This window comes from Eschscholzia californica, unplaced genomic scaffold (assembly GCF_041429995.1).
Source record: "Eschscholzia californica isolate CP2 unplaced genomic scaffold, dmEscCali1.0.p SCAF_1, whole genome shotgun sequence".
Lineage (NCBI taxonomy): Eukaryota > Viridiplantae > Streptophyta > Magnoliopsida > Ranunculales > Papaveraceae > Eschscholzia > Eschscholzia californica.
The window spans coordinates 52,340,481-52,475,160 of NW_028238198.1; the positions used below are offsets into that span (position 1 = coordinate 52,340,481).

General features: G+C 37.3%; 7 protein-coding genes across 24 annotated transcripts; all 7 read left to right on the plus strand.

The window, feature by feature from the left end:
* Positions 1–50,433: 50,433 nt before the first annotated feature.
* LOC147567544 (putative methyltransferase PMT9) lies at positions 50,434–53,893 on the plus strand. Of its 4 annotated transcripts, none has more exons than XM_086654152.1 (8): positions 50,434–51,081; positions 51,206–51,370; positions 51,450–51,632; positions 51,820–52,414; positions 52,516–52,631; positions 52,850–53,070; positions 53,206–53,545; positions 53,789–53,893. In XM_086654152.1, the coding sequence occupies exons 1-7, from the start codon at positions 50,821–50,823 to the stop codon at positions 53,519–53,521; spliced, it is 1,857 nt and encodes a 618-aa protein (XP_086510278.1). In that variant the 5' UTR covers positions 50,434–50,820; the 3' UTR covers positions 53,522–53,545; positions 53,789–53,893. The 4 variants fall into 4 exon arrangements, with proteins under 4 accessions (XP_086510278.1, XP_086510280.1, XP_086510277.1 ...); XM_086654154.1 differs by having other exon boundaries at positions 52,519–52,631; XM_086654151.1 differs by lacking the exon at positions 53,789–53,893 and having other exon boundaries at positions 53,206–53,746.
* Positions 53,894–54,376: 483 nt separating this feature from the next.
* LOC147567545 (uncharacterized) lies at positions 54,377–59,285 on the plus strand. Its single transcript, XM_086654150.1, has 14 exons — positions 54,377–54,608; positions 54,800–54,947; positions 55,081–55,338; positions 55,703–55,877; positions 56,243–56,304; positions 56,775–56,938; positions 57,038–57,135; positions 57,265–57,323; positions 57,392–57,526; positions 57,842–58,098; positions 58,187–58,346; positions 58,624–58,699; positions 58,785–58,832; positions 58,999–59,285. The coding sequence occupies exons 1-14, from the start codon at positions 54,547–54,549 to the stop codon at positions 59,229–59,231; spliced, it is 1,935 nt and encodes a 644-aa protein (XP_086510276.1). The 5' UTR covers positions 54,377–54,546; the 3' UTR covers positions 59,232–59,285.
* An 8,228-nt stretch (positions 59,286–67,513) lies between these two features.
* LOC147567546 (uridine kinase-like protein 5) lies at positions 67,514–72,971 on the plus strand. The gene is made up of 15 exons (XM_086654155.1): positions 67,514–67,780; positions 68,731–68,855; positions 69,108–69,199; positions 69,495–69,564; positions 69,722–69,834; positions 70,052–70,148; positions 70,429–70,508; positions 70,652–70,846; positions 70,992–71,075; positions 71,166–71,226; positions 71,327–71,387; positions 72,034–72,127; positions 72,202–72,274; positions 72,365–72,447; positions 72,530–72,971. The coding sequence occupies exons 2-15, from the start codon at positions 68,741–68,743 to the stop codon at positions 72,686–72,688; spliced, it is 1,377 nt and encodes a 458-aa protein (XP_086510281.1). The 5' UTR covers positions 67,514–67,780; positions 68,731–68,740; the 3' UTR covers positions 72,689–72,971.
* Positions 72,972–89,399: 16,428 nt separating this feature from the next.
* Positions 89,400–95,078, plus strand: QS (quinolinate synthase). Its single transcript, XM_086654156.1, has 7 exons — positions 89,400–90,527; positions 91,335–91,619; positions 92,299–92,517; positions 93,026–93,205; positions 93,473–93,985; positions 94,424–94,585; positions 94,676–95,078. Exons 1-7 carry the CDS (start codon positions 89,736–89,738, stop codon positions 94,739–94,741), a joined length of 2,217 nt encoding a protein of 738 aa, XP_086510282.1. The 5' UTR covers positions 89,400–89,735; the 3' UTR covers positions 94,742–95,078.
* A 4,913-nt stretch (positions 95,079–99,991) lies between these two features.
* LOC147567548 (eukaryotic translation initiation factor 4B2-like) lies at positions 99,992–104,055 on the plus strand. The gene is made up of 3 exons (XM_086654157.1): positions 99,992–101,642; positions 102,267–102,751; positions 103,397–104,055. The coding sequence occupies exons 1-3, from the start codon at positions 100,267–100,269 to the stop codon at positions 103,447–103,449; spliced, it is 1,914 nt and encodes a 637-aa protein (XP_086510283.1). The 5' UTR covers positions 99,992–100,266; the 3' UTR covers positions 103,450–104,055.
* Positions 104,056–106,077: 2,022 nt separating this feature from the next.
* LOC147567549 (stress-response A/B barrel domain-containing protein HS1-like) lies at positions 106,078–107,466 on the plus strand. The gene is made up of 2 exons (XM_086654158.1): positions 106,078–106,380; positions 107,044–107,466. The coding sequence occupies exons 1-2, from the start codon at positions 106,253–106,255 to the stop codon at positions 107,222–107,224; spliced, it is 309 nt and encodes a 102-aa protein (XP_086510284.1). The 5' UTR covers positions 106,078–106,252; the 3' UTR covers positions 107,225–107,466.
* A 6,246-nt stretch (positions 107,467–113,712) lies between these two features.
* On the plus strand, positions 113,713–118,272 carry LOC147567550 (putative serine/threonine-protein kinase WNK3). 15 transcript variants are annotated; one of them, XM_086654173.1, is made up of 10 exons: positions 113,713–113,928; positions 114,092–114,234; positions 114,395–114,432; positions 115,134–115,361; positions 115,450–115,673; positions 115,745–115,902; positions 116,219–116,363; positions 116,486–116,611; positions 116,697–117,939; positions 118,033–118,272. In XM_086654173.1, exons 2-9 carry the CDS (start codon positions 114,148–114,150, stop codon positions 117,908–117,910), a joined length of 2,220 nt encoding a protein of 739 aa, XP_086510299.1. In that variant the 5' UTR covers positions 113,713–113,928; positions 114,092–114,147; the 3' UTR covers positions 117,911–117,939; positions 118,033–118,272. The 15 variants fall into 15 exon arrangements, with proteins under 15 accessions (XP_086510299.1, XP_086510288.1, XP_086510298.1 ...); XM_086654162.1 differs by having other exon boundaries at positions 113,840–114,050; positions 116,219–116,402; XM_086654172.1 differs by having other exon boundaries at positions 113,840–114,050.
* Positions 118,273–134,680: the final 16,408 nt, after the last annotated feature.

Consider the following 134,680-nt stretch of genomic DNA (forward strand, 5'->3'; position numbering starts at 1 on the left):
TCTATTTCAGGTTACTTGGTAACACTTGCAGGGGGAGCTGCAAAAGTGCGTTGCACTTTCTACCACTAAAGTTGAGTTTATAGCCGCAACTGAAGCTTGTAAGGAGTTGTTATGGATGAAGAATTATCTTGAGGAGATCGGATTCAATCAAGATAAGTATGTATTACTTTGTGACAGTCAAAGTGCAATACATCTCGGCAAGAATTCGACGTATCATTCACGTTCGAAGCAAATCGATGTGAGGTATCATTGGATACGTGATGTGGTTGCTTCGGAGGAGTTAGAGCCGGTTAAAGTTCATACAAATAATAACGGAGCTGATATGATGACGAAGGCTCTGCCGAAGGGGAAGCTGGAGGTCGGCCGAGGGATAGCGGGGCTGGTTGTTCAAGACAGTCGAGGAAAAGCGGAGCTGGTTGATTCCAGGGTTGTCAAGGGGACAACAGGGCAGGCTGTTTCTCCCACTTAGTCGGAGGGGGAGTTTGTTGGGTTTTCTCCTTGTGGGGAAACCTAGTTGGGTTTGGTTTAGGAAACAAACCCGGGCCCGAGTCGAGTTTCTTTGAGTCGGTTACTTATGACGGTGGAATTAGGATTAAGGGTTAGTCTATAAATACTTACTTAATCTTAATTAGAAGTGGAGAACACAATTAGAAACGCACAATAGAAGAAGGGAGAGAAGAAGGTTGCCGAGAAGAGCAGGGTTGATCTGTTTCAGCGTGCACAATCTTCGTTGTTCGGAAAATCAGACGGTGAGTTCTTCTCCGATTAAGCTGAAATTTGGCAGAAGTGTTCTTAACCTGTTCATCTAGTATTTGATGGTGGGATCGTTGATTGGTGATCGGAATCCTAGTGAATTTAGGGTCGTTTTGGACTGCAATTTTCTGGGTTGTTTTGTTCTTTCTTGTGAGGGTTTCTCCGTGTTTCTTCGTGTTTGAGATTGATTCTTTGAGAAGGGTCTGAGTCTCGGGTGGACATAATCTGTAACTACTTTGCTTATTATAGTTGATTTGGTTGGACTACGAGTCCCGTGGTTTTCACTTCTCATATTGAGGAGGTTTTCCACGTTAAAAATCATTGTCTTATTTACTTTCCGTTCTTTGTTTATTGCTCCCACTATTCTTCTGTATTATCCTCGTAACTAACACAAAGGGGGGAAAACTTATATTTCCGCTGCGTCGACTCGACCCGTTTTTTCCCAGCAAAATTGTTGGAGATAGAGATAAAGCTTCAAAATATATTGGTGGGAAAAGAAGAGGTTTTCAACTCAAAATCTTGTGAAAAGCATCTTGAAGAGAAATATTCTGAAGAAATTTTTGGTTCCAATGTGTATGAAGTCTTCTTCCTTAGGTATATTTTTCCTGTTGATTCTCTTATTACACTAATTAAAGACTACATTTCCTAGTAAGTCCAATGCATAAAGAACACCAATTGTTAACGGAATGGGTTGTATCCACTGCTATGCTTGTCCAATATAACTTTTATTGTATTTACTGTATGATATTTAAATAGTTGGCGTACTCTGAATTTGTACGCATCAATCTAAACTAGAAGTTCCTTAAAAAAAAATCTAAACTAGAAGTGGTTTCGCAATCTCATATTCATTGTTTTTTCTTGTATTAAGCATATATCTATGACTGAATACTTTGTGATTAGAATATATTTTCTCAAATATATTAATTAGTTATGTTGTTATATTGTTATATTATTGAACATTTCATACTTTTTATGCGCAGGATAATATGTTTTGATGACAATATTGCAATTGGCGTTGTACAACCCGTGGAGAGGATGAAAGTTTCTATGAATGGGTGATCATGCTTCGTGCTTCTAAAGGCACCGGGCCAAAAGGCTGTTAGCATCCGAAAATTTTATTGACTCGGGTCAAAGGTCATTGACCCGTGTTCTCTATAAGCTCCGGTTTTTAATGTGGGTGATGTTCACCTTCGTTTGCTTCTTCCATCTTCTTCTCCAATAACAATGAATAACTGCCGAACTAATATCACTTAAGAAATATAACTCAAGTATTTCTCTATTGCTGGATCCATAAAAGTGACGAAACAATGGTTGTTCATGATAGTAAAGTAATGGGTCAACGATCTCCTCTATCTTCCTACTTCTAATCTTCTCCAAAACCTCATTTGGAAGATCGATATGTTTCCAACCTGCAACTATCTCAAGCAAAGCAAACCGAAATCATAAACATCACTTCCACAAAACTGCGTACTTTCTTTAGTGGCTAATAGACTAAACCCTGCAATTTTGATGGAGTATTCGTGGTCTAGATAAATGTATTCTGATTTAAGATCATGGTGATAAATTGAAGGAGATATCTCATGTTGTAGATATGCTAAAGTGCCGGCAGTTTCAGCTGCAATGACCAATCTTTGGTATCAATCTAGTCCTGTTTTTCTCTCTTCATGATTCAAATGTTCTTCTAATGTACCATTTGCAGAGAACTGATAAACGATTAATGGAGTTCGATCCGAATCTGTACAACAACCAAGTAGGCAAGTGAGATTCCTATGTGAAACTGTCAACAAAATCTTCACTCGGGCAAGGACTTGAATAGTTGAATGAGATCTTGTTCACTCTTGCAATGTATTTTCTGCACAGCAATATGTGATCCATCGGAAAGAATTCCTGCATGAATTGTTCCATTGGTTCCTTTAACAAGTTTATGCCTATCATCGAATCCTCTTGTGGCTAATTCTAGCTCCTTGTATGTAAATAATCGCGTTTTAGAAGCCTTCGAAATGAAGTATTACTCTGATCATTTCTTGGATCAGGGTCCCATGTTGCAGACATGTTAGGGCTTTTGATATACCATAAAGTGCAGCTATAGATGCCAGTACATAGTTGGAGAAGAAGACCATGTTTGGGTTGGGTTAGGGTTAAGTTGGCTTTGACCGGTGCCTACATAGTTGTACGGTGCTAACAGAGAAAGGAGCAGTTGGGTCTGGTGCTAATAGAGATGGATGCTAACAGCCTTTTGGCTCGGTGCCTTTAGAAGCACCCGTTTGATTAACTTGATGTTTTAGATGTTTTTTGTAATAATAATGACTTAGTTTTTTATACACTTTTAGGTTAGGGAAAATGACTAGTTGGGTCAATATATTTTATATAATAGCTAAAAACACAGTATACTCTTTGAAATAGCCCAGTTATATCATATTAATATTAGTAATGGTTACCTACACTCAAAATAATATAACTATTTACTTTTGAGGTCATTTTCAATTATTTGTGTTCCAAAACTACCCTCACCATAGCTGAACTAATCTCCCCTCCAGTCCTCCACCCTAGTTGAACTAAAATCTTTCTTCCTTATTGTTCTCTCTCTAACTTTCTCTGATCTTTTTTTTTTACTTTCTTTTTCCAAATCTAATTTCTACTTCACAAACCTGATCTATTACTGTCTCCAACCATGATCAAGTTCTGAAAACGAATTTCAATACTAAAACTAATCAATCACGTCTTCATTGGTCCTTATAAATCTCTCAAAGCTCGAATGAAACTTCATTACGCTGGTTCAACATACGCTTCTTCTGTTCGTCGATGGATCGACATCATCAGTCCCAGCGAGGTTTATAATCTAGTTGCTCAATCTCAATTCCATGTACCATTTGATGCCCTTGGTTTCACCTCAATCCAGACGAGATTTACAGTCTTGCTGCTCAATCTTATGTCGATGTACCATTAGATGTCCCTGATTTCAAAGAGTGTTTGAGTTTGATTGGGGAATGGAAAGCTGGGGCGTTGGAGCAGAAATGAAGGAAGTTGCAGACTCAAGAGCTTGAGGTTTAATTCGTGCCTTGTACACTTACAACCTTTTACATATAAAAAACACAAATTAGCAAGTGAGGAGAATTTTAACTGACTCTTACAAAAACTATGGAATCCTAAAATGTATGAAGTAGTTATAATCTAAACTTGAATACCAATTAAACTCGGCATCTCCCAATTCTTACCTTAAAACAACAAACAATTAAAAATGATCAGTACCCACATTTTATGTTTTAAAATTTTGTGGTGCAGCTAGTTGATTATTGCAGAACTAGGGTTAACCACTTTCCAAATGAACAGTTAAGGATATGGAGAACCAAAGAACCAATATTATACTTTTCACAACAATAAGGGACAGGAAATTTGAAAAGAAAGTAAGAGTTTCTCTAAGAATCAGATTAATACAATTAAGACATGAAACTAAAGATAAGTTGCTAAAGAAAGGAAATAAGATTGATGATCAAGAAATTAAGTAAATACCTTAGCCCTTTTCATGAGTCGTTTGCATTTTAGAACGCCCTCTATTAATGGAGTTGAGCCTATTAATGGAGTTGGTTTTCAAAAAAATTTATATAGATTTGGTTGAAATGTTCCTTTGATGTTGATGATGACAAGCCTTATAAATGATGAAATCAATTCCAAACTCAAGATTTCAAAAACACATATATTTAGTTTATATTCTCGATTTACAAACCGAGTTTGCAAGATATCCAACTCAAGACAACGTTATGCAAATCTTGCAAATCATGTTTGCAATCTATATTTTGCAAACACAGTTTGCAGTTTACACTATGCAAACACATGTTTGCAAGTCAGATTGTTGCAAACACGTTTGCATAATAGATTTTTGCAAACACGTTTGCATAACAGATTTTTGCAAACACGTTTGCATAACAGATTTTTGCAAACACGTTTGCAGAAAAACGTAAAGGAAAAAAATGCCGTTTTTTCTAGTTTTTTTTTTTTAAAAAAAAGTATTGAAAGTGGATCTTGTTAGAAAGCTAATGAAAAATCATTTCTAAATATATAATTTTTATAGAAATCCGACATCTCGAACAAAGTTATATCAATTTAAAATTTAAAAAAAAAAATAAAAGAATTTAGTTACACAAAATGACAAAAAAGGGTATTTTAGTATTTGGACACTTTTTGACCTGAATAATAATTTTCAAATGTTTTGTGCTTTTATACTCATTTTCAATATTATTTTGACCTTTCTAGAAATTACCTCTTTAGGTTATTACTTTTTTGTCTTTTATATGCTTTACTTTTGTACGATTAAGAATTTCTTATACTCTTGAATCAATGGGTTGTTTTCATACAATAGTGGTAAATTCTGTTTTTGTTGTACTGAATTAATGTCATCATACTGTATTTGAATATCCTTGAATCAATGGAGTACAAATATTTGTAGTAACAAAATTGTAATGAAAAGTTAATGAGATGATTTTAGTAGCTAACATTTTGTGACTACAACTTACTTTGTCAATGAAGCTATTTTCCACAATAAGGTTTTGTTGTAAATATAAATTTTTGAGACAAAACATATTGTCATAGAAAAATATTTCGGGACGAAACAATTTCGCCACTTAAAATAGATATGGACACGGAAATATTTGTTTTTGAAAATACTTTCACCGACAACATATTTTTGTCGTCCACATTACTAAACAATTTTTGCTACAAATAATATTTTTCTGCAACAAATTATTGTTTGGTCATTAAATATTTACCGTGACGGCGCTACTACGACCAAATGACGACAAAAAAATTTTGGTCGATAAAAGCTTTTGCCCACAAATAAATACTATTTAACGACAAATTTTTTTGTCGCTAAACCAATATTTTCTTGCAGTGTGGACTAGTGGTTGGAGCTCAAGGAAATCTTGGGAGGGACTTACAAAGTCGTGGGTTTCAATCCTCACAACTACTTTTTGTGGTGTTAATTTAGGTTTTTACGTTTTCTAAAATTTGTCGAATTTTCCTAACCGAATTTAGGATTTTCTAATATACTTTGAACTTAATTTCTAACTTTAGAAAGCCTAGTTCATAAATATATCTTAACTAATTTTCAAATATCATGATTTCCTTTTTCAACAATTTTTTTTCTATAAATCTAAAACTACTTATGAAGAATTTCTAAAATTCTAAAAAGACCAAATCTTTATTCTATAAATTATTTGCACTTTCTCTCAATAGAAAAGTATCCACTGACACTAAGAGACTTCAATAACTAAGTCTCCAACAATTCAATCTTACAATCTTCTTCATTATTCGAAATTGGTGTAGACGCACAAGGTTATTACATATACGTTTCTTTAATCTTTATAGTTACTTTATTTATTTTATATTCACTTGAAAAAAAATTTACATACTACTTTGTTATAATTGTCTATATCATATTTAGACATTGGTATTTGATTTAAACATATGTTTTGACGGTTTGAACTTATTTCAAACAGACGGAGAGATTCTTTAAAAGGAGATCACCACCTCCACAGAACAATGATGATTCTTCTCTATCGAAACAAAAACGGTCGGAGATAAACTTGTCAGACCTTCCTTCAGATCTTGGGCTACCCCTCCCCCCCCCCCCCCCCCCCCCCCCATTATGAGCTATCATCCTAATGAGAGAGACCATAGAGCATCTCCAGCGAAAGGTCCTTGTCACCCTCATCTTGAAAGTTATCCGACTACATAAATTAGAGGACAGAAGAGAAAATTTGTCGAAGTATGATATAAGGAGTTCTCTTATTGGTTAGAATATAGTGTGAGCAAAAATGTTGCATGTTGTCATTGTTTCTATTTTTTTTTAAATAGATACATGAGGACAGTCTGGTGAAGATTATTTTGTTAGTAAGGGCTTGAGAAATTGGAAGAAGAAGAGCTCTTTATATGAGCATGTAGGCAAGGTCGATAGCTTCCACAATGAACCTTGGAGAAAATGTCAATTATTTTTAAATAAAAACAAGATCTTAAGACGTTTTTCATATCAAATTCGAAATGATTATCGAACTCGCTTGAATGCAACTATTGAGTGTGTTCGTTTTCTGTTAGAAGGAGGACTTGCTTTTCGAGGCCATTATGAATCTGAAGATTCAAAAAATCTTGGAAATTGTTTGAGGACTCTAAATTTTTTTTCTAAGAATAATCCAGATGTTAGAGCAGCTGCACTACAAAATGCTTAACAAATTTTAAGGATAACGACCCCAACTATTAAAAAAGATGAGGTCAGTGCAATTGCATTTGAAATAATTAAATTGATTATTAGTGATCTAGATGATGGTTTTTTTTATTTTGACTGCGAGGCTCGCGATGTATCAATCAAGGAGCAAATGGTGATTGTAGTTCGATATTTGGACAAAAGGGCAAGTTATTAAGCGCTTTCTGGGTGTTGAACATGTCACTAATAATAGTGCTATTACTTTCAAGAAATCAATTGATGATATTTTTCTGCCGATATGGGTTAAGTCTTTCTAAGTTACCTGGGCAAGGTTACGACGGTGCTAGTAACATGAAAGGTGAATATAATGGTTTTAAAACTTATACTAAAAGAGAACCCATGTGCATATTATGTTCATTGTTTTGCTCATTAGTTATAATAAATGCTAGTATCTGTTTCGAAGAATCATGATGTGGTTGCCTCACTGTTCAGCTTAACCAACAAAAGTTTGAACGTTGTTAGACGATTATGTAAACGTCGAGATGTGCTTAGGGATATGCAGACTGAAAATGCTAGAGGGGCTTGAGCTTGGAGAGCTTCCGACAGAACTAGGCTTAAATCAAGAAACTAGTCTTAAATGGGTTGGTGATACACGATGGAGCTCGCATTATAATACTGTGGTGCGCATCACAGGTATGATTGATTCCTTGACAAAAGTGCTTGAAATGATTGGAACAAAATCTTCTTATTCTATTCTACGATAAGAAGCGAGAAGCTTATTAAACTCTGTGCAAACCTTTGAGTTTGTGTTTAGTTTTCATTTAATGATGATATTACCCGGAATTACAAATGAGTTGTCAAAAGAAATATAAAAGGAAAGAGCAAGATATTGTGAATGCCATGAATCTAGTACAAGTCTCTAAAAAACGAATTCAAGAAATAAGACGAATGGGTAGACGTGTTTTCTTCACGGAGTCTCTAAAATTTGCATTCAACATGGAGTTGATATTCCTGATATAGATGCTAACTTCATAACTCCAGGGTGGAAAAGACGTTTATGACAAGAAGTAACAATTCTTCATCATTATCGAGTTGAGGTATTTGCACTATTATAGATATGCAACTTTAGGAAGTGAATGCACGTTTCACTGAATACAACACAGAGTTGCTCTTGTGCATTGCTTCTTTAAGTCCATTTAATTCATTCTCTCTTTTTGAGAAGAACAAATTGCTGCATCTTGGTTAAACTGAAGAGTGAGGTAACCACATATTAGCATTAATTAAAACTGATGAGCAAAACAATGAACATAGTATGCACATGGGTTCTGTTTTAGTGTAAATGTTTTAACACCGTTATATTCACCTTTCATGTTACTAGCACCGTCATAACCTTGCCCACGTAACTTAGAAAGACTTAACCCGTATCGGCAGAAAAAATTATCAATTGATTTCTTAGGAGAAATAACAATAGTATTAGTGACATGTTCAACACCCAAAAAGCGCTCAATAACTCGCTTTTGTCCAAATATCGAACTACAATCGCCATTTGTTCCTTGATTGATATATCGCGAGCCTCGTCAATTAAAATAGAAAAAAATCATCATCCAGATCACTAATAATCAATTTGATTGTTTCAAATCCAATTGCAATGACCTCATCTTTTTGAATAGCTGGGGTAGTTAACTTTAAAATTTACTGAGGATTTTGGAGTGCAACTGCTTTAACATATGGATTATTCCTAGCAAGAAATTATAGTCCTCAAATAATTACCAAGATTTCTTGAATCTCCGGGTACATCATGGCCTCGAAAAGCAAGTCCTCCTTCCAACAGAAAATGAACGCTCTTAATAGTTGCAGTCAAGCGAGTTCGATAATCATTCCGAATTTGATCTGTCTGTTTATCAAAAAACGTCTTAAGATCTTGTTTTTCATTTAAAAAATTTTGACATTTTCTCCAAGCTTCATTGTCGAAGCTATCAACCTTGCCTACATGCATGCTCATATAAAGAGTTCTTCTTCCATTTTCTAAAGCCCTTCCTAACAAAATAATCTTCACTAGACTATCCTCCTTTATCTCTTTTAAAAGGATAGCAACAAATAAAATATGTAGCATCTTCACTCACACTATATTCTAACCAATAAGAGAACTCTTTATATTTGACAAATTTTCGATTTTGTCGTCTAATATGTGTAGCCAGGTAACTTTCAAGATAAGGCTGACAATGATCTTTTGCTTGATATACTCTACGATTGGTAGCTCTCATTAGGATGATAGCTCATAATTGGATGGCGTCACCTTGGATTTGAAAGAAGGTCTGAAAAATTTCTCTCCGACCACTTTTTTTTTGATAAAAAAGAATCATTATTGTTCGGTGGAGGTGGTGAATTTTTGTTTAAAAATTCCTCTATCTGCATGAAAATAAGTTCAAACTGTAAAAATATCTATGTTCAAACATACTATAGACAATTATAAGAAAGTAATATGTAAATTTTTATTCAAGTGAATGTAAAATAAATAAAGTAAATATAGAAATTAGAGAAAAAAATATGTTGTGCGTCTACACCAACTTCGAAGAATGAAGAAGATTATAATCTTGATTTGTTGGTGACTCTGCTGACGTCAAAAAATGGCATTTCGTTATATCAGCATGAAAAAGGGAGTTGATGCATGACAGCGTCCGTTATGTGTGAATCTTCTGTAATGTTGAGTCTGATTCTTTCGCCCGGTCCTCGCCCCAGCTCAAGTTGCTGCTTCTGCTCCTTGCTCCAAGCTCCTTCGTGCTCCTTGATGCTCCTTCTTGCTCCTGCTTCCTTGATTCCAGGGGGAAAACGTGCGAATGGTTCAAAAACCGCTCCGACGCTCAAGACAGTCAAGGTGTTCTTAGCAATAAAAGATTGAATGTTGATTGAACCTTTTGGGAGCTAGTATGTGTTACTCAGAGAAAGTGAACCTGTTTTGTGGAAGACGATGGGGGGCCCTTTTATAGGCAATGTTAAGCCGACTTTGATTAGTGGTGGTGGTGAGGCGGTGTTGTCAACCCGTTAGAGAAGTTTCCTCTTATTCGTATCTAGGGTTTCCTTTAGAGTCTATCTCGGATCTTAGATAAATAGAAGTTCCTAAGTTCAAGGAAACTTCGTAAATATCTTGTCGAAGTGATAGATCTTTGGGGAGATACTTTCTTCTCTCAGACTCTTGAAGCCCAAGCTTGCTTAAACACTTAAGATCTGTAACCGACTGAGATCTTTTAGGGAGATTCTGGGATTGAGTCGGTAAGTTGTAGGCAATTTCCTGTCTCCCCAGTTTAGGGCGTGAGACAGAGGCGTAGCTTACACGGACCCCCGTTATTCCTTCAGTGATTTCAGGGCTGATCTGTCTGTGCCAGGAGTGGAACAGAGCTGATGCCTCTTAGCTTGTCCTGGCCGACCTCCCAGTTAAGGGTGTAGGTGGCGGAGTGTCGAGGGCTTAGCTGTTCTGCTGCCTTAAGCCGAGTTGACCCGTTGGACTTCAGGTCAAGGCTTGACTTTCTGACGTCAGTCAACGTCTCGACATTTTGTGCATCATCATGAGTTCCGCCACTCCTTAGTCGAAAGTATTGACACTGAGGAGTAGTAACTCTCAAGTCGAGTTAATTTAAATGAACCTGAAGGCAAGGGGTTTACTTGGACCAGAGCTGTTTCGTGAAGCTCGGTCAGTTCTTTTGATTTTCCTGAGCTCTGTGTGTCGGTGTTGCTTCTGGTTGAGTTGTTTTTGAAGAGTTTTTCTCAAGCCGATGGAGTTTGGGTTTTTCAGGATTGTTAGTTTCCAACTGATTGGTTCTGGGTTTCCTTTGAAACGTGTTGGTCTGTCACCGCTGGTTCGACACGTTTCGACTTTTGTCTAAGGAGATGGATTTCCGCTTTCATGCGTGATTTTCTGACATCAGAGATCTTGTTCTCTGATCACGCGTTTCAGCGTTGATTGTTTGGGTAATTTCGCACGCCACCTCTGTTGCCATGCATGGGCACGTGGCATTTTGTAATTGGAGGAGCGAGCTAGTCTATGTCGATCATTAACTCCTCTGACCCAGTCAGTCTTCAGCCACACCCAAACGCCTTGTTATTATGGCTTCGCGTGTTGCCGAGGGGGTTTTAATTCCTCTTTTCTTTGACGCCTTCTCCTGTTTTAGAGAAGCTTTTGATCTTCTTCTCCCATTATAAATAGCTTACTCTGGTTTTTAATTTTTCCTCAACACTTTAGGACTCTTTCCTCTAATACCTTTTTCCAATATTTTCCTTTCGCTCATGTTTTCGTGAGTGATACTCAGATGAGACCCCTGTTCGAGTTTATGCTTAGTACCTGTTTGGTGAATGTTTCTCCATAATGAACGTGGTAAAGGGTGGACTTCTCCATAATGGTCGTGGTAACCCTATGTGCCATTTTGGTATGTACCACCAAGGAGGGGCTGATTCCAATGCTAACTCCAACTGGGGTGCAGAGGAGAAGGTGATGGCTGTGGAGGAGAATTTTCTCTCTCGGTTGTCTTCTTGCCTTGGCAATTCTTTGAAGGGTTACTTCTCGGGATAATCTTCTCTCAAGCGACTTGCGCAAGTTGTCCTCTATCCTTCTGCGTTTTTCGGTTTCCTCCTTGTTCTATCTCTTTTTTTGTGGGTTTTATACCCTTTTTTTTGCAATTTCTTCCGTAATAGACTTTACTGAATGATGAATAATATTATATATTGTTTCTCTCCCTTTATTGTTTGTTATTTTCTGGGTATCAACTGCCTTTCACGAAGGAGCTCCGGTCCTTCTTTAACATTTATTGCTTTATTAAAACTGCTCTGACTGAAACATCTGCTCGTTCCGTCTTCACATGGCCTGGTTCTATAAATACGACTCGGATGGGCAAACAATTTCATTTGTCTTTGCTGATGTCATAGATTGGCCTTCCGGTAGATCAGCATGAAAAAGGGAGTTGATGCATGACAGCCTCCGTTATGTATGAATCCTCCGTTATATCGGAGGTTGATTAGCTCGACGTTTCTACTTCTTGTACTGCTTCTCTTTATTTCAGCTCCCGGCTCCTGCTCCTTACTCCTGCTTCTTGCTCCTGTTCAAAAATCTGCAAAGGGTTCAAAAATCGCTCTGACGCTCAAGCCAGTCAGGGTGCTCTTTGCAGTAAAAGAATGAATATTGATTGATCATTTTGGGGGACGAGTTATCAGAACTCTGAGTTTCTTGTGATCTTTTTAGGGTAAAGAGATCGTGTCCTGTGAAGGACGATGTGGGAGGCCTTTATAGGCGATGTTAGGCCGACTGTGATTAGTGATGGTGGTGAGGCGATTGCCGTCAAACCGAAGGGAAAGTTTCCTCTCTTGAGTATCTAGGGTTTATCCCAGAGTCTATCCAGGATCTTTGATAAGTGGAAGTTCCTAAGTTCAAGGATTCTCTGTAGATATCTTGCCGGTGTGATAGACTCTAAAAGAGAAGTTTCCTCCTTTAGATACGTGGAGTCCAAACTGGCTTGAACACTTCGAGATGTGTAGCCGACTGAGATCTTTCTAGAAGTTTCGGGATTAAGTCGGTAGGTCGCTTGGCGTTGCTGCCTCCCTAGTTCTGGGCGTAAGACACTAGCCAAACCTGTGTGGACCCCCCTCACTCCTTTGAAGACCCCAGGGCTAATCTGTCCATGCCAAGGGCGTTTTGCAAGCCTGGTTTCTTCTGGCCGACCTCCCAGTTAGGGGAATATTCGGTGGACCATCAGGACCTCAACGGTCCTGCTGCCTTAAGCCGGCTTGACCCTGTAGACTTCAGTTCTGATCTTGACTCTCTAGACGTTAGCCAACGTCTAGACATTTTATGCATCATCAATCTTGACTCTTCATACGTTAGTCAATATCTGGACATTTTATGCCTCATCATGAGTCCCGCCACTCTTTAGTCCAAAGTAATGGGACTGGGGAGTAAAAGTAACTTGTGTGTTTTAAACATTGAAGACCTTGAAGTTAAGGATTTTACCTGGACCAGAGTTGTTTCCTGAAGATCGGTCATTCTTTTGGTTTCCCAAAGCTGCATATTCCTGAGCTGATTTACACCGAGCTGGTAGATACTGCTGATGGTAAAACCTCTTTTCTCTAAGGTTGTACTTGCCAGAACTGATTCAAGTTGTGTTTGTCTTGGACTGGTGGACGTGTGGTTTGTTCTCCCGAGACACGTTTCGACTTCTGCTCAAGCAATTAATTTCTTTTTCATGCGTCACGTAATTGATCTTCTGATCACGCGTTTTTGGCGATAGACATTTAGGTAACTGCGCACGGCAGTTCCGTCATCATACGTGGATACGTGGCACTTTGTTAAAGGAGGAGTTGATGTGTTTCCTCGGAACCCGCTGATATCCCCTCGAACCTGACCCGTCGTATCCTTTAGACATTATTGTAGGGTTTTGTACGTATCTACTACATAGTAATCATCTAACTAGTGTTGTCAGTGGAATCTAAAACATCATATGTTTAACATTAATTAACGAGGATCATATGCATGAACTAATAGTGAACTACAAACTGAAAGAAGAATACTTGGATTCGCTTTCCCACAAACTAGATTCCATTAACTTTATCCCGAAGAAGATGAGAGCATCATATGAAGGTTGAGAAGAAGAACTATTCTTCTTTTGACTCCATAGATAGATTGGGAGCTTTTTCTCTAAAACCCCCTCTCTCCATTAGCTGTATATTGTGAGAGAGATGAAGTTTTCTCTTGAGAAAAATCCACACCTTTTCTGAACTTAGAACTGGTTTTTATATAGTCATTACCTTAGTAGAGTCCTACTCAAATAAGGAATCCTAAAAAGTCCCTCAGAAAAGATAAGCACAAAAGCAGTTTAAATCCTCTAGGATTCCCTAATTAGGAAAAACCCTAATTAGGGTTTCCCCTTAGTGTGGCCGGCCATAACAGCCCCTTATGGGCTTGTTTTGGCCGGCCCACTTATCTTATATGGCCGGCCAGGGAAATCCCTTAAAGGGATTCCCTTCCCGGCCCATAAAGTGTGCTTTTCACCTTTTTGGACTTCTCTTTCGAGCCCGATTATTTTCTATCTTTTGAGCACTATCAGACTGGATCATATCCATCTATAGGCAAGCTCCCACGAGTCAACTCTCTCTGATCAAGCTACCACTCTTTGGTGTAACCCGTTGTAGGATCTGGTCTATGTTAGCCGCGGATTATCGAAGTGATTCGACGATCGTAAACGGCTTCTAGCTAAGCATTACGATCTCTGATTGGACCGAATTAGATGATCTTCCGGATTAAGTCATCCTAACTGACAAATTGTACGCATTGCCACTTTGGTCGAAGGACACTCCTTCACAAGGACATCTCCTTCAGACCGAAGGCCTATATCCTTCAGTCTCCCACTTGTACTTAAAACAAGTCCAATGCTCGATTCCCATGTCACTTCGCATCTCACCTGAGAACAACTGCAAAGCTAATTATTAATTATTAATCCATTAGAGTACGTTCGTACATTTTCAGTTGCTTCTCCTCACGTGGACTGGAGATACTAATCCTAACCTTGTTAGAAGGACATAATCCAGTCTTGTACTCCCACTTAACTTCATGTCTATCATGTCATTCCCAGTAATCCGCTTTTATAACCTCCTTTTACGGCGCGGCGTTTGGCAGTACCAAAGTTTGACACTCCTTACATAAGATAAGTGGAGCACTCATGTTTAAGGAATATCTCCAATCTTGCCTATGAGAGTTCATGACGTATTTCATTACTCATTGAAGAACTCTCATGTTTGGGTTATCTAGTGTATATTCCCAATCATAAACCTATGTGATTGACTCGAATTCCCAATTCGCATAGCCCATGAAACTGGGCTATCAGTCAATCTCACATGCTAGTCTTCTTAGGCCATTATTGTCCATGCAATGACCTGGACTAGGGAATTAATAATGAATCTATTCCAAATTCACTTAGTAGGGTTTCATTTACCATATGATGTATCTGATAATCCTACTTGGAATGCTTCACTATTTTTGGACTGTCGGTTAAATACTAAACCACAATTTAACGACGAAATAATTAAATTATTTCAGATAATAAGAGTTTGTAAATCTTGAGCTTTCCTGTGTAACTCCTTACACCCTCAAGTTTACCAGTCTAAGCTTTTCAGGAAAGCTTAGTGCTTATGATCCTAGTATGACTTTCGTACTTAGTCTAAGGTGACAGTTTAGTTAGTAGACCTAACTATTTTTTTTCTGTTTGTAAAGTTTGCAACAATCTTCGCCTAGAACCCTTCCAGCTTACTGTTCTTCCAAGTCAAGATTGTCATCTTATTCTGGAAGTTTGCAACATATGACTTTTCAATCGTTTTATTTTCTTACGAATAATAAGTTCTTCTTAAGAACTTTATGCGATCCAGATCAGCTTATCTGGATTTGATTGGTGACGACCATAGATACTCCAAGTATTATGAGACGTCGAGGTGAATGCTAATCATGTCTAACATGACCGATCTTATGCTTTCAGCATAACCATCTTTTCTCATGAATGCTTTTCTCATCAGAATATCTCAAATTCTGAATCTTGCAAAGCTATGTTCCCTGAGACTTGGGTAGAAATACTCTATCAGAGTCTTTCACATTGTACTTTTTAAGACTTTTCTTGAATAAGTCTTATCATCTTCTAGATCTATTTTTATAGATCTTTTGATGCCCAAAAGCATTTCACCTTTGTGTGTGGTCCTTTTAATTGAGCCAGTCTGTTTTCAACATTCATATGTTGATCTCAACTTATAATATGTCATCTACATACCGAACCAAAGAAAACTGGGTCACTCCCACTAACCTTCTTGAACTATCTGAATTCATGATTTCTCTTCATTCTTAAAGAAACCAACTTTTGATTACTTTGCAGAATCAAAGATTCCTACTCTTACTTGCATGCTTCAATCCTTTGATGGATTTCTAAAGCTTGCAATTGTCACTTAGCTTTCAGGAGGGTCAACTCTCCTTCGGAATGTGACATGTGCACATTCTATTGCTTAGTGATTGATCATTATGGTTTTAAGCATCGTGACTTGAGAGATGATCTTTTCATGGTTTAAACCAAGAATTCTTTGACCTACTTTTTTAGTCTAGCTCTACATCCTTGTCCGTTTTTCAAACTCTTTGAAAAACCTATTTTTACTTAATGAAAACTATTCCTTTAAGAAAATAGATCAAGTTCCAAACTTGATATCGGATGTGGATTCCATTCTGATCTTATGACTCCAAACCATATTTTGGAGTGATTCCGTCATAGCTTTTGTAGGTAGCTCATATTTTTCTTCAACAGGTTTCCAATCCTCTGAGACAGATCTATGAGCCTTCAAAGCCTATTAGGGGTATGAACAACTTTGAGACGCTCTCAACTTCTTGAGGCCTCTCCTGCAAATCTAATTCGACTTATGCGGAAGGATCTCCGAGATCTACTATCTCTACCTCTATTTCCATATCTATCGGTTAGAATAGATAGGAACCGCAATTTCTGACATCCGTATACCACCATTGGTTTTTAATACCATTGTCAGTTTGTTGCTCTTATCGAATGTCTTCGATAAAAAATTTCCCACTTGTCTTATTGGAATAACTCTTATTTCATGCAAGACACCATCATGAGCAACAACTACCTTGTTTTCTGATTGTTGGTGGAAGAATCCTCGTATTTCTTTATCGCATAAAGAAATATTTTGTTTGATATGACAACTTGGTTCTCGGTAACCATTTACGTTAGTTTCATATCTTTGGACCTTGAGAAAGACCTTGTTGGAACCATTCCAAATCCATACTCTTATGGTGTCTTTTCAGCTATTGACAGAACGTGGTTAGGTATGAAGAACGACCGTGTTGAGAATATACCCCATGAAGTGTTCGGAAGATTGGCATACCCATCATTAATCGACTCATATCTAACATGTTTGATTACTCCCACTGGACTCATCACCCATATGATGTGTTTGGAGCAAGATAAGAAACTATTTCTCAACCTCTTGATGGTCATCAAATTTCTGACTTAAATATTCATCATCTCGATCCAATCGAATTACTTATATTTTTTTCAAGTGGGATTCTGGTTAACTCTAGTTAGTGTATTAATAATTTTACATACATCCGTAAGTATGAAGACTATTAGTTCACTAGTCACAACTTCTTTTCGAAAAGGTGACTTTGTCAAATAGTCATTTTGGACAAAATTCACATGTGTCGTATGATTCAAAATCATTAGACTTAGAAGTCCATACCATTGGAACTTCCTCATGTGTATTATGTCAATTTGACGCAATGAGAAAATAAGAATTGACCAGTTTGAATCCTTTGTTTATAGCCTATTGTATCATTGTTAATGCTTTAGTTCTCCTAGAAAAAGTTTGTTAATTCAGCACTGATTTAAAACATTAGATATTTCTAGAAGAACATAATAACACTTATTAAGTTTTAAGCTAGATCGGTGTCTAAGAGAATACTTTGATCCAATTCAGCATCCTTAGCAATTACTTGCTTCTGCACCCTCTTGGATCTTTTCTACTTTTAGTCAAGTATGTAAATCCCATGAAAAAATCCACTAAACTTGCTAGATTAACTTTGTTAACAAAGATGCAAGAACTGGAATTCTCAATTCCGTTTCTTTGTCTTCTGGGTACTTTGGGTAGTTTCTTGTAATGGCCTAGCCATTGCTTCCAAAAGCTTTGACCCTTTGTCCCTTTGAATCATAAGAACTTTTCTTACATTCCTTTGGTTGCTGAATCTGAAGAACTTGTTTGTTAGATTTAAACCTTCCTCAATGTTCTTTTCAGTTTGTGTTCACAAGTTGAGGTAACATCGAACATTAGGAATGGGATATTCTCGGACGTTTTCTTTGTTTCGAATTCGAGAGCGTTTCTTGGATTCTAATCCAATCAAGGAAATAACTTTCGTTTTATTCCTTCTTAAGGAATGAACGAAGGTTGGAAAACTATTTTCTAATAGTCATATATACTTTACTCTAAAACAAAAGGCAAAATCCTACAACTTATTATCATAGCAAAAACACAGTTTTTGCCACATTATCAAATAAACCGTCCCCGGTTGAATAATGTGATTCCAAGACCTCATTTCTTTGAGGTTAAGCGTACTAGGGGACTGCGCTTAACCCCGTCGTCCTGGGTGAGTAACTCTTTACTGATCATACTCCTATTACTCTTGGTTGATGAATAATACATTTATGTATTCTATTCATCCTTTGCCTCGAAATCCAAAACCCTTTTGCTGACTCGTTGAGAATAACCAGTTAGACATGTAGACCTCTTCATAGATCTACCCGTACTATCTCGAGGTAAAAGATGGCACCCTGCAGAGGTAGACCCACCATCGATGAACAAGGGCCCAGCAGGTGTCTTATTTTGGGTAGGCTTTACTCAAAATTCTTTTTGGGGACTTTTACGTAATTTATCAATTATTCGTTACTGTGAATTCTATCTTAACCATTTATGACTTATTACGTAAAGTTTATGTGAGTTTGCGTAAGGAATTACTTAGTTCCTAGTATAGCCCCTAAAAGATCTAATCTTTTAGGTTACCTCTTGTTCTCCTATGGTTCGTTTGGATTTACGTCCTTGAACCTCCATTGATTACTCCCACTTGAACCATGATCTCATCGTTCGGTTCATCAATGGATTCTACGACCCTATACTCTAAGTATTATTCGGGCACATACTCCTATGTGCTTAGAAACAAGAGTCGATTACTTATCTAAAGGCAATACTTTTCTACGCATTCACATATATATACATACAAATATGACAATCATAAAACAAGGTATGTAACCTAGATTCGTTTCTAGATTTCTATTTGTGGGAAATTGTGACATATCTATGTCTAACATGCTTCTAAGTTAATTTTCGTAAAATTTGAACTAATGGTACGTTATGTTTCTTCCTTAATGATTTCTAAAATCGATTCAAGGAAAAACTCTGTTTGGGCCCTCAGATGGCCCGCGTCGATTTCGGAAAATTTTGTGTGAAATCGGAAGAAGAAAAGTCAAGACCTCCCATTCAGATATGGCCCGAGTCAAACTCGAAAGACCCAAGTCAAACTTGGTCAACATGTCCCTTGACAAGCCCGGGTTGACCCGTGATAAGTCTAGACTTAGCCCATGCACTGGCCGGACCGGACCGGCACGTTCCAAACGTGTCGGACCCATTGGTCCAGAAGCGTCTTGGCACTAGGCCAGACGCGTCCTTTGCCCTAGGACGCGTGCTGCAAGCGTCTGACCAAGTTGTAGCCTTCTCGAACAGGATGTCCGAGAAGCTAGGACGCACCAGACGCGTCTGGGAGCATGGTCGAGGTCTCGGTCCTAGACCGAGACTTTCGTATCATAGATCAAGTCCGAGATGACTTAGGTATGCCCAGACGCGTCTGGTCGGGCATAGTTGGTCGCTTCTTAGACGCGACCAGATATGCTCAGACGCGGATCCATCGGGATCCTTGTCTAGGTATATCTTGGACTCCTAGTCCGAGAGGACGCGACAATGTCGCGTCCTCGACGCGGCTGGATTGCGTCTAAAGCACATCCTGGACGTGTCCAGTGTGCGTCCCGGTCACGTCCTAGACGCGACCAGCCAGCTTGGCCTGGCACAAGAGTTTAGTGTGCGTTCCGGTCAAAAATAGTGTTTTTTCAATCCCAAATGAAAAACCCAAAACCCTAGAACTTTAGTTTTCGAAAAATCTTTTCAACAAAGTTAAAATCCAAGATTTCTATGCTTTGAAACCCTTTCAAAACCATGTTTTGATTACATATAAATCTAATTTAAACTAATCAAAACGTGTTCGAATCTCTATTCAAACTAATCAAGAACATGTCTGAATCTTATTCAAACTATTCAAGAACTTGTCCGAATCTATATTCAAACTAATCTATCTAATAAATCAAGTATGAATCTAATTCGTTCTAGTCAAAACTAGTTACATGCAAACGGCTCGTGATGCCATTGTAGGGTTTTGAACGTATCTAATGCATACTAATCATCTAACTAGTGTTGTAAGAGGAATCTCAAACACCATATGTTTAACACTAATTAACCAGTATCATATGCATGAACTAATTATGAACTAGAAACTGAAAGAAAAATACCTGGATTGGCTTTCCCACGAACTATATTTCATTAACTTTATTCCGGAGAAGATGAGAGCTTCATATGTAGCTCCTCTACTTGAGACACCCGAGTAAACAACTTGATCTCCCTTTGTTGTTGTCTGCTACAAGAAGAACCATTCTTCTTTTGACTCCATAGATAGATTGGGAGCTTTTTCTCTAAAACCTTCTCTCTCCATTAGCTGTATATTGTGAGAGAGATGAAGTTTTTTCTTGAGAAAAATTCCACACCTTTTCTGAACTTTGAACTGGTCCTTATATAGGCATTACCTTAGTAGAGTCCTACTCAAATAAGGAATCCTAAAAAGTCCCTCAGAAAAGATAAGCACAAAAGGAGTTTAATTCCTCTCCCTAATTAGGGAAAACCCCTAATTAGAGTTTCCCCTTAGTGTGACCGGCCATAACAGTCCTTATGGGCTTGTTTTGGCCGGCCCACTTATCTTATATGGCCGGCTAGGGAATCCCTTAAAGGGATTCCCTTCCCGGCCCATAAAGTGTGTTTTTCGCCTTTTCGGACTTCTCTTTCGAGCCCGATTCTTTTCTATCTTTTGAGCACTATCAGACTGGATCATATCCATCTATAGGCAAGCTCCCACGAGTCAACTCTCTCTGATCAATCTACCATTCTTTGGTGTAACACGTTGTAGGATCCGACGATCGTAAGCGGCTTCTAGCTAAGCATTACGATCCCTAATTGGACCGGATTAGATGATCTTCCGGATAAAGTCATCGACCTCCTAGATGAAAAATTTTAAGCATTGCCACCTTGGTCGAAGGACACTCCTTCAGAAGGACATCTCTTTAAGACCTAAGGACTATATCCTTCAATTATTCCCTTGAACGTTCCCGAGATTTGTTCAGTCTTTACTTTAATAACCCCTCACTTGTTTTCAAGAACTTTTTTGGCTAGTCCTTCCCAGTATAAATAACCTACTTTTGCTCTTTAACTCCTCATCATCAAAAGTCAGAGAAGAGAAGGTCTTTCCTTTGCAAATATCTTTCCCACTTTGCTTTTTATCTTCTATTTTGATCAGAGATCCAAGATGAGGCCTCTTTCGATTTCATACTAGCTACCTTCTTGAGGGATGTTTCTCCATAATGATCGTGGTAAAGGGTGAACTTCTCCATAATGTCCGTAGTAACCCCATGTCCCTTTTTGGTAGATTCCACAAGGAAATAGGGTTACCAGTACTGCGTCCAGCTGGGGTGCAGAGAACTTCACATCAGTGGAAACAGGGTTATTTTTACCTTGGTTGTCTTTTGGTCTTGGCATATCTTCTGAAAAGGGGTACCTGATAACTTCCCAACTCTTCTTCAACCGAATGGCGCGACCGCTCTTCTAGTCTTTCGCGTTCTTTGGTTTTCTTCTTGCCATGTCTCTTCTTTTTGTGGATTTTATATCTTTTTGCAATTTCTTCTGTAATAGACCTGAATGGTCGCACTCTTCTTGATGTACTTCGGTTGCAATTTCTTCTGTAAGAGGTCCCTTTTAAAAATTAATGAAAAGTTACCTTTTGGCTTTTATGTTTCTTTTCTGTTTTCCCGCATTTAGGTTTGTCGGTCTTACATTCACTTATGTTCGTCGTGACTCTTCTGTGACCGTGCCCATTCATAACTTCCCTTCGTGCTATAAATATGCTTGAAAGTACAGTACGAGTATCTTGCAATTATGGCCATGGGTTTCCTAATGGTTAATGGAACTCTTCCTGGTGGCGACATAGGGGTGGCCTTTTAATGGCCCTCAACGACGACGATTCCTCTGTTGAGAATTTGTGCATGGAAGTGGCTGGTGAAGGTTTCATTGAGATCCTTCGTCCTCGAGACCTTCAGGATGATGATAATCTTTCGGCGTTGGACGTAGCCAATCCTCTCTATCCCCTGGTTTATTCATTAATCGACGTCTACTTCTGAACCTGCTCTTTTTTCGACCGTCGGGTTTTTGATTTGTCGTCGTGGGGGTGATCTGTTACTGGTCGTGATTATCAAAGCCTCAGTGGTCATTGCCAGTCCTCCTGCTGCTCCTTCCTCTTCTTCTGATGTGCCATAGTTGTTTTTGAATGACGTTTCCCTGTTATTTTTAATTTTCTCTATATGTATTTATGCATATACCAAAACAAGCAGTCAATTTGATTAGTCCTACGCTTACTAATGCAATTTTCCTAATCTTACTACGCATGCTCCAAATGATCGCTCCTGCAAAAAGAATAACTTAGATTTATCCTAGTATGACCTAGGCTTACTAATTCCTATTGCAAAATAGAACCTAAATTAGTGTAACCGCAAAGCTTTGAATGCTTTTCGGGTCTGGATTTTGCCCCTGATCATGACCGCTGCTCCCAGGGTTATTTTTTGTTGGCAACCGATTTAGCTAGGATTTCTCCTTGGACCCCTAATTGTGGCTTTCGCTACCAGGGCTGGTTTCGTTGACTTGAGCGCAACTAGTTTAGCTAGGACTTCTCCTTGGACCCCTGGTCGTTGCTTTCGCTACTAGGGCTGGTTTCGTTGGCTTGCGCGCAACTAGTTTAACTGGGACTTCTCCTTAGACCCCTGGTCATTGGTTTCGCTATCAGGGATGGTTTCGTTGGCTTGATCGCAACTAGTTTAACTAGGACTTCTCCTTAGAGCCCTAGTCGTTGCTTTCGCTATCGGGGCTGGTTTCGTCGACTTGAGCGCAACTAGTTTAACTAGGACTTCTCCTTAGACCCTTGGTCGTTGCTTTCACTATCAGGGCTGGTTTCGATGGCTTGAGCACAACTAGTTTTTGTCGGGACTCCTCTCGTACCCCCCGGTCGTTGCTTTCTCTGCCAGGGTTGTAGGTTAACTAGGACTTCTCCTTAGGATCCTTAGTGGGGCCGCGTTTCACTCGAGTAAAGTGAGTTTAACTAGGACTTCTCCTTATAAGGTTTTTAGTCGTCATCGTAGCTACCAGAGCTGCCTAATTTGCCGGCTTGAGCACGGTCAGTTTAATTAGGACTCCTCCTTGGGACCTTGGTGAAGGGTCAGCTTTACTCGAGTAAAGTTTCAGTTTAACTAGGACTGCTCCTTGAGGCTTCTGGTCGTCGCCTTAGCTACTAAAGCTACCTGTTTTGCCGAAGCAAAGTGAGTTTGACTATGACTCTTCCTTTTATAGTGTCGCCTTTTTGCTAAAAATATTTTTTTTTATTCATAAAATATGTAGCTTGTAACGCTAGTTCTCCCGTCTAACGACTTTATTCGCAAAATTACTAGAAGGACATCAAAAGTGATGGTAACCTACGTGGTCCTTGCTTTTCAGTCCTGCATGTCTGCCGTGGGATCTCCGTAGAACACTTTATCTCCTCTAATGGTGACCGGGTTAGTGGTTTCTTCTTCACAACCCTGGGCGGAGATTAAGTAACATTCTCTGGCTACTTCTTGATTCCTTATGACCGTTCCTATGAGATTCGTTCCCGGGATTGGGAATTTCATCATGAGGTAGTTCATAGAGATTATCGCCCCTGACTCTCTCAGGAAGTTCCCGCCCAATATGATGTTGTATGCATGCATCTTGTCGACTATGACGAAATTTAGCATCATCACTTTCTTCGTTTCTCCTTCTCCTATTGGTACGGGTAACGATGCTTTCCCATCGGTTTCGACTTGATTGTCGTCGAACCCTGTCAAGCAAGACTTATATGATCTGAGATGGTGAAGAATTACCCCGAGTTTTTGGAAGCATGTTCGGCTCATGACTTCAGTCGAGCTTCCCGTGTCGACTAGGATGCGACCTACCCTCCAATTGGTTACCACTGCCGTTATCACCAGTGGGTCCGCGTGTGGGGTTATTACCCCCACTAAGTCATCGTCGGTGAAGACGGTGGGTGGCGTTTCCACACTGGGTTTGATAGCTCCGCCGAGAGTCAGCCCTCCTAAGATAGTATTGATGTTTTCTATGCCCCCGGCTGGCTCCTCTAGGCCTTTAGTTGCTTTCTTGATGGTCGGGCTATGTTCGTCAGAATCTAGCCCAGATCCGATTCCTGCACTGTTTAATGACCTTTTATTCTTGTATTCGTAGGGTCGCTGCCCCTTCTGGATGTATTTGTCCAGCTCGCCCTTCCTCACCATTTCTTCGATGAGGTTTTTGGGATGTCGACAATTATCAGTTTTGTGACCGTAGCTTCGGTGGAAGGCGCACCACGCGGTCATGTCTCTGAACCCGAACTCCTCCTTATCATTGTTGGGTCTGGGTAGCTCCGCTTTTCCTTTCGCTATGAGTATCTTTAAAATTTCCTCCCTACCTTTCACTAACGGGGTATAGGTGGCAAAGTCAGATTTGGGTCTTCTGCTTCGTTCTCGTTCCCTGTGAGGCCTAAGTTCCTCCCGTTCTTTTTTTCAGATCGGTTCACTTTCATGCGGGATGTTGGTCACCTCCTTCATCCGTTGGTAGTTTTCTTCTTTCCTGATGAATTGTTGCACCCTCTCTATTAACTCTGCCAAGGTATTTGGTTCCTTGCCAAAGATGTCCCTGATGACATCATCCTGCCTGAGACCTCTCAACAGGGCGGCGAAAGCAACCTTTGGCTCCAGGTCGGGGACCTGCACCATGAGGTTGTGGAATCTCTGCCAATAAATTGCCAAGGTCTCGTTTTTTCCTTGAACCTAATGTGACATGAAAATGTCACATTAGAAGCGCCTAACTTAGACTAATTACTCTGTTTCGGGTGTTATTGTTAATAAATTATGTGTTTTTATTGCTAGGTAGTTTATTTGGAGTTTGGCGTTTTATTCGGAATAAAACGGGCCACTTATCACATTTTCATCTCATGCGATCAAAGGAAAGAAAGAAGCCCAAGGGTATTTTAGTCCTTTGTTATAATTGAAGATGTAGAGACAAGGACAGAGGCACCCTCTTGGTTTCTAAATCAAAGCCCAAAACCAAGTCTAGGCCCAAGAAATACCAAAAGAAGAAGAAATGTGTAGAGATATTATGGGCACCCATTTGTAGTCTAAAGACTTAATCAAGTTTGACTAAGTCTAGGGTTTTAATCAAGTTAGAGAGGGGTCATTTTTTTTACACTTCAATCTACTATTCATCATCTTCTTCAAGAACTTGGGGTAACAGAGAGAAGGCTAGGGCTCTTGGGGGTGTTCTTGAGAGCTTGAGGGTTTGCTAGAAGGGAAAAGAGAGAAGAAAGAAGAAGGCAACCGGCCAAATCTTTGGCCGGTACGAGCTAGAACAAGAACGGGAAGGCCAACAGCTCAGGTTTCTTGCAGCAGCATGGGACGGATCTTCAACACTCGATACAGCACTACGAGCACGAGCAGCAGCTCGGCTGGAACAGCAAGGACGCGTCCATGAGTTGAAGCTATCTTGCTCGGGCTAGAGCAGCCAGATCTGGCCGGACTTTGAAGGAACAGCTCGGCAGAGTAGCTTCATAGCTCGGGGACGGCATCAAAAGCAAGGGACATGCAGCTTCTTAGTAGGGGACGGCTCGGGACAGTGCACACTTTCGCCGGACTTCCATTTCCTTGGCCGGATTTCATCATCTTCTAGCCGGACTTCTCGTGACTTTTCCGGTCACTTTCTTGGTTGGAAAAGTTAGGGTTTTTACTCCCCATGACATGGTCTTGCTTCTCATGTTGTTTGATTTAGTTTTGGGCTATAATTTCTAGAGAGAGAATGCTTGAGTTAGAGTTTCATGGAGGTTGAGTTCTAAATGGAGATGATGATGTTGATTGCTATAGGGAACCCTGATTTTTGCAAAGGGGAGATTGGATGCACATTAAAGACCAACATTTTCCGACGATCTTAGCTTTGCACCAAATCGAAAAAGGGGCATTCTCTTATCATCTTCTTGTCATTTATTATTTATTCACCATGTTTAGCTAACTTTAGTGTGTTGATTATGGGATCAAATGGGATGAATTTGTGATTATGTTTGATATGATTTATTGTTTTGATTATAAATCGAGGTTCTTTTAATTCGATTATCGTTTCAATCATATTTTCATATGTTTTGTCATGCACCTCACATAGTTAATAGATGAAACGAAGTATTCGATATCGATGGTAGTCTAAGTCATAATTTCATGTGTCTTGTCATGCACTTCACATAGTTAGGCGACTAGACAACACCCTCGACGACTCGAGTTTAACCGATTATGACGTTTATTTGACTAAGTATGATCTCCGGATATACATAGTACTTAGAGACATCTATTTTAGGAGTCGAGTGTCGATTGTATTTTGACACATTAGATCAAACCGTACATAGTTGTAGGTTTATTATCAGGGGTTCCCGGATTTCGACACCTCTCTCGCTTATTTGTTATCTCCCGATTCTTGTTCCTCCGAATCTTCTCTCGAATCCTTGGATCGACCCCGGCTTTGTCGGGTTACTACTTGATACCTGCGCTTGGGTGTGCAACCTTTTTGGGTGCATCAGAACCACGTTGAACAGCTCGTCGGTCTTTCTTTTGATTGCGTGCTTCCTCGAAAGGCGTCGCAAAAGACCTGGGTGAGTTGTTTAAAAGATTTGATTGATCCTGGGGCTAGTGCTTGGTACCATTCCTGGGCTGGTCCTTTTAGGATTGTAGCGAAGACTACGCACCATATGTTCTGATTGGTCGTATATAAGTTCATTACTGTAGTGTAGTTGTTGATGAACACCACCGGGTCCTCCAGGCCATGGTAATGATCTAGTGATGGGCACTTGAAGTTCTTCGGCTTCTCAGATTCTAATATCTCTCGGCAGAGAGAGGGTTGGTGGATTACTTTCCCCCACAGCTTCTCCTTCTCTCTTTCTCGAGTTAGCTCTGCTACCTGATGTATGAGCACATCGCAGACGGTTGGGTCGTCCGTGCACCATTCGCCAACCCCCTTCTTTTTAGGGATGTACAGTCGGTTAGGGTCTAATGCTCCGTATTCTTCCAGGGTGTTCTCCAAGTGCATCTGGTCGCCGGGTTGTGAAGTCAGATCTCCGGAAGAGAATGCATTACCGGGTGAGAAAATTATCCCCGCGTATCTCCTAATTACTTCTTCTCTCTCTTTGGGTGTCGCGGCTTTCCTAGGCATCTCTGCTTTGCGGAGGCTTTCCTCTAGTTGTTTTGCCTCCTCATCCTTTCGGAGGTAGTCGACCTTGGCTTGTTCTAGTTCGATCATGAGCTCGACTGGGTTGCGGAGCCTGTGTGGTGACCCGCGTGGGGTGTGCTCGCCTGAAGACATGTTTGCCTGAGGGACTCAGGGAAGTGGTTAGTCTGAAAAGTTTGATAAATAAGATTCGGGATACCGAATTGATGGTTTTGCTGGAGAGATGCCCTCGTTCTAGCGCCAAATGGTGATGTCAAAAATTGGCCTTCCGTTAGATCAGCATGAAAAAGGGAGTTGATGCATGACAGCCTCCGTTATGTATGAATCCTCCATTATGTCGGGGGTTGATTAGCCCGACGTTCCTGCTTCTAGCTCTGCTTTTTGTTATGCTTCTCTTTATTCCAGCTCCTAGCTCCTGCTCCTTGCTCCAGCTCCTTGCTCCTGCTTCTTGTTCCTGTTCGTCTATTCCTGAGGGGGAAAACCTGCAAAAGGTTCGAAAACCGCTCCGACGCTCAAGCCAGTCAGGGTGCTCTTTGCAATAAAAGAATGAATATTGATTGATCCTTTTGGGGGGCAAGTTAGGAGACTCTGAGTTTCTTGTGATCTTTTTAGGGTAAAGAAATCGTGTCATGTGAAGGAAGATGTGGGGGGCCTTTTGTAGGCGATGTTAGGCTGAATATGATTAGTGGCGGTGGTGAGGCGGTTGCTGTCAAATTGAAGGGAAAGTTTCCTCTCTTGAGTATCTGAGGTTTCTCTCAGAGTCTATCCCGGATCTTTGATAAGTGAAAGTTCCTAAGTTTAAAGATTTTCCGTAGATATCTTTCCGGTGTGATAGACTCTAAAAGAAAAGTTTCATCCTTTAGATACGTGGAGTTCAAACTGGCTTAAACAGTTCGAGATGTGTGGCCGACTGAGATCTTTCTAGAAGTTTCGGGATTAAGTCGGTAGGTCGCTTGGCGCTGCTGCCTCCCCAGTTCTGGGCGTAAGACACTGGCCGAACCTGTGTGGACCCCCCTCACTCCTTTGAAGACCCCTAGGCTGATCTGTCAATGCCAAGGGCGTCTTATAGGGCTGGTTTCTTCTGGTCGACCTCCCAGTTAGGGGAACATTCGGTGGACCATCAAGAGCTCAACGGTCCTGCTGCCTTGAGTTGGCTTGACCCTGTAGACTTCGGGTTTGATCTTGACTCTCTAGACATTAGTCAACGTCTGGACATTTTATGCATCATCAATCTTGACTCTTCAGACGTTAGTCAACGTCAAGACATTTTATGCATCATCAGTCCTCTTCATGGCCAGTTTGCTTATCCAAAGGCTCATTCCCCGTGATAATCTTAGAATTAGTTTTCGCCTGTCGCTCATTACTGATGAATTCTACGTCCGTCATTACCGTGTTGACGTCGAAGACGAAGGTCCGATCAGGTTTTTTTGCCTCATAGGCTTGTCTGTCTTTGAGAATCTAGAGATGATTCTGTTTGGCGAGCCTTTATGTCCCTTGATTTTTCCCAGAGAGAGGTGTTGAATGATGGCTGACTGGTAACCTTTGAAGTGATGGGATACCTGATTCGCTTGCTGGATGGTCGTCTTGTGGGGTGATCATACAAACCTCTATAGAACTAGTTCCTTCTGATGTAATCTCCTTGTCTTCTCATTCTCCCACCTCTTCCTCTTCGTCTAATATGTAAATGGTCGATGATGTATAGTCCTTAACATCCTCTTTTGGTTCTGTTTTTATCTGCACGCACACTTAAACATGAAACAATTACTTGTGAAAACCGTAATCTTACTAATGCAAGATTCCTAACTTACCACACATGCTCCATATGATCGCTTCTACAAAAATAAAGAAAATTAGACTTATTCTTTTGTGCCCTAATCTCACTATTTCCCTCTGCAAAATAGAACCCAAGTTAGCCCGGTATAATAATTTCTGAGTGGTTTCGAAGGTAATCCTAAGACTTTCCTCGGGCCCCTGGTTGTGGCCTTAGCTACCAGGGTTGTTTCGTCGGCTTGAGCACGACTAGTTTTAACTAGGACTTCTCCTTGGGCCCCTGGTCGCGGCCTTAGCTACCAGGGCTGCTTCGTCGGCTTAAGTATGACTAGTTTTAACTAAGACTTCTCCTTAGGCCCCTGGTCGTGGACTTAGCTACCAGTGCAGTTTCATCGGCTTCAGCACGACTAGTTTTAACTAGGACTTCTCCTTGGGCCCCTGGTCGTAGCCTTAGCTACCAGGGTTGCTTCGTCGGCTTGAGCATTAACTAGGACTTCTCCTTGGGCCCCTAGTCGTGGCCTTAGCTACTAGGGCTGCTTCGTCGGCTTGAACACAACTAGTTTAACTAGGACTTCTCTTTGGGACCCCTGGTGAGGGATCGCGTTTTACTTGAGCAAAGTCAGTTTAACTAGCACTCATCCTTAGGGCCATTGGTTGTGACCTTGGCTACTAGGGTTGTCTGTTTGCCGAAGCAAGGTGAGTTTAATTAGGACTCCTCCTTAGGTCCCCTGGTCGTCGCTTCCGGGTTATCCGTTTTGCTTGCATAAAGTTGAGTTTGTAGGACTCCTCCTTAGGCCCCCTAGTTTTTGCTTTCGCTAGTAGGGTTGTCCGTTTTGCCGAGGCAAAGTAAGATTAGATAGGACTCCTCCTTGAATGATACTCATTTTCGAAAAGCATTATTTATTAATAGATACTGCAACTATTGCCACATTATGGCCTACTGGCCTTATTATAGTATAATCTGAAAGAGGGTACGGCTACCTGAGGGGTCTATGCCTTACTCTTGCATGTCTGCGGTGGGATCATCATAGAAGACTTCTTCCTCTCTAGTGCTAATTGGGATGTCTGTCTCCCGTTTGCAATTTCGTGTCGATATCAGGTAGCATTCCCGAGCCACCTCTTGGTCTCCCCGAACTGTCCCCACGAGGCTCGTCCCCAGAATCAGGAATTTCATCATCAGGTGGTTCATGGAGATGATAGCTCCGGACTCTCTTAGGAATTGCCTTCCCAGGATTATGTTGTAAGAGCATGGCCTGGTGAGCACTGCGAACTCCAGTACTATGGCTCTTCTTACCGTTCCGTCTCTAATCAGCACCGGTAAGGACACAGTTTCGTTGATTCTGACCCGAGTGTCATTAAAACCTGTCAAGCAAGATTTGTTAGGTTTTAAGTGTTGAAAATTTACCCCGAGATGTTGGAGGCATGTTTTGCTCATGAGCTCTAGCGAACTGCCCGTGTCGATTAGGATTCGCGCAACGTTCTTGTCAGCTATTACCATCGTGATCACCAAAGGGTCTGCGTGAGGGACTGTTATTCCTGTTAGGTCCCTGCTCGTGAATGTGATGGACAGACTCGAGCTGAGCTGGCAATCCTTGATTTTTAAATGTGCCCCTGTTTTGTCTGCTCTCGATGTTTTCGTCAAGAGTTGCGCTCCAAGTGATGGTGTTGACATTGCCCATCACCTCCGGATGTTTTCCAGTTCCTTCAGCTGGTTTCTTGGAGGAAGCCGAGGGGGTGTCCTCTTGGGGCCTCTCCCTGCCTGAAGTCCTTTTTTCTTTATGATGGGGTCGTCGGTCTCTATCCTTCCGACGTTCCTGGGCTTCCTCCGTCGGGACTTCTGATCTCCGATCAAACTTACGGCTTAGTTCCAACGAGTGACGCACAAGTATTTCGTTGAAAGATGATTCATCTGTTTGACCTACGTTAATCCCTTTGTGTCTTGGAACGCCCATTGGGCTCGGCTAGGCTATCGGTCGTTCACCGGCGTGTGTCGTCTGATGCATGCCCGTGGGTGTAGAAAAGAGGTTCCGAGACCAACTTTCTGTCGCCACCACTTTCTCCTTTGCCAGCGCTTTTCTCCGGGCCGCTTCAGCTTTGAATAACCTTTCCCACAATCGTTTCATCTCCTGTTTCTTTTTCAACTGGTCCATCTCGAGTTGTTCGATTTCGACCAGCCATTCGTCGGCGGTTAGAGGTCTGGCCCGGGATCCTTGTGTGGCGTGGTTTTCTGAGGACATGGTTGCCTGAAGAGCTAGTGAAAACGGTTAGTTTTGATAGCAAAATAGAGGGTTCGAGTTACCGAATTAATAGAGTTTCTGAAGAGATGCCCTCTTTCTAGCGTCAAATGCTGATGTCAAAAAATGGTCTTCCGTTATATCAGCATGAAAAAGAGAGTTGATGCATGAAACCTCCGTTATGTGTGAATATTTTGTGATGTTGAGTTTGATTCTTTCGCCTAGTCTTCGCTCCAGCTCTGGTTGTTGCTCCTTGCTCCATGCTCCAGCTGCTCCTTCTTGTTCCTGCTTCCTTGATTCTAGGGGAAACCTACAAGGGTTCGAAAACCGCTCTGACGCTCAAGACAGTCAGGGGGTTCTTTGCAGTAAAAGATTGGATATTGATTGAACCTTTTGGGGGACGAGTATGTTTTACTCAGAGAAAGTGAACCTGTCTTGTGGAAGACGATGGGGGCCCTTTTATAGGCAATGCCAAGCCGACTTTGATTAGTAGTTGTGGTGAGGCGGTGGTCGTCAAACCGTTAGAGAAGTTTCCTCTTATTCGTATCTAGGGTTTCCTTTAGAGTCTATCTCGGATCTTAGATAAATAGAAGTTCCAAAGTTCAAGAATACTTCGTAGATATCTTGCCGAAGTGATAGATATTTGGGGAGATACTTTCTCCTCTCAGACTCTTGAAGCCCAAGCTTGCTTAAACACTTAAGATCTGTAACCGACTGAGATCTTTTAGGGAGATTTTGGGATTGAGACGGTAAGCTGTAAGCACTTTCTTGTCTCCCCAGTTTAGGGCGTGAGACAGAGGCGTAGCTTACACGGACCCCCTTATTCCTTCAATGATTCTAGGGCTGATCTGTCTATGCCAGATGCGAAACAGAGCTGATTCCTCTTAGCTTGTCCTGGCCGACCTTCTATTTAGGGGTGTAGGTGGCAGAGCGTCGAGGGCTTAGCTGTTCTGCTGCCTTAAACCGGGTTGACCCGTTGGACTTCAGGTTAAGGCTTGACTTTCTGACGTCAGTCCACGTCTGGACATTTTATGCATCATGAGACTCAGTTCCTGAAGTCTCTGTCTTGGTGGACTTTTGTATTGAGAGGGAGAGAGAATAATTTATAGAATAAAGATCCGGTCTTTTTGGAAGTTTAGAAATTCTTCATAAGTAGTTATAGATTTATAGAAAAAAATTTGTTGAAAAAAGAAATAATGAGATCTGAAAATTAGTTAAGCTATATTTATGAACTAGTCTTTCTAAAGTTAAAAATTCATTTCAAAGTATATTAGAAAAGGTCGCGGCTTTGGAGAATAAAGAAAAATCTCTGGGGCATAAAGACTTAGTTAATAAACATTGACTCAAGGGTACTTTTTTTAGCCTAAAATTGACTTGATCAAACCTTGTCCCCTAATTTTGATCCTTTCTCTCTCCTCTTCATTACTACTATATCAGAACTTCAAAGATTGAAATACCCATCTCTCCTTTTTTCGTGACGTTCTTTCTCTAACTTGTTTTAGTACTAGTTTGTATAATTTCGGCTTCAGATCTTCAGTTTTTAGTCTGGTGATTGATTATCATGGTATTTTGGTTTCTGGGTTTTGGTTGGTTTTGAATGAATGATTATTATGTATAAGAATTTTAGTAGATCATTGACATTCATTCAGTGAAAAGAAGTGAAATTTTGAATTGGTTTTGAAGTAATTTTTACTGTTTGATGTTTTAATTGAATAGCAAACAACACAAAGAAAATTTGGGATTGTGGGTAGGATGAAATTGTGTTTGATTTGTACTTTTGGTTGCACAATGGAGTTGAGTGGAGTAGTTTCTAAGGTATGAAGGTAAAGATTCAGCTGAAAAATGAATGCTACAGCTGGAATTTTGATCTGAGAAGAAGTGGTTTATGTGATTTATATTGGAAGTTAGTGGAAAACGATAGGAATATAGGTTTCTCTTTATTCTAATCAAATGTTGATGTTTTTGACCTAATAGGCTAATTGTTATTGCGAGAGAAAGAGAGAACAGAAGAGAAAGAAGATGAAGATTAGGGTCAATGTTTGATTAAGTTAATTTTTGGGTTAAAAAATAATATGTCGACGAGAATGTAGAATAAAACATAGATTCTTTAGAGAATTTATTCCTCGGAGATTATTCTTTATGCCCCAAAGTCGCGGCCATTTGAAAATCCTAAAATTGGTTAGGAAAATTCGTCCAACTTTAGAAACCCTAAAAACCTAAACTAACACCAGAAAAAATGGTTGTGGGGATTGAGCCGCGACCTTCTAAGTCCCTTCTAAAATTGCTATGAGCTCCAACCAATCTGTCAAGATTCATGTTATTATTAATTAATGCACGGAATGTTCAATGTTACTTGCTTCCGAGTTCCAACAGAACAAAGACAAAAATGTGTAAGAGTGGACTAGAACCTGCCACCAGAAGAGCAATATCACCACCCTTCAACTACTTGACCAACATCGATCAATATTGTTTGTAGCAACCTGCAACTACTTAAATTGTTAAGATTTTGTTTTTTTTTTTCATCAAATAATGTATATTAAATCGTATAAGTTGAGGGAGGGGTATAGACCCCCTGTGGTTACATGAATCCGCCACTGGCTGGCTCTGTACGTCTTTTGGATGTGCGTATAAAAATAAAAAGTTGCAAATAAAATAAACTTTTGATTCCTAACCCTAAAATATTAGGGCCTAACAATCTAACGTGAGATCGAGAATTCCTCCACAACTATATGGTAACATTGCAAATATGCCAAAATAACATAAATCAGTACTTACTAAATCTACAATATCTTGGGGCCATTTTGGATGGTGGTTTATAAATTTAGAAACAAAAGATCTAATTTTTGGAAGTGGACGATCCAAGAATATCTTAGTAATGCATTCGCATCTTGCAACCAATCTCACACAAATCGTGTGTGTGTGTGTATGTATCATAGGTCTAGATTACAATAAAAGATCTCCTTCCATTTTGATAAGCTCGAACAAATATAAAATAATCTCATATACTTCTTTCGTTTTACCATTTCTCACTGCAAAAGCTCTCCATCCATTCAACTTTCTTAACCCACAATGACAACCCCAAAATTCACCTTCATCCTTTTCCTTATATTTCTTCACTTCTCTTCTTATCAATGTGAGTATAATGTTAATATTAGATTTCTCTGTTCCTTTATGAGCCAAGAAAATAGATTATTGATTTATTTCTCTGAACTATGCTAAAATGTTTTTGTATCTTCAACTGTTTTTTTCCTTCAATGGTTCCTTTTTTACCTATTTATTCCCTTTAATACTTTTGGGCTCTGTTTAGTTATTACCGATGAATTTACAAAGTTGGCCTTGACTAACTTAACCTACTTTCTCTTAATTTACCAAGTGTTCTTCGATACTTTTTAGTTCTCTTTGTTGTTGATTTTTATAGCTACTATGCCTAGACATAAACTCACAATAACGTTTTCTCTTTTTTACCTTATGAAAGATAATGCTTGAAGAAATGATGGTGCCTTCGCGTTTCATGTTACATCCAAAAGTTTTATTATTATTATTATTATTATTATTATTATTATTATTATTATATTCTAGATCTTTTCACATCTAATTTTATTTGCACACCGTTACACTTCATTTTGAGATTTCAATGCTACTTAAGTATCCTATAACCAACAACATTGTAGAAATAAGATTAATAAAAACTCTTACAAAAATCAAGAATTTGTGTAAAAAGAATTGGGCAAACTTTCTTGTCCAAGCTGCAACTTCTTTTTGTAAACTTTATGTGTACTTGTAAATATGTAGGTATGATTAACCCAAAGGTGATCGGGATAGAGTCGGAATCGGCCAGGCCGAACGTGGAGGGAAGAGGTATTAGAGCATGTATTCCGGGGAGTTGTAAATCATCATCTTCCATAGGGGTAGAAGAAACAAATACTTGTTGGTGCTGTTTCAGATCTGGCCATAACAACATATGCAATTTTCCAACCCAACAACAATGTCTTGATAGATGCCCCGTCTAAGTACACCCATTTCTTCAAACGTGGTTACTTTGTTACTTTTCTGCTATCTTATTTGTGCGATTCTGTCATTTGTGCTTGACTTCAAATGTTAATTTCTTAAAGTCATGTAGGGAATGGTAATAATGAAAAATGGTTGTTCTTAGTGAACCTTACTAAGCAGTCTATTAATCAATATATATGAAATAAAACTGAGTTGGTCAATTGTTGAAGATCTTTCCGTAATTAGACCTCAACTTCAATTTATTAATCGTGAAATTTGCCGAATTAAATGCACGAGCCGGTCCAACATTAGATGCCCTTTGGGAATTAACCCTAAACTAGATAAATATACATTATGATCGACATTATATATATATATATATATGTGGAAGTCTTTTACTTTAACTCATTCACTTGTATTTTATTTATGTACTTACTAGGGTACATCACGTGCCCTAGGGCACGGACCATTGTACAAATAAATTTGAAGACTTTCCATATTTATTATTGCTATATTGTAGGTACCATAAGTTTTTGGTATTTTACTTGTTGTTTATTTTCTTTTGTTTCTTTTTTTTAAATTAATTATTATTTTATTGAGAGATATTTCAATTTCTTTTTATAACTCTTGCAATATCTTTTGTTTCTTTTTTTTTCTTAAATTAGTTATTTTCTTCCTAAGAAAGACATAGTTATTTTTTTAAATAGATTATTTTATTTCTACGAAGGACTATATTTTAAATCGAATCAAATGTTACGAAATTTATTGTTATATTTTATTGAGAGAGAGAGATTTTTATTAGTTATTATTTTTTTGTTTATTTTCTCTTAAATTAGTTATTATTTTATTGAGAAAGAGAGAGATAGAGAGATTTTAATTTCTTTTTTTAACCCTTGAAATTTATTTTGTTTCTTTTTTTCTTAAATTAGTTATTTTATTTCTAAGAAGGAAACGATTATTGTTTTTTAAATAGGTAATTTTATCTCTACGAAGGACTATATTTTAAATTTTGAGAAGGGCTTCTAGACAATATCCCTTATTAAATAAGGATGTTTGTCCCAGTCATCGTTTTCCCTTCTGTTTTATATAATAGATATTTGAGAATGACATGAGTATATTGAAAGGCCAATGATAGTGGTGTTAATCGGACATAGGTCGGGCCTGGTCCTTGTGGAATGGGCCAGACCAACTTGATTTGATCCTGGGCCTTATGGAATGGGCCAAAATCAACTACTTTGGGATAAAATCACATTTTTTACGTCCAGATTTTTATCGATAAATACCAAATCAATTTTTTTCATTTCCACCAAAAATTTTTATCTTCTACGTCTCTAATCTTCATCTTCAAGCTCTACAATTATTCAAGTAATTAAGTAATCAAATATACAATTAGTCAAGTAATCAAGTATTGGAGTTTATGTTAATTTGTTGAAGTATACAATTATTCAAGTGATCAAGTACTAAACATCAAGACTATATCTACAACTACAATTTTATCAATCAAGATTACATCTTCATCTAGATTGTTTCCTTATCAAGGTATTTATATTTTTTTTTTTTGAGAAACTATTTATATTTTTTTTCTAAACAAACTCTTCTCCTATCCTCTCATTTGTTATTTTAATTATGGTCATGTTAATATTAGTGAAGATTCACATGCTTATGATTTCGGTCCTCTTAGACATGATGATGAACCTACCTAGGGAAGAACCATCAATAGATACGACCCTCGTAAACCAAAAATTTGATATGAGAAAACTGAAATTCGATGTATGGAGTTATTTTATCTTAGAAGAAAGAATGATGAAACAGTAAAAAAGTACGAGGGAGGTGTTGGAATCGTTACCTAGCTCAAAAAGAGCTGGACCGGTATTTCTTAAATTTGAGGGAGCTAGAGTTATCAAAAAACTCGAGCAAGATGTCTCGTTGGATTCGTCTCATCCAGCTTTTGAATTTTGACCTAAACTAGGGTATATCCCGTGCCCTAGGGCACGGACACTTGTATTACGAAATTTATTGTTACTAGGGTATATCCCGTGCCCTAAGGCACGGACACTTATATCAATCAAATGTTACGAAATTAATTGTTATATTTTATTGAGAGAGAAAGAGAGATTTTTATTAGTTATTATTTTTTTGTTTCTTTTCTATTAAATTAGTTATTATTTTATTGAGAGAGAGATATTTTAATTTCTTTTTTTAACTATTGAAATTTATTTTGTTTCTTTTTTTCCTTAAATTAGAATTTTTATTTCTAAGAAGGAAATGATTATTATTTTTAAATAGGTAATTTTATTTCTACGAAGGACTATGTTTTAAATTTTGAGAAGGGCTTCTAGACAATATCATTTATTAAAAAAGAATTTTTATTTCTAAGAAGGAAAGGATTATTGTTTTTTAAATAGGTAACTTTATTTCTACGAAGGACTATATTTTAAATTTTGAGAAGGGCTTCTAGACAATATCTTTTTTTTAAAAAGGATGTTTGTCCCAGTCATCGTTTTCCCTTCTGTTTTATTATATAGATATTTTATTGAGAGAGAGAGATTTTTATTAGTTATTACTTTTTTTGTTTATTTTCTCTTAAAATTAGTTATTATTTTATTGAGAGAGATTTTAATTTTTTTTAACCCTTGAAATTTATTTTGTTTGGTATAAATGAGTTATTACCAAGTTAGTTTGGTATGAGTATCACAAACTCTAAACCGGGATTTTGAGTTAGTACAACATCGATGATATTGGAGAAGTATTATTTCCTTATATAGACTCTTCCATATATTTATGGTATGTGCGTTGAAATGGGAAGGTGATTTGTGTGGTTTGCACCACTTTCCACGTACGCATCGTCGCAAGGCGCGATTGAAGCCTTCAATTTTACGATCATAGAATTGATCTGACGATCAGGATGTTTGGCGCCCCTAAGATAGATCCGTTGAGGATCTAACGGTGGGCGTTCATCGCACGAGATCTAGATAGATCCGTTGAGATCTGACGGTCAAGATATGACTGTTGGAAAGCATCCATTCGTCTATAGGCACTTGTCCGAAGTGTCACCAATATTTCTATAAATATCAAACAGAATCCAGCAAACAAAAGATGAAAATTTTAGCATTCAAAGTCATATGAGCATTTAGAATTTTAAGAAGTCATTTTCATCTGTCATTTTTACTGCTTGTTCGAAGTTCGCACGCTTTCACAAAAACGAAGTATTTTTAGTCGTCATCCTGAAAGGTATAACCGTTGTATCTTAGGAGACAAACATCTTACTGATTTCAGTACTAATACTAGAGTGTTCATTGTCTTAAGGAATGAGGCAACTCGACTCGGCTTTTTCTCTCTAACCTTCCAATCTCTGTTTTACATTATGGAGTATTGTTTTTCCTTTTTAATCGATTTCAGAAACAGTAATAAATTTTGGGTTAATTCCGTTTTCGCCCCCAATTTGTGACCAACTGTCTGTTTTAGCCCCTAATGTGTCAGACAGTTCGTTTTCGCCCCCAATTCTGTCCAACAGTTTGTTTTGGCCCCCAATTTTGATCAAATATACCATTTTTTCCCTCGTGGGATTTCTGTAAATAATTTTGTTCTTTTCTTTTTCAGATTTTGTTTTCTTCTCTTTATTCTGCCGACTTCTTTCTTCATCCTCTTTCTCCATCCTCTTTCTCTTCACTTTACGCCCTTTTCCTTTCATCTCCCAATTTTCCTCCTCCACCACCACCTTCTTCACCTGTTTTTCTTCCTGACATCCAGGACAATCTTAGATTCCTGGGAAAAGGTAACAATCAAGCAACAAGCATTAGTGATCAATTCTTTTCTCAAAAAATAATTGTATTAGCAGTAGAGAGAGGGAGAGAGAGATTTGATTTCCCTTCTTGAAAATCTGAAGGGTTATTGATCATAAAATCAACAAATGGTCATGATTGTATTTTAATTCCTACAGATTCACCTTTTATGTTTTCTTTCAATACAACATATATTTTTCCTACCTTCCAGAGCTTCTTTGATAACTAAGGGTTGATAAGAAAAAAAAATTAAACAACAACCATTAGTTATCAACAGATCCACAGCGAGTATCGGATTCGATCATCAATTATTATACCTGATTCACCAATTTCTCCATAGGATCTAAATTCTGGTGAGTTGCCTTATCCGATATAATCTTTAAGGTAAACAAAGTTACCCTAGAAAGAAACCTCACACAAGTAAGAGTAACAATCACCTACCTTCCCTTAAAGGGTTTTAGAGATAGAAGTACAAAAGGGAAAGTTTGGTTATGGAAACCAAGGTTATGGAAAACCAAGGTTATGGAAAACCAAGGTTTTGATATTGGTTTTGGCAGGGAATATTACTGCTTATAGAGCTTTTATTTCCAAAATTGATTTCAACTATTACCTTTAAAGGTAAAGACTAAAATGAGAGCAGTGAAGAGAGAGTTTTTTAGATTTTGTTTTTCAGATCTATTCTTCTTCTCGTGTTCTTCAGATTTGGACTCCTTCACAAAACTTTCATTTTTCTTAATATGATTTTTTTGGAAATTTCATTTTGAAGAAGATGATTTATTACATGAATATGGTGATGGTGGGGATTTCTTCATATGTAAATTGAAGAGAAAGAAAGAAGTTGATAGACTTAAAAGAGGGATAATATAAAATGAAAAGAAAAAAGAATCTGAAATTTTTTTTTTACAAAAATGCCATAAGGACAAAAATGGTACATTGGACAAAAATTAGGGACCAAAACAAACTGCTGGACACATATGGGGGCCAAAATGAACTGCCGGATAATTGGGGGCCAAAACGGCCAGTTCGTCACAAATTGGGGGCCAAAACAGAATTAACACATAAATTTTAGACATAAAGTTATCTCTAAAAACAGGAAGATCGGATTCTTGATTTTTCATAATCAATGATATATCCGTTCGGTTTTAAGGAGATGACCTTCTAAAGGAGTGTCCTTCGATCAAGGTAACAATGCGATCAATTTGTCAACAAGGATAACGATTAACTAATCATGAAGATCATCTCGTCCGGTCCAATTAGGGGTCGTACTGCTTTGCTAGAAGCCGCTTACGATCGTCGAATTATTTCAGTAATTCGCGGCTAAAATAGACCGGATCCTACAACGGGTTACACATAAGAGGGTAACTTGATCGGAGAGATTTGACTAGTGGGACTTGGGATAAAGATGGATTGGATCCAACTAAATAAGCCAAAATGGTCCGAATAAAGATTCGGAATAAAGATAGAAAAAGAGCAAAACCCACTTTATGGGCCAACAAGGGATTCCCTTAAAGGTAGATCCCTGGCCAGCCACATAAAGGGTATGGGTCGGACACACTAAGCCCATAAAGGGATAGTCTGGCCGGCCATAGCTTAAGGAAACCCTAATTAAGGTTTTATCCTTAATTAGGATTTTCAGTTAGATTAAACTCTAACTTATGCTTATCTTTTCTAAGGGACTTTTAGGATTCCTTAATTGAGTGGGACTCTACTAAGGTAATGCCTATATAAGGACCATTGAGAATTCAAAAAAGGTGTGGAATTTTCTCTAAGAGAATCATCTCTCTTACACATCAAAGTGAGAGAAGATTAAAGAGAAAACGCTCTCATTCTACCTATCTAGTCAAGAAAAAAGGTTCTTCTCAACCTTCCATTAAGTTCTAGCAGACATTAAGGAAGGGAGATCAAGTTAACCTACTTGGTGTCTCAAGTAGAGGAATGACAATTGGAGCTTTGGATCTTCACATGCGATTGGAAAGCTCGAGGGAAAAATTACGATAAAGGTTAGTTTTTTCTTGATTCTAGTTCTAATTAGTTCTTGCATATGATCCTAGATAACCGAGCTCCGTCTAAAGCTGTGGAAAAGACTCCATATGAGTTATGGTTTGGAAAACCTCCAAAGTTATCTTTTCTTAAGGTTTTGGGTTGCGATGTTTATGTAAAACACTTACAAGGAGATAAACTAGCACCCAAATAAGACAAATGTCTCTTTGTGGGATATCCAAAAGAGACAAGGGGATATTACTTCTACAATCCATCAGAGAACAAAGTGTTTGTTTCTCGTGATGGCGTCTTCTTTGAAAAGGAGTTCCTCTCCAAGAAGACAAGTGGGAAATATAGAAATCGAAGAAATTCGATATGAGCAACAAACTGACAATGGTGTACCACCAATGCTAGTAGTCGCGATTCCCAACTATTCTGAGCCAATAGAAAGGGAAGAAGAGATGATAAATCTCACAGAACCTCCCGCGCGAAGCGAATTAGATTCGCAGGAGAACCCTCAAGAAGTTGAGAGTGTCCCACCTGTTGTTCAAGGCCCGCGTAGGTCACAAAGGCTAATTGAATTATCGTAAAGAATAGACCTGTTGTTAATTGAGGATAATGAACCTAGCACCTACAAAGAAGCTATGACGAGCCCCGACTCCGAAAAATGTCTAGGAGCCATGAAAACCGAAATGGAATCCATGTCTGAGAATCAAGTTTGGAACTTGGTCGATTTGCCCGATGGAGTAATGCCCATAGGATGCAAATGGATTTTCAAAATGAAAACAGACAAGGATGGACATGTTAGTGTTTCAAAGATAGACTCGTGGCGAAAGGTTACAAGTAGGTTCATGGTATAGACTATGAGGAAACCTTTTCTCCTGTTGCGATGCTTAAATCCATTAGGATTATTCTAGCAATAGTCGCTCATTATGATTATGAGATTTGGCAAATGGATGTAAAATCGCCTTCCTGAATGGAAATCTGGAAGAGGATGTGTACGTGACACAACCTGAAGGGTTTGTAGACACCAAACATGCTGGAAAGGTTTGCAAGCTTCAAAAATCCATTTACGTATTGAAGTAGGCGAGTAGGAGCTGGAATCTTCGGTTCGACGAGAGAATCAAAGAGTTTGGTTTTCTGAAGAAAGAAGAGGAATCTTGTGTATAAAAGAAGGTTAGTGGGAGCGACCTAGTTTTCTTGGTCTTGTATGTAGATGATATACTGCTCCTTCAAAACAATATTCTGATACTAGAGTCCGTGAAGGAACGGCTACGAAAGTGTTTCTCAATGAAAGACCTAGGAGATGTAGAGTATACATTAGGCATCAAAATCGATAAAAATAGATCTAGGAGGATGATTGGACTCAACTAAGAAACTTATATAGATAAGATTCTTGGAAGATTCCAAATGAAAGGCTCTAAGAGAGGATTTCTACCCATGACACATGGCTTAGTGCTTAGAAAGACTCAAAGTCCCAAAGACCTAGATGAGCAGGCACACATGACTAAGGTGCCTTATGTAAGGATACGTATGTATCTAATACACTATCTAGTGTTTATTGCGGAATCTCAAACATCTATATGTTAACACTAGACATCTAGGATCGATATTTACATGACTAATCAATGAACTAGAATGGAAAGAAGATTACCTTAATCGCTTTCCCACGAACAAAATTCCGACTAGATTCGGAAGATCAAGAACTCCAACTGTAGTTACTCTACTTGAGACACCGAGTGTATGACTTGAACTCCCTCATTCGAGTCAGCTAGGACCTTCTTGAAGGTTGAGATGAAGAACACTTTCTTCTTGACTAGATAACCGAGAAAACTCTTTTTTTTCTTTCTTGTTTTTTCTCTCTTAAAAAGCTCTCTTAACTTTGCTCTTGATTGCATACATAATTATGTCTAATGAGGTCTATTTATAGGGAACATAGTGTAGGAGTTTGTCCCAAACTAGGATTCCTAAAATATCTCACTTAAGACATATCCTTAGAAGTCCCACATAAAACAAAATTAGGGCTTATGGTGTCGCCGACCACTATAGCCCATTATGGGCTTTGCAAAGCCCGGCCCACTTAAGGGTCTAGCCGGCCATGTGCTGGCCGGCCCCTTTCTAAGGTCGGCCACCACATGGCCGACCCCTTTATGGGCACTCGGGCCTTCCTTTTAGCCCGGGGTTATGTATACTTGTCCGGACTCTTCCGAACACTAAATAATGGATCCAATCCACTTATTTGCCACTTTATATCTAGTCAATCTCTCCGTTCAAACCATCACTCTTATGTGTAACCCTTGTAGGATCCGGTCTATTTTAGCCGCGGATTACCGAAGTCATCCGATGATCGTAGTTGGCTTCTAACTAAGCATTACGACCCCTAATTCGACCGAACTAATGATCTTCCGTATAAGGTCATTATGATCCTATTCGCCAAATTGTACGCATTGCCATCTTGGTCAAAGGACATGCCTCGATTATAGGATCTATCATGTACGCCATAGTCTGCACTCGGCCAGACTTCTCATATGCTTTAAGCATGTGTAGTCGTTACCAATCTAATCCAGGTGAAGCACACTGGACCGCAACCAAGAATATCCTGAAGTACTTAAGAAGAACAAAGGATCACTTCCTGGTGTATGGCGGAATGGAAGAACTAAACGGAGGAGCAGTGAGTTGGAAGAGCTAGAAGAGCAGTGAGCTGGAAGAGCTCAAAACAGAGCACTGTAGCAGACTCTACCACAGAAGCAGAATACTTAGCCGCTTCAGAAGCAGCCAAGGAGGGAGTTTGGATAAAGAAGTTCATCACGGAACTTGGTCTCGTTCCTAGTGTTCAAAACGGAATAGGTTTATATTATGACAACAATGGAGCTATTGCCCAAGCTAAGGAACCAAGATCGCACCAGAAATCCAAACACGTTCAAAGGAAGTACCACGTGATAAGGGAGATCACAGAGCGCGAAGATGTGGTCATTTGCAAAGTTCACACGGATCAAAACGTAGCAGATCCTTTAACTAAAACACTACCTCAGCCCAAACATGAGAGTCATATGAAGGGCGTTGGTATAAAGTGCATCGGAGAATGGCTTTAGTATGTAATTAGATTAAATAAAAGAGTTTTATGTAATTGATTACCTACATTCAATAAATGAAATAAATTAGTTATTTTGTCGATTAAATAAAGGTTTAGTATTTAAACGACGGTCCAAATATGATTAAACATTCTAAGTAGGCTTATCAGATGCGTGATCTGGTAAATGAAACCCTACTAAGTGAACTTAGAATAGATTCATCATAAAATGTCCCTAGTCCAGGTCGTTAAAATGGACAACTACGACTCAAGAAGACTAGCATGTGAGATTGACCGATAGCGCAGTTTCATCGGCTATAGGAACTGGGAGTTTTAGTCAATTACATGGGTGTATGATTGAGAATATACACTGGATAACCTAGCAAGAGAGTTGTTCAATTAGTAATGAAATACGTCATGAACTCTCTTAGGCAAGATGGAGAAGATTCCTTAAACATGAGTGCTCCACTCATCTTATGTAAGGAATGTCAAACTTTGGTACCGCCAAACGCCGTGCCGTAAAAGGAGGTTACAAAAGCGGAATTACAGGGAATGACATGATAGACATGAAGTTAAGTGGGAGCACAAGACTAGATTATGTCCTCCTAACCGGGTTAGGATTAGTATCTCCGGGCCACTTGAGGAAAAGCAACTGAAAACGTGTGGCCACACTCGAATAGATTAAAAGTTAATCATTCGCTAAGTCAGTCGTTCTCTAGATCAAGAAAGTCTGAATGGTATGACGTATCAGATGAGATACGAAGAGACGTGGGAATCAAGCATTTCACTTGTTCTAAGGACAAGTGGGAGACTGAAGGATATATCCGTTCGATCTGAAGGAGTATCCTTCGACCAAGGTAACAATGCGATCAATTTGTCAACTATGATAATGATGAACTAATCATGAAGATCATCCAGTCCGGTCCAATTAGGGGTCGTAATGCTTTGCTAGAAGCCGCTTACGATCGCCGGATTATTTCGATAATTCACGGCTAAATTAGACCGAATCCTGCAACGGGTTACACAAAAGAGGGGTAACTTATCAGAGAGAATTGACTAGTGGAAGCTGGACTAAAGATGGATTGATCCAACAAGGATAGAAAAAGAGCAAAACCCACTTTATGGGCCAACAAGGGATTCCCTTAAAGGGAGATCCCTGGCCGGCCACATAAGGGTATGGGCCGCACAAACTAAGCCCATAAAGGGATAGTCTGGCCGGCCGTAGCATAAGGAAACCCTAATTAGGGTTTTATCCATAATTAGGAGTTTCAGTTAGATTAAGCTCTAACTTATGCTTATCTTTTCTGAGGGACTTTTAGGATTCCTTAATTGAGTGGGACTCTATTAAGGCAATTCCTATATAAGGACCATTGATAATTCAGAAAAGGTGTGAAATTTTCTCTAAGAGAATCATCTCTCTTACACATCAAAGAGAGAGAAGATTAAAGAGAAAAAGCTCTCATTCTATCTATCTAGTCAAGAAGAACGGTTCTTCTCAACCTTCCATTAAGTTCTAGCAGACATTAAGGAAAGGAGATAAAGTTAACCTACTCGGTGTCTCAAGTAGAGGAGCGACAATTGGAGCTCTGGATATTCACACGCGATTGGAAATGTTCGGGGGAAAAATTGCGATAAAGGTTACTTTTTCCCGATTCTAGTTCTTATTAGTTCTTACATATATTCCTGGATAACTAGTGTCAAACGTTAGATGTTTGAGATTTCGCTTGCAACATTAGTTAGTGTATTAGATACACACAAAATCCAACACATAATACCAGTTAAACAACAGGAAGTTTGCAATTTATGCAAAAAAGATTATGTTGAAGATCCTTTGAAAGGGTCATCTACTTTAAAACGACATTTAGTGACTTATAAACCTAAGCATGAAGGAGGCATGCTCCTACACAAACTACAATAGTTGGATCTACTAGTGAACTAAACATTATTTACATATATCGTAAAATGAGAGAATAATTAGTTTTATTTGTAGCGTCGAGTGAACAACCTTCACAATTTTCCGAAAATGAAAAACTATAATGTTGGATTGAAACATCTATTTAACCCCTATATTATAAACTAGTAGGACACATCACTGGGAAAGATTTCATGGCTCTTTTTAATAACCTAAAAGTTTTTGTGATAAAATGAACTACAATTTGAAAAAGGAGCAATTGCTCGTCCTTCGGATATGTGGAGTGGTTGCAACAAATGTTGTAATCTAGTTGTAACTTCACATTATAGTAATCCTAATACTTGGATTTTATGTTAACATATTATTGGTCTTCCTTTGTGTAGTTATCCTCATGACGGTAGTCAAATATATCATAGTATATCTGGCATATTAAGAATACGGTGTTATGGAGAAATGTATTAGTGTTACCTTTGATAATGTTAACTCTAATACAAGTGCAATGAATTTATTTCAAACTCGTCATGTTAATGAATTTTACGGTAAGAAATGAACGCGTGTTAGATGAGTATGTCATATATTAATTTAGTTTTTCAAGATACTATTAAAACAATTGCAAAAGATGAGAATCTTAATTTTATTGAAAAAACTTGAGATGTTCTTAGTCATATTTGTAATTCAAATGCTAAATGACCCATCTTTCGCTTTAAAAGTTGATATGGCGAAGGCTAATGATCGAGTAAATTGGGAGTTCTTAAGTGCAGTTTTACCCAAATTTGGTATTATTGCAAATACACACCTCTTAATTATGAATTGCGTATAGACATCATCTTTTTCTATATTGTTGAACGGACGACCAAAGGGATTCTTTTATAGTGAACGGGGACTCAGACAAGGGTGTCCACTTAGCCCGTATTTATTTATTTTATGCTCGGAAACCCTCACTAGATTAGTGGTACAAGCTGAAACTAATGAGTTATACAATGGGCTAAAATTAAATAGATATGCGCCTAGTATCAGTCACTTAATGTTTTCCGATGACCTCTTTTTCCTTGGAAAAGCGTCAGAGATTAATATTTCACAACTTCAGAGAGTATTGGAATCATATGCTAGCTGCTCGGGTCAACTTATAAATTACCAAAAGTCTTCTATACAGTTGAGTTCGAATTGTAATACAGATAAAAAAGAAATGGTGGTGAGAATTCTCAGGGTGAAAGAGATAAAAAATGAAGATGTTTATCTGGGGAACTATTTACTGAAGCCGAAACATTTATTGTCTTCCTATGATTTTATCACTCAGAAAGTTGAAAAAAATCTGACAGGTTGGAAGAGAAATTCTCTATCACATGCTGGTAGAACGATTTCAATAAAGAGTGAACTAGCTTCCATCCCTATTTATTTTTTGTCGACTAATATAGCCCCTAAAAGGGTCATGGAGAATATTGAGAAGGTACAACGCAACTTCTGGTGGGGACATGATACAGAGGCCTCAAAAATGCATTATTTAAACTGGAAGAAGCTACAGGCTGGACAAGACTAAGCCCATAAAGGGTTAGTCTGGTCGGCCAAAGCTAAGGGAAACCCTAATAGGACTTTAGTCCTAATAGGGATTCCCAGTTAGATGGGACTCTAATTAAAGCTTATCTTTTCTTAAGGACTTTTAGGAATCTTTATTTGAGTAAGACTCTACTAAGGTGTTGCTTATATAAGGATCAACTTAGAGTTCTTCGAAGTCTAAGTACATTGACATAAAGTATCTCCCGGTAAAGGATAGAGTTCAGAATGGTTTAGTGTGCATTGAGCACATTGACACAGCTCCAATATAGCTTACTCGTTCACCAAAGGGTTACTGCTTAAAGTGTTTTGTGAACATGTGGTTCTTATGGGGATTCTAGGACCCCTTGATATTATTGATTAGTGGGATTTTATTTGGTTATTTTCGTTGGATCCTTCAGTTTATGCTCTTTTGACATAACTATTTTTTGTATTGATCTTGTACAAGTTTACGTTTTTAACCGAATTATATATTTCATCTCAATATTCTGAACATAAGTACAACTTTTTATTGAGGAATCATTTGGAGAAAGTTGGACTCTATGGAGTCACTGGATTAGTTAGAAATAGGTAGGTTTAGATCACATAACATGTAATTTCCAACCTACATATCCACACTTGATCTATGTTGTTAATTACATTAGTGATGTGACCATTGAAGGTCTAGTCATGAACAAATGCGACGAACACAACTTTGATCATTTGCTAATGTGATTAATGAACCAGATTGGAGATTGGATGTGATATTTCTAAGCTCGGAAATAACTTTTTTATATGCGGACACTAAAGTTTTTCGTGTTATATAATTCAGAATCATATAGAGTCCAGATTGTTAGTATTTTCAATACTAATGATGGTGTGTACTTAATATGAAGACTTATAATATATAATACATTGGCTATTTCGATCAAGGGTCCTTAGTGGTCAAATTAATTATCATATGGACCTATTTAATATCAGTTACATTGTGTGAGGGGCATATTTAGATGTGCAGTGTGTAGAACCTTTACGTATTAGTACTAAACAATGATGGACTCTTTAGTAATAATCTTGGTAACTTCCAATAACTGATTGGCAGTTCTTGTGAATAAATGAGCAAATCCCTGAACCAGAGAGATACCACTCTGAGTTTGTTCTTTTCTCATTCAGACAAAATTATCAAAGAGATCTCTCTAAGTTCAGAAGAGTTCGCTTGATCATCATCATGGATTCGAATGATTTAAATAAGTAACTTATTTAAATTTCATCTCTCTATTCATCAAATATGACTCTTGGAATTCTATTCATCAAATATGACTCTTAGAATATTTTCATTTTTAGACTTGATAATATGTTTGATTCATGTTTATAAATGATTAAATATCACAACACCACCCATCACTGACTACCACCACCTCCGGTCACCACTACCATCTATTTCTTTCCTTCTATCTCCTCATATCTTTCTCCCTCATTCTCTTTCCCTCTCTCTCCCCCCTTTCGTTCTCTTTCCTGCACGTTGTCTCTCTATCTCTCACTCTCCCACTCATTCTTTGTTTCTCTCTCTTTGTGTGTCTCTCTCCCTCTCTTTCACTCACTCTTTTTATTTCTCTCACTCTCTTGCTGAAAATCCTCCTAGAGGCCCTCTTCGTCTCAGAAGAACGGAGTTTTGACAAAGGGAACACTTCCCTTTGCCAAACACATGGGAGTGAAAGAGAGTGAAAGAGAGATAGAGAGAAAATGAACAGTAGAGAGGCTGGGAGCGAGAGAGGGAGTGAAGATAAGAGAAAAGAAAAGAGAAGGAGAAAGAAAGAGCCAGAGAGTGAGGGAGAAAAAAAGTAACCAGTGGTCAAAAATTGTGGTGGTGTCTGATGATGCACAAAATGTCTAGACATTGACTAACGTCTGAAGAGTCAAGATCAGACCTGAAGTCTACTGGGTCAACCCGGCTTAAGGCAGCAGGACAGCTGAGCCCCTGATGGTCCACCAAATATTCCATTAACCGGGAGGTAGGCCAGAAGAAACCAACCCTGTAAAACGCCATTGGCATGGATAGAGCCCTAGGATCTTCAAAGGAGTAAAGGGGATCCACACAGGTTCGTCCAATGTCTTACACCCAGAACTGGGGAGGCAGCAGGCGCCAAGCGATCTACCGACTTAATCCCGAAAATTCTTGAAAGATCTCAGTCGGCGACATATCTCGAAGTGTTTAAGCCAGTTTGGATTCCACGTATCTGATGGAGAAAACTTCTCCTTTAGAGTTTATCACACCGACAAGATATCTACGGAAGATTCTTGAACTTAGGAACTTCCACTTATCAAAGATCCGGGATGGACTCTAAGAGAAATCCTAGATACTCAAAAGAGGAAACTTCCCCTTCGGTTTGACGACAACCGCCTCACCACCACCACTAATCACAGTCGACCTAACATCGCCTATAAAAGGCCCCCTACATCGTCCTTCACAAGACACGATCTCTTGACCCAAAAAGATCACAAGAAACTCAGAGTTCTCATAACTCGCCCCCCAAAATGATCAATCAATGTTCATTCTTTTACTGCAAAGAGCACCCTGACTGGCTTGAGCGTCGGAGCGGTTTTCGAACCCTTTGCAGGTTTTCCCCCTTCGAGAACAGACGAACAGGAACAAGGAGCAAGAAGCAAGAGCAATGAGCGAGGAGCAGGAGCTGGAACAGAGAGAAGCAGAGCAGGAAGCAAAGCTGAAAATAGGAAACACAGAGCTAATCAATCCCTGACATAACAGAAGATTCATACATAACGGAGGCTGTCATGCATCAACTTACTTTTTCATGCTAATCTAACGTAAAACCATTTTTTGACATCAACAGTACCAGTAGTGGTTGGTGGTCAGAAATGACAGTGGTTGTCGGAAGTTGTAGTATTGGTGGAAGAGAGGTTAAAATAAAGATTATGAGACAAAATGAAGTAATTTTGGATGCCCCAACATCCGGCTGCATTAATTTAGTCATTATAAGACGACCTAACCCAGCCACGCTCAGAAGGCAGGTGTAATTCAGTCAAGTCCTTGGACCAAGGTGAAGTGAATTGTCCCAACACTTAAATTATTAACCACACAACACGGAAGAATGTGCGCACTTCCGTCGCCGTTAATCTATACAACCTCATCTGTCTACAACCTGTATTTTCTCTCTCTAGTTTCTCTCTCTTCATCGTTTCATCTCCCAACCCCTTCTCACTCCACTCCAAAAACTCTCCCGGAAAAAAGAGCCCGCCAAAAAAAAAAAAGATAAAGTCAAGAATACTTCAATGTTTAGATTCTCTCTTCAATTTAGGGTTTCTAAACTGAAAGTAATACACTATTTATCTTTTAGGTTGACTGAAATTTTGTTATAACAACAACAAAGTAAATCTTGAAGGACAAAAAAATGAAGCACAAGAATGAAGTAATTAGGAGTAGAAAAAAGCTCTTTCATTGTGTTCTTATAGGTTTAATTATATCTATTGGTTTGATCTGTTTTTATTTTAGTTCTTCTTTTGGTCCTGGTTTACCTAATCTTGATGATGACCAACTTGGTGGAGAAGATGGTACTGATCCTGTCTTTGGTCGTTTTATTCCAAGAGATGGTGATTTTGATGATTTATTTGAAGATCAAGAACATAATCCTGATGTTCCTAAAAGTATTCCTGTAAGTATTTTAGAATTCAGTTTTATTTTTTATGATTTAATCTGATTTTGATTTCTTTGAAATTTGTTTTTAGGGTTTGTTAGTTAATTGTAATTGAAATTATTGAAATGTACAAATTTTATAGGTTTGTGACATGCAATTCTCTGAGCTGATTCCATGTTTGGATAGAAATGTTATTTATCAAATGAAATTGAAGCTCAATTTAAGTTTAATGGAACATTATGAACGACACTGTCCTCCTCCTCATCGACGTTATAATTGTCTGGTTCCTCCACCAATTGGTTACAAGGTTAGTAAATTAAGTGCCAGACTGATGAAGTTTTCAGTTTGATTCTGAATTTCTGATAGAGGTAATGTTAGGGTTTCAGGTTCCTATCAGATGGCCTGCGAGTAGAGATGAAGTATGGAAAGCTAATATACCTCATACACATCTTGCCGAGGAGAAATCAGATCAAAATTGGATGGTGGTCAATGGGGATAAGATAAATTTCCCTGGTGGAGGGACTCATTTTCATGATGGTGCCAATAAGTATATCGCAGCACTTGCCCGGGTATGAAATCGATCAGTTTTAGTTATTTATATGATAAATGTTAAGTGTATGACAAATGCACCTCAAAACCGATAGTTGATAAAGGAAATGAAAATTGTAAGTAGTTAATGAGATACTGTATTGTTATGTCTATGTTGTCGTTAGTTCTATTATTGATGATGTTCTTTGAATTTTTTTGTTCAAATAGATGCTTAAGTTTCCGGCTGATAAGCTTAATAATGGTGGAAACATTCGAAATATACTCGATGTTGGTTGTGGGGTTGCTAGTTTTGGAGCATACCTTCTTCGGGATCATATTATTGCAATGTCACTTGCGCCTAATGATGTTCATGAAAATCAAATACAGTTTGCATTAGAGAGAGGAATACCATCGACCCTTGGAGTGTTGGGAACAAAAAGACTTCCGTATCCAAGTCGTTCATTTGAACTCGCTCATTGTTCTAGATGCAGGATAGATTGGATTCAGAGAGATGGGATTCTTTTGTTAGAATTAGATAGATTACTTAGACCCGGTGGGTATTTTGTATACTCTTCTCCTGAAGCATATGCGCACGATGAGGCAAATAGAAAAATTTGGACTGCTATGAGTGATCTTCTTAAGAGAATGTGTTGGAGAATTGTTTCAAAGAGAGACCAGACTGTTATATGGGCTAAACCATTGAGTAACGACTGTTACTTGAAGAGAGATCCTGCAACTCAACCCCCTTTGTGTGACTCCTATGATGATCCCGATGCTTCATGGAATGTACCCATGAAACCTTGCATCACTCGATACTCAACAAGTAGGTACCCCAGTTGAAATTTCCATCCTAATGATCCTACTGTCTGTTGTGTTTTGGGGTTTTTCCATCTTGATTCTCAAACTTGTATATATTTTGCAAAGCAGAGATGCACAGGGGTAGGAGCAGTGGATTAGTTCGGTGGCCACAAAGGCTTACTTCAGCACCTCCTCGTTTGGAAGAACTTGGCATTAGTTCAGAACAATACCAGAGGGACACAGTAAGTGCCAGTTTATATATGAGCTATATGCACTTTTTTTTACCCTTTTTTACATTTGAAGCTTTTACAGTTTGAAATTCGAACTTCAACCCTCATCATTTAGAACCTTCCACATGTTACATTGACCGAGTAGCTTGAGAGTGTAGTCCAACTTGGTTTACTGTCTCTAAGGCTATTATCATTTCTTTTCTTCTAAATTATGAATTTATTTTATGCAGGACATTTGGCATTCTAGGGTGATTGAATACTGGAGGCAGATGAAATCTGTAACACAAAAGAATTCCTTCAGAAATATAATTGATATGAAGTCAAACCTTGGTGGTTTTGCTGCTGCTCTTAAAGATAAAGATGTATGGGTTATGAATGTTGCTCCTGTGAATGAGTCTAGCAAACTGAAGATTATATATGATCGAGGCCTAATTGGCACCGTGCATGACTGGTATGACACTTTATCATAAACCTAAATTATCTGTGGTTTGATTTTTCTGTCAATAGATGCTTTTTCCTCTCTTCCCTTCGGTTTCTCTATACAGTACACATCTGTTTCACTTATATTATTGTAATCTAACTGCAGGTGCGAATCATTTTCGACTTATCCCCGAACATATGATCTACTCCATGCTTGGTCAATTTTCTCAGATATTGAAGCATCCGGGTGTAGTACAGAAGATCTACTCATCGAGATGGACAGAATTTTACGACCATATGGTTTCGTCATCATAAGAGATAAACATTCTATAATCAACTACATAAGGAAATTTTTGATTCCATTAAAATGGGATAGCTGGTTATCGGAAGTAGAACCAAGAGTCGATTCCCTCACCTCAGGAGAAGAACGAGTTCTGATTGCAAGAAAAAGGTTATGGGAGGAAGATATTTCCGCTCTTTAAAACACTCTGGCTTCTAAAAGAGAGGTAAATTGCAATCCACCACAATCATTTTGATCTCCCTCACTCAGCCAGTCAAGCATTTGTTCCTAAACAGATGCATTGGTGTTTTTTTTTCCGGAAATGAGACTGGGTTATGAGATTCTGTATTACGTACACTAAACCTGTGTATAATTGAAGCTGTATTTATTGCCGTGTTATAAAAGATGAATTCATAATTGCAGTCCACCACAGTTTTCTCGATCTCCCTAAGCATTTCTTCCTAAACAGGTGCTTTGGTGTTTTTTTCGGAATATGAGACTGGGTTATGGGAGGAAGATATTTCCGCTCTTTGAAACACTTAGAAATGAAGCAATTTAGGAAGGTGTACTGATCACTCTATATTTCTTGAGCTATTCCTTTCGTGTGACAGTGCATTTTTGTCGAGCTTGTTTTGGTTTTGTTGTTTAGTTTGGCCCCTAAAGAATAAAAGGGGCAAAATCTTATACATCAACAAAATCAAACTAAAAAAATGATAAAAGAAACTAAAAAAATTAACTCGAAACTGGAGACAGGTTAATTTTGTTTACATCTACGCTAAATTTGACTTGTAGCTATTTCTAATATTACTCCCCCGAAATTTTGATTGATACATGATTTAGATGTCGAGTAAAATAGGCTAGATATTGAGACGAATGATGGTGTGGCTGCTCATTAGCATGATATGGAAGTTTGTTTTTGGATGAAGAAGTAGACATGAAATTGAAAAGGTGTCAAAGATTTAGAGAGAGAGAGAGAGAGAGAGAGAGAGACTAGGGATAATGTCAGATTCATGGCCATTATATTACTGACATAGTAATATTCTTAGATTTTTTTCTCACAAAATATTAGGTAACTATAGATATTATATTAATCTGATAAGATCTTTTTCCACATAATATTCAAATATACTGTAATAGTTTATCTCTTCTATATCATCCCCAAAAAACTATAAATTAATCATTACTCCTTTTTATACTTCCTGAACATCAAAATCTGAATCAGACACCATGAAAATTCTCTTTTGGGTTTATCTTCTTTCCTTTGTCCTTTGTAGTTCCATCCTTCAGAGGTTCTTCTTCTGTTTCTTTCAATTATTGTTGAAAATCATATCAAATTCAGTATTTTTGTCTTTCCTTTTTTGTTCTAATGTTTTTCTGTTTGGTGAATTTAATTTAATTTTTGCATAAAAATTATGAATTTGGTTTGGGGTTTCTAGGTTTACAGAAACTAACAAACAAGTTATAAATCTACCCATTTCAGGGAATTATGTGTAGGTGCAGAAATCCAAGCTGATCATCCACCTAGAGGTTGGAATTCTTATGATTCATATTCTTGGATCATCTCTGAAAATGAGTTCCTAAATAATGCAAAAACACTTTCAACCAAACTAAGCAGTCATGGGTATCAGGTAAAAACTCTGAATTTTAATTAAAAAATCACTTTTCTTTCTGAGATCTAATTAGTACATGAAACTCAATATCCGAAATGATAGAACAGAGAACTCTATTTTAATTCTGTTTTCTTTTTCCTTTTTTGGGTAGTATGCTGTGGTGGATTTCTTATGGTATAGGAAGAATGTGGAAGGAGCTTCAGTATATGCTCGTGGGTACGACACGATTGACGAATGGGGAAGAGTGATTCCTGAGCCGAATAGATGGCCTTCTTCTACAAATGGGAATGGGTTCAGTACAGTAGCTAAGACAGTTCATGACATGGGCTTGAAGTTTGGGATTCATGTGATGAGAGGAATAAGTACTCAAGCCGTTGATGCGAACACACCGATCTTAGACACAACCAAGGTCTTTCTTCTTTGTCCTTCTTATCATTAAGTTGATAAGTTCCTTTTCTTTTTTTGTGAAATTTCATATTTCTTGCTAGTGATAAGTACTAGAAGTTGCCTGTCTACACTAATGTACAACCCGCGTTTATAGTGTAAACACAATAGTATTTAACCTAGCAAGACCCCTCAAAGGACCCGTGTAGTAGGCTAGCAAGGTTCCAGCTCAGGCTAGCTCGCTAATGGATCTGTTGTTGAAACAAGAATTGGCGAAGGATAAGTTGGAAAATGCTAAAATGAAGAAATTCTAGTAAGTTGTCTCAAAATTGTGATTCTTAACCACAATAATTGCTCATTTTCATTTCTTTGACTTGTGTTTTTCTTAGGGAAGTGCCTATGAAGAGGGTGGTCGTAAATGGACGGCGAAAGATATAGCCTTGCAAGATAGAACTTGCAAATGGATGTCAGAGGGATTCATGAGTGTAAATACCAAGACCGGAGCGGGAAGAGCCTTCTTGAGGTCACTGTATGAGCAATATGCTGCATGGGGTGTTGATTTTGGTAATTTCAATTTTGAATTTCGAGTTATGCATGGATCGACTTTAAAACCTGTAAGTCCAAAACGTCATTGGAACCATTTTGTAGTACTTGATTAGCTAGTTTCACCCTGTAGCTTTACCGTTCTGTTGTTTTTCCCTAAAAAGCATAACCATATCGGGCGGAAGCTAAGGCGTCATCAGAGACACTTATGTAAACATAACCATGACAATAACAGTATGATTATTGTAATATAGTTGCATGAGTTGTCTTTTGCTTGTTTAATAAAAAATAAACATGTGCTAGTTCAATACTGATTGACATTGAACATATAGATTAAATTCTTTAATGAATTACTTATGTGCTGATTATATCTATTTCTTACACAGTGAAGCATGATTGTATCTTTGGTGATGATTTGGATCTAGATGAGATAACGAGCGTTTCAGAGGTAAACTGTCACACTACTCTTTTCTGCCCACAGGTAGTTCGTAACTAAAACTTTCATACCGAGTGATAGGGGTATCTGTTTAAATATTATCAATAAAAAGGAAAACTTCCTGGCTCTGTAACTGCTCAATTATATATTCAAACCCCTGCTTTGGCATGAGGGACTTAGCCTGTCAGTAACTTTATGAGCCCCATAAAGTGAGGATTAAAAACTGTGATTAAAAATAAATGGTTGGTTGCGTTTCAGTCTGAATCTTGTAATGAGTTCATTCTGATTGAACCATATGTGACATGTAATCTTTGCCGGCCATAAAATTACTCGAGTCCAAAATTATACTTGTGGGCACCTATAATTTTGTTCCCTTATGTAACTCAGCATAGGGTAGAAGCTAATCCTACCAGGTCATTAGCAATTTTCAGCTATGCGGATCCTAAACAGATATATATGATCTATTAATGGTCTATGTGCAGATTCTGAAGGGGCTCGACCGCCCTATCCTGTATTCTCTCTCTCCCGGAGTCCAAGCAACACCTGATATGGCCAAGAAAGTAAGTTCTCTAGTAAATATGTACAGGATAACTGGAGATGATTGGGATACATGGAAAGATGTGGAAGCTCATTTCGGTGTATCAAGGTAACATACTATTGTTGACTGAATTGAATCTAAGTTCACTCTGACATTTGTCATTTATGTTACTTTTGTTGTCGGTGCTTATAACATTTTTATGCTTAGTGACTTCGCTGAAGCTTCAATGATAGGAACCACTGGCTTAAAAGGAAAGTCATGGCCTGACCTTGACATGCTACCACTCGGATGGCTTTCTGATGCCGGTAATGAACTTCACATTTTTTCCATCAATTGTATATCATGTCTTTGAGGAGTATACTTTGGAGAGTCATTTTCTTGGAAAATCCAGTAACCCCAAATTAAGTTGGATATTTTTCTTTTCCAATATTTAGGTGTGAGAGAAGGCCCACATAGGAAATGCAACCTAAATCTCGATGAGCAAAGGACACAGGTATTTCGGTTATTTTTGCTTCTTAATTACCAAATGTGCTGCCTCAAACTACATTATCTTTGAAACAGATGACTCTATGGGCTATCACAAAGACTCCTATTATGTTCGGAGGAGATTTGTTGAATCTTGATGAAGCCACATACAATATCATAACACAACCTGAGTTACTGGAACTAAATTCGTTTAGCTCGAACAACAGGGAGGTATGCTCCACTCATTACTTAGTTACGTCTTTGCGTTCCTAAGAGACAAAAATGTAAAAAAGGAAAACTAGAAATAGAAACACCGAAAGTGTCGAAATTTGCTAGGTAGCACTCTTTGTTGTTGATCGATAAATAGTGTGTGAACGGAAATAATAGATCAACGATCCACAAAGCAACATGTAGACTTGCTCGGCTTTGTCCGTCTCGTCGGTGTTTTTCTAGCATTATCCTTCCTAAGAACCAACTTCCAACCATAAAATACATTTTGTTCGTTATTATAATTTTAGTGGTTTCTCCTTTTGAATGTGAATTCAGTTTTATTACAAAACCGGAGCTCAAAATCTTAAAAGTAGTAGCTCAGTGCTTGCCTTGAGGTCTCAAAATCAAAAGGAAGGAAGCATATTAGAGAAGCATAGTTTCAATCTTGTTAGCTGCAATGATCCAAAAGCAAAAGGTTGGGGTAGTCATGAGGTTCTTGACTCGGAGCTTGAGCAGATCTGTTGGCGAGATAATTCGAGAAGCAAATCTACTACTCGATTTTGTCTAAATAAGAGAAACCCTCTCTTGACATCGTAACAAAACTTCTTCATCTCGTCTTTTTTATACTTACTATTAAATTGAAACGAAAATCTAATTATCCTTGTTTTCCAATTGCTTTAGTGATGCAAATATAGTCAACGAACAACAATATCAAGGAAAACTACACTTATTACTGACAGAAACTACGCAGCTTTGCTTAGATGCTTCTCCCAGGCAAAAGCTTACTTCAAAAGAATTCCCGACCAGTTCGTTTTCTCCTTGTAGATGGGACTCGAATCAGGTACTTCACTCTTTCTTTCACCGGTAGTTTTCACTGTCTAACCTTAACTATAAAATTATTTCTCCAATACTGGCATGAACAAGTGATCTTCGATATCTATTAGATATAATTACCCTCGTATATTTCAAATTCATTTTACCATGTGGCTGATGCGTCACATTCCTGCCAATTCTCATATTAATCTGTGCAATGTCCTGGTATTTGGTGTTTCGAACTTTACCCATTCTGGTTTTTATACTTCCTTTTGATTGAAAACTAACATATCTAAGCATCACAGATGTGGGAATTGAACGATAACGGGACCTTGGTGAGCAGTTATTCAGGTCTATGTGCAACTGTGAAGCCAATGGAAGGTAAAACTTCAAGTCACAAACAACTCGAAGCCTCATATATATATATATATAAACAAATACTGATGAACTGCTATTTGATGCACAGATAATGCGAATGCCATTGAAGTTCGTGGTTGGTTTGCATCTGGAAAAGGTAATTCGTAAAATCCTCAAGTTCTTAGTAAGCATAAGAACACATGTTTCCCATGACTATATCTATAACTTAGACTATGATTTTTAGCTTCGCTTTGAAGTATTTAAACATACATATAATTTGTTATATACTTAGAAATTTTGTGCGTATTTTATTGATTCTGCAGGAAAAAGTTATATCGCGTTGTTCAATCTAAGCTCTCGGAAGCAAACTGTTAGTGTAAACCTACCATCTGTAGCTATGATGATGCTTCCGGGTCAAAATATCAATGCAGTTTCATGTACTAGCCGTGAAATATGGACCGGAAAAGACAATGTAGTAGTGAACACAACGATAACGGCGGATTTAGAGATTCATGGTTGTGCATTATTTGTTCTTAACTGTAAATCTTACGATTAAGTGGTTTGCCAAAGACCATATTAATTACTTTCTCTAATAAATTCAATTTTTAAATTTTAGCCTTTTCAAATTAAAGGTCTAAGGATATCCTTTTTAGGGATTAGAACTACGATCTACGATAGCCATTACAATGGCATTCATACATCAATGATGTGATAAGCATGATACCCACCTAATTCAAACTTTTACATGAACATACCTATAGCCCGACTAACCTATGGCCTAAAACCTAAAAGGGTTACTTATACCTTAGTAACCCAATCCATGACCTCCTCTGAGAATTGAAGATGGGATTTTTAATAATTTGTAATTTATGTCAACATTATCCACCACTTGGGCTAGGAAATATTGACCGTCTTCTTTGCTATATAACAGAATTACAAGTAGACCATGTGTAATTTATCACATCATATGCAGGCAAGACTTCTGGGGGACAAGCCTTGATTTTAACGAGGTCCACTCATGGTCTTCCCCATTTTTATCTTCTTCACCATCTCTCCCTCCATCTTTCAGATGGGCATTTTTTACTAAGAAAAAAAGAACCATTTTATATCACTTGAAGTCGAAAGCCCATTGTCCTCCTAACAATTTGGTCGAAATCTAAAACATTCCTTTAGATCTAACATAATCTTTTATGGAGTAACATTGAGAAGGAAAAAATGGAAGAAGATGCTGGCATAATACAAGTTTCTTATCTCTTGTATAGTCATCTCCATCAAGTTTTCGGCATCAAGAAGGAAGTAAGATATGAAGATTATGAAGAGAAGACATCTAGAACAAAATATTGTATTTGATCAACATCCTTATTCTACAAACTCATCAAATATCAATATTCTCCCTCTAATTGTTGTGTTAGATGTATAATACTCTGAAATCCAAGAGGTCACCGGGTTCGATTCATAAGGGTTATCTTCATTACTCATATGTAAAAAAATCGGTGATTTTATGGTATAAACAAAACATAGATCTTCAATAGGTCTTGTAATGGCCTTTAAGGGTCTGATATAGCCTTCTAGGGTTTTGTTATGACCTTTAAGGGTGCAAGTATATGTATTTATGGCAGTTAAGTGCTCATTCAATCGTCATGTTGTAATTTGATGTTGTTTTAACATGATGTATCAAGGTCATGTAAGATGTTTGGATTCTAATCCATCATTAATGAAATGAAAGTTTCTTTCTAAAAAAAGAGACAATTTGGTTGAGTGGTTCTTTGGGTCAAAAAGTTACTCATAATAACTAAAACAGACGGGTTTCCTTTTTTTTTTTTTTTGCTTCCGAGTGGTGCGCTTTGGGAAGTATAACCGAACAACCAAATTAAGTGGCGGGGCGGTTATGTAATGGCTTAGTAGCAATTCAAATTCAGTTTTCAGTGGTTGATGGCACTTTTTTAAGCACTTTTTCTCTCAATTCACCGATTTAGACTATTAGTTAGTCTGGTTTCTTTTTATTCTCCCCTCGGGAGATTCCAATTCTCGAGAGATAGTCTCACTTTGTTGTTTTTACTCACATTTGCTCATCTCTCTTACCGATCTCCCAAATGGATAAGACTGACACTCAGTTTTTACGGCAATTTGTAGCTCTTACGACGGAGGAACAATCTCCAGTTACTGTAGAAATGGAAGAAATAACAAACATTGATTTGCAATCATCAAAAATGGGGTTGTTTGGATTCAGATTACGAAGAAAGTAAATATTGGTCACGCGATGATGCGATTATCGAGAGTTATCCATGGTCCGAATAAGTTCCCAATTAATGAAGTTAAGGATAACATTTTTTTTAATTAGATTCATAATGACAACGAAATTAGACTTGGCTTTGGACAGTTCTCCATGGGTAAACCAAGAGGAATTAATTGTTCTTCAGGCTTGTCGGAGTGAATGTTCACCAGGGGATCTCCCTTTTGATACAACTGGGTTTTGGACCCAATTCTATGGGATCCCTCTTGGACACCTTAATAGTTTTATAGTGAACAGATTGGCGGGTTCACTAGGCAATTTCCAACTCTTTTCAAATTTTTCAAAATCGAACTCTTTTGAAACTCTTTTCAATCATCAATTTTGAAATCAATTTGAATAACTTTTAAGTCTAATTCAAAACTAAACAAATTGATGTCTAAACTTCTTTTAGACTCATCTATCTATCTAAACAAGTATATATTTAGTCTAAAACTTAGCCAAAATTAGCTACGTGCAAGAGGCTCTGACAACACTATGGGTTATGATGTCTCCTAGTGTTCTAAGCGGAATCTCAGACATCTAATGTCTAACAGGAGTATCCCATGATCTCATGCCTAAGCTTAATATGAACTAAGTTAGTTTAGAGATTACTTTTAATCATTATTTCACGGACTTAAACGGTTGAATATAAGAAGACTAAGAGCTCCAATTGTAGCTCCTCTACTCGAGACATGGAGTAATCAACTTGATCTCCTACTTTCAAGTTTAGCTAGAACTTCCATGGTGGTTAGACGAAGAACACCTTCTTCTTTAGGCTAGATAGATAGTTGGAAACTATTCTCTCTTTCTTTCTCTACTTGATGTTGTAGAGTCAGAAATCTCTTTGAGAAATTTCTACACCTGGTTTTATTCTAATGAAAGCCTTATATAGAATCCCAAAGTTAGAGTCCAATTCTAATTAGGTTTGCTAAAAGACCAAAATGGAAACAGACTTAGGATTTTGGAAAATAGAAACTACCTTATATTTTCTTTCTCCTTAATTACTCTGGTCGGCCACCCTATGCCCTAAAGGGCTAGGTCTGGACGACCCCTTTAGTGTGGCCGCTATGCCTTGGCTGGCCCACTCATGTCCTTTAAGCCCGACCCAAAACACCTTTTTTGTTTCGGCCTTTGTATTATCTTTGCCCTAGCTTTTCTTTGGTTTTTTGGACATATTTATGGGTCCAAAGCATGTTTATATGTCTCATCTCTCTATTCATATCTTCTGATCAAATTGACACTCTTTGGTGTAACCCAATGTAGGATCCGGACGAAGTTAGTCGCGAATCTCCACATGATTCGACGATCGTAGTTGGTTTCTAGCTAAACATTACGATCCCTAAATCGTCCGGACTTGATGATCTCCTTCATCAATTGTTATGTCTGCCAAATCGTTCGCACTGCATCTTTGGTCGAAGGACATCTTCTTTAGGCGGAGCGTATTTTTTGGTGAGGACATGCAGAACATGAGAAAAAATTTCATTTCATTATCTGAGAGATCATTAGCAATCCAAAGAATAATGGTGACCTAGGTATCAGGACCTTACAACAATTAAATGAGGCTCTAATAGACAAAAGGACTTGGCAATTCGAGTGTCATTTGGGTTGGACTTCTAAAATCCAAATATGTGAAAAACAACGACTTTTGGATGTCTGACCCTCCTACGACCCCTTCCCCCTTCTGGAAATCTATCTTAAAAACTAGAGATGTTATGAGGGAGAAGGTTCTTTGGATCATGGAAGACGGGACAACGGTTAAAATACAAACTGTCCCATGGATCCAAACCTGCCTAACCATCAACCAATTATCGATCATGTATTACCTTCTAATATATTCTGGGTTTCAGATCTAATCATAACACAATCTAATAGTTGGAATATTGATCTAATAACAAACTAATTTGATAGCAGTACTGCTCAAGCAATTACCAGGTTATAGCTACCAAGGATTCCTCATAGAGACAGATTGGTACGGTGTCCAACGGAGAGTGGAAAATTCACAACAAAGTCATATTATACAGAGATTAAAGTTTAACCTGGGCTTAGTCACGATGTTTATAAGTTTCCATGGAAAAAGTTTTGGAAACAAAAAGAGATGAAACCTAACATTCAGATGTTTGTCTGCAAATTAATACACAACAGTTTCGCAAACTTAAGCAATATAGGTAAGAGACTAAATCAGATACCTCAAACATGTTGTATGTGTGATTTGGATGAACAAGAAACATCATATCATTTGTTCGGAAGCTACCCTAAGTTCCAACAGTTTCTTCAACTAACTGGAGAGGACGTGTTACTACAAATCAATTTGGATCCAGTAGTTAGACTTAAAAATATCCTAGAATACCATGAAATCAACGGTAAAAATCGGTACCTTACTACTTATTTAATGTGGAAGTGGTGGAAGGCAAGGAATGAACTTATCTTAAATGGTACTCAACCGGATCTCCGACGATGCTGGTGGAATACACTCGAATAACTCAGGTATGTTTCTGACCCTCAAGCCCCTTCACTATCTAACACCACTGTGTTTTCAGATAACTGACGTCCTCCACCGATTGAATCATCAAAATCAATTTTGATGGTTCTTTCAGAGAGACAAAAGCGTCATGTGCGACCATTGTTAGGGATGCGAAGAGAGTCACCAGATCAGAAAAAACAGTAAGCTCGATATGATTTCAACCGTTGATCCGATCATAATGAAATGTTAGGGTTCCGGTCGGCACCAGATTTGACAGAGGAGATGACTCTCGAGGCTTATATAATCGAAGGAGATGTTAGGGTTTTGCTCGATATGATCTCAACCGTTGATCCTATCATCCCATGGAGACGTTATAATGAGATCAACGATCTACGAGCGCGCACATGTCAACACCTGTGTTACCCTCTCATTTTGCCCACATATCAACAACTAGGTGGCCCACGTTTTGGCGTTTTCAGACTTGAACCCTTAATTTGGCTTTTTGCTAAGTTAGTACATTTGGTTAACATGTGTTGCATTTCAGTCCATTTCTATTTAAATTGGGGCTAAACTTTGTAACCTTATCCTTTTAAAGTTTAGGAAAATATGTTTAGTTATCAATAAGGCCATTTTCTAATTTTTTTTGGTTCCCCAAAATATCCTTGGACATTAAAATTCACTTTTTCTCTAAAGAAATCGGAAGCTTTTTTCGGTTTCTTCTTCTTCTTTGAATCTTCTTCTTCTTCGGATCTTCAAGGATTGTGATGAATCGCATAAGTGAACTAAAAATAGAAACTTGTATTGAATGGGTTCCATTGATTAGTAATACAAGGTGTTTAATAAGTAGTTTGACTCTTCACAAATTACAATATTCGATGATTTGGGGATTGCATCTTTGGAAATGATGTGTTATGGTATTGGTAATTATTTGTGTTCGATTGGTTACGACAAGGATTATCCATGGATTAAGAATCGATCTTTCATCAATATTTTCTTCAAACTCTACGTGGACTTCTAATGATGGAGTTAGGAGAGAAGATTGGATGTGCTAGGAGAATGGAGAAATTGAGCTTCTGAAGTACGAAAACAGTAAAAGGATGGAAAGCACAAAATGTGATATATGATTGATGTGAATAAACTACAGAGATGAAGCAAGAGAAAGTTTATGCTTGGGGAAATGGAAGGATTAGTAAATGTTATAATAACTTTTGGTCTATAAGAAATATGATTTAAACCCTTATCTTCTTCTTCCAGACTCCCTATTAGAAAAACTCTTCTTTTGCTACATATGTAAATTCAGGTTCAGTGTTTGTCTAACTTGACTCGACAAAACTTAAGTTCAGGTTTGTGTTCTTCATCTGATGATTATGAATCTGATGCTGATGATGACAAACCCTAGAAGAACTGAAACCCTCAATCTGATGATGATGAATCTAATATTGATGTTGATTTTGATGATGATGTTGATGATCATGTGCAATCAAATTTGAAACCTTAATGGTGATGATGATGAAGAAGAAACTTTTCAGATTTGAAGAAGAAAAAATTTCGGTTTTTTTTCTCGATTTGCAAATCAAGTTTGCAAAATCCGCAAAGAGAGTTGGAAAAATTGTAGATCAAGTTTATAAGATCTACAACAACAATTACATTCTACAAAGCTTGTAAATCATGTTTGCAATTTACATTTTTCAAACCAGACTGCAATTTTCATGTTATAACTATAGTTTGCAATTTACATTTTACAAACTCAATTTAAAACAGGAAAAAACGTCGTTTTTTTTCAAGTTTCTCTTTTTTTGAAAACAGATGTATTGAAAGTAGGTCTTGTTAGAAAGCTTATGAAAAATCGATTCTAAATATATTAATTTCATAGAAATCCGACATCTCAAGAAAAAGTTATATAGATTTAAAGTTTAAAGGAAGAAAAATTTGTTAAACAAAATGACAAAAAGATATTTTAGTCTTTATATGTTTTTTGCCCTAAATAATACAGTAATAATTATGAAATGTTTTGTATTTCGTTTTTTACTAATTTTCAATATTATTTTGACCTATTTAAAATTTTTCTTTTTTGTTGAAAGATTTTTTTTTTTGAAGCCAAGGGAAACATTTCCACTCATAAGTGATAAAATCACGATTTTAAATGGGCGATATTCTTATTTCTCTCCTCTGAAAACTTCATGAGAGTTACATACCTTTAAATGCAAAGTGCCTCATGAAGAGAAAGAAATTGGACTAGACACATACACATTGATCCTAAAGATCGAGAAAAAAAGATCCTAAAGGTCGACAAAAAGATCCTAAAGATCGTGAAAAGAGACCCTAAAGGTCTGACAAATACTATAAGAATAATAAAAGAACCACCGCCACTATCATCGGAAAATCGTCTTCATCACCGGAAAACCGCCTCCGTCATCGGAGAACCGCCTTCGTCACCGGAAAACCGTCGTCATCACCGGAAAAACCGCTGCCATCACCGAAAAGCCGCTGCCATCATAGAAGAACCGCCAATACAATAGTACTAAATATAGTCAATTCCTTCTTCTGTAGTCTTTGATAGAATGCTTTGGTGAGGATTCATCTACATCTTCACAAGCGAGAATTTGGCCTGAATCATGGATTCCGAAAGATTACTAGTTCATCGATCGCTTCCATGGCTTGTCCGATCGTCGAGTTGTTTTTCTGTTGGGCGTAATAGATAGCCTGGTGGGAATGAAAGTAGGGTGTCTTCTTCATATCCTCCATGAATCAAAGTAGAGAGAGAAAATCTCTTTCTCTCTCTCCTGTAACCTTGCAAGATGATCCAATTAGACCCTAGAAACTATAAGGGAGGGAAACAAACTACAAGGGAAAGAAGAAAGGGGATCCGGCGAAGGGAGGACCCTTCACCGGAGGAACAAAACAGATCTGTAGACGATTGTTGGTGGTGTCTACTTTCTAGAGAGAGAACTGTTTGATTTCTTAATTAACCCTCTTACTAGAATTTTTTTATTCTTTCTCTTAAAAGACTAGAAATTGATTCTTTTTTTGCACCCCTTTGTTGAAAGATTTTGACCTATTTAGTTTTTTTTTTTTTTTTTTTTTTTTTTTTTTGTTGAGAAGACAAGAGAGAAAGGAAAGAAAGGACAAGAAAAAACGAAATTACAACCGAGCCAATTCCTCCCAAGTAATCGACGCCCATATCTTCTTTTTTGAATTCATTCGACCCCATTTGGCGAGCTTATCTGCCTCTTTGTTATTTTCTCTCGCGATGTGCCGGAAGGCTATGAAGTCAAACTGCTTTTTGAGGTTTCCAATTTCATCCAGATATTTCTCAGACTGCCAATGAATCGTTGTTTGTTTGCTAGTAAGATAGTTGATTAGATTCTGGTTGTCGCTTTGAATGAGTACCCGTTTTATTCGAAGTTGTTTCATCCATTGCGTTGCTCTGAGGATGGCCAGGCATTCACACTCCTCAGAATTCTGCCCCCTAATATGGTCCGCTAGAGCCATTGCTGTGTTGGATCCTTCCTCGGTCAATACGCAGCCATACCCTGCTGCTTCCTGGGCCGTGGTGAAAGATGCATCTACCTTGAGTTTTTCATCAAGTGCTTCATGTATTTTATTTGATTCATAAGTCTTGGGTCTTTAAAGTTATATAAAATTCTTTAATACCATCTTATCATTGGAAAGCCATTTCTTCCTACTTCTAGTTTTATTAACTTCATTTAGTTTTATTAACTTCATTTATGTCTTAATTATAAAGAACATAAGTACGAATGAAAACTAGCTCATGACATCTAGGCCCGGCTAAACCAACTAAATTATTGAAAACATTTGTCCGTGTAGCGCCCACATTACATGACATTCATCTTCATGATTTCGTTTTATATATACATGAAATGAGATAAGACGTTACTCAGCCCGTCTCCTTTGTTAATCCTGATCTGGTGACGTGACCGGCCCAGATTTAGATTGAGGATTTTTCTCTTAAAATCTCATCCCACACGATATCCGGCCAAGATTCACCCGGGAAGCGGAGACGGGCGGGGAAGACTTTCTTTGCTGTATATGCATGATGATAATTATAATTATAATACCATACATGATACAACATCGATTCTCCGCATTAATTTGTTCTTATATAAAATAGTAAGAAATAATCAAAACAGAAAAGGCAACCTTCTATTCTCAGGCATATTTCTTCTAATGGCGGATTTTTCTAATCTTAACCATTAAAACCTCTTTCTCTACTCATCCTCTCTCTCTCTCTCTCTCTCTCTCTCTCTCTCTCTCTCTCTCTCTCTCTCTCTCTCTATCTCTCTTTGAAGAAGAAGAAGAAGAAGAAGGTCGCACTTCAAACTCACCATTCTTCTTTCAAACTCTGAATAAGGTTAAATCTCCCACTCTCTTTCTCTCTCTTTAACTTATCCTTAAATCATTTATTTGTTCCTAAACATTTTGATCCGAACAAAGTTATAATATAAACATTGTATGTTGTTTATTCAATTTTGATGAACTATTTTTTTTTATTTCGAGATACTTGAGGGAATTATAATTTCCTTATCCTAGTTTCATTTCCCCCTTCTTGTATAGTTTTATATTGTTTGTTGATGTGATTGTGTGATCATTTGCTGCATTTATGATTTAATAACACTTAAAAGAACAAGATTTGGTGTTAAGCTTTGTGATTTTAATATTCAGTTTTAAGTTTGTGGTCATTCAACTCAAAAGTCAAAACCAATATCTTTCACCATTCTCCCATGTGAGACTATTCTCACACACTCCCTCACGTGTTGTGTTATTTGACCCTAACACGTGTTTTTTCTTTTCGGGCGACATCTAGCACGTGTGGTTTTTAAACCCATCATGTGCGGGTCTAGCTCAGATACCATGTTAAGTTTGTGGTCATCCATCAAAACCAATTGGTTATGAGTGGAAATTACCTAAACATTATATTCTTGGTTACGAGTTCACTATTCTCCCATGTTTGGACTATTCTCACAGAACTGTAGAATTGGTTCTAGTAGAAGATTGATGCAAAATTTTGATTCAACACTTCATTCACTTACATGGTTATTTGTAACATTAGTTTGCATAGTTTAGATTTTATTAGTGAAACAAAGAAGATAAGCAATTCAAATGTTCGATACTTTTGGTACTTAGAAATTACTAGAAATCATCTCACTCCTTAAGTTTGGCTCCCCATTATGAAATAAGAGTTCTGAGCAACTACTTCAAGGAAAATTATGTCTTTTAAATCCTTTTTGTTCAAATATAGATTTTCGCATTGAAAGAGACTCATTGCTGTTTTTGTTGTTTTATCGGGTGACTGGTCTTTAGAAACAAAGTGATGGCTACTGAAGAACTGGTAAATGGTTTGGCCAAACATGTCGAAGGTCAATTTTGCAGTCATGAATCAAATGGGTCGAACGGTCAAGTCCTAAACAAACAACCTTTTGTGATTGGTGAGTCTTGTTCGATCTTGTTTGTTCTATAACCGTATGAAAACATAGAAAATTAAAGATAACTTGTTGTTGAGGTTTAAGAAAACGAAAGCTTGTAGAATAGCCAAATAAAAAAAGAGGGCTGGTTGTAAGGACGAAGGACTCTCTTTTAAGGGGGTGTATCACACTTTCATCATGAGTCGAGCCCCTTACATCGTTTTACTTTGAGGAATGTATATCAGTTCTTTGCTTATACTTCCCACTTTATTATAGGTGTTTCTGGTGGGACTGCATCTGGAAAGACAACAGTTTGTGAAATGATTATGTCCCAGCTCCTCAATCAACGAGTTGTTCTTGTGAACCAAGTATGTTCCTTTTCTACTTCATTCTTACTTTATCATTTCGTTAAGCTTTCAGTTAGAACCTAGCTATTATTCAAATTGTAAGCGTAGATTCTTGTCTGTTCCCATGGATGGCGATCCTTTTAGCTATGCGTTTATTTTTATCTCTGAAATGTCTTTGTTCGGATTGATCATGTTATGAAAATCTGGACTCGACATGCTTATTAACCTCTTTTAACAACACAAACGCTTCAAAAATGGTAAAATGTGAATGATTTTGTCTTTATGGTTAATGTATATGTGTTTTCTGCATTTACAGGATTCGTTCTATCGCATATTGAGTGATGAGGAATTAAAACAAGTTCAGCGGTATAACTTCGACCACCCTGGTAAGCACCTCAACTGACTAACATATATGTGAGTTTTGTGTATATGTGTGTATGTATGTGCAAATCAAATAAGCAAGGTTCTTTGTAAGAAACTCTTCGTTTATGATGTTTAAAGATACATAACCAGATGCCTACATTTACTGTATCTTTTCCGCAGATGCCTTTGACACTGAGTTATTGATTACTTGCATGGAGAAATTGAAACTTGGAGAGGCAGTTGATATCCCAGTATACGATTTCAAGACGCACAAAAGGATTTCCTCATACAAGGTACTAATAAGCAACACCACAAGTGTTAGTAAGAAATTTGAAAGATAGTAGAAGTGTTTGTTACTTTATTCCCGTTGACGCTTCTTTGAATATTAAATATATACAACTTTGTACTTACGATGTTTTTGTTGCGGTTATTTCTTTGTCTTCTATTTGAATTTTCATTGAAACTCTTTGTGTCACTTGATAATAGTCTTCTTTTGTTGAATATTTGTAGGTTAACCCAACAGAAATAATTATTTTAGAAGGAATACTAGTTTTTCATGAACCTCATGTTCGCAATCTCATGAACATGAAGATCTTTGTTGATACAGGTTCTTCCTCTTAATCAATAATTTTATCTTTGTGCTCCACTATTGTTATCTTGTCTGGTAATTGAACTATAAATTACTTGATGGAAGTACAAAATTCCTCCTTGGCTTTCAAAATTTTGCTTTTCATAGAACTTATTATCAAACCCGTGATTCTTTTGTAATTGTGTGTATCATGAACGTGGCACAATTCATAGTCTTACATTATGCTTCACCTGCTCAATTGTATTGGTGGGTTCTTCTAACCTTTAAAATCGCTCATGATGATTTTCATTGGATGCAGATTCTGATTTGCGGCTAGCAAGGAGGATCCAACGAGATACCGTTGGGAGAGGCAGAGACATTCAATCTGTCCTTAACCAAGTGAACAAACTATTATACTTTTCGTTTTGCATTTCACTTTTTCAGTTGTCTAGATTCACTTTTACTGGTATCACTACGAGTTTTTTCAAGGCCACACGTCTATAACAATAATATTCATTAATAGAAGATCATATTATCTGCAGTATGCTGAATTCGTAAAGCCTGGTTTTGACGAGTTCATACTTCCATCAAAAAAGTATGCAGATGTAATCATCCCTCGTGGAGCAGATAATATTGTGGCGATTGACTTAATAGTTCAACATATTCGTACAAAACTTGGTCAACACCATCTGTGTAAAATATACCCAAATGTAAATGTTATCCAATCGACTCTCCAGGTAATCATGGCTTCATTTTCTGTTATTATGTAAAGAAGTAGCTGAAAATCGTGCTGCTGTTCAATGCCTCACTATTCTGGGATTATCTAGTTGTAAATATGTTATTTGTACCTTCAATTCAATGAAGTTTTTCAGTTTCATCCAGATACAAGAAATGCATACACTTATACGTGACGTTAGGACAAAAAAACATGATTTTGTGTTTTATGCAGATCGACTTATTCGCCTGGTAAATCTTGAGGTTACGAAACCTAAAAAGTTATTTTCTCTTTTCTGCGACTTTCTTGTGGTTGTATGTGATGCTTCGAACATTCTGTAGGTCGTTGAACATGGTCTAGGTCATCTACCATTTACAGAAAAGCAAATTATTACTCCAATAGGTAACCGGTGCTAATCCGTTCTGCCTTCTCCTCTCTCATTCAGATTCTCATGAAGCTAGTTATATTCCGAATATCCTCTTCGACATATCTACTTCTGCAGGATCTGTATATACGGGAGTGTCCTTCTGTAGGAGATTATGTGGTGTATCAATAATCAGAAGGTAACAACAGAGTACACATATTACTAGTTCTTTGTTGAATATTTCTCTCAATCTTTTGGCATTTCATAAATTTTGCGGAACTTTGAATGTAACCACAATTGGGATGGAAATAAAACCTAGTTGCCCGATATCTAACGCGATCACGTGAGCCCGCTATAATGCAAAGATGCCCGCATCCGGGTATTGCAAGTCCCTCCAGCTAGATTTAGTGATCCGGGCTTGGGTCTGAATCCTAGTTTCGGGGCCATCCAAGCCCAAGCTAGACTTAGTGGTGTGAAGTTATTGAATTGAACTCTGGTATAACGCTATGGGCGCTCCCAAGCTGGCCCGTGGCCTCACTCAATGGCTCGCGCTTGTTCGAGACACGCCAGGCTGGCCTATTTCAGTCAGAGTGAAAACCACTAAACTATCGATTTCACTACCCGCTGAAATACTATTGGGCGGTCTGGTCCACAACAGATTTAACATCTAACCGAGTATTATCTCAGTGGACGATTTCACATGTATATGAATTTGCAGAAAATGTGATAAAATTTACTTCGTACTATCGCCTACACCCACATGTTCTACCTCCATTAAGTTCATAACATGATTTTAGCAAATAGACCTTTCAATGTTAGTGCTAATCTTAGTACACTATTTCCAGTGGAGAAAGCATGGAAAACGCACTGAGAGCTTGTTGTAAGGGGATCAAAATCGGCAAAATCCTTATCCATGGGAAACGTAACGATGCACGACAGGTTCGTTGGACCAATCTTTCTCTCCCACATTTATTTTTTACTATTTCTTACATCTAGTAAGTTTTATATTGCAGCTAATCTATGAGAAACTTCCAGCAGACATCTCAAGTCGCCGGGTCTTATTGCTAGACCCGGTTCTCGCTACAGGTTTGAATTATAAACAACACAAATCACAAGTTTCTTTACAAAATTTATGATATTGACAAAATTATATATATATGTATATTGATCAATCAGGAAATTCTGCTGTTGAAGCAATCTCTCTGCTAATCAGCAAGGGTGTACAAGAATCCAACATTATTTTCCTCAATCTTATATCAGTAAGATGTTCTTGATTTCACTTTTTCTGGTTATCTTCATAATATAATTCTTTGTTTATGAGAGAATTATTTTTAATTACAGTCTCCTGATGGATTACACGCGGTCTGTAAGAAATTTCCTAAACTTCGGATCATTACGTCCGAGATTGATGAATCGTTAGACAAAGATTCCCGTGTACTTCCCGGAATAGGAGAGTTCGGTGACCGTTATTTCGGGACCGATGGACTGTCACAGACATGAAACAAATAGGAAAGCATTCACTAAACTTCATTTCTTCTCTTGGTATTTGTTTTTCTTCATTATATGATCTTTATAAACCAGGAAGTTAGTCATTTCATGTTAGCTTTTCTTTTAATAATCCTATTTGGTGGTAGCATCTCATAATTCTTCCTATTCTTTTTAATTGCATATCTTGTACTGTTTTATAACCTTATAGAAAAATAAAAGTGTTGGTATTTATAAGGAATTATTGTTGAGTTGTTGTTAAATGTCACTTATATATAGTGTTGCCACATTGAATTTATGTGCTTGTCACTGACTGGTCCATCAGGATTATCTCTTGAAATGAATCTTCAAAAATGAAGGTTATCTCCAAATAGACCCACATACAAGGGAAGTCCCATCTGAGTAGAGAACATCTAAAGTTTAGCAGTAGTTGATTGAAATTTGACTTTTGAGTTAGATGTTCACAAACTTAATGAAGTATCACCAGAAACACAAATTTAAGTGCAAATTATACCACATGTGAAGGTGCATGCCAGAACTGTCTGCCGAGTACGATGAAAGTTCTCATGACTAAATAGATGGTGATTATGTTCTGTTGGACGCACACAAACTTCATAAATATTGCCTATACTTATGCTAAGTTTTAAAGATAAGGTGTTGGTAGACTGATGAGTACGGCTCCAAGACCTAGTCAATGTTAGAAGCCAATGGAATTGCCTCTAGGAGGTGCCTAGCACTGAAATCGCTAGACGATAGGCCCTAATTCAGTTCGCGTTTGGATGAGAAGCGTGATAGAAGATCCAAGTTGTTGAATTTGAAGATGATTTGATGGTATTTTGACTATGTAGTGAATAAAGAAGAGAGATAAAGAATGAGAAGAAGGAAGAAATGTTAAGAAGTTTGTGAGGATTAATTGAAATGTTAAGTAGGGTTACTAAGACCACATTTTTGTGCCATAGTTCTATACGAGGGTGTAGCCCGTGCCTTCCACCACGAAATTGTTATCAAGTACTTATATTGGATTGATTAAATAGAGTTGCATCATCGTTTTACATTGAAGAAACTATTTTAGAAATCATTCTCGAACAACAAAATTTTCTCTAATTTAACTCCAAAAACAACAATTTACAAAATTTAAATACATAAATTAACAAATTACAAAAAAAATATTAAGTGAACCTATACAACAAAAAAAAGAGATTGCACAAGGATTAATTTCATGATTAACTTCCAATAAATTTCAGTGACTATGAATAGGCTTATAGCATAAATGAAGATATTTTGGTGCCACAATGTGAACTCTTCAACTAAACAACTAATAATATGAAAAGAAAACAATAAAGGGAAAATATATGCGCCACCAATCCAAGTTCCGATTTGGTCAACCCTCAATAATGTCTTTCAAGGTAATGATCAAGTCAGAACTTTGAAAAGTTAGATTACTATGATAGCACTTCTATTGCGGGCAGTTATGTTATACAAAGAAAATAACTTTAAATCTCTAATCAAATCATACCTTGAAGAAAACAGAACAACAAACACATGTACTCAAATTCAGTCAGGCATATCATCAAACACGTAGCTTGTAAAAGATTACTATGATACAATGAAGTCAGCACCTCAAAACCATTTATATGCAAAATATGAAAACTTTTTCTCGTTCATATAACCATAGGAAAGTTATATGATACTTCAAATTGCAAAAGTGAAACCTTGAAAAAATTAGATTTACTATGGTACAATGAAGTCAGGACATTGAGAATAAATATTGACACTTAAGTATGACTCAATCATAACCCCATTGATGAGCCTGTTACGACGTAGAGATTGTCGAAGAAGATCGATTTAGGAAAAGATGGTTGAAGCGAGATCGATTTAGTAGAAGATGGAGTAGGATGGGGTAAGGAAAAAAGCAATTGGTTAGGGAAAGAAATTTAACTTAATTTGGACCGTACATTGACAGGCTAATGAAAGAAATCAATTGCGAAGGGAAATAAATTTAACTTAATCCGGACTTTCAATTAAGAACTATGTGTCATCATCACTAGAGCAAAATTCTTGCGTCGGTCAAAGTAAGCTCGAATCAAAGTCAGCCTTCCGTTACTCAACGAAGCCCCATATAAATTGCAGTCGGGTGAGAAGACAACAAACGCAAAACAAAACCCAAACTTCATCATCACTTCAGCACATTCAGGGAAGTAATTTGTTTCTTCTTAATTTTGATATTATAATCTCTAGACTTGGCCATACTTCTTGTCCTTAGTTAGGCTTCTTGACTGGTATTTGGCTTCATCTGTGTTGGTTAGTTTGCTCTTTCGATCTCTCTGCACTAGGGTTTCCACTTGCATGCGTTGATTGTGTATGCTTGCTACTTCATTTTCTGTGTGTTTAGGTTTTTATCTTGTCAACCTTATGGTCTTAGTATTTCATAAAAAAAAACCTTATGGTCTTAGTTTGGTTGGTTTCTAGTTTTGTATTTACTTTTTCCTCTTTTACTCTCTGTTGGTTTAATTGTCGGTTTTTTAGTAACTTGGGAGGGGGTGCCTCTTGTTCCCCCTATTTCGGTTGGCGGAGGCTCTCTAGGTCTTGGGCCTTTTACTGGGGATGGGGTAGTGGGTGCTTCTTTTGCTGTCCTCTTAGGTTTGGTCTGTGTTTTCAGTTTCTTTTGGCTTGATGGATGTATCGGTTCTTGCTTGGAATGTTCGGGGTTGTGATAATTTTGCTAATCGTAAACATCTTAGTCGTCTTATCAATGAAAATAAATCGGACTTCATTTTTCTGTCGGAAACCAAATGCATTAACACTAACATTGATAAAATTCTGAATTTCATAACATCTATAACAAACATGTGATAGACCCGATTAATAGAGCGGGTGGACTTGCTCTTTTCTGGTCTCCTAATTTTGACATAAAGATTAATTATGTTGATAGTAACATGATTCATGTTAAAGGCACACAGGCGGATAATGGGAATACTTTTTACCTCACTGGATTCTACGGTTGCCTTTATAACAAAAACAAAATGAATCCATGGGATATCTTGGCCCATAACACTTCTGATAACAATTACCCCTGGCTAGTTATTGGTGACCTCAACTGTATCCTTGACCAAACTGAGAAATTGGGTGGTAAAGCCGCCCATAACCCGACCATTTTACATTGTAAACAGACTATTAATAATCTGGGCCTTCATGACATTGGTTTTGTGGGTTACCCTTATACGTGGTCTAATAAACAATTTACAGGTACTCTGATTCAAGAGAGGCTCGACAGGGCCTTAGTTAATTATAAGTGGCTCACCATCTTCCCTCAGTCTAAACTCACTCATCTCCCTACTCTAGGCTCTGATCACAACCCTATCCTCCTCACTACTAAATCTAGCTCTTCTCTGGGTCGCAAGCCTTTCAAGTTTATCCGCACATGGATGTCCCATCCCAACTGTGCTCAGTTCATCAAATCTAACTGGCTCACCATTCCTCACCCTATTCAAGCTAAGCTGAACTCCCTAGCAATTAACCTCTCTAAGTGGAATAAAGAAGTTTTTGGTCACCTGGACAATAATATCAAGCAACTCACGCAAAAACTCCAATCCATTAAGAATGCGGATGCTTTTAAGGAGGTGTTCTCCCAGATTGAAACTCTGCTACTCCAACAAGAGAGCTTGTGGAAGGAGAAGTCTAGAATTTCTAATATCAACTTAGGAGACAGAAACACCCAATATTTTCATGCTAAAGCCACCACTAGAAACTGCAAAAATCAAATCCACTCTATTAAAAGGGAGGATAATTCGTGGACCACTAACGAGGCTGAAATCTCTTCCATATTTTCTAATCACATTCGGAATATCTCCTCTACGGCTGGTTCCACTTTATCATCCAATTTAATAGAATGCTTCTCTCCTCAGATTTCCTCCTCTCTGGATGAAGCGTCGATTGCTATTCCGGTAGAGGAAGAAATACAGACAACTATTCCATCCCTTAAACCGGGAGCGGCTCCTGGTCCCGATGGATACCCCCCTCTCTTCTACCAGACCAACCGGGATACTGTGAAGGATGACATCATTCACATGGTCTCTAATTTCTTTAGACACGCGTCTCTGCCTGAGCTTTATAATCAAACTCACATTTGTCTTCTTCCTAAAACTAAAACCCCTCAAACTCCAGCTGATTACAGACCTATAAGTCTGCTCAACACCACTTATAAGATCATTACCAAAATTCTAGCTAATAGACTTAAACCTGTCCTGACTGATATTATCTCTCCTTTACAGGCGGCGTATGTGCCAGGTAGACAAATCACGGATAATATCATTATTAGCCAAGAATTCATTCACTCCTAGTGGCTGGAATATTTGTTTCAAGACCTCCCCGATTCCAGAACCCTTTCAGGTCTTCTGTGACAATATGGCGGCAATATGCATTGCCGCCAATCCCGTCTTCCACGAACGGACCAAACATATCGAAATAGATTGTCATTTCGTTCGTGAGAAAAATGAATCTAGTCTTATTAAGACGACTCACCTTCGCTCCGCCGATCAGGTAGTTGATATATTTACCAGCCCACTTCGATCTGATCCATTTCACAGGTTAGTCTCCAAGTTGGGCTTAATTCAGATTTCTTCCCCTGCTCCAACTTGCGGGGGAATATTGAAGTATAATGAAGAACAGAAAGATATCCAGAAGATATCTCTAGAAGATACTAGAAAATATTAAATATAACAATTGTAATTTCCTGTTTTCTATTTGTAATTATTTCCTTATTTACTAATTCTCTACAAATCCTATTGTAAACCTTATATATATGTACTAAATTCAATTAATGATAATATCTTTGATTATTATATGTCTTGTGCCTTCTTCAACTTAATAATTAACTACTAAGAGTAACTAGACTGGTGCAAAAGATGAGTAGTTTAGAGTAATTTGTTTGTTGAAAAACAAACTTAATTTTACTAAGGATAACTATTAGACAAAAATAACTAAATAAAACTAATTAAAATAGTGTACTAAATTGCTAACCAACACTAAAAACAAAAATTAAATATAACCGAATTTCTCCTCCATGCTATTGATAGGTCATGAAAATACCCATCTAAGTCGTTTAATTTAGCCGAGTTAGTCTATTTCGAGTCTTTATTATAATAATGTTAGTTTTCTTGATAAGGGGTCTTTTGCAGAGTTAGGTGTGAAAACGGTTAAAAACGAAAACAGAGGGTATTTTGGTCATTTGGAGTCAAGGACATTCTGATATTTTTGGCCAAGGTGAGTACATGGGTGAAATGTAGAGTCCGAGACGAGTCCGTAGGAAAAAAACGGAAGTCAAATCAAGAGTTCGGACGAGGGAATTATGTGAAGTCAAAGTCAGGTCAACATTTGGTCAGCATTCGGGACAATGTCGGGTACGGTTCTGGCGCTTGGTATACCAACAGACGCGTGTCGACTCGAGGAGACCGTCTCATCGAACTTCTGTATATCTGCTGAGCAGCAAAGAACCCCTAAAGAGCATGATCCAGTACATCGCGTTGCAACTTAGTCTCGTAGTCCCGTGCCCACCTTTTAATTATATCCATACCCTTCCGCGTTTTCAAGATCACACGATCGCGTAGCGTCTTCCCATTTGTTCTGTTCCCGTGTTTCCAAAGCAGTTTAGATTCCGTGTTCCCTTCATGCGTGTCCCTTTCCCATCCGTCCAGATCCTTGTTTTCTTCATCCGACGGTTGATCTTTGTGTCGCGGCTTATTAACATGTGGCCGGTTACGCGCTAGTTTGCACAACCCTAATTTGACTGCATCAACCAACACGTGGCAGCCTCATTTCCATCCATTTAAACCCTAGCCGCCAGAAAACGTGAATTGGTTTTAGGGTTTTTGAGAAAAAAACCCCTAAAATTCCCAAAATTGCCCTCCATTTCTAACCTTCTACCATTTTAACCTTAATAAACCCTAGCCATATAAAATGTCTTTTGTTCTCATTTTTTCAGTAGACTTCAACAACCCTCTCAAAAGACTTCCTTCTCTAATTTCTAAGCCACTTCTCCTCCTCTCTTCTATCTTTTAACCCTAAATCCATTTCTTCTACTTTCTCTAGCCACATTCATCTCTTCTTTCCAATTTATTTGTACTCCTAATCTCTAAATCTAAAACTTTTATTTTCTTTACAACTTCTTCTCTAAAATCTTATATCCTCTTATTTCTTTTCAAAATCTCATCTTATCTCATCTTCTTCTAAAGTGCTATTATTTGGATTTGGAACATAGTTTGGACCATACTTGGGAATTAAATGGAGCAAGGATTTGGGTGATTTCTTTTCTTTGTCTTATTTATTTCCATGTATTTTGTTTTATCATGTATATGTCTCTAAATTTAAGGACTAGCTAATCTTGTAACTAGGGTTGTAGAGGAACCCCATATATGGACTTATTTTGAGAGATGTTATTAATTGATGAATCCTTATATTGAGCTTTAATGCTAATCAATTGTTATTTCCTATAGATTTTATAATCTTTTCCTAGTTCATGCTTCATAGTGAGATATTTCATGTTTTTGTTAAGTTATTAGATGGGATATGCTTATTAGGTGATGAATGATTGCAATATCTTCTGAAATCTAAATAGTTTATTATGTTAGATTTTGAGTTATATCTGAAAAAAGAAATTTGTTAATTGAATGCATGCTTTAGATAGTCGATTTATGTGGTGGAATCAAAACCCTAGATTTCTTTCCCATCTTGATTTCATTCTTCTTTAGTCTATTATCCTTTTCTTTTTAAATTAGTTTTCAAAAACCAACCAAAATTAACAAATGGGGTTTTAATTTAGGCCAGCGCTTTGGGGAAAGCAAAATAGTTTCCGGGGTGTGAAGACTTGGTCAAAAATTGGTCAACTTTGTTTGACAATTTTATTTTGTAAGTTGTTAGAGGGAAATAAAAACCTCCACCTCACTTCCCTCCACCTCACCTCACTATCTCTCCACCTCACCTCTCTCTCTCTCTCTCCACCTTACCTTTCTCTCACCACCTCACTCTCTCTGCCACCTCACCTTCTCACCACCTCATTGTATTCTCCGGCAAAATTCGCCGGCCGGAATTTTTCCGGTCGGCAACCTTCAAACTTAAAATAAAAAAAAAAACTCTCTCCACTCTCACTCAAGAACTCTTTTCCTTTTTCTTGTTTTTTTTCTTTTTCTTCTTCTTCCTCTCTCTCTCTAGATCTAGAGAGAGAGAGAGAGGAAGTATGTTCAAGGTCTGTTCAGACCTTGAACGGATCTGTTCAAGGTCTGAACAGACCTTGAACAGAGTTGTTCAAGGTCCCGGCCAGACCTTGAACAGATCTGGTTCAAGGTCTTGCCGGGACCTTGAACAGACCTTGAACGGATCTGTTCAAGGTCTGTTCATCTCTCTCTCTCTCTAGATCTAGAGAGAGAGAGAGGAAAAAAAAGAGTTTTAGAGAGAGAGACGAGAGAGCAAAAAGTTTTTTTTTTTTTTTTAGTTTTAAAAGTCGTCGGCCGGAAAAAAATTCCGGCCGGCGACCTTGTCGGAGAAGAGAGAGAGGTGAGGTGGTGAGAGAGAAGTGAGGTGGAAAATTGCTTGTCCCTTTAAAATTTCACACCCCGGAAACTATTTAGCTTTCCCCAAAGCGCTGGCCTTAATTTAAGATTTAGGTGAAATTGCTTGTCCCTTAGAACGATTCTCAGACTTGTTAGTAATACTATAACTTGATCCCTACACTTGGGGAAAAGACTTTTTTTAGGCCTATCAGCTATAAACAACTTTATTTACTAAAAAAAAAAACTATTAGAGAAAAATAACTAATTAAATATTGTCCTAAATTGCTAAACCAACACCAGAAGCAAAAAAATCAAATATAACCGATTTTTTTTCTCTAAACATATTGGGGTTCAAAATTCTATTACCATAATTAATTGTTCATAAATAAAATTACTCAAATCACAATACTGAATACTCTCTCTCTCTCTAACACATGTGACTAAAATTCCATAACATATTTCTGATGCCTATCTTCACTTTTTTTTTTTCGAAACGCCTATCTTCACTCTTTAATTAATAGTTTATTTCTTTGAGTTTAATTATATATTTTTTCTTCACATATAAACATAATGTATGTTTTTTTAAGAGTAAAAGAGGGGTACTCCCCTTTCACATAGTTGTGTCTAATTCAACAAGTTTCTTCAATGATTTTCCTATAATAATTTTTGTGCAATGTTAAGGTAATATAGAAGAAAAAAATAGAGTGTGTTAGAGTCAAATTAGTAACCGTTTTAAAAAAAAATCTAAAATAGAGTGTGTTGGAGTCGAATTAGTAATCCTTTCTAAAAAGAAATGATAAAATAGATTGTATTGGAGTTAAATTAGTAATCTATTTTAAAAAGAAATTATAAATCAGATTGTATTAGAGTCAAATTAGTAATTTTGTATAGTTAAAATATAATTATATTTAGCAATTTAAGATCCAAAAAATATTTGCTATATAAAACCAATAAACCAACTATTGGTGTTGTTTAGCAATTTAATAAAAGAAAAACGGTTGTATCTAATAAATAATTTTGTGGAGCAATTATGCAGTTTCGTTTAGTATTTGACTTTATATAATAAATAACAAAATGTCACTCTTCATATGAAACATCCGAAAAAAGATAATGAACTTTTAATTTGAGACAAATGGAATAAAACAATTGAAAAAGACAAAGTGAATAATAAATAAACCTTAACAATGAAAAGGAACAAAAAAAAGAAAAAAGTGAATGCATCATCAAAAGTAGTTTTTTTTTTTTTGTTGAAATAATAAAAAGTAGTTAGCTATAAAACATGAAGATGCATTTTCAATGGAGTATATTCGGAAAGGAGAAGTGAACGGTTTTTGTGCACCAGGAATCACGGGTAAAGTCATGGTGTAGGCGGTGTAGCCGTGTAGGTTCAGGAACTTAGAACTTTTTTAATTTTCTTAACCGAAATCGCATCTACATAATGGTAATGATAATCTCAACTTCAAAAAAGTACTAATAATCTCAACTTCAGTGGTCAGCCCAAATTGCCTTTAGTGACTTCTAGAAATATAAAAATCAAGGTAATGATAAATTGAACTTTAAAAAAGTAATAATAATCTCAACTTCAAAAAAGTACTAATGATAAATTTAATTTTTTTTAGATTTTTTCTTTTTAAATCTTGACTATAATGGTCAACACATAGATATTGATACATCGATACGATGTGAAAAGCACGATAACTGTCGAATTATTATTGGTCTAAAGTCCGACGAAATTAAATGGCCTAAAGCTTACAGAAATGATTTTATTTATACTCAAATTCAACATTCTTAGATTTGCACTTCCATGAGATCAAATATGGGACCTCCTCATTGCGAAGTACATGCACTTACCAACTAGACTACCAATTGCTGACGACTTTTTATCAGACCTAACAATGAATAATTGTCGTCCCAGTCAATGTGATTACATTTCCACTATTCCACTCAGTTTTGAAATGTAAATAGTCGAGGGCATACTGTATTAAAAAATTAATCTTGTCCATTTTGTAGGAGTATTAAGGAGAGTATAGGTAATAGATTGGCAAATTTTTGTCTCAAACTAGGTTTGGTTATTACAAATGACTTCTGTAAACTTGTAAATTGTTTATAACGTTGATGCCGTTACTGATATGGTTGTATTTTTTTTACAACGTTGATGCCGGTACTGATATGGTTGTAATGGTAGTAGAACCACCAAAACACTGGATATAATTTTTCTTTTTTTTTAATTGGCTTTTGTCTATTATTAACCAATAGAAATTGGGATTACAATAGCTTCATTTTCCAACATTAAGAGACTAGCAATGCAAGGTCGTATTTCCGACTCACCCCATTATTTACAGCGGTCATGGTAAATAGTATTTTTCATCAAGTTGTGTGCAACACGATTAGTTTTTCTCGCTACATACTATAATTAAATTGCAATTCAGTTTTGTCAATTCCTTCAAAAACTCAAATATTATAGTTTTAATTTTTCGCGGTGCTAACTCATTCTTTTCCTCACTGACTTGCGTGACACTCATTGCATCTTCTCCAACACAATTGTTGTTATGCTTAATTTTGTTCTTTTGTTGAAAGTTGTTATGTTTAGTGGGAGTGCTAATCCTATTCTGAGTAAGACTGCTTTAGCTTCAGTAACTATTGGGTTATTAGTGGTGCAACAATCAAAAATTGATACGACAAATTCACCCTTTACATTCCTACTAACAGCGGCGACAATCCCTTCACAGTTGATATATGCCACATCGATGTTTATCTTAAGCATACCAGGAGGTAGCGGACTCCAATTATCACTTTGTATGTCGCATTTTGTTCGAGCCTCAGGTGTGGTATTTTCAATACTACCGTTTGCCTTGAAATTTGACCACATATTTATTGCCTCTTTAATCACCTTCTTGCCTCTTTTTTTTGTTAGCAAGATCAATCGCCTCTTTAAACAATTGATAGATGTAACGGTTGGACAAAATTTATTAGTCGTCCTTATCGAATATTCAATTCGATGAAGATTTCGCTCGACAAATTATATATGCAAATAAATAGAACAAGAAGTAATAATTTTATGAATGAGTCAAGTATTGAATACTCTCTCCTTAAGACTCCGGTAAGGTGCTAAGTCGTCTCTCAGGATAAAACTCTTACCTTCTTGAAGCGCAGCACTTCGATCTTCAAGAAACTTCAAATTAAGTAGTAGAGAACTCTCTTTACCACTTACTTGTGATGCAAACTCTAAATTCAAAAAACTTATTGATTGATTAATTCTTAAAATAAAAACTAAATTATATTTCTGGAGAGTATGATGACAATATGGAGAGACATACCTAGAGACGTGTCTCTCCTGATCTTAACTCAACCACGGAAATGGCTCACTATTACCAACAATACGCAAGTATATGGGTTAATGGAATGTTTGTCTCAACCGCCCTTACTCTCCTCTAACTGAAGATATCTTCTAGTTGAAGAGGGATTAAGTTAATTTTATAGAATGACTATTTAGTAAATGAAAATATTTAAGTGAGCAAATGCATTTTGATAAATTTATACAAGATTCAGATTAGATTCAAATATTTTTTTTTAGGGCAAAAGGTATACTCAATCCGCCTCCTGGGACTCCCACTTGAACCGCCTGTGGGAGAAACAAGGGTTTCCCTCTCCTCTCACATGTTCAGTTACATAGAGAGGGAAATCATTGTTTCTCTCACAAGCAGTTCAAAGAGGTCGGTCATGTAGACTTGTTGGTTTGAGGGAGCGTCTTAAGGCACCTGGCAAAATTTCTATTTGCGTTGGGTGCATTTTGACGTTGGGTACGACCTGTGTCAGGCACCTAGGCGCTCGGCGCCCAGTTTGGCTGCTTTCTTTTCCTTCTTCTTGTGTTCTTCTTCATGTGTTCTTCTTCTTCTTCCTTTCTTCTCCGTGTCTTCTTCTTCTTCTTTTCCTTTGTATCGTCACCATCATCATCACTTAAAGGAACCACCATTGAATCCTAAATCATCAAACCACCATAAAATGAGGTTAGAATTTGTTTTCAAGCAAAGTTATGGTTGAATATAATAGCAACCCCAAACACAAACAAGATATAAACTCGAATAGGTTAGCTTGAGGGGTTCGGACTGGTCAGTCCGAGCGCTTTCTCTGAATCTCAGACTAACCAGTCCGAGACCTTAAGCAAGGGCTCGGACTGGGCCAGTTCGAGATCTTTTGGGCTGGTCCGAGTCCGAACCTTTGTTTAGATTTTCGGATGGGTCGATCCGTGTAGAATATAACCAGGCACCAACAGATGTTTGTGGTCAAAAGAGATTGACGTTGATCAATCTCTTCTCCTGGGTGCTAATGACAATTTTCTCGCGGGTTTTAAGCAGAAGACACAACTCACAAGTACTTATTGTAGTCTTACACTTAGACTCCACACTTACAGTGGAGTTATAGGTATATAGCTAATTTACTAAATTAGCTGCAAAAAGAATAACTTGTAATTTTGTCTATATCACTGACATAGCGTACGAGAATCAAAGTGTAACACCCCTATTTTCTTGCTATACCAAATTGGGTGGAAATAATAAAAGTCTAGGTCAGTTTTCGTACAAGGTGTCAGAACAGTGTCTATTGCACGTCAGTTTATATTAAAATTGAATCTGGTGTATATATATAACGAATCTAAGTGTGATTTTCATATGGTTGGAAAGTTCTATTCGTCTACATTCTAGTAGTTCAAACGATTTGTTAATACGAGTTCCGAGTGAAGAGTTACGATAGTTTTCGTACAAGGTGTCAGAACAGGATCTACTGCACGTCGGTTTATATTAAAATTGAATCTAGTGTAGATATATAATGAATCTAAGTGTGATTCTTATATGGTTGGAAAGTTCTGTTCGTCTACTTTTTAGTAATTCAAACGGTTCATTAATCCGATTTTCGAGTGAGAAGTTATGATTGTTTTCGTACAAGGTGTCAGAACAGTCTCCGATGGACGAATTTATTGAGATAATTCACATGGTTTCTGTTCTTTATGCAATGTATCTCCTAGGTAGATACCTTCTAGTGGTGAGTCTATGTTTGTTAATTATTATTTTTATTTGCTTGTTTGAGATTGCCATACACGTGAGGATCACTTGTCATGTGTTGTTGACTTGAATTGTTTGGTGAGCTTGTTTGTAATTCTTGATAAGAGTCAATGTTTGTTGTGTATTGGTCTGAGATACCTGAACAAGAGCTTGATGATTGTGTCTTTCGACATAGTGTGTTTGTCGACGTACATGTCAAGTTTGTGGCTATAAAGGTTTACCTTAGTTAAAGGCATGATATTTTCTATCTGCTGAAAAAAAAAAGGAAAGATCGTTGTATTATCAGGGTTAGTATTAGATTGAAATACGAGAACCGAAAAACCTAATAATTAATCAAAGGACATAAATTATTAGTTTCGAGAAGGATTGGATAAATCTGATATATTATGTTAGTATTCACCGTTAAATTTCAGATAATGCCAATAATGAATATGAATGCAATGCTTCCTTGATTGGGGATTGAGCTTGCCTACCCGAGACTTAGGTTTGAGGAAATCTACTGCAGTTGGGTTAAAATCCAGCTATTTTATTTTTCAGGTATTGATTGTTCACTCACGTTAGGTGTTGCTCGTTGCTCCAGTTTGATGGTCTCAAATCTTCGATTTCAAGGCCGTTAGCTTGAGATTTGGGATTTGGGGCACTACACAAAGTCTCAAACACATTATGGAGTATTGGAGTGGTATGAAAGTTATTTCAACTTGTCAAAATTTCATAATCACACACCTATTTTGGCAAAGATCTAGTACTATCTTGTCATTCCATTTTGACCCGTATCTAAATTCTAATCAAATAAAACATTTAAGTCCATAAAGTATGTGATCCAAATTCCTGATTGACCCCTGTCCTGATCCACACACTTCTCTATCTAAAAATGGAAAGCATATGAAAATATTCCATTTGACCCTTATATGATCCAAAAGGCCATCAACCCACCAAGCCAATCGTGGCCTATTTTCTACTTTTGAATTTCATCTTTTGGTGCACACGTTCAATTTTTTTTGAAGTTCAACAAAAAAAAAAAAAAAAAAAAGTTCAATTTTATTGAAAGGGTAAACTTATATGTTAAGGCATTTCCAATAGGACACTCAAATTCTAAAGCTTAAAGAGACACTTGAGATTTTTAGAAATTTTTTCTATGGGACATTCTATTTGACACTCCATGATGATGTGAGACATTTAATATAGAGACACTCTAAAATTATAGTGTATTCTTGAGACCCTATAAGTGTCACTCTAAAATTTTGATTAATAGAAAATGTTGTTTTTTAACTTCTTTTTTACTATTGAATTCAAGAGTGACATTTATATTAAGTAGAATTATTTTAGAGATCCCCATTGGAGGCCAAAAAAAAAATTAGAGCGTCTTTATTTTGACACTTAGAAAAGAAATTCTTAATTCACACTGTACAACTAGAATTGTTTAGACTTTTTTTTCAGAATGTGGCATTGGAGATTTTATTAGTGTGTCATATTATTAGCTCAGGTTCAATAACGTTATTTTATGTGTTTTTGATCGAAAGTAATGGAGGCATTTTCAAAAACAATGAGATATATAACATTTTCATTTTTCCTCGTATATTTAATTTGTAGCTTGGGGCATTTATATTGTGTTTTTGAATGACATTTTCTTATGTCTTAGCTTTGTGTTTCGAGGAAATAAATGTAGTTCTTCACAAACCAATATTTCTGAGTTTTTTTTCTCAACTTATAAGTTGTTACTAACCTTCTCTTTAGGAATCTGTTTCGAGAACCTGATTCGTTTTTCTCACTTAAAATCCACTTTTCACCTTTCTTTTCCATTTTTTACTGTTTCGCCATCTGCCCTTTTCTTTCCACATCATTCTTCCAACCCACCTCTCTTTGGCCACCTATTCTGGGGGAGAAAGTGAGTTGGATTTTACTTGTTTGTTCAGGATTTATGTTCGACATGAATTGAACATAATTTTATTATTCCAAAAAATGTTTTGGTTAGAAAATATTTATTTTTTCATGTTTGTATAATCTTAATTCGGTACGGTAGTGGTGGTGATATCGAATTTTAGAAAAATTGAGACTCGATGAAGGTGTTTTTTTTTTGTTGAAAGTCGATGAAGGTGTTGGTTTAAAAAAGATTGAAACTCCTCGTGTCAAACTCAGAGAATAAAATTTCCAAAAAAACTAGTTTGTTTATATTTTAAAGGAAAAATGGTCCTAAAATCCATCCTATAAATAAAAATAGGCAATTAGTCCTGACTCGACTAAAAATAGGCGATCAATCCAAATTTTTTTGTAATAATATTAGTTTTAGGTAAAATTATTAGTGGAAAAAAAACCATATTTGACCGGAGGTAAAAAAGTCAACTTTTTTTACCAAAATATCCCTAAGTTGTGTTATGAACAATCATAATGTAATACAAAAAAAAAAAAATCTTATTTTGTTATTTAACTCGAAAACAAAATCATTTATCTTCGTAAGCCAATTATTGGTTTCTCGTCATAATGCGTTATGAACAGAAATCATACGTTATGAACTAACACAACAGAACACAATATAGTTGTTGTTGAAAGTGTCTTTAATATGGGTTGATACCTAACTCGGTTTTCGACCCCCCAACCCTTCGACTTCGGTGTAGGATTTTGGACCTGATAACAGGGCTGATCTCCAAGGCAGAACTAGTATGCGAGGAATGGCTCCTAGATAGAGTTGATATGGGAAGCATGACTCTGTGTGTACGTCGGTTATTATCTTAGCGGCATCCATGTGTATTTCAGTGAGGAAGTGCGTCGGTGGGATTAGCGTTTTAGTGGCTATATAAACTAAAACCCTAGGGATATCGTAATGTCGAATTCTCACGAATTTCTTGTGTAACTTGTTTGCTTATCAGGGTCGAAATCATCGCGCATTTATCGTCGTGGAGTAGGTCTCGCTAACCGAACCATGTAAATCTCTTGTTTTCTGTGTAATTGTTTATTTCATATCGCTTTTCTTAGTTTACTTGATTTCGTCGTAACAGTTGTCAAAATAGCAGAAACAAAATTCATACTAAAGTATCAAATAAATCCATTAAAGGTAAATTTTCTCATTAGTTCCTCAATAATGCCATTTCTGGCAAGAAGTCGATTGATTCGCGAAAGAAATCGAGTATTCCATCATTTAAGTAAGGTCCATTTGCAGTTTCTCCCTCCAAAACAATGTTACATATATAAAAAATAATTATACTTTTTGTTTGGCGAATTTGTTTGTCCATTTATACTATTACTTAAACAATCTTTGAAGGCTCTTTGGGTGCATAGGTTCAAGACATTTTGTTTCTTTCCTTATCGAAACAATTGTATTCTCTTTTAGGGTTTTCTTTCTATCTCTAGAAATCTATTTTCTCGACACACATTACGAACTGTCAGACTACGTAAATGCTTGTCTATAATACGTTATTTTCTAACACATTATTTTTCCTGTGCGTTTTGTAGCAAAAAGCAAAAAAAGAAAATTGTCATTTTAGCCAACTGAATCTCCGATCGATTTAGGATCCCACTGATTTCCAGGTCATGGTATGAACTAAGGACTATATCCCAATCTCTATATTTTAAGTATACAAAAAGATCAATGACAATGTAAAATGAAAATTAGAAAAATTTGTAAAACTAATATTTTCACGACGCATCTAAGATAGCGAAAAGTATTGCTGAGAAATTTTTCTTATGTTTATTTTTCATTTTCTGCACGATTTTTCATTCTGTGCACCGTTAAGCATATTGACACTAGTTTTCTTATGCTTTAATTGTTGATGCAAATGAAAATTCATATTTAAATATAATTTCTTCTAATATTTTATATGAGACCAACATATCCATGCTTGTGAAAGAGTCTAATTCAAATTAATTTTTTTTCTCTAAAAACAATTTCAGTTTCAATTTGCTTATCACACAATCCTATTTATTCCTTGTAACCCCAAAATATCAAACAAACCAAATATATTATCAAGACATAGAAAGTAAAATAAGAGATCACCTGTCACTAGAAATACACATGGACGTTTCAATAGTCTATAATTTTTTTCGTAATGTAACTTTTGAATATTTTCATCTTAAGATTGTTTTAAAATAAAGGTCAAAATTCACAAATGAAAAATGAAAGTCTAATAGCTATAGAATTTAAAAAATAAAAAAATCGTTACTCCAATAGTATTTAAATGATTTTTCTTTGACCTTTTTGGATCATCGCTTAAAAACGGAAATCGAGGAATCAAAAATCTTCCTAGGATGTCCCTCTTTCTCCTGTCCATATTCATTTTACCGCCTTTCTAGAGAAAGAAAAGACCTCTCTTTCTCTCTCTAAAAGCTTCTGCTATCTCTCTGCAAGAAGGTGGTGGCGGTGCGCAGTTTGAGGATTGGCAGTTTACTGGTTCAAAACTCTTTCTCTCTCTAACTTCGTCTTCTCCGACGAAACTGCTGGTACTAACCTTGACAACATCTTTTTTCCTCATGGATTCTGCGACGTTAGCGACGAGACCTTCTTCATCTTCATCTTACTTCACTGGATTATCGAGTCGTAATCCTAGATCGTCTCTTTTGACATGGTCTTACAAAGAAAAAGAAAGGAAATTTTCATTTAGGTCTTTGAAATGTATTCATCATAATACTAACAACAACAACAACAACAACAATTCTATCTCTTCTTCATCATCTCCTCTGAAATCGAAGAATGGAAACCCTAGCTCTTCGTTTCCATGTTCGGCTGTGACTGAAACTCCATTTGATACATCTGAAAATGTTATTTGCAAACTTGAACGCCTTATTTCTGAGTTTGAATCACTTTCCGATCCGATTGATCGAGTTAAACGTCTTTTACATTACGCATCTCTTCTTCCTCGATTAGATGATTCAGATCGTGTTCTTGAGAATCGTGTTATGGGATGTACTACTCAAGTTTGGTTGGTAACGAAGATGGATGAGTTCGGAAGGATGAGATTTTATGCAGATAGTGATTCAGAGATTACAAAAGGATTTTCTTCTTGTTTGATTTGGCTTCTTGATGGTGCTTTACCTGAAGAAGTATTGAAATTGAAAACTAATGATTTAGAAGTAATGAATGTTGGAGTTCATGGTCGTGCTAATTCAAGAGTTAATTCATGGCATAACCTGTTGATTAGTATGCAGAAAAGAACTAAATCACTTGTTGCAGAGAGAGAAGGGAAACAACCTCTTGATCCTTTTCCTTCACTTGTTATCACTGCTGATGATATTCAACCTAAAGGAAGCTATGCTGAAGCTCAGGTTATAATCAGTTTATCATCTCTGTTCTCATTATTTCCCTCTGTTTTTTTTTTCTTATTCTTTAATTGAATCTTGTAATTGAAAATTAGATGCCTTTTAGCTTGTTCATCAACAGTTTTTTGCTTGTCATGTCTTTTTTCTAGAAGTAGATCTCAAGATGAATTAGGAAATATGCAAAGTGATTCAAATTAAAAAAAAAAGTAGAAAGTAATAGTTCAATTTGATTCCTGTAAATTAGGTTTGTCAACGTTATAGAGGACCATCTTGTGGTTCTATATGCATGTTGAAGTGGAAAGGAAGTCGACAACAAAGAACGTTCTACTTATCGTAGTTAAGTTAAAACCATTAAGAGAATTGACATTCTTAGCATTTCTAGATCATTTTATTTTAGCTCCTAATTTGCGCTTCAACGATGATAGACATTTATATTTTCACATCGGTCGTAGTTAGTGATAGTTGTTAAGTGAATCTGTTGATTTCTTTCCAGAAGTTTATGAGAGGGACAGTGGGTGAATCATTTATTTCTTAAAAATAAAAACCGGTCTATTAGGAGCCAAAAAATTAATTCTGCTGACGAATGTCGAAAGTTCGTTAAAGTTGTACACCTCGTTGCTAGAAAATGCAATTACCGGCATCAGGCGAGCACAACAAATATCAAATTTTGGTATAAAATGATATTTGTAGTTCGGGTATCTTGAGAAACCGTAAACTGTGTAAATTTTCTGCTAGATAGCATAACTAAGAATATAAATGGACATCTTGTGAATATCAGAAACCTAACAAGGTTCCATTGGAGTATAATTGCAGGCAAAGTTTTTGTTCCCTGATGAAATAAGAGTTAAAGAACTAGTAGGCGTGTTAAAGGAGAAACAAATTGGTGTGGTTGCACATTTTTACATGGATCCAGAGGTTCAAGGCATCTTAACAGCTGCACAGCAGCAGTGGCCTCACATTCATATATCTGACTCGTTAGTTATGGCAGATACGGCTGTCAAGATGGCAAAAGCTGGATGTAAATTTATCACAGTGCTTGGTGTAGATTTCATGACGGAAAATGTTCGTGCAATCCTTGATCAGGCTGGCTTTGGAGAGGTATTGCTACCTCAATTTCGTATGTCTAATTTCTTAAAATGTTATGGTTCCCATTGTGCTTTTATAGATTCTTATCTAAAGTATTGTGTTGATTATATGTTATAGGAGAATTTAGCGATTGATTGATGAATGAGTAAAACAACTGAAATATCAACTCTTGTAGAGCTCTTTCCTTGTTCTTGTCTGCTTGATGTATAACCTCTATCTTGTCCAGAATAATATTATTAGAACTCTTCTTCCGAGACACTATTATGATGATTTACGTCTACAGAGTTTTTGATGGTTTTGTTGTTTCCCTCCTTCCAAATCTCTGCCAAAACTATATTAAAAAAAGTATTAGGCAGGTACCTAATTGTTTTTGGAAAGTGACTGTACTCTCTGCTTCAAATAGTTTGGTAAAGAAATTTATTAAACTGCTTATTCGCTAATGAAAATGATATGGCTTAGTTAACGGAAAATCGGTTTACCATAAATGTTCGACACAAGAATAAATCTGAACAGTGATAATTTACCACAATAACATAACCCTGTTATTTGGTTTATAAGATCTATCTCTGTTAGTGCACAGAAACTGACTTGAAGTAGGATTCTCTGTATGATGGGCGAGTCGGTGAAAACACTTCCTTTTTGTTGTTAATTAGTAGTATCTTGATTCTTAACTCTGACAAGATCTATGCAGGTTGGTGTATATAGAATGTCCAATGAACGCATAGGTTGCTCTTTGGCGGATGCTGCTGCAAGTCCTACTTATACAAGTTATCTTGAAGCAGCTTCAAAATCCCATCCTTCTCTGCATGTGATCTACATAAACACTTCATTGGATACAAAAGCTCTGGCTAATGAACTTGTCCCTACAATTACCTGCACTTCTTCTAATGTAGTGCTAACCATTCTGCAGGTTGGTAGTTTTACTAATTCCTATGCATCATCTGTACGAGTATTATTATCATTCTAGGAATGGCAGCTTTCTAAGTAGTTGGAATGGGCAATCCCCCTGACCAAACTCGGGGACCGGATCCGGATCGGGCAGACCGATCTGCCATGCTTAACCCCCCCCCCCCCCCCCCCCCCCCCCCCGTTTGGTCATTATTTATGAAATTCTGTAATGTAGGTTGAATCATCAAAGTAGACTTTGTGCTTATGCATAAAACTATATCACATATACATTATATAGTGTACAATGTATGTATATAGGTATACACGGCACATGGGTTGTTTATACATGCACATATAAGAATTAATGAAAAGTCAGCCTGATTACTCTGCCCGGATCCTCAATCGACTATGTCCAATCCTGATCCAATCCCATCGGCAACTACTTATTGTCTTCACTCTTCACTGAAAGATTAAAGTGTGAACTATAGAGTCAGCGTGTTAATTCCTTGTCAAAATTTGCATTTTATCAGGCATTTGCTCAGATACCGGAGTTAAATGTATGGTATGGTCCCGATTCTTACATGGGTGCAAATATAGCTGAATTATTTCAGCAAATGGCTTGCATGACGAATGAAGAGATTGCTGTGATACATCCTAAACATGACAGGGACTCTATAAAATCATTGTTGCCCCGCTTGCACTATTATCAGGTAATAACTCATTTATAATTTGAGAATGTGGAGCTTATCAGTTTAGCTACTTGTATAATGCTTGAAATATCTGCCTGTGATTGTTAGATGAGAACATTACACATTGGTTTCACTATGCTATTATTCAGTTCGGGTTTGAACTTCTCACATTATTCGTATAGTCGTAGCTGACAAATTGAACTTTGAAATTGTAGAGAAGTAAAACTGCAGTAAAATTTTCATCTCATTGAAAAGTTTGGCACTTATGAGTTTTCCTCTTTATACCAGGATGGAACATGCATTGTTCATGACCTTTTTGGTCACGAAGTTGTGAAGAAGATCCATGAATTGTACTGTGATGCATTTCTAACAGCTCACTTTGAAGTCCCTGGAGAAATGTTCTCCTTGGCAATGGAAGCAAAGAGAAGAGGAATGGGGGTAGTAGGCTCAACCCAAAACATATTAGATTTCATCAACCAGAGAGTTCAGGAAGCTTTGGATCGGAACCTTGATGAACATCTTCAGTTCGTTTTAGGAACAGAAACAGGAATGGTTACATCAATTGTTGCTGCAGTTCGGAAATTATTACGATCTGTTAATTCTGCTCCTGGAAGAGCAAAAATCAACGTCGAAATCGTATTTCCTGTCTGTTCAGATTCTTTGTCTAGAACATCAACAAATTCATCTAATGGCTCAATTTCTGTTGAAAGTGATATCAGTAAACTTTCAGTTGTTCCTGGGGTAACAGCAGGAGAAGGGTGCTCCATCCATGGAGGTTGTGCTTCCTGTCCATACATGAAGGTCAGTTATCTGGCTCCTTAATCCTATATTATATATTAGACTTTTCCATTATTTTATCACTTCCAGTATCACTTTTAGTTGTAGGGGTTCAAAACAGCCCCGCCCTCCGCATGTCTGGGCCTGCCATGGGAACGCTCCATGCACAGCCAACCTGCCTTAGTGAGCACACCTGACCCACTAAGGCTGGGAAGCCACCAGTCAACCAAGGCCATTTCAGCACACTAACCATGCTGGGAAGTTACTTTGCAGTACAGAAAATATGATGAATAACCTTGAGCACCCCAATGGCTAGTTGGTGATTATTTAACCAAAATAACCCTACTTATGGCTGTTAGGATGGGGTTGGAATAGTTTGTCAAAACTTCATTCACTTGTATGTTCAGTATATACAAATTCCTTGAACTCGCTATCTGAAATTTGGCGCTCTTTCTATGCCAGATGAATTCCCTGAGCTCGCTTTTAAGAGTTTGTCACAACCTTCCCGATGAGAAAGGTATCTTATCAGCCTACAAAGCAGGAAGGTTCAATTCGGTAACGCCACTGGGAAAGTCAGTTGCTGATGTTGGGTGCGAGCCAATTTTGCATATGCGAGATTTCCAGGTCAGTTTTTAATTAGATTCTCTTTACTTTTGGCATACAAAGACTCCCGACTTCTTAACTTAAATATGTAAATGACGTATAAATTTGCAGGCAACACGAAGCTTGCCAGAGAAACTTGTCAATCAAATCCTTCAAAAATCTGGTAACGAGAGATAAGTTACCTTTTAAATCAGACTTTATGTCCAATACAATTAGTACCCCATTATTCCAATATGACGATTTGCTTGGCCATCCTCGGTGGCACAACTAGAAGATTTTGTGTCAGTTTTATGTTTCTGTTTCCTTTGTTCAATTTTTATTTATTACTTAGTTGCTGCTTTTTTGTGTTCTAATTTTGCTCATCGAATTATTTAGATAATTTATGTATACAAAAGGAAGAGAAAGTGATCATATACTCATTGTAGTTCGTTCCTTGACCTAAATATATGGGTCGAAAACTCTTATTTTAGACATTGGGTTGCAAGGGTTTGATCTGTTATGTTATTTGTTGAAATTGAGATAGGGCAGGGAGCTCTGCAATCTGAATTTTATCTTAATGCACTATGTTCTCATCTAAAGTTATTGGAATGACATGCGACTTAACATTACAGTTTTGCTCTGAGTAGTCAAAGATTTGCTGATATCTGATAAAATTCAGTTTTCCGCTAGTCCAAAATGGATAACTACCGCCATATTTCAAGTGGGTTGTAGGTCGAAAAAAGTATCCCTATGGGCCTATGTTAGAAGAAACTTGTATAATCTAATAAAGGCGACATCTTTTCTTATTAAAGGCAATCTGGCTAAGACAAACTGAAGCATCTGACACAATTCAACAGAAGAGAGGGCAATGTATCCTTGGGCCCTCCTCCAAATTCAGAAAAAAAGAAAGAAAAACCTCATATTTCTTCTTCACAACCCTTCACCTCATGCTTATTATCTCCATCTTTCTACATCAAAATCGTCAAAAAAACAAAGAAACCTTGAGTGTGTTCATTGAAGCATATCTACCCACCCTTTTCAGTTTCGATTCAGCCAATCTGAAGAAAAAAAAAGTCCTCAATCAGATGTAAACCTTAAAATCACTTATTGTAAATGCTAATTACATCACAAACATTGTATTTGTATGTTTGTACGAGTAAACCGATGCTTTTTGTGTTCGCCCACCAGCCCGATCTCCTGGGTTAATTCTATTTTGGCCCCTTAAAGATGACCAACTGACCAAAATGGCCCCCAAAAGATGACCAGCTTCTAATATGGCCCCCTTTCGAATTTTTCCGTTAGTCAATTTCAGTCAACATTAACAGCTGATTAATTTTTTCCCTATTTACCCTCATTTGGAATATTTTGCCCTAAATGTCATTTTTCTCTTTGCTGTCGGAAAATGGTCAATGGCGACGACCGTCGTCGTCGTCGGTGACCATCACAAAAAATAAATAAATAGTAAATGATTTTTTTCTTCTTTTTCCCTATTTCTTTCTTTCTCTCTTTTCTGAAAGGTTCACACCTTTTTCTCTTTCCCTCTTTATCTTCTCCTATCTCTTCCTCTATCTTCTTCTCGCCCTCAAACCTCAATATATCCGAGCAAATTACTATGAATATGGAAACCTAGAAACAATAAAGTTTTGTGGTTGGATCTAGACGAAGTGGTGGTCGAGTCGGTAAAAGAGATCTTAATACTGAAGTTACAGTATTTAAAGAAATTGGATTTGATCTATCAACTAGGGTTTGTTGGTGTTGTTGTTGATTTTGATGATGATGTTGAAGATTTGGAAAAGATGTAGAAGAACCATTTCTTGATGATTTCCCAAATGGCATTCGACAAAGACTACGAACTTACCCATTTCAACTTGATTTCTCATCAGCTAGTGCCACTTTTTTTGCCTGATTAAATCTTACCCACTTTACTTAATGAAGAGAAGATTAAAGGTTTTCTCTCTCTAGTCTCTAGATCAACCAGATAATGAAGATTAAACATGAATGCATATACTAAGCAAGTGAATATCAAATATGAAATTTAGAAATCACACAAGGAGACATCAAAACCAAGATATTTTTCTACAATTAACATATCCTAATAACAAACCAGTTTAACTTTGGGAGTTGAACAATAGTGCTAGGGAACAAGAAATTTTGGGTTGGCTTTAGGTAGAAATCCAAACTAGCTTCTCATGGTTGGAGCTTCTAAGATTTGTATCCACTTCCAGTCAGTAGATTAGCCCTTCGACTTGAAGCACCTAAAACCCAAAGGGTGGGTTTGGATTGGTGATGGCGGTGTGAAGAACTACAACAATTTGGGAGAATTTCCAGTGAGGATTTGAAGGGTTTGGGTATGTCAAAATTGGGGGAATTATAACAACCAGATTAAACCCACTTTCTCTGTTTCTCTCTCTAGATTTCTCATCCAATAAGTTTCTCTAGGTTTGCTCTTTCTCTACAAAAATCGTCAACTACATCAAGGGATCCTCAAGCACTTCTGGTGACATCTGATTACAACCACATTCAGTATCAAGACTCGTTACTAATAAGAGTCATTCCATTAGAGAGAGAGAGAGAGAGAGAGAGAGAGAGAGAGAGAGGGAGAGAGAGATCCCCCCAAACCGTAGAAGAGCGTGAGAAAAAAGGAAAAAGAAAAAAGGATGTTTTTTTATTTTATTTCTGGTAATGGTCGCCGGCCGGCGCCGGCGACTTTCCTCAGACGACAGAGGGGGTAAAGACAAATCTGGTAGATTTTTTTCAAAGAGGGGTATAAAAGGAAATAAATAGTCAGCTGTTAAAGTTGACTAAAATCGACTAACGAAAAAACTCAAAAGGGGGCTGTACTGGAAGCTGGTCATCTTTGGGGGGCCATTTTGGTGAGTTGGTCATCTTTAGGGGGCCAAAATAGAATTAACCCGAGAGAAAATTGGCCTGATTCAACCGATTTGGATAGGTAAAGTCAAACACACAATGGATAGGTAAAGTCAAACACACAAGCCTCTCCAAGTCAGCGATATTTTGCCCAAAAAAAGCCACTGTTTTGGGGAAAGCATTAAAGTTTTCGGGAAGACGGTGGAAAATAAAAAAAAGTTAAACCAAACACTCCTTTAATGTCGCAGGAAAAAAGTCGCCGGCCGGATGTTGCCGGCGACTTCATCATCTTCTCTCTTCTCCCTCTCTTCTCTCTTTCTTCTCTCTTTCTTCTATCTCTTCTATTGTTCTCTCTTTCTTCTCAATGTCTCCGGGGAAGGGACTCCTCCCCTTCGCCGGAGATGGAGAGGAGAATTAAAAAAAATTGTCGCTGGAGATGGTGGAGTCGTCGGAGATGGTGGAGTCACCGGAGATGGTGGAATGGCCGGAAAAAGGAAGAAGAAGCTAAAAAGGATTTGGTTGTTTGGGGAAATAACAAAATCTAATTTTTTTTTGTTTCCACCCTAAACTTCACACTCTGGAAACTATTTAGCTTTCCTCAAAGCGCTGACAAAAAAAAAATAGGTCGTGACACTGAGCTTAGTCGAGAATTTTGGATGATGAAAGGAAAATTGGAATAAAGATTCATCTACGTGTGAGTTTGAAAGGGATTCCATTTGCACCCCTAAGAATAACTAACATACGAAAATGCCCCCTAAAGTAAAAGATGATCCACCGTTGAGTTATTTTTACATTTTCCACCCCGTTCTTCAGAACTCTTTCCCTCCATTTTGAAACAATAAATCTCTTTTCATCTTCTCCATTTTGGTCCCTAAAAATTACTAACATACTAAAATGCCCCCAGAAAATGATCAACTTCAATTTTGGCCTCCTTTTGATTATGTTTGTTAGTCAATTTGTATCTGCTGAGTTATCTTTTCATTTTCTACCCCCTTCTTCGAAACTCTTTCCCTCTATTTTGACCATCATTTAAAACAATAAATCCTTTTTTTTCTTCTTCCCTCCTCCCACCACCATTACTTCCTTCAGCCTCCCACCACCATCTTTCTTCAGTTTCTCTTTCTCTCCCTCTTCTTCATTCTCTCTTCTTGAACGAAATGGAGAAGAGAGAAATCAATCCATGAAATTTCCTACAGGAACAAAGTTCAATTTTTCGACAAGAAACTTCATCCTATTCTGGTTGTTTACCTAAAACTTGTCTAAGGTCCTGTTTGTTTTTTTATTTTTTCAGATCTGAAATCTGAATTGGAACTCAATTCAGATTTCAGATGTTTGTTTTTGGATTTAAGAAAATCTGAAAAATTAGCTGAATATGGTAATTGTCTGAATGGGCTGAAAAATAGTCCAATTATTTCAGACTTCAAAACTAGTCTGAAATATAAGCCCAATTTCTGAAATGGGTGAAATGACTCTTGTGCCCCTGTGTTTTAGAAAAAAATTTGATCTCATTTAGATTTCTACCACCACCATCAATAGGACACCACCACCACCGCCACCACCGCCAGGACACTACCGCCACCACCAACACCAACGGGACACCACCACCAACAGGGCACCGCCACCACCAACAAGACACCTCCCCCACCACCACCAACAGGGCACCACCACCACCAACACCACCAGGAACAAAATAACAGCACCACAAATAAAGTTTCGACTTGCACTACACAAATTAGACTTTCACCACCACAACCTACACCGCCACCAGAACCTAAACCACCACTACAAACCAGTAATATAGTCTTGGTAGAAGCCGGGTCCGATGAAATCCTTCGCCGGATCTGGCGAGGGTCGTCTTGTTTGAAACCCTCGCCGGATCTGGCGAGGCTTATCTTTCTGATCTTCGAGAGAGAGGGGGAGAGAGAGAGAACTTATGATATTCGAGAGAAAGGGCTTGGTCTTCATGAGAGATTGAGAACTTCTGATCTTCGAGAGAGATAGATAGAGGGCTTCTTATCTGAAAGAAAGAGAGAGAGAGTACCAGCCATTGGCGAGAGAGAGGGAGCAGTAAAGAAGGAGATAAAAGGTGAGATAGAAATTTTAGGGTTTGGGTAGGTTTTATTTTTCCCAGCCATTGGAGAGAGAGGGAGTCGTAAGGAGAGTTGGAAAAGGTGAAATAAGAATTTTAGGGTTTAAGTTAAGTTTGTTTTTCAAACATATCATAAGGGTATATATGTAAAAATCGTTATTCAGACCTAATCATTCAGATTTAGAAAACAAACATACTAACTTACAAAATACTCAGCCCAATTCAGATTCAGCCAATTCAGATTCAGCCAATTCAGTTTCAGACATTAAAAAAAAAACAAACAGCACCTCAAAAGGGATTTTTAAATAGGGAGAAAAGAAGAAAAGCAAAAAGATTTTTTTTTTTTTTTAAAGTGATGGTCGTCGGCTGGTGATCGGTGGACCTCCGTCTACCGGCGAGAAGAAGGTAACCAAGGATAGGGAGGTAAAGAGTTTTGAAGAAATGGATATAAAAGGAAATGATAACTCAACAGTTTGACGGAAAAGAAAAAAAGGGCCAAAACGGAAGCTGGTCATCATTAGGGGGCAAAAATGCAATTACCCCAATTCTGAATCAGTTACATAGAACGAACGTATACTGGTGGTTTTCTCTCTCTAACTCTGCTTCAAATCTTTAAACGTAGAGCGCATGTTAGCAGAGCTCCGGCTCCCTTGAAGGAGCCCTAGCTCTTCATTCACACACATTACTCTCCTATTTGTTTCTTTCTCTCTACAAATAAGAACTAGGTTTTCTTTTCGTTTTTCTTTCAGGTCTCTCTGTAAAGAAAATGTCTAAACCTTGGGGTGGTAGAATTGGTGCTTGGGCGGAGGAAGCTGAAAGAGCCGATGAAGAAGAACGTCAACGTCTCGCTGCCGCTGTTGCGTCGAGTCCTCAATTTTCCGGTGGTACAGTTGAACCACAAATTTACCCCAGTCTCAAAGAAGCAGCCGCTGTTAAACCAAAGAAGAAATATATTACAATGTCTTTATCGGAGTTCACCGTAGGTAACTACGTCGGACCTGGTGGTGGCGGTGGTGGAGGAAGGCATGATGTTGGGATGGATTCTAAGGGGTTAACCACCGATGAAATGCTTGGGTTACCGACTGGTCCTAAAGAAAGATCAGTCGAGGAAATGGAGATTGGTCGTCTTGGTGGTGGATTTAAATCTTATGGAGCAAGAACTGGTCCTCCTCCTGGCCGCATGAAGGGAAGAGATGATGATTTTGGAGGATCTTGGGGTGGTGGTGGTAGGAGATCTTATGGTGGTTTTGATGATGACCGGAGAGCTCCTCCTCCTCCTAGGGTTTTTGATTACGATCAAACTTCTAGAGCCGATGAAGTTGATAATTGGGCAATGGGTAAAAAACCACTCCCTTCAATGAATTCTGGTAGAAGTCAAAATACTTCTGGAAGAAATGGTCGATATAGGTTTCTTGGTAGTCCTTCTAGGGCTGATGAGATGGACAATTGGGCTATTGGTAAGAAACCGCTTCCGCCTAGGTCTACAAGCTTTAATTCAGGTTTTATGGATTCGACTGTTCCTAAAAAACCACTCCCTTCAATGGATTCTGGTAGAAGTCAAAATACTTCTGGAAGAAATGATCGATATGGGTTTCTTAGTAGTCCTTCTAGGGCTGACGAGATGGAACATTGGGCTATTGGTAAGAAACCGCTTCCGCCTAGGTCTACAAGCTTTAATTCAGGTTTTAGGGATTCGACTGGTCCTGAAACTGATCGATGGAGCGGGGAAGGAGTATCACGTAATGGGGACCGCTTCGAGAGGCAACATATCGTTCCTGATCTATCGACGAGTGAGAGACGGTCAAGTGAGCAGCTACAATTGACAAGGCCTAGTCCATTTGGTGCTGCTCGTCCGAGAGAGGATGTACTGGCTAGTAAGGGTTTGGATTCGAGAAAGTTAGATTCAGAGATTGAGGCAAAGAAGATAAGTCATCCAATTAGTGCTCATAATAGTAGACCAACTAGTTCTCATTCTAGCAGACCTAAGATCCCAGCATTGCTGGTTGTAGAGAAAGCAGTAGCAAAGCCACAGCCGAAGGTGAACCCTTTTGGGGATGCCAAGCCTCGAGAATTGTTGTTGCAGGAAAAGGGAATAGATTGGAGAAAAATCGATTTTGAGTTGGAGCATCAGGGGATCGATAGGTTTGTTTTCTTGGCTTTAATTTTCTCATTGCATGTTAGATAATTTGTTCATGTTCTTTCTAAATTTCTATTTGTATCAATTGTTACTCAATTATTAAATGTTTATATCGCGTTTTGAACAATTTATAGTGGCATTGATAGTTTGAAGAACTAGTTTGATTCCCATAATGGTGATTGACTAATCACTTAGATTTTGATGCCTAGGTTATAAGGCTTTTATACGGGCTTTAATTTCCGGCCATTTATATGTCAAATATGTGAAACCTATTGGCCTCCTCTCGAAAAAGAGGAGGATTTAAGGAATCGTTGTGTTTGTTGAGATAGTATTGCACTTGATTATCTTGATAGCTCATATAGAAGCTTATAGATAGTATGAACTCAAACACTTTTTGTTGTAAAGAGCCGGTATTTCTCTCAGTAAACCCCACGTAAATGGATAGAAGCAATGTAAGCTTTTGATTTTCACTGTACAATTGGGAAATTCTCCTTGAAGCCAAGTTGCGGCACTTTTTTTTTTTGGCTTTTGTTTGCTTCATCGTATATTTCTGAATGGACATTGAGGGTTATACTGGTATCCCATGTCTCAGTAAATTCTCTAAATTCTGGTCCCAATAAATGTTTCAGGCTAGAAACAGATGGAGAAAAGATACTCAAAGAGAAAATAAACAATTTAAAGAAGGAATTGGAGAACAAAACTGCAGTAAATGGTGAATCTTTAGATGAAGGATCTGATGCAGAACAAGGCAGCTTGCATGAGATGATACACATAGCAGAAAAGGATCTGGAGCGTCTCACTTGTGAGTTGGATGACAAAGTTCGATTTGGTGAGAAAGCTTCTGGAAGACCTAGCCCTGCAGCAGGCAAGGTTATTGATTATCCTCATGGATCACCCTCGCAATCTGGTATGTCACACAAGTCAAGAGATATAGATTTCAAGAACAGACCTCAGTCCCGTGGGTCGATTGATGCATGGACAAGGTCAATAGACAACAGAGGAGCTTTTAAGAGTGGGAGAGAAAGAAGATTTCCTGGCAACAGATACATGGGTAGAGGATTTCCTGGCAACAGAGACATGGGAAGAGGATTTATGGCAACAGAGACATGGACAGGTTTGGCTTTTTAACATAAACACCCGCTCAACCTTCGTTTTTTGAATTATTTTTCCCTTAGCAGAAGATTCGTTGGTCGATAAGTATCAGTAGAATTGGGAATGACTTGTGACTCTAACCAATGCTGCTAATCTTGGAGTTGGATGGTAGTCAGTTGATTGAGAAGAAACAAGTAGGTCTCAGTAGTCAGTGTATGCTAGGCATTACACAGATAAGAGTTCTACACTCTATTAGAACTATCATGAGATTTATGGACACTATCTAGGCGTACCAAGTGTCAGAAAGAAATTCTTTCTCTATACATTAGTACCAGGCCTGCTCATATGGGATACCTAAGCCGAGTAATTATATGATACCCATGGGAGTTAGGGCCTCTCCGATTCCTCTAATACCATAATTCCGTAATGTCTACACAACTCAATACCAACACTAGTCTCTGAAATAAATAATTACTAATTATTCTATTTGCATACAAGATGCATGTTTAGTGTTAGAAAATAAAAGAGATATTTAACCGAAAAATGAGGATTTTTAGATTTTCTTAAATCTGTAGTTATGGTAAATGCTTTATTTTGTTCTGTCGGCCGATTTAACTTGAATACTGGATGCGAACATTATTATTAAGTTTTCAATATTTTTTATCAGGACCGGAAATGTTGAAGGTAGATGGTGAGAAGATGATGGTGTGTATTCATTGAGGTTTTCTTCTTCTTTGACACCAGAGCCCGAAATTAGGTTATTATTTTCTTTCACTTGTTCGTCGCTCTTAGTAGCTCTTCTTGCTGTCGGGGTTTGTGCTGTGATTAATTGGGGAGGAGCAATTCAGGTAGAAATCAGGATATCAATACACCTCTGGGGATACTGTAAATATGAAATTTTCGAACCCAATGTTTGAGGGCAATCCTTGTTGATTTGAATTTTGTACTAGTCTTTACTTGAATACCTATTATGCGATTTATGCAACTGCCATATCTGTAGAAAGTTGGCGGATTCTGAGTTTGGGGATGAATTGGATACTATAGACCTTTAGAAAGAAGCATGAGGAAGCCCGGCGCGGAACGCCTGGGTCTGTGGGCAAACAGACTGCAGGGAACAAGTTGTATTGGGCATGACTCGTCTAAATTCTCAGAGTAACACACATTATAGGCACCATATAAGTGATAAGAGGTGGTTAAGTGGTTTTGTTGTTATTTTCATTCTTTCACTGTAGGAGTAGGTTTTTCTTTCTAGGCAATAGGCAATGGTTGTTTTTTGAAGACAGAATTGAATCGACTCCAATCTAGTGTCAGATTGTTTATTTTTAACAGATTTATTTGAATAGATGATTCAAGTTGACTTTGATCTATCTGAATTTGAAACAATTCAAATTTAGATGAGTCATACTCGAACAATGAAAAATACAAATATAGTAGTGAAAAAAGTATAAGGAGATAGATGAAAAAGGTTCGTCTCATTTTACTATCAAAATCCTAATTTGCTATAGTAAGACAAATAAATTTAATTAATTATGTTATTAACATGATTTGGCTAAAACCCGAGATGACATTCAAATTAAAATTCTTAAGAAGAACCCTCTAGAGATGGAAAAAACAGAGAACAATCAGTAATAAAGATGAGAAAGAAAATAAAGAAGATAAGAGAGAATAAATAGGGAAGTGATACTAACCAACTTATAAATAAGTTGTAAATTGTGATAGAAAACCGTGAAGATTTGTAATATGTAGATAGTAGTTATTGTAAGGATATTCTGACCGATTTTGATCTATTTACACTAATACCCTTCTATTTTGATTTGAGTTACACGAAGATTTGTACTAGTTGTCGGATGTGATATCTGTCAAACTCCCAATAAAAATAGACGATCAAACTATCGCTCATGTCACCGCCTGGCCTGTTTTATTATATAGGATTGAGCCAACACTATCTTTTTTTTTTGTTGAAAGGAGCTAACACTATATGTTGATTAAATTTGCAAGGCCTACATACTTGTCTCATATACTTTTTTTTTTGTTATATTCTCGTATACTTTTTTTTTTTATTTTAACAAAAAAACAGAATATACTTTTTCTATTTATTTATTAATATCATATATTAATTCATAAAAAATGAGGGTGGCTATAGACACCCCTAATCCTCAAGTGAATCCTCCACTAAACATAAACTAAACCATGTTTATAATTTCTTCCCTTATAATTCGATTGTCTCACTTTCCAAAAATGAAATTAAACTGGGAAAAAATAAAATGTGAAAAATGTGGCAATTGAAAAGATTGTTTCTCAAATGGCCCCCTAATTTCTGACCGGGTTTCCACCTAGCTTTATAGTTTATCGGAAATATCCAGATGATCTTCTTTTCATCGTTACCGTCCCTTCGCCAGAGTGTTTAGAGAGAGATATGAGATTGTTTTTTTTTCATGTTTGAAGGTCGCCGACCGAAAAAAATTTCGGCCGACGACCTTCGTCGGAGAAGAGATAGGTGACTTGGAGAGAGAGAGAGGTGAGTTGTAGAGAGATGCAAGGTGGAGAGAGAGAGAGAGAAAGGTGAGGTGGAGAGAGAGAGAGAAATGTGAGGTGGAGAGAGAGGTGAGGTGGAAGTGAGGTGGAAATTCATGGTTTTTATTTCATTTTATTTTGAAAAAATATTTATAGAAAGGGTAGTCCTGACATTTTACATTACAAAAGGGGTCATATTTGAATTTACAAAAAACAAAGAGACATAAAGGAAGCTGGTCACAAAATAAGGGGCCAAATTAACTCCAAAGTTATTAACGTGATCATAAATGCATTGTTTTTATTTTGCCTAACTTAGCATGTGAAGAAGACTCACTAAAATCATTGACTTTTTATTTATTCTGAAGACTTGACCCTTAAATTTAGCTCTTCATTATCTATTTTAATTAGTAATCGAGTTTAATGTGTCTAAATAAAAAAGAATTCATCACTTTAGTCTCTAGAATTTTTTATCTCCACCTACTATAAACTAAACACATATTTTAAACTTCTTCGTAGCGTTAGCCTCCCTTTCAATTTTGGAAATCTCATGTACCAAAAATAAAAGGAAATTTTTGCGAAGGTCTCCATCAGTCTTAAAAGTGGCTTTTTCCTTCACAAACTCTGCTGTTAACACATATGGAGGGGACCTTTAATACTTCCCAAAACGAAATTAAACTTAAGAACATGTTAAAAATATCTTAATTTAGGTATCACATTTTGACATCGTGCCTTGGTACCATTTGAAAACAAATGAAAATTGATAAATCCCATGACTCAGCACGAACAAATGAAGAATAAAATTGCAAGATTAAAATAATATCAAAACAAAAGACTGTGAACGCGTTTTTTGTTGAAATCTGTAACGCGTTACTCTATTGCTAATACGAATTATTTGGGTTCCTGTGACACTATAAAACGCAGGCAATTCTCCATCCCTTATACAGATCAATAACAAGGTAGAGAGAGAAACTAGAGAGAGAGGTTGATTGGGGAAGAATTAGTTGGTGAAATGGGACAAGTGAAGCATTTGATGGCAGCTAAGTTCAAAGATGAGGTCTGTCAGGAGAGGATTGATGAACTCATCAATATGTACTCTGGTCTTAAAGCTCAAATCCCACTCATGAAGGAATTCGTTTGGTAATTTGTTTTCTTTTCCTAATCTTGAATTAATTACTACACCTTTATTGATCCTTAAGTATATATTCAGATCTAACTTTGTCTGGATGGTTTGATGGCTGACTCACTCAAAAGTCAAAATCATTTCATAATATTTGATTAATTCATCATTTTGGGTCCGTTTAAATCAGACATCTTAATTAATTCCTACACCTTTATTGATCCTTACGTATATATTGGGATCTAACTTTGTAGGGATGGTTTGAGGCTGACTCACTCAAAAGTCAAAATCATTTCATAATATTTGATTAATTCATTATTTTGGGTCCGTTTAAGTCAGACATCATAAGTCAGTCTCAATAATCCATTATACGATATAATAAAATGACAATCACACTCACACAAGAAATACGTCAAATTTGGACAATTCTAAGTTAAGACGAGTCAGGTTAAACATTAAAAACTACAAAGATGATAGAATGATTGAAAATTTAGGTTGAGATCTCAGATTTAGCAGGAATTCTATGTAAACGTCGAAAATCAAGAGGGAGAAACAAAAATCGTCTGACTGTCAATGTAGAATCTGTTGACCTAAATTTTCGGACATCCATATATTGTTCTACGTTACCTTAGTTTTGTGAAATCTAGAAAACTAACCGATTATTATTATGGATATTACAACAGGGGGAAGGAGTTGGTGGGAAACAGGAATGATGGATATATGTATCTATTTACGAGCACATTTGACAGCGTGTGCGATAAAGATACTTATCTCCAACATCCACTCCATAAGGCATTTACCGAGCAGTTCCGTCCCACAATTGAAAAAATGCTCATCTGGGACTACCACCCTATTGAGGTCTAACTATCATCGGATTTCTTTTCTATTTCAGCAGTAATTTCTCTATGGTAGATGTTTTTTTCTAGTAAATTTCCTTTAAATCCAAGAGTCGTGGTTCCGTTCTTGAGAGATGTCGTTTACTTTTGTTTACGAGTTGTTTCTTATTCGCACAATAAAGTAATTTGTTTTATTACAATTAAGGTTTTCTGTATTGGTATTTTGTAAGGATACTAATGTTCTATGGGAATCTTTTCTATTTTATGTCATGGTTATTTGCAAAACTTTTTGTAGCTAACCAAATTGAAAACATGGCAAGTATTATGTGGGCAATGGAAAGTTGTGTGCTTTTGAGGGCAATTTCATCTATCAATGGGAACCTCCAATTTACTGGGGAAACCCAGACAGTCTAATACGGTTGACCCAAACACATACTTTTGTGCATGTCTTAGACAAATCAAGACTCGAGAGTATCTATAGTACTCCTCGATTCCAATAGGAGCCTATAAGAGCCTGAGTCCAAGCCCAACATAGTGGGGCCAGAGATATCATCAGAAGAAAAATGGTAATTTGCCCTGGGGAGATTTGCTGTTTGGACCCCCTTTCTTATAATTGACTTGCTGTTTGGACCCCCTTTTTCCAGTGTTGCATTTTGGACTCCCTTTTGACGGAATCAATCGGGAATATTCCATCTTTAGAGTTATACTTAAAAAAATACCCAGTTTATCCTTGAATAATCAATATTGCACTTTGGACCCCCAATTTATTAACACAAGTAGTTTAGACTCATCTTCTTCTTAACTCATATTTTTCCTTCATTAGACAACATTCACCAAACAGCTAGAAATTAAAATTTGATTAACACCTTCAAAAATTTAACCTAAACCAACCGTTCCAACATAGCATCAAGTTATTTTTTTTCCATTCAACTTCATTCCCCAATTTTAATTTACACCTTCAACTAAAATTTGATGAACACCCAAATCCCCATCTTCAACCTCAACTGCAATACTACCATTATAATCTTCTTCTCTCTCTACAACTCAAATACCCAATTCTCTTCTCATCATAAAACCATATAATCTCCCTAGTGAAACCATTGCTTGTGAAATTAAATCAAAGCTCAAGATGAAGAAGAACTTCTTTGGGCTGCTATTGAGAGATTACCTACTAGAAGGAGATCTAGTTTTTCATTATTGAGGCGAAGTTCATCTGAATCAGATGGAAAAGATGAAAAGACAGACGATTGATGTTAAAAAGCTTGATCAATTTCGTAGAGAACTTGTTGTTAAGAAAGCTTTTGCTATCGGCAGTCAAAGAACAACTTGATGATAGGTAATGAAAATCCATGATATTAATCTCATCTCTTTTTTCTTTGACGTTCTTCTCGTGACTTTTGATTTTGCTCATTTCACTATCTTCAATCTTTTTTATTTATCAAATGCATCAGTTTCTCAAATCTGAGTTCTCCTTTTCACTATTTAACTTGGAAAAAGACTAGGATTCTTGATCTATCTTGATTTCTTGTCAAGTCCATTGGAAGTCTCATCAATTCAGCCATGTAAGGAAGCCTGTGTTGTTAGAGAGAGAGAGAGAAAAAAAAAGTTCATAGAGAGAGAGAGAGATTGTTGAGAGAGAAATGATGTCTTTTCTGTATGACTGGAGTCATATTGATGCTCTGGGTGTTTTTCTTTTTACTGTATGATTGGAGGATTTTGTGATTCTCCGAAGAGGAAGATTTTCCAAAATCTCATCTCTCTTCATGAAGTTGAATCAGCCTAACAATCACTGGTGCACTCCATATATAATACTATCATATTATCAGAGATTGAATACACAAACTTTGTCAGCCATGAAAGCTCAAAAACGGTGGGTTTAGAGAGAGAAAGTAAATAGGAGAGAGGGACATGGGAGTTCTAGATTGATTATGTAAGGGTAGAGTTGGTATTTTCTTAAGTATAATTTTAGAGACGGAATATTCTCGTACGATTCCGGCAAAAGGGAGTCCAAAGTGCAACACTGGAAAAAGGGAGTCCAAACAGCAAGTGAATTATACGAAAGGGGGTCCAAACAACAAATCTCCCTTTGCCCCCTGCCAATGTCCCGACCCAATCCCGGTCGAGGTACTTGTCTTCTTAAGATCTCGCGAGAGAATGTGTTTAACTTTGTCTACCATCCCCATACAATTCACACGTAACTTGGTCAATTGACTATGACAAAGCCTGATGATCCAAAAAAAAAATCATCAGTTGATTGTGGTCAATAAGTTAAGAAAAGACCAAAAAACCAACGGATCAACCAGTATCGAGTCAACAGAGAGGTTGAACCTGAAAGAAGTTTGTCACTCAAACCCAGAACTGGGGATGATTGTCTTAGACGCCTAAGTCATGCCTTGACTTAAATACAACTACGACTGCCAAGATGAGGGGCGACCGCACCCCCTCGATCCTCCAAAAATATGAATAAAGGAATGGTAGTTGTAAATTATTTTTATATATGTATGATAAATATATTATAATGATGTGTAAAGAGGACGAAAAGAAAGACCTGACTCAGTGGTTATGCCGAAGAGTGGCTTTCCTCTACAAGTTAGAGGTCATGAGATCGCCTCCCTCCATAACCATTTTATGTATTTTTTTTATATATGTATGTATAAATATATATCTGGTCATATCTATGGATGACATCAAGTAGTGTCTGGCTTAGTGGTGATCAAGTTACACAATAAGCATTTTAACTTTTATGTTTTGAAATTATTCAATTCAACTATCCTAAATTCCTACAAAAATTCTCAAAAAAAAAATTCTTATAAGCATTTTAACTTTATATTTTGAAATTTCTCAAAAAAAATCTTATAAAATTCAATTCATCTGCCCTAAACCCTTTAAACTTCAATTCATCTACCATAAATCCTACAAACTTCAATTCATTTACCCTAAACTCTACAAACTTCATTTCATCTACCCTAAACCCCTATAAACTTGATGGCCGATTGCCTTTTCAGAACGATGATTGCTCAAACTTAGAATCGATTAGAGCTCTTACAGAACATTGGTGGAAACTGAGAGAGATAAAACATATCATTTAGTTTATTTGCTTATCACTTTAGCACTAACATTCCCGGTTGCAACTGCCTCCGTTGATAAAGTTTTTTCAGCTATGAAGCTAGTCAAGACACGCTTAAGAAACAAGAGGAGTGATCTGTGGTTGAATGATAGTTTAGTAGTCTTTATTAAAAAAGAAGTTTTTCGTGAAATTGACGATGAGTCGATTATACGAATATTCCAAAACATGAACTCTCGTAGAGTTCAATTGCGTTGCTAATGATTGTTGTATTAATATAATTAGTGAATATAAGTATTTTGTTAATTACTGTGTTTGCGAAAAAAAATCGGCATGTAAATCCGCACCTCCTAAGTTGAAATCCTGGATCTGTCCATGTTAATGTGTAAAATCAGGTAACTCTCTTCACTTTGTATTTCGAAAGAAAACTTACAATTTTCACACAAAACCCCATTTTAAGCATATGTTGGTACTATAATGGGACATAATTCCTATTAGATATTTCATCGAACATCTTGTGGGCGTCAATAGAATACCCAAACACTTGCGAAAGAAAACTAGGTAAGTTGTAGTGCCCCTACAAGTAACTAGTGGGAGCCTATAGCAACGCCACTAATAACCCCACTAGAAACCCTACTGCCCCTCATCTCTTCTTCATCATTTTCTTTTTTCCAGCCACATTTTGCTAGAGATAGAGATAAAGTGAGAAAGTGGAAAGGAGTTCTAGAGAGAGAGTTAGGCTAAGAAGGAAGGAGAAGGAGGATCAAACTTGGTGGTTTTTTTTCTTTGTTGTTTCTTGGTGTAAGGCTTGCATTGCTTTGGTGTTAAGGTAGGTTTCTACTTCTCTAGGGCTTGAATAGCCATTTTTATAGAAAAACCTAAACAAATTAGATGAAACTACAAACCCTAGATTTTAGTTACTTGAACGTAGATTAGGGTTCTTGACAAAAATATATATGCTAGAAGTAGTAGATTTATATTTCTACAAACTCATTTTTAGGTCACTTTGAATCTCATCTATGTGTTAGATTTTGAAGGATATTTGCCCTAGACATAGTTGATGAACCCCACAATCTCTACTATCCTTTCCATGTTATATTCATGTTTAAATATCAATTTTAGTATGATGATAGGAAAATTCAGCATGTATTATAAGGATAACATTGACCTAAAACCCCTTTACTTGACATGATCGAAGTATATGATTCTCGTAATTAGGCATATCTTGCTCATGAAAGAACTCCTTGTATATATAATTTAGAATAGGTAATAAAATTCACCGTGATATGTGAATATATGTGGTTTAAGTTATTGTTACACATGAAGTATTACTTGCCTAATATTATCGGGATGCAACTAGTAGGTCACATGACACAGTGATGAACATGGATTTTGATTTATGAATGTTGTGGTGTGATACTATTATATGTGTGTGATGTGATGGATTTGGTGAAGGGTTGTGGTAGTTTTGTGGTGAAGGGATGTGGCCCAGGTATGGAGCGTATGGGTCGGCGCTAACACAAGGGTAACCTTGTGGACCACACTCTTATACAACGTGGACACCAACTTGTCATATCGTTTTTAGTTGTTTACTACAAATGGCGTGATGATATTATGGATGTGTGGCGTGATGGAGTTGGTGGAGGGTTGTAGGAGTTTTGTGGTTGGTTCGACCTTCTCTACCAAATGTGGCCTAGGTATGGAGCGTATGAGGTCGGCGCTAACACAAGGTTAACCTTGTGGCCCACACTCTTATACAACGTGGACACTAACTTGACATATTGCTTTTGGTTGTTTGTTACAAATGTGGTTTACTTTATTTTAACGGTCACAACTCGGTTTCTATTTCCGAACACCTTTATATTGTTTTAGAGTAATCTACTTGTTTTGATAGTTCTTGAAACTGTCTATTAAGGCTTTAGAGGTTTCGAAATCTACTTGTTGGGTCTGACCAAACCTTTTATTTTTCAGGACAAGAAAATCGGGAAGTGCCACCTGCTTGAGTCATAATTAGCCTTGGAGGAGTTTCTTTAATAGTCTTTTTTCTTTCTTTAGGTAGTTATTTGGAGTTATACCTCCTAAATACTTGTTGTTGCTTTTATTCGATCTTGTCCGACTTATGTGTCATTGATTTATAGACGTCTTGTGAGTTTTGAGAAACTTGGTAAAGTTTTATTAGTTGATTTATTGTTACTTTTGAGCTTCATGTTCGATGTTATTTGTCTCTTTGATGAGTATATCGTATATGTTCACTGTTTTGCGGAGAAATGCTTAAAGTTTAGGTTTTCATGGCGGCCGACGTGGAAATCTGGATTTGGGGTGTTACATATGTATATAGAGAACTTTGTCCATTTGATTAACAACAAATTTGTCCTGAAATTAATGGAATATAAAAAGATAAAATTTTAAATACAACAATAATTTTATTTACATTATACCCCAAAGATTAGAGAAAAATAATATACCTATAATGCTTCTGCCTTCAGATTTTGGTGAGAATCGAGATTGAGTTCGTAAGGGTGTAGAAAAGTGAGAAACCTAGCCCCTTTGTGAAGGAAATAAAAATGAAGGGAGAGTGAAATCATGGTGTAAATTGGTTAAAGAAATGACTGAGGGAAAGTGATTTTCACGGAATGAAGAATCAGATTTTGGCGGGACAATTTATTTTATTTATTTTATAAATCTGATAATAAATTCCACCTAATCAATTAGAGTTTTAGAGTGTTGCATTGGAGAAGACTTTTAATTAGACACACACCACATGAGAGAGAGAATCTCAACATGGATTTGACATATAAGTCAAATAGAGTTTTTTTAGTTTTACATTGGAGATGCTTTAACATGCTACTACTAAGAAATTTCCATATTCTTTAGTCTGACTAGATTAGATCGGAACATAAACAATTTCAAATAATTTATGGTATACAAACTTGGGTTGTCCATGGAGGAGGGTATCCTCTTTGGAAAACACGATCTTTTCCGTTGGCTAAAATTATACCTCCCAGACCTCCAAAGATTGAGATTACATCTCTCAAATTTATATATCCAAGAGTTAAGATTATAACTCTCAAATTTATGTTCTGTGGCTAAGAGTACACCTCCCACACTTACTTTTAATGGTTGAGATTATAGAGTTGTCCATGTCCACCGGACTCAAGTTATATCCTCCTTGATTGACATGCTTAATCAATCTTGGAAGAATATCATTGTTAAACATTTATCTTAAAAGATATCCATGAGTTTTTTTGTTTATGGTAATCAGCTCATCCACTAACCATTTCCCTTTTAGGGTGCTTCTAAAGACGTCGTGGCCCATTTATCTCTTCGACACTTTCCGTGGCCCTCAGACTATACAGTCCGAAGCATACGGATTGGGACAGTCCGACCGTTTTGGAGTGGCCTCAAGCCCTCAACTACGCTCTTCAAATCCAACGCGTATTACTCCAATCCGAATGGCCGTGAGAATATCCAATCCGTGAGGAGCCGAGAGTGAGGAAAAAAAGAGGGCGCCCATAGAAGCACCCGCCTTTTTAGTTTCCGCACGTTGGGGTAAAGTGAGACCCCATTTTTTTGGTTTTTGTGGAAGCCGAAATTGGAAAACGCCACCAACTTCAATGAAACAAAATTCCGTATATTTGTCAGCCACCACCTGATATTCTGTCATTCCGGTAATTCTCTCTCTCTCTCTGCTGTAGAAATCACACGCTCTTCTTCTCTTCATTTCATAGTAAATTGAAAGTCCTCCTTCTCCATCCCTTTCCAAAACCTAATTCTCTCGTTCTCTCTTCTTGTCATAGAATTTATTTGTTTAAAGTTAATTGGTTATCTCAGATCGATTTTCACTGAATTTTCATGAAATACTGTACAATTTAACTCGTTTGAGGAAAATGCCCCAAGATTCGATAACAGAACAAGATCAATACGATTCAGATTCAGAGTTCGTTGAGATTGATCCAACAGGTCGATACGGTCGGGTTAGTATTCTATATCAATCTCCATTCTATTGATTCATTTAACCCTTTTTGAAACCTAAAAATTCACATTTTTATCTGTCTTTATTTTGTCTCATAGTTGGAGATTTCATTGTTTTATTCTTATGAATATTTATTTAGCTTTGTTCTTATGGTTTTGCAGTATAAAGACGTTTTAGGGAAGGGATCATTCAAAACAGTGTATCCTTTTTTTTTTTTGCTTTATTCCTTGTTTTTATCTATTAATTATTTTAGAAACAGTGAATTTGGCCGAAAACCCAATTTTATGTTTTTTTTGAATTATTCAGCTTGTGCTTCGAACCCTTGACCTCTAGGTGGAAGATTATACCTCTTACCACTCCAACCAAGGGTTGTTGGCGAAAAAAACCCAATTTTATGTTTGTCTTGGTTAAAAAGTCATTTCGATGTTTTTAAGGTCGGGTTTTTAGGCAGACTAAGCCTAAAATGTGCAAATCTTTGATAGGGATCTGGAGCCTAAAAAATATATGAATCTGGATAAAAGAAAATTTAGGACATGCACCAATTTTTCGGTGTTGAATACTTACTTCGTGGCCTTTTGTATCGTGTGTCTTTATTTCTATATTATATTTCGACATGCGAGTTGATTAGCATACTTTGTTTAAAGAAAAGTAGAGAAATATGTACCTCGGATTAGAAAACCTAGATGAAGGCCAACCCCAAACGGGGAGGCAAAGGCCTTAGTCGAATGACAATGACCCACCACTCACTGGCGAAGCATTCGAAGAATATTTGTCTCTGACTTTTGAGAAGATAACCCCACATTCTGCCGTGTGATGTATTTTAATAGCATTCATTGTCGATATTGTTCTGCAATATGTTTTGAAGTTTTGGATGTCCTTGATTCGTCAATGATTACCCAGCTATAAAGCATTTGATGAACTAGAAGGAATTGAAGTGGCATGGAATCAGATTAAGATAGCTGATGTTTTACGTAATTCAGAGGATTTGGATCGTCTTTACTCTGAAGTTCATTTGCTAAAGACTTTGAAGCACAAGCATATTATTAAGTTTTATAGTTCTTGGCTTGATAACCAAAATGGCAATATTAACTTCATCACTGAGATATTTACTTCTGGGACATTACGCCAGTGGGTGATCTTCTTTTAATCTAACTAACTTGTTAATAAATAGTTATCATTCTTAATTATATATAAACCCAATATGAAATCGTCTTAGGTACCGAAAGAAACACAAAAATGTGGATTTGAGAGCGATAAAGAATTGGTCGAGACAAATCCTGCAAGGTCTTTTATATCTTCATAGTCATGACCCACCAGTTATTCATAGGGATTTGAAGTGTGATAACATTTTTGTTAACGGAAACCAAGGGGAAGTGAAAATCGGTGATCTTGGACTAGCTGCAATCTTGAAAAAGGCTCGTTCAGCTCGAAGTGTAATAGGTGAGTGTTATCTAATTATCTATAGTGTGTGGTATAAGTAATTAGGCTTGGTAATATTCTTTTGATTGTAGGAACTCCGGAGTTCATGGCACCAGAGCTGTATGAAGAGAACTATAATGAGCTTATTGACATTTATGCTTTTGGGATGTGCTTACTGGAATTGGTAACTTTTGAGTATCCATATGTCGAATGCAGCAATGCAGCCCAAATATACAAAAAAGTGACATCGGTGAGGAAACTATACTTTTGTACGATCTCTGAATCTCATTTTGCATAAATTGAATGGAAACTATTTAGTTCTAATCTGCAAGGAGACCTAGATCTCTTAGCTAGATGACCTAGATAACATTTATGCTCAATTCAGTTCCAAGGCATGTAACGTGGACACTAGTATGGGCATCCGTAATTGATATCGTTACGAGATGTTGGATAGGACGAGTGGAATTCATCTTTCCACCTATATATTTTCTTGTCTTAGTTTTTTGATCCTTCATTTTTGAGTTACATTTTTTTTTTACTTTTTGGATCTAACCTATTTGATGCAGGGAATAAAGCCCGCGTCATTAAACCAAGTTAAGGATCCTGAAGTACGAGAATTTATAGAGAAATGCCTAGCAAATGCTTCTGAGAGATTACCAGCTGAGGAGCTTTTAGAGGATCCTTTTCTCCAGTTAGATGGAGATATTGAAAGTATTACTCATTCATTACAATCTAATTCTAGTCATTATGGTAGAACTTTATAACCCCACCATGTTTTGTTGTTCAGAAATCACAATTTTTTTTCTCATCAGTTACTGACATAGAAAATGCAGCTCTGGACAGAATTAGCGATGCTTCTTCAAGTACTATGGAAGGGGTAACTCGAAATTTCATCATAGAAGGACAAAGGAAAGATGTAAACATTATATTTTTGGAACTATGTATTGTGTTTTCGACAGGTTTGCCATCTTTCGATTGATTATCTTCCAATTGTATACGTCTAATAATATGAAATTATCTAAGAATATGTGATAATACTGCCAGGAGAATACTCAACTGTGAAGAAAATTGGGTTTTTCTTTTATACTGACAAGGACACGGCGTTAAGTGTTGCTAAAGAAATGGTGAAGGAGTTGAAATTGAGAAAAAGAGATGCTAAAACTATTGCTGCACTGATCGATACAGAAATTCAATCACATATTCCAGAGTGGGTAGCTAGAGAAGAAGACATGGTTGACAGTTCTGTCGGAAATAGTCCGATTTCTGAAGGCTCAAAAAGCAAAGATGAGTTATCTCAATTTGAACCTCCTTTAGGTGGTACGTTTCTGGAACGGTTCCCATCCGGTCGAATTTATTGGTCCGACTCCCCTAAGGGAGTCAGTTTAGGATCCCCATTGAGGTCCATCAAGACGAGCATGTCATCTCCAGTGCATTCAGTTGTTAGCACTACATCTTCAGACGAGGATGATGAATTGTCGCCTTTTAGTCATCACAGTGAAGAAGATACGCTAAAAGGGTATGCACCTTCGATTCATAGAAAGATGGAATGTGGGGAAACTAGTTCTTCGCACGAGTATTCTGAAACTGGCATCAAGTCTCCTGATCATGATGAAGTTAGCAGGGAAGAGGAAGGGTGTTCTGTCAGCGTGGCAACACGGATCTTTGGTGCTGAAAATGAAGAAGCTTCAGTCGATGATGCGATAAACTCTATTTCTTTACTATCACTGAATGCCACCGAGCCCGAAGACATTAAAATTTCAGCAGAGAAGTTAAAGAATCTTTTAGCACAACAACAAGATGAGCTCAACCAGCTAAAGAGGAACCATGAATTAAGAATTGCAGATCTCATAAAGGAACTACCTCCTGAATCTCGTCAAAGAGTTTTCAACATATGCCACTTGAAAGTTCCTGATTACACAGTGGGTTGTGATACTCATCTATACTCGGGCCACATTACGGAATCAGGATTGTTAGAAGTAAGAAGCATGACTAACTCTCTAACGAACAATGGTTTGATCAAAACTTCAGTTCCAACAATTTCTAACCTTGCTCAAACTAAAAGTGTCACAGACTTGTCAAGAAATTCTAGCCTTCTTCGGATAGTGGGGAAAGTCGGGATGCAAGATTACTTATCTGAAACTAATGTTAATGGGACGACTGTCTTGAGAGACAGGTCAAATTGGATGAAGAGCAATCTAGGATCTTCTTTTAATAAGGGTATTGCAGTGGTTTTGGTAGATAATGTAGCTCAATTATAATGATCTTGCCCCAATCACGAGTCTTTTAGGTAAGCCTTTTCTATTCCGCGTGAGGTCTTGCGTTCAAAACCTTTTCACGCAGTGACAGTAGGTCGTGGGACTTAACTTTCGGGGTTTTGTAGGTTCTTGGACGAGTTCAAACTTGTCAGGTGTTGTGAGCTTCAAAATCCAACTACATAGGAATAAAGAATCTTGGTAAGGATATTCATTTTAAGGTTTAAGAAAATGTAATTTTATTTTGACCGCGTTGGGGTAGGAAGGACAACCATATCGAAGATTCAACCCCATGTATATATTAAGTGCTGAAACTGATACTTTTGATGTTCATTATCGACTATGTATATCATCTGTTTTGTGCAAAATTTGTGCTCATTATTGATTATGCATGTCATCTGTTTCTTGCAAAATTTGTGGTGGTGTTTGGGGTGGTTTCTTGCAAAATTTGTGGTTTCTCTTAAGATTCCTTTTATGTAATGTGAGAAATACTTCTGGGAATATACTCATACCTTTATAATATATCAATTCGGAAGGGGATTTTTTGAGGAGAGAGAGGATCTCGAGTGACGTCAGCTAGGGTTTTTTCTCTTTCTCCTTTTCATCTCCCTTCATCAACCTCTTCTGCGGCGCATTTACTGTTCATCTTCCCTCCCATTAACTCCTCCCTGGTTAGTAATCATTGCGGCTGTCTAAACTTTCTTCTCGGGAAGCAGCAAAACTAATAGATCATAAAGAATACCATCTCCCGGCATTCATTGGAATAGAGGAAGATACAAACAGTCGTCGGTGAATCTGGTTCAAAGATTTTGGTCTCTCCTCTTTCCCGAGAGCATAATCAACTTGGATTGGTTACATTTCTCCTCGAAGCGCAGTCAGACCAGCAGTACTAAGCTTCTTGGTTACTCAACCGTCACATCCAAGCGTTATTTCACGCCAGGTACTTAATCTTTTCCCTTTATTTTCATCTCATTTACTTCCGCTCTGGTTTTCTCCTTCTTCTTCCCCCTTTCTCTCTCTAGAATGTGGTCAGTCTCCACCGGAGCTCGAGAGTAGACAGTGCTGGTGGTGACCTCCCCCCAATCCCCTTGCATGCATCTTTATCATGATATTTTGGTGGTTTCCGGTTATCATCCTTCATGGGTTGTCCTGTTCTCTCCCTTCCATTCTATTTAACCCCCAAACCCCTAATATTGAGTCACCTCTTGATCCTTCTCACTCACTATCTGTTATCTCCCTAGCTACTCAAACCATGGCCTCTCAATCTACCCTCACTTCCCGTGGTCGTTTATCCATTCGATTTGAAAAACCCTCTACTAAACCAGAGTTACAACCAATTCAACAAGGATTTGTTGCTCGCTGGTGCAACCCATATGAATCATCGCTCAACTTCATTAAGAATCTGTTATACCCGCAGTCTCGTTTCTTTCGAGATTGTGACTACGCCCTTACCCATGGTCCCATAAACACCTTTCTGATAAAGCCAAAAAGCTTATTTGTTCTTAATGCTCTCAATTATGGGCGACCCTGGATCCTTAGGGGCATGCTGTTAGTTCTTAAGCAAGTTGAGTTTCCATTAACCGAAGCTTCGGATGACCTCTTCTATGAACCCTTCTGGTGTACTCTGTATCGGATTCCTCAATCGATACAGAATAAAACCGATCTTGATGCGATTTTCGAGAGTATGGGCAAGATTATTAAGATTCGGCCTCGCAATCTAGGATGTGTAAACAACCCCATCATTCGAGTTCAATTTTTATACGATGTTAGATCCCCTTTGCTAGCAGTAATAAACCCTATCTTTAATGATACGGTTTCGGAGATTAAAATCAGCTACAAAAAGTTTCCTGGTGCAATCTGTCATCATTGTCGGATTATCGAACATCCATTAAACCGATGCCCCCGCCCCCTTCAATACTACTTCTCTGGAGAAGATGAAGAGTCTGACTCAGACCCGATGGAAGATACTATGTCTGATGCAATCCTTGAACCAGTCGAGCCAATGTTAATTGCCCCACCTCCATCTCATGTTCATCAACCAACTCCACCCCATCTATTGTTCAACCCATCTGGTAAAAGAACCCGAGACCAAGTTAGCCACCAATCCATCAGTTCCTCAGATGATTCAGTCGAAGAGAATCAATTTCAATCCATGTTCGCTGATAACCAGGAAACCCAGACTCTTCTTGAGGAGTCTATGATCTTATCTCAGAGCTTGAATATTTTGGTGCATGGGGAGGAAGGGGATGGTGTAAATCCATCAGCCTTTTCTACCTAGTTTCTTCTTTATCTGTTGGTAGTTTATCTTCCTGTTTAGTCTGTTATTTTGTGTTTTCTTTTAATTTTCTGTTATTGTAGTAGTTATCTTTCTGTTAGCCTACCTGCCTGGTACTGGTGGCCATAGAACTGGTCGGCCTTCAGTGGTATCGAAGACCTTGACGGAGTCAAATTACTGAGTTGGTTCTCGACTCGTGGTTTGGGGCTCCTTTTTTGGGTCCTCTGGCAACAAGTACCAGCGAGGGGGGCCTTTAGTATTTTGTATTTTGGTTATCTTTTGTGGTGGACTCTTTGTTAATGTTTATCTCCAGGCTTTCTGATATATTATATGTGGTATTTTAGTTTGTTTTGTTGTTTCGTTCTCTAGTTTTCCTTTGTTTATGCTTATTGGTAGTTGGAGCTTGGGTGGGTCGGCCTCTAGCCTGCTCCTTCCCCTCAGTTGTCTCGGCTCTATCTTGCTTTCTTTTTTCTCTCCTTGTTCTTTCTGTTTAGCTTGGGGTGCTTTTAGTCGGTCTTGATGGACCATCCTAAACCAGACCTCTCCCTGTTAGCTTGGAATATTCGGGGTTGTGGGCAGTACCTCAATCGGAAACATCTTTACCGGCTTATCAAGAGCCACAAACCTGACTTCATTTTTCTTTCCGAGACAAAGGCCACGAATAACCACCTTACTCAAATTCTCAAAATTCATGCTAATTACAATCTGGTGGTCGTGGAACCAAAGAATAAAGCCGGGGGTTTAGCCCTCTTTTGGACTAAAGATTATGAGGCCACCACTATTCATGTTGATGACAATATGATCCATATGAAATGCACTCACAATGATCATGGTCATAGCTTTGTCCTGACCGGCTTCTATGGTAGCCCATATAGGAAGAACCGAATGGCCCCTTGGCTCACCCTCAATAATCATAAGATTGATCCCTTAACCCCTTGGGTGGTTATTGGCGATCTAAATACCATTTTACACCCTTCTGAAAAAGAAGGGGGTCGCCATGAGGTCTCTAATCATTTCACCAATATTAATCAGATGATTAACAACCTTGGTCTCAGAGATGCGGGATATAAGGGCACCACTTTTACTTGGTCTAACAAGCAATTCCATGGTAACCTCATTAGAGAGAGGCTGGACAGAGCTCTTACTAACCACTCCTGGTTGATGGACTATCCTGCTTCCCTTGTCACTCATCTGCCAGGAGTGGGCTCTGATCATATTCCGATCATTCTGACTACTTCTGCCACTGCTAATCTGGGTAAGCGCCCTTTTAAATTCATCAGAACCTGGATGTCTCATCCAGATTGCAGGGAGTTCATCAAAAACCATTGGTCTCCTACCCTCCAGTCTATTCAACCCAAGCTTAATAACCTAGCTATTAATCTGGCTAGGTGGAACAAGAGGGTTTTTGGTCACCTGGATACTAAAATTCGCCATCTTACGGAGGCCATTCAGCAGGTGACTAATGGTCAGGATCTCAATAATTTACATCGCCAACTGGAGGAAGCCTATAATCAGCTTGAGAGTCTTTGGAAAGAGAAGTCTAGAAACGACAATATCAAGTTGGGTGATCAGAACACTAAATTCTTCCATGCCAAAGCTATTAATCGCAATCGTAAGAACCGAATCACTGCGATAAAAGACACTAATGATAACTGGGTGCAGGAAGATTTGGATATTGCTAACAGTTTCTCTTCTTCCCTCCGTAATATTTCAACTACTTCTGATCCGGTTATCTCTGATGAACTTCTTGATCTTTTTCCTCCTCAGATTCCGAACGCTTCTAATCTTACCCTCATCAGTGTTCCCTCGGAACAAGAAATCTATGCCTCTGTGAAGTCTCTTAAAGCGGATTCGGCCCCTGGGCCGGATGGTTTCCCCCCTATGTTCTACCATGCCAACTGGGACACGGTGAAGAAGGATATCATTAAGCTTGTCTCGGATTTCTTTTCCCAAACTATTCTCCCGGAGCAAGTCAACCATACGCATATCTGCATCATACCCAAAACCAAAACCCCTCAGACCACGTCGGACTACCGTCCAATCAGTCTGATGAACACCACCTACAAAATCATCACCAAAATTATGGCAAATCGTCTTAAACTTGTGCTTCCGGAAATCATTTCCCCATTTCAAGCAGCCTATGTCCCCGGTCGTCAAATCACGGATAACATCATCATCAGCCAAGAAATTGTTCATACATTCAAAAAGATTAAAGGTTCGAAAGGCTTCTTTGCGCTCAAGCTGGATATGTCGAAAGCTTTCGATCGGATCGAATGGAGTTTTTTAGATAGAATTATGCACTGTATGGGTTTTCACGCTAAATGGATTGATCTTGTCCATACCTGTATATCTACCTCGTCTATGGCAATCCTGATCAACGGGCGTCCTGGTCCTACTTTCAATGTTAGCAGGGGCATTCGGCAAGGTGATCCTCTTTCCCCTTTCCTTTTTGCCCTTGCGATGGAAGGACTCAGTCGTCTTCTGGAGAACAATGGTTCGTCGGAGCCTTTTCAGGGCTTCCCCATCCCCAAAACCAACATAAATATCAAACACCTTCTTTTTGCGGATGACTGTATCATCTTTGGCCAGAACTCCCTCGTTAACATTAATTCCCTGCAACATATTCTGGACACTTTCTGTTCGGCTTCTGGGCAAATGATAAATTTCTCTAAATCGACTATTTTCTTTTCAAAAAACACCCACCCCAAATTTAAACGCCTTCTTATTCGCAATTTTAAGGTCCATCAATCCTCGAATTTGGACAAATACCTAGGTACTCATCTGTTCATCGGGGCGAACAAGAAGAAGCTGTTCTCTTCCATCACCAATCAGATTCAACTCAAGCTGTCTAAATGGCAAGCTTCTCTCCTCTCCCCAGCTGGCCGCTCTATTGTCATCCAAACAATAGCAGCGGCTGTTCCCCGATACCAAATGCAATGCTTTGCCCTCCCTAAGGGTATAAGCGATCGCATTGAAGTTCTTCAGCGAACTTTCTGGTGGGGAAAATCAAAATCTATCCATACTATTAATTGGTCGGCTATTTGTCTCCCCAAGAAATTGGGGGGGCTTGGATTTCGCTTTCCGATTCTTGACAACAAAGCGTTTCTTAGCAAGTTAGTTTGGCGCCTCCTAAAAGATCCCGGCTCTCCTTGGGCTAATATTCTTAAAGCTAAGTACTTTACCAAGGATCTGAAACCCAAAAAGGCGAAGAGTCATCACTCGTGGCTATGGAAATCCCTCTCCAAGCAGGTGGACAGGGTTGCTAACTTAATGTTCTGGGATGTTAACAAAGGCACTAATATAAACATCTGGTCTGATTATTGGATTCCAAATCATCCTCCTCCGATATGTAATACTACTAATAGTACCCTTACTACGGTCTTCCAACTTATTATTGATAATCAGTGGAATACTAATATTCTAACCCAATGTTTTAACAGTGATATATGTAATTCTATTTTGAGTATCAACCTACAGGAACAGCTAGAAGATACGGCTAGATGGACGCTTACCAAATCAGGTAAATTTACTATCAAATCCATGTATTATTACTTACGTACTGAACATCAGGTCTATGATACTAAGGAATGGAACTTTATTTGGAATTTACCTATTCAACCAAAAATAAAACTATTCCTCTGGAAATGTTGTACAAACAGTTTGCCAGTTCGAGGTAAAATTGGGCAGTTTATTGGCCAGATGTTTGAATGTGTTTACTGTCGAGCTCATGAATCTTTAGATCATGCTCTTTTACATTGTGATTTGGCCACAGCTATTTGGTTTCATTTTAGCATCCTTTCTTGCAACATAACTAATCTTTTTGACTGGATCATTTCGTGGAAAAATATTGACGAGCAGACCACTAGTCTTTTTGCAAATATTCTTTGGCAGATTTGGAAAGCACGTTGTGACAGATGCTTCTCGAAGGTGAACACTCTTCCCATGATGGTGATAGATCAAGTAAAAAGAACACCAAACCTTCTCAAACACCAGAATCCAACTACTCCAAAGGAGCGAGACTCTCTCTGGACTCCTCCAAAAGCCCCATTTATAAAAGTCAATGTTGACGCTTCGTTTTTGGAAGGTACAGTGATGGCCGGGATAGGATGTATCATGTATGATGAGCACGCAAATTTCCTCGCTGCTTCAGCCAGTAATTTTAGAGGACAGAACGCAGAAGAATGTGAAAGTTGGGCTATTGTCAAAGCCCTACAATGGTCGTCATATCAGAAGGTTGTATATCTTCATATTGAAAGTGACAACAGTAACATAGTGCAGACTCTCAACGGAGCACAGGTGAATCTTAGCTGGCAAGCAAGCAAGTTAATCGGCAAAATTCGCTCGCTAGAAGGACACTTCTCCAAAGTCTTGTACACTCACATCAATCGGGAAGGTAACGAGAAAGCTGACAGCTTAGCAAAATGGAGTCGCATGAATTTGGGTAACTGGATATGGCGAGCTCTTGCGGATCTTCCAGAATCATTACGTATCTCTTTAGGCTAGGTCCTGTGTTTTTGGTTTGTTTTTGTTTTCTCTCAACAAAAAAAAAAAAAAAAAAAAAACTTCAATTCATTAATGCAATTTACATTTTTTTTTTTGTTGAAAGAAAATACATTAAACTTAAGAGTCTATTACAATATCCAAAGAAGAAAAACAACATAACAGTAAACAAAGTAAAACAACAAAATTACAGAATTGAGGAATTGCTTAGTATAGCTTCGATTAGTGGAGCATTCTTCATTTTGTAGCTTACATGCCTGACAGCTCTTCAAGAGGATGATCTGAAATTTGGTCTTGAGAGTCCTTCCAGTCGATTGAAAGATGAAACTAGTATCTAACTTCCTTTAACATTGAAGATGGATTAAACATACCCCCAAAGTTCCAGTGCGAAACGAGGATGTCTGTAAGATGGAACCAAATGATGATTCCGAAGTATCCCGCAAGTATTCTCCATAAACAGAGACCATATTTGCTCGAGTTCCACAAAGTAGAATCTGATCAAACTCCTGGTAAATGGGATCGCCGTCATAACCCGAGTATAAATACCCAACAATCTGACAAAAGATCGCAAATGAATTGCGACAAGGGGTGGAAGTGAAAATGTTAAGGAACTTGGATAAGGAGTTAAATCTATTCGAAAATCAAACACAAAAGTAATAGACAGAGGTTGAGCCGAGGAATGAGAACCAAAAGGTGGGTACAAAGGTGGACATAACTATGTGAATCGTTGTGTCTTCCGGGGTCGAAAGGTAGGTTTATACTAATCTTAAATCTCTTATAAGACAGTCGATATGAACTCATGAGCCACAAGGTTAATCGATGTATCCAAATAAACATTATTTGATCCCAGCCATTAATAACTATCTTGGTGCTGTAATGTAAGATGGTAGAAGAATATCCAATATGTTCAGTTAAGATAGAAGAGATGTTTGAACCTAGGGTTTGGTCATTGGTTAACCGGAGAGGGATGACAGAAACCACCATTTGATGAGCTCTAAGCTCGACCTCTAAAAATACACATCTAAAAACCAAGAGATGCAGAAAAATAGACATGCATGTGGAAGTTCGGGTGCAGACAGATCTAAAGATCACAATAATCAACAAAAAGATGCATAAAACCATTCAATAAACTCTAATTAAGGATGAGAAGTTAGGCCAAGACTAAAGATTAGATTTTCAAAAGTAAAGAAGAAACAGCTTACTGCCCTGAATGTGCTGACGTGATGATCAATTTAGGGTAATGATTTGCGTCTACTTTCTCCTCACCCGTCTGCAATTTATATGGGGCTTTGTTGTGGAACAAATTGCTGACTTTGATTCGAGCTTACTCTGACCGATTCATAGATTTCCTGAAAGTCAGATCCAGTAGAAAGAGGTTGTGATTTTGCTGGTTGTGTTGGTTGATTGTGAGGGATTTTGGGTTTGAAGATTAAGGTTTACTTGGGGTTACTTATTTCTGATAGATGCAAGGTGTTGATTAGTCATATGCAAGGTTTACATGAGAAGATGTTATTGCACGTGGGATTTGGGTTTTAGATTAGATGGATTTGGTTGAAATATGAACTAGGGTTACGACTGAAAGAGATCTAAGGTTATGGACTAGAATCGTTGCCTAATAGGTTGAGATTATTAGTGGGTGTTGTATATTGAAGAGTGGAAAAGGGGAGAAAAAAATCAGTAGGGTTCTTGACCTTTCTCTCCTACACCTCCCCCCCCCCCCCCCCCAAACTCTGCCTCCTAAATCAAGAGCTTGGAAATGATTCGGGATAATATATCTATATTTGGAGATTGTCGAGGGAATTGGAGATTACTACTGCTAGTTAAGATTTTAGATGGAGAGGGGAAAGATTTAGGTGTCTTGCAGAGGAAGAAAGAAGAGGAAATCACCTTACGCTCAACACTTTCGTTCTCCTAAAAAACCTCTCAATCCATACAATTTACATGGCTTCCATTAGATCGTGTTAATACAATTATGATGAATGATTGATCACTATGTTGCCATCACACATAAACTTAGACCGTAAAAGCCATATCAAAACTCTAAAGAGGCCTATAATTTGTTTATGCTATACATTCACATATTATTTTTACACAAGGGTAATGAAAAATTACTGTCATCAGTTAAATCTGTGATTCCTTGATTTTGATAGTAGGATAAATAATTTCCTCATTCCGATCCATTCAAAGGCCGAAATTTTCAACTCAGGGAAAAACTTTTCCATTAAAATCTATAAGGTCATGTTTGGCGCGCCGAATAACAAGAATGTCATCCCCTAACGTGATTTTTGGAGATGTGATTATTTTAGTTTAACGTTCGGTTTAATTATGAAAAGGAATACAATACCTCGTAAATTACCAACTTGGTGTTTGATTCGCGTATGGATATGAGCGATTTTTGGCGAAATTTTGCCATGCACTTATGTAAGCTACGCAGGTTACACTTCAACTTTGTCTTTCAATATTGATTTTTTAATACTATCCATCGTAGACATAAAAAAAAATAGGTATTGGGACAAACCAATTTAAGTAGTATTAAAATAATCAATATAAAAAAGGGAAATTTGATCATATCTCCCTAAAAAGCTTTCGCGTTAGAAAAAAGGACTCGGAACTCATCAAAGTTTCATAGGCTTCAGCTCTTTGTGACATTTATGTAATTCTCTAAGATGGTGAAAGACAGAATTGACCTTAGTAAAAAAAACAATTCTCAAGTTTTTCTTTCTTTCTCCAACCTACAAAACCTAATACGATTTCCCTTTCTCTCTAAAATCGAACGAAAGAAATACAAAAATTGAAGCGACTAATCCTCATTGCCAATTATTTATTCTTTATAAAGGAATTGATTGATTCTCCAAAACCGATCAAACGAATGAACTAAAGAACCTAAGGTATTGTTATTGTTATTTTTGTTTGATGATGTTATAAATGAAGTTAATTTGTTTAAGGAAACCAAATCTTTGTTTGATGATGTTATAAATGATGTTATAAATGATGTTTTGCTGAGATCAGATTGTTTAGATGATGCACAAGAGCTGCTAGACAAAATGCTTCAATGAGTTCTAGTGTCTCGCAAATCCCTTGTGGTGCCTTGCAAACACCTTGCATTGCCTCGCAAACACTTTGCAGTGCCTTCCAACTCATATGCAAAATATTTTTTGAATTGATTTGCATCAGGTAAATGACTTATCTCTTTCTTGTAGAGTTGATTGTGCGTTATACATATACCTATTCATTTTGAATATCACAAAAGACGAGGATATTCGAGAAATGGAAGTCGAACCACAATAAATGAGGAAATTAGCAGAAACATAGTTGCTTAAGTGATTTCAAATGACAAATAATGTTGGTCTAAGTAGAAAAAACGTTTCAATTTGTTTTTTGTTTTGAATATTTTGATAAATGAATGAATGTATTTGTCAATATTTTGATCAATGAATGTGATATGGAAGGTGATTTCACTTATGATAATTTGTTCTCATATATGTTAACTATTCAGTATGCATTAGCTTGCAAACACCTTGCAGTGTCTTGCAACTAAGTTGCAGTACCTTTCAAACACCTTACATAGTCTTGCAATGACCTTGTAGTGCCTTGCAAAAAGTTTGCAAATTATTTTTTGAACTGATTTAAAGGAGTTGCAAGAACAATTACATAATCCTTAAATATTTCTCTCAATCTTTTTAAATAGATTTTAAATTTCAAACACTTGAAGTTATATTTTTTTTATTCTATTAATTGCTTTAAAAACTTTTACAAAAAAAACAGGGGCTCCGTCCCCGAACCTCCGTAGAAAGAAGGTGAAGAACAACTAACAAATAAATTTCAAGCTCTTAAAGTTACACTTCTTATTTTATTATTACTTTCAATATTTTTTGCAAACACCTTGCAGTGCCTTGCAAGCACCTTGCGAACTTCCAAAGCTTTCATGGAATTCTCAATTTAAACATAAGCACCTATCATGATTGTCCAAGAGGAAACATTCCTCATAGGCATTTCATCAAACAACTTGCAGTACCTTGTAAACTATCGAAGCTTTCATGAAAGGGAGATTTTATAGGCAATGCCCAAACTTGTTAAAGGCAAGTTTGCTAAAGGAAATTCTTAAAATGGTTAAAGGCAATGTGTAATTAGGAGGCAATGCCCCTACTAATGTTTGACCTATTGACATAATTGAAGCCGTCAAGTCGTCGCCGACCAACAATCTGCGGTCGACAATCATAAAAAAAAAAAAAATTCTTCCTGCTTCTTTTCTATTCTCCTCTTCTTCTTTCTCTCTCTATACTCTCTTTCTAAACCCTCCGGCAAAGGGGATCCACTCTGTCGGAGGTATGGAAATCCAGACCTTAAGGGCTGAAGTCTGTATCTAGCGCTTCACATAATTAATTAGGGAAAACAAGTTCGATCTTCTGCTCGTGTTAGATCTCGGAATGGATTTGATGTACTCGTCACCGGATCAGCTGGTTTCATTAGAACTCATGTTACCACCGCCTTGAAACGCTGTGGTGATGGAGTTTTTGGTCTTAACAATTTCAATGACTATCATAAAATTTCCGTGACGTGATCTCGCCAAACTTTGCTTGAAAGAACAAAAGTTTTTGTATTTAGGAGACATTAACGATTCAACTCTTTTGATGTTATTCCATCTACTCATGTGATTCATCTTGTTACTCAAGCAGGTGTTGTTAGGTAATGCAATGGAAAACCCTAATTCTTATGTTAAGAGTAACATTGCTGATTTAGTTAATCTTTTTGAACTTTGTAAATCCGCAAACCCACAATCTGCCATTGTTAGGGAGCTTCTTCTAGTTTTGTTTATGAATTCTAAAGTACCATTTTCAGAAAGAGATAGAGCTGACCAACCACTATGGTGAAGAAATTGCTCATTACTTAATCACTATGGTTTTCAGATTTCAGATTTCTGGGTTGAGGTTTTCTTTTACAGTTTATGGTCCTTGGGGAAGACCAGACATGGCTTATTTCTTCTCTACTAAAGATATTGTGAAAGGGAAATTGATTCCGATCTTTGAAGGTCCGGATCATGGAAATGTTGCTAGGGAATTTGAACAATTCCGAGTTTTCTCTTTGAGGTCTGGCCTGGAGAGAAAGAGGAGAAGTGGATAAGGAAGAAGGAGAAGAAGAACGAAGAGAAAAAATTTAAGGTCATCGGCGAAGATCGCCTGCCATTAATTTTTGCCGAAACAGAAGAAAAAGTAAAGTGGGGGATAAACACTCTCAAGTCCAGCATTGCCTTTAATTATATTGGTCAATTTGTTTTGACCAAGTCTTGGGTAGAAAATACATTGCCTCTAACAGGTTTAGGCATTGCCTATAAAATTTCCCTTCATGAAATTCTCAATTTGAACATAAACACCTATCATGATTGTCCAAGAAGAAATATTTCTCACATGCATTTCATCAAACAACTTCTCAGCTATTTCAACCAACCAAAATCTTGACTAATCAACTAACATTGCATTCCAAGCAAAGCCATCTCTTTCAAGCATTTTATCAAACACAATCCTTGCATCAACTGTACTTTCATAACTTCCATACAAATCCAACAAAAACTTATGCATAATTCTTGGTGTTTAATTAAACTAGTAACATACACATGCAATTGAAACTTTCTTTCTGAAATTCTTCACAAAAAACTCACTCAAAACCCTCAAAATCATCTTCAAAAAACAAATAAAGAGATTCAATCACCTAAACCTAAAATAGATTGATGATTTGATAGCAAAAAATTCGTCCAATTTTCTCTCGCAAATTGCCAAATTTTCTCGCTCGTTTTCCCCTTCAGCCATTGAAAAAACTTCTTGTTTATTGTCTATGGGTTTCCTGGTATTTTTTTAGTTAAACAAAAGGTATTTTCGACCTTGAAAAAGAGAGTGTATTTAAATTAGTCCTACAAAAATATTTTAAAAAAATTTATTTTAACAAAAAAACAAGAAGTATAAAAAAATAACATTAATATTGAAAATAAAGTATAGTATAATTCATAAAATAGAGTGTATAATATGTAAAATGTGATATAGAAATAGTAAGGTGTATAATGTGTGTATATATGTATAATATAATAATCTATAAAAATAAAAAATAATTGAGAAGGAGGAAAATTATTTATTGTTTACTTTCTTGAGAGTGGGTACTATGGATTGAAAGACACAAATTAGTGAGAGATAAAAAAGATAAAGAGAGAGACTGAAGGGAAAAAAATAAAAAGATAAGAGAAAGAGAAGAGGGAAGAGAGAGAAACTATACTGATAAAAAAAAGATACAAAACCTACGATTGGACGTAATATGTAGAGGCATTTTATTAAATTTGTATTACATAGTTATGAATGAATCCATTAGTAATTTAATGTTAGGTTAGAGGTTTATTTTTTTAACAAAAAAAAGTTAAAGGTTTATTTAGTCCATACATATTATAAAAACTACTCTGGGACAAAATCACAAACTCACAACCCGCTGAGTTTGTTATTACTCCCTTCAGAGCTATTTCTCCTAATACAAAAAGTTTTTGAACGAAGTAGAACTTTTTCCTTAAGGATTGAAAGCATCGTCAACAATCACACTTCAAATTCAATCCATTAAAAAACATTAAACCGGAAGGTCAAGACTTTATTTTTTTAGAAATCAAACCTTGAACACTCAAGTGACTTGATATTGGATTATCTCCTACATTGTAAATCAATTATCTTCTTTAGTTGCTATTCTAGATTGGGAGACAAAAAGAAGAGAGGGAAAGAAACAAAGAAGATATTTTAATGATGTCTTCTTCTTACTTCAAAGAAGACGAAGGAACCTTGCCACCAGAATTTAAACTTATTTCTATCTTTAAAATCAATATCAAGAAACCACATTTCCCTAAAAAAAGGATTTCTTTTTCGTGGAAACCATACCAGGAATAGACGAAGAACCTGAAGACTTTCCATTGATCTGCTAAATATGGAAGAAGATGATGATGCATTAAAGAAAAGAAGTAATTGTGTCCATAAAGATTTATTTACCCATTTTCTCCCGCACCCTTCTATACTTTAAATGGATTTAAACTAAAACTAAAATGGGACGCTTCTTTTCGTTGGAAGGAGTGAATCTATTAGTTTTTTTCTCTTTTAAGGCGTTTATACAAAGCAATTTTAAAAGGTTAAAACTTTTAAGTTGACCTAATTGTTAAATTTTAAAATTATTATTTAATTAGAGAAAACTTTAATTGTCCTGATGTCAAAATTTTTCCTTCTGGTATCAGTCAGAATAGTGAGACCGTGATGTTAAATCCCGCTTTAAATGATGACACTCCTACGCTGAATCCCGTTTTTGCTCCTCTTGATCTAGGGGGAAAATTTGCAAGGAGCTCGGAAACATCTCCGACGCCCAAGACAGTCATATTTCCCTTGCATTTAAAAGAATTGAATATTGAGTGAACCTTTGGAGACTTACTCGATGTGTGTTGAATGTGTCTATCAACCTGTGAGTGTACCTTATTCGAGGTAACTTGATTACATTTTATAGACTTCTTTAAGCAATTGTAGAGAGGCGGTTGAGATCGATGTGTCTTGAATGTGTTTTTTAACGTGTGAGTGTACCTTATTCGAGGTAACTTGATTACATTTTACAGGTTTGTTTAACTAACTGTAGAGAGGCGGTGATGATGAGGCGGGTGAGATCCATCGTGTTAGATTGAAACTATTATTTCGTAGTCAAAAGATATTCAAATTTCCCTTTAGGGTTATCTCGTATATTTGATATGTAGAAGTTACCTTGTTCAAGGATTCTCCATAGATTATTTTTCGAGTTGATAGACTCTTTAAAAGATGTTTCCTCTTTAAAAGACAGCTGAAGCCAAGTTAATTAAATACTTAAGATCTTCACTGACTGACATCTTTGATTAGGGCAAGTCGTAAGGCGCCCCAGACCATCATACCGACCCTCAATTCTGAGCTTGAGTTGTAGACCTCCTTCAGATTCAACCTCCCTATTGGTTTGATGCGGGTTGACCCGTTGGACTCTAGTCATTTCTCGACTTATTGACCTCATTCAACTGATAACCAATTTCCAGATCATCATATTGACATTTGTTTTCTTTTAAATCTTATGAAAATAAGGAAAGTAATCAAAACCCTAGGATTGTACTACAAAAAAGATATTCCAGTTTTTCGCATGGTTAATTTGCTAGTTTTAAAGGCGCCTCCTTTAAGTATTATTTGGGCCTCCCGGTGATTTGTGCCCCCATATTTTAGGGAATGATAAAAAAGAAATTCTGGTTTTTCGCATGGTTAATTTGTGAGGGAAGTTTTACATGCGCCTTTTGTAGTGTTATTAGGGCCTCCCGGTAGGGAATGATAAAAAAAGGTCGCGGCTTTGGGGCATCCTAAAATATCTCGAGAGAATAAAGACTCTGATCAACTAGAGTTAACCTAAGGGACATTCATCTTGAGCCCAAAATTTGTTTTTTTTTTTTTTTAACTTTTACGCCCTAATCTTCATCCTTCCATTTATCTTGTTCATCCTCTCTTCATCTTTCCCTCTCTCGACCTTTTGCTGATTATCCCTCGCTCCTTGTTTCCCTTTTTTTCGGTCTCCTTCTCTCGTTTCTCTAAAATTAAATCTGATCTACTCTCTAGCTTTTTCAAGGTAATCCCTAATTCCCCTTCCCCTCTTTATCTTAGGTATCTTCCACCTTTTTATAGAATTGTAATGATATTATTGTTAAGTTGGACTTGGATAGTCATTTAATCTCTCCTAGAAGCTACAAACAAAAACAAAACGAGGAAAACAAATGATCAATTCACCCTCACATGGACATCATACACGCTTTTGGTCATAAAGTTTCCATCTTTTCCAATTATTTCTAAGCTTCAGATAACATCCACATGGAAATCACAATCCAATTTGATGCATAGGACAGTGATATTAAGATTTTTGTTAATTCTGTCGAGTGTGGAAATGATAAAGCGTCAACTCCTTATCCTCTTGATATTGAAATTGATACTGACAATACGCATCGTCATCATCATACCCATGATGAAGCTAGTACATCTAACCGTAAAACAGATTAGAATCTTGTTTCATCAAATAAAAAGGTCGTTGTTTTTGGGAAGAAAAAAGTGTTTTGGGGAAATCAGCAAAGTTTCCGGGGCAATAAGTTTTGGGTGGAAGGAAACTTTTTTTGTTTCCTCCAAACATTACCCTTTCAATTTTATATTTTTTCTTCTTGTCCTCTACCTCAACTAGAACTTTGGTCGACCTCCACCAGATTCTGGCGCCTTTCACCATTAATGTCGGCGACTCTTTCTCTCTCTGATCTTCATCCCTTTCTCTCTCTCTCTCTCTCTCTCTCTCTCTCTCTCTTCTCTCTCTCTTTCTCTCTCTCTCTTCTACCTCTCTCTCTCTTCTACCTCCCTCTAAATTTCGGCGAAGGGAATGATCCAAATTGATTGTCGAGGCAGAAGGAAAATCAATCTGTAATACTACTAGTAAATCCACGTAATGTGAAAAATCCAAATCGAGTGATGTAATAAAGAGAGAAGGTAGCAATTCTGTTAATTAAACAAGTTATAGATAGATAATGAATTATACAAAGTGAGTATGAAATTTGGTTAATAATGTTTGAGGAGGCCTCAAATGAATGATAATGGGAAGTAGTAGTAGCAATAGAGAAACCCTATCTCCTACTACTAAATACTAATAAGTAGGAGTACTTACACAGTAAGAGAAGAAGATGAAAAATTGATGTTGGATTTTTTAAATTAAAAAATTGGAGGAAAGTTGATGAAGGGAAATGAAGGGATGTACCACTTCCCTTTGGCACCACCGCCACACAGAGAGACTAATGAATGGGCATGATACCCATTATAGATGGATATATATATATATATATATATATATATATATATATATATATTGCATGTATTTGCATCTCTTGGTATACTATAAATTAAGTGGGCATCAAACCCTCGAGTGAGATCTAACGAAATTCTCTCTCTGTCTTGCTCTCAAAT

Bases quoted from the DNA above. Each gene is read 5' to 3' on its own strand.
- LOC147567546 (XM_086654155.1), top strand. From the start codon at position 68,741: ATGGCTACTGAAGAACTGGTAAATGGTTTGGCCAAACATGTCGAAGGT. The intron at 68,856-69,107 runs GTGAGTCTTGTT...ACTTTATTATAG, and splicing joins CAAACAACCTTTTGTGATTG to GTGTTTCTGGTGGGACTGCA. The intron at 69,200-69,494 runs GTATGTTCCTTT...CTGCATTTACAG, and splicing joins GAGTTGTTCTTGTGAACCAA to GATTCGTTCTATCGCATATT.
- LOC147567550 (XM_086654159.1), top strand. From the start codon at position 114,148: ATGCCCCAAGATTCGATAACAGAACAAGATCAATACGATTCAGATTCA. The intron at 114,433-115,133 runs GTATCCTTTTTT...ATGATTACCCAG, and splicing joins AAGGGATCATTCAAAACAGT to CTATAAAGCATTTGATGAAC. The intron at 116,612-116,696 runs GTTTGCCATCTT...TAATACTGCCAG, and splicing joins ATGTATTGTGTTTTCGACAG to GAGAATACTCAACTGTGAAG.
- LOC147567545 (XM_086654150.1), top strand. From the start codon at position 54,547: ATGAAAATTCTCTTTTGGGTTTATCTTCTTTCCTTTGTCCTTTGTAGT. The intron at 56,939-57,037 runs GTAACATACTAT...TTTTATGCTTAG, and splicing joins GCTCATTTCGGTGTATCAAG to TGACTTCGCTGAAGCTTCAA. The intron at 57,324-57,391 runs GTATTTCGGTTA...TCTTTGAAACAG, and splicing joins TCGATGAGCAAAGGACACAG to ATGACTCTATGGGCTATCAC.
- LOC147567544 (XM_086654152.1), top strand. From the start codon at position 50,821: ATGAAGCACAAGAATGAAGTAATTAGGAGTAGAAAAAAGCTCTTTCAT. The intron at 51,371-51,449 runs GTTAGTAAATTA...TTAGGGTTTCAG, and splicing joins CTCCACCAATTGGTTACAAG to GTTCCTATCAGATGGCCTGC. The intron at 52,415-52,515 runs GTAGGTACCCCA...TATTTTGCAAAG, and splicing joins CATCACTCGATACTCAACAA to CAGAGATGCACAGGGGTAGG.
- QS (XM_086654156.1), top strand. From the start codon at position 89,736: ATGGATTCTGCGACGTTAGCGACGAGACCTTCTTCATCTTCATCTTAC. The intron at 91,620-92,298 runs GTATTGCTACCT...AGATCTATGCAG, and splicing joins ATCAGGCTGGCTTTGGAGAG to GTTGGTGTATATAGAATGTC. The intron at 93,986-94,423 runs GTCAGTTATCTG...TTTCTATGCCAG, and splicing joins CTTCCTGTCCATACATGAAG to ATGAATTCCCTGAGCTCGCT.
- LOC147567549 (XM_086654158.1), top strand. From the start codon at position 106,253: ATGGGACAAGTGAAGCATTTGATGGCAGCTAAGTTCAAAGATGAGGTC. The intron at 106,381-107,043 runs GTAATTTGTTTT...ATATTACAACAG, and splicing joins CTCATGAAGGAATTCGTTTG to GGGGAAGGAGTTGGTGGGAA.
- LOC147567548 (XM_086654157.1), top strand. From the start codon at position 100,267: ATGTCTAAACCTTGGGGTGGTAGAATTGGTGCTTGGGCGGAGGAAGCT. The intron at 101,643-102,266 runs GTTTGTTTTCTT...TAAATGTTTCAG, and splicing joins GAGCATCAGGGGATCGATAG to GCTAGAAACAGATGGAGAAA. The intron at 102,752-103,396 runs GTTTGGCTTTTT...ATTTTTTATCAG, and splicing joins GGCAACAGAGACATGGACAG to GACCGGAAATGTTGAAGGTA.